Source organism: Rhamphochromis longiceps, linkage group LG3, assembly GCF_057381845.1.
Source record: "Rhamphochromis longiceps isolate RC_006_pf linkage group LG3, R_longiceps_female_GT1.1, whole genome shotgun sequence".
NCBI classification, from domain to species: Eukaryota; Metazoa; Chordata; class Actinopteri; order Cichliformes; family Cichlidae; genus Rhamphochromis; species Rhamphochromis longiceps.
This window is the reverse complement of record NC_140559.1, coordinates 18,807,168-18,929,063: the sequence shown is the minus strand read 5'-3', so window position 1 is coordinate 18,929,063 and position 121,896 is coordinate 18,807,168. Positions and strand designations below refer to the sequence as shown.

At 40.8% G+C, this 121,896-nt stretch overlaps 3 protein-coding genes, 1 long non-coding RNA gene and 1 pseudogene across 8 annotated transcripts; 3 read left to right on the top strand and 2 right to left on the bottom strand.

Moving 5' to 3' along the window:
* The first annotated feature begins 2,631 nt into the window (after positions 1–2,631).
* LOC146673281 (uncharacterized) lies at positions 2,632–43,842 on the top strand (annotated as a pseudogene). The gene is made up of 13 exons (XR_014910463.1): positions 2,632–3,590; positions 3,838–3,940; positions 4,394–5,733; positions 20,226–21,494; positions 21,722–33,838; positions 33,978–34,340; positions 36,374–36,556; positions 37,164–37,242; positions 40,118–40,209; positions 40,921–41,078; positions 41,497–41,554; positions 42,924–43,305; positions 43,785–43,842. The product of XR_014910463.1 is annotated as an uncharacterized LOC146673281 (transcript).
* Positions 43,843–53,624: 9,782 nt separating this feature from the next.
* Positions 53,625–61,983, bottom strand: LOC146673280 (uncharacterized). The gene is made up of 3 exons (XR_014910518.1): positions 61,872–61,983; positions 56,443–57,337; positions 53,625–56,349 (listed from the first exon to the last, which is right to left on the bottom strand). It is a non-coding gene; the product is annotated as an uncharacterized LOC146673280 (long non-coding RNA).
* On the top strand, positions 56,377–65,164 carry LOC146673279 (uncharacterized). Of its 3 annotated transcripts, XM_085401849.1 has the most exons (6): positions 56,377–56,518; positions 61,305–61,550; positions 61,637–62,035; positions 62,184–62,285; positions 63,266–63,350; positions 64,804–65,164. In XM_085401849.1, exons 1-6 carry the CDS (start codon positions 56,497–56,499, stop codon positions 64,808–64,810), a joined length of 861 nt encoding a protein of 286 aa, XP_085257975.1. In that variant the 5' UTR covers positions 56,377–56,496; the 3' UTR covers positions 64,811–65,164. The 3 variants fall into 3 exon arrangements, with proteins under 3 accessions (XP_085257975.1, XP_085257974.1, XP_085257973.1); XM_085401848.1 differs by having other exon boundaries at positions 63,266–65,164; XM_085401847.1 differs by lacking the exon at positions 64,804–65,164 and having other exon boundaries at positions 62,184–63,394.
* Positions 65,165–73,464: 8,300 nt separating this feature from the next.
* On the top strand, positions 73,465–77,956 carry LOC146673278 (junctional adhesion molecule-like). The gene is made up of 4 exons (XM_085402639.1): positions 73,465–73,534; positions 73,813–74,163; positions 76,523–76,867; positions 77,106–77,956. The coding sequence occupies exons 1-4, from the start codon at positions 73,465–73,467 to the stop codon at positions 77,348–77,350; spliced, it is 1,011 nt and encodes a 336-aa protein (XP_085258765.1). The 3' UTR covers positions 77,351–77,956.
* A 15,440-nt stretch (positions 77,957–93,396) lies between these two features.
* On the bottom strand, positions 93,397–108,683 carry LOC146673277 (uncharacterized). 2 transcript variants are annotated; one of them, XM_085401895.1, is made up of 3 exons: positions 108,419–108,683; positions 95,616–95,756; positions 93,397–94,511 (listed from the first exon to the last, which is right to left on the bottom strand). In XM_085401895.1, the coding sequence occupies exons 2-3, from the start codon at positions 95,631–95,633 to the stop codon at positions 93,687–93,689; spliced, it is 843 nt and encodes a 280-aa protein (XP_085258021.1). In that variant the 5' UTR covers positions 95,634–95,756; positions 108,419–108,683; the 3' UTR covers positions 93,397–93,686. The 2 variants fall into 2 exon arrangements, with proteins under 2 accessions (XP_085258021.1, XP_085258020.1); XM_085401894.1 differs by having other exon boundaries at positions 95,616–95,721.
* Positions 108,684–121,896: the final 13,213 nt, after the last annotated feature.

Genomic DNA, 121,896 nt, shown 5'->3' with positions numbered 1-121,896 from the left:
ACCCGGCCACAACCCCGGCAACACACCAACCAGGACCCGGCCAGGGCCCCATCCCAGAGACGGAGCGCCCCCAGATTCTCACACCCATCCCGGACCCACCCAGGGGCAGCCAGACTACCAGGTCAGTAACCCACGTCCATCAGCACAGACCCTCCCCTAGCCCCGCTGCACGCAGCCGCGAGGAAACCGTCACCTAAGAGCCAACAGAGCCCCTAATTGGACATGACCGCTAGCCCGGGTTAATTTTCATGATTTTGAATGGTTTCATAAAATTGATATTTTATTGGTTAATGTTTTAATTGATAATGTTTTGAAGGAAGGAAGGTTCAGGGCTTAAGCAATCAGCATCATGGGCTCATCCGGTTAGAATAAGAATAAGCCGCCATCTAATTCCGAATTATTCTCAGGGTTCTCCTTTTATTCTCAAATAAATAAGGCAAAGAAGGAAGGAAACAAAGACACACATGGACTGCCAATGCTGAAAGAAAACAGAGATTTAAGTTACTCATTACCTTAAACAATACATAAAATAAAAACCCAAACAGACCCTCACTTCAGCTGCCGCCCGTGTGGGAGTGAAGAAAGAGTGAGCCAAAAGTGAATGCAGTCCTTATATAATGTGTGACATATAATGTGTGACAGGTGAGTGCAATTGAGGACAAGCACCACACCCAATCAAAGGTGAGAGAACTAAACAAGGTGCATCTGGTGAAGTGAGTGGGTGTGCTGGGATGTGCCAAAGGGTGGGTCTCTACAACAGATAATGTTGTTTGTTTTTCAGCTGTGCTGTCCTTTTTTGTTGTTCTTTTGATTGATTTGTAATTTTGTTTTGGTTAGTCCGTCCAGCCATAAAGGCGGTTATTGATTGAGAGTGAGTTGTGTAAGGACCTCCCTTTCTTTTTTTTGTTTAATTGTCTGTGCCACTTCCCTTTATCTCCCAGATGGCAGGTCATGCATAGTGCTGATTCCCAGCTGCGCTGAGACCCGAATTGTTTGCAGTGCATGCCATGATTGCAGTGTTTGTAAGACTGGAGCGAGGGAGCAGCCAGGTCTCGATCGCCATCATGGAGGGAAGCGAGCAACAACAAATGGCCCAACGTATACAGGAGTTCGAGAATGAACTTAGAGACTTGAAAACAGCATCTGTGGGTACAGAGAGGCCCTCGACGTCAACAGGAGCTACAGGAAGTGAATCAGAGACTGTGAGACCCAATCCTCTAGTATATTTACAACAGGATAGAAAGTTGCCAACATTTTCAGGGAAGTTGGACAATATGGGCTCACTGACTCTAGATGAGTGGTTTGAGCAAATGAGAGACTTTGTGCGCACGAGAGCCAGAATAGAAAAAGAGCAAGATCAAATTATTTCTAACCATTCAGAGGGTACTGCACGCACTGAGATAAAGTTTTTACCAAAGGAACAGAAAGAAACAACATTGTTTTGGCAAAGTTGCATACCGATTCAATATTGATTTTAGTGACCTCCAATTGGCGTAACCGGGTGTCATTACTGCCGACGTGAATTACGATCTTACTGAATTTACGTTTACCCTTAGCCAGCAGTTTTAAATTTCCTTCAATGTCGCCTGCTCTTTTTTCTGTTATTCAATACTGAAGAAATTTAAACTTTATTTGCAGAACATTGTAGAATATTTTTAAGGTTATCTGCTATAAAAAGCCAGACCAGGAAAATCTCCTTCATGTTTTTCTGTGTTTTATTCTCAGTTACTTTCACACAAAGGCATCTGCTGTGATGTTCACAATTCTGAAGAAGTCAGTACTGATAAATGATCAGAATTATAATATTTCTGACTGTCTGAGGCTAAGTTGAATCGAATCGGGACTTTGAAAACCGGAATCGAATGGATTATAGAAATCTGTGATGATACCCAGCCCTAGTGAGCAGCCTAGGCACGACAGAAGTGGATGTAGCTGTAATGGGAAAAGAACTATTGCTAAATTTTCTGTTAAGTTAAGGCCTGATCCTTCTGAAATTCATAGCCAGTGCTCTGACACGGTGTCATCAATCTTTGAATGCTGAAAAAGCACAGTGCCCACTTGGAATTACCACTCATGACGCAGAGAGCTTCGACTGATGCAACTTTATTCTCTCCTCTTTACACCACCGACAATATGGCACCGTGAAAACTATAAAGATGCACAAACAAATACCATTAAACATTTACGTAAAAGTGCAGAAATGTTCACATTTTACCATAGAAAATGATTTTGATTAACTCAAATAGTGACATTGACATAAATCAATAGTTTTAAACTACTTATGTTACAGCATTGGTATCATGGTTGCTAGGCAACCTGGGCAGCGCGACGGAGGCTAGACCATCCCATTTCACAAGGCTACAAGCCTCGCACTTCCGGCCTTAGCGGTCTTTGAGTACGCGGCCCTTGTGGACCGTTAAGGCTGCATAACCTGAATTAGGATACAGCCTCTTCCAGTTCTCAGCACCGCTCCTCTCTTTCCCTGAGTACTTGGTAATTCTACTTCCCACGATGACGTTTTCATCGAGGCCAAGGAAAAGAGTTTAGGTAAAGGAGATAGGCGCGAATTTAGAAATTACATCCCACGTGGTTACGTTGCGCAGCTGAGTCACGTGACCGCACAGTAACAAATCGCCACAGAGCCAGGAAAAGGGGGCGGAGAACGTGTGTGTGCAGGAGAGGAGTCGAGCAGAGAGAGCTGCTTTTTCATGAAACGGGAGTAAAGTAGTAAACTTACAGGAACATATACCACTAACAACGGTGGGATAGCTGCATCGATCTGCACACCCTTGTCTCCTGGATCGTAGCTCAGATCAGCGTGAACCACGTAGGTCTCTGCTCCCTGATGTGTTTCTTAAGACTTCCAGCTTCATCACGGAGTTTCTGTCGGTTTGTGGGCTCATCTAAAGGTAAGCACCGAGCTAACTTTAATGTAGGTTCAGTTTATGTTGAGTTTATCTCTCTTGAGAAATAATAGATTGATTGGTATACACTGGAGTTAGACAGACTGTAGAGTTTGGGATTGTCTGCAACATTATAATCTGGCGGTTGCTAGGGGGTAAGAATACATACAGAAAAATAGTCTTTGAATATGAACAAAGGGTGCAGGGCAGGAGAACAACCAACCCCCACCCCAGGACATGAAGCCACGGGTACAAGCCTGGGGGAGCGCAATCAGCCTTTAGAATAGGACTTAATGGGACCGTCTCCAGATTCATCTGTATTTTATTTTCTTCCAGCGCAAATAAAGACGTCAGATTCTTCACCTGGAAGTAAAAGTCTCGAAAAGGTCCCTACCATCAAAAATCCGTGAAATCGGCGAAGTGTGTTCACAGTTTATTGTGAACACGTTGAAAGAGTGAGAGACTGTTTGCAGAAAAACACCAACTAATCATTAGCTCAACATGCTGGGAGAAGCTGAGCGTTTGCTTGCTTGTTCTATTATTTCCATCTTGCTTTGACTGCAGCTGTAACCTGACGTATTCCAGCAGGAGTTGTAAAAATAATTTTGATAAACACAAAGCTGGACAGCTTTTGTTCTGAGTCTAAGAAGCTTAGAAAGGAAGTGACCGGACTTTTCATGTGGCTAGGTACACACACACACATATATATATATATATATATATATATATATATATATATATATATATATATATATATATATATATATATATATATATATATATATATATATATATATATATATATGTGTGTGTGTGTGTATATATATATATATATATATATATATATATATATGTGTGTGTATATATATATATATATATATATATATATATATATATGTGTGTGTATATGTGTGTGTGTGTGTGTGTGTCCCAGCTGAATAACAGGGGAAGAGTCTGGTGGTGCAACAGATGAAGAATTTCAGCCATTTGGACTCAGCTCAGCCACTATAGAGGAAAAAATGACTTCAACACAAAAGGTGAGAAAAGTATCAGTGTTACACTGTTATTGAAACTGTGTGTACAGCTGGTTGGTTTTTAAAAACCTGTTAACAGCAGCTTTATCTTTTGCGTCCTGGGCTCAACCATATATACAGAATCTACATTCAAAATCAAAAACCACAGAAGTTACAAGAAAATACAAAGATTATATTTTGTAAGCACACATTGAAATAACAATATCATCAGTTGAACTTGCAATTTCTTATGCATAAAAGATTTTCTCCACTGATCAATATTTGTTCAATAATGTAATTTTCATTACAACTCCTATTGTAGCACATCATTGTAATGTGATACTATCACCAGAAGGTGATGGTAACACACCAACAATGTGTTTGTTGATATGTTTGATTCCACCAACGGAGGGAGTTTCAGTTTGGTCCACGACTGCATTTCACTCACTGTCGCTGTTTGTATCTCTGTCACTGCAGGACCAACATGGAGCAAGAAGTCAGCGCTCTCAGGAGGCCGACAAACCTCACAGAAGAAAGGGAGAGAAAACATACAGCTGTGACGAGTGTGGGAAGGCTTTTACCCTGGCTCAAAGCCTAAAAACACACCAACTCATCCACAGTGGAGTTAAACCTTACAGCTGTGACTTGTGTGGAAAGTCTTTTACCCAGGCTGGAAACTTAAAAACACACCAACTCATCCACAGTGGATTTAAACCTTACAGCTGTAAATTGTGTGGAAAGTCCTTTACCGAGAGTGGAGGCTTAAAAAAACACCAACTCATCCATAGTGGAGTTAAACCTTACAGCTGTAAATTGTGTGGAAAGTCTTTTACCGAGGCTGGACACTTAAAAAAACACCAACTCATCCACAGTGGAGTTAAACTTTACAGCTGTAAATTGTGTGGAAAGTCTTTTACCCAGGCTGGAAGCTTAAAAAAACACCAAGTCATCCACAGTGGAGTTAAACCTTACAGCTGTGACTTGTGTGGAAAGTCTTTTACCGAGGCTGGAAACTTAAAAACACACCAAGTCATCCACAGTGGATTTAAACCTTACAGCTGTGAGATGTGTGTGAAGTCTTTTACCCGGGCTGGAAACTTAAAAACACACCAACTCATCCACAGTGGAGTTAAACCTTACAGCTGTGAAGAGTGTGGAAAGTCTTTTACCGAGAGAGGAGGCTTAAAAAAACACCAACTCATCCACAGTGGAGTTAAACCTTACAGCTGTAAATTGTGTGGAAAGTCTTTTGCTGAGGCTGGAGGCTTAAAAACACACCAACTCATCCACAGTGGAGTTAAACCTTACAGCTGTGAAGTGTGTGGAAAGTCTTTTACCCAGGCTGGAAACTTAAAAACACACCAACTCATCCACAGTGGAGTTAAACCATACAGCTGTAAATTGTGTGGAAAGTCTTTCACCGAGGCTGGTGGCTTAAAAAAACACCAACTCATCCACAGTGGATTTAAACCTTACAGCTGTGAAGTGTGTGGAAAGTCTTTTACCCAGGCTGGAAACTTAAAAACACACCAACTTATCCACAGTGGAGTTAAACCATACAGCTGTAAATTGTGTGGAAAGTCTTTCACTGAGGCTGGACACTTAAAAAAACACCAACTCATCCACAGTGGAGTTAAACCTTACAGCTGTAAATTGTGTGGAAAGTCTTTTACCCAGGCTGGAAGCTTAAAAAAACACCAAGTCATCCACAGTGGAGTTAAACCTTACAGCTGTGACTTGTGTGGAAAGTCTTTTACCGAGGCTGGAAACTTAAAAACACACATTTAGGAAGCTGCATGTATAGATATGTATATCAAGTTTATTTTTTTTCCTTTGAGGGATTTTAATTCTCTAAAATGTTATCCCTGTTACATTTTAATCTTTGTTTCCTTAGGACACAGTAGTGTTTAGTAGTTGTATTCATTTTATGTGTTACCTAAGTTTAATTTGGGCGATCGTGGCTTAAGAGTTGGGAGTTGGGAGTTCGCCTTGTAATCGGAAGGTTGCCGGTTCTAGCCCCGGTTTGGACAGTCTCGGTCGTTGTGTCCTTGGGCAAGACACTTCACCCGTTGCCTACTGGTGGTGGTCAGAGGGCCCGGTGGCGCCAGTGTCCGGCAGCCTCGCCTCTGTCAGTGCGCCCCAGGGTGGCTGTGTCTACAATGTAGCTTGCCATCACCAGTGTGTGAATGTGTGTGTGAATGGGTGGATGACTGGATATGTAAAGCGCTTTGGGGTCCTTAGGGACTAGTAAAGCGCTATATAAATACAGGCCATTTACCATTTAATTTCAATTCTTCATTCATATTTAATCTTTTGCTGTGGTAAAATCTTCTCTTAAATCATTTTCTCCCAAAACTACAAATGTTTTCACAGCAGTTGCTCTTAAAACTTCCAAAATGAACCAAATCTGTCCACCAGCTTTGAAACAACACCTGCTGTGACTTTATGTCCAGAAAAAAGAAACTCAAGCTAAACTGGTTTTGGGCTGTACTTCCATGTAATACCAGTTTGTACCAGAAGATGAAGCAGTGAGTCAGTGTAACCTTTATTTAATTAGGCAAAGACCACATTCGTATTCACAGTGGCAGCAAAGAAATGTTGAAAGTTAAAAACAGCAGCACACATCTGGACCATTGTAAAGATCACAGGTGACTACTTTTACTTAATTCAAATTCTGTTAAACCTCTATTTTTGCTCCTCCTTTCACTTTAGTGTATTTAGTCCTTGAAGTCCACATGTTGTTTTTTAATGAATTTTGATCCACATGTTTGCTGCTATTTTCTTGTTGATTTGAAGTTTGTATTACGAAATCCTGATACTGTTAAAGTGTTAGTTATATTTGATGAAGTCTGTGTAGAGTTTATCTTATTAAACAGTTTGGTGTGAAAAATAAAGAAATGGTCTCAGAAAAAGTAGTTTGAGCCATGATTTCAGATTCAAAGTAATTTAACTGTTTTCAATGGTACATGTGGAGGTTTATCACAGGAGGCGACTTGGCTGTTCTCCACCCACACTGAAGAAGGATCCTGCAGCTCATTAAAAACTCTAAAATGATCTTCAAGGATAATATGTTTGATTTTTCTTAAAAAGGTGCTGTTGGTGTAACATAGTTAAATAGAGTTGAAGTTAAATCCCGTTAAATGGGACATTGGCGCCACCTACTGTTGAAAAAGTCACCCTGCAACATTCACAAAGGGCAAGGGATTCTGGGTAATTCTCAGAATAATGGAGGATTCCTGCGAGGTAAGGAATGCGCAAATGTCGTGGGGAGGAAAATTCATATCGCAGGCTGTTAAAGTAATACAGTCTGACCCGATTATTTTTGTTGTTTATATATCATTTGTTGCGGGTCATTTCTCCAGTCTTTATGTTGAACTGAGTGCACGTTTATGTGAGATTTATTTATTGGGAGGAGAGGAAACAAATCGGGAGCATAGTTAGCTAACTCTGTTGTTGCTTTCATTCCAACTCAGTCCTTATTTATATGAAAGTAGCTATATTGTGGTGGGGCTTGTTTATTTGTTTTCTTTGTTTGTTTTGTCTTTGCTTTACTTTTACTTTATATGTTGTTTGTTTAATTTAAGGCTAAAAGAAAATTAAATCAATGAGAGGTAAAATTTGAGGGGTAGGGACTAATAACGTCTGCCTACTCCCTTTCGAACAAAAGTATAGAATTATATTTTGTAATGATTGTGAATACACATGTTTGAAATAAAAATGAACTGAACTGAACTGTTAGTGATCCTCCATCTGGATGGATGATAACAGCCCCGGAACAATCTAGCAGGTGGAGATGGCCCATATCTCTGGGACTGATTTGTGCTAATAACGTCCATTGTATGGACTGATAACATCTGAAGCTGGTGAATAAAGTCAGCCAGGTGCTAGCTGTGCCATTACCCAGCATACACCACTCCTTCCATAAATGCAGTAAGCGATACAAATGTATTTAACTTATCTGCTGTTTTTCAGGTTGTTGTTTCCATTTATAATTCATTGTGTTCAGTCACTACAATGCGATTTTGGAAATGCATAAATATACAGATAACAGGCTCTTCCGCGGAAATCTCGTTTCGTCAATAAACAACGTTTAGAGAGCTCTATAGTATTCAATAAGAGGACCCTGCACGTCAACTCTCGAAGTGAGGGGGGTACCCTGCGCACCAATAAGCGAAACAGAGGGAGCCTGACCATGCGTCACACGTTTGATGTGTGTTGGGCTGAAGCGGCATCTATTAACCAACTCGCAAGATTAAAAAAAAAAAAAAACTGAAAATAAACCACCAAACACGAAAACACCAGACATTATAATACAGACTTATAATTTGCACCGATGTATTTTTGACATTCTACCAGCAAAAAGTGAGCGCGAGAGCCCTCGGTGCGCCTGCTTGCTGCTGAAGTCAAAGTAAACTTTATTGTCATCTCTGCTACATACAGTACAGAATATAGAGAGACGAGACGACGAGGCTCCAGTTACAGCAGTGCGAGTGAACAAACAATGTATATAAGAAGAGTAAGAAAATAAATATACACTTTAGGACTAAGCATTGAGCCAAATTTAGTAATGCCAACAAATTAAATGAACAATATTTGTCTCTTATATATAATACATGTATATGTAAAAGATACTTTTCTTTGAATGAGGATTTAAGGTGATGGGAAATATAAATAACTGCAACTTGAATCTTTACTGAAGCTCAGTATTTGACACAGAGTTCACTCACATGTACTCAGCAGTGTACCTGCACATGTGATGTGACAATAAAAGTGATTTGATTTGAGAGTTCAAACTCACTGCTGTAATAACTAATAATGATTAATATAATAACTATAATATTGGCCATATCATATTTACACTGACTTTAGTCTCATAAACAACATTAGCTAATTGTTATTTACTAGCTGATCTTAAATGACTGTTCAGTACAGAAATGAAGCCCAACAATCATGTTTTACAGTCCTGTGGTCTCAGCCTCAGATACTTATTAAATCACACAAAGCTCGTGTAGAAACACACAAACAAATGTACAAAATATGTTCTTCGCCATTTCTGTCAAATAAACCTGTATGAAACGTTTCCAGCGGTTAGTATCATGGTTGCTAGGCAACCTGGGCAGCGCGACGGAGGCTAGACCATCCCATTTCACAAGCCTATCCGGTTGTTCAGTCTGACGTCACTAGCCGTGTCTGGGTCTAAACTCCGCTGCAGGTCCATATATCAAACGATCACTGTGGCATTACTGAGAGTTGAAAAACTGTCTAAAGTCTTTCATCTTTAATAAAATGATCAGCGTTCTGCTCTACCAGGTGTAACAATTGAGTTTAACATCCAGGCATCCATGAAAACGGAATTTATGACATTTAACGGAGTTAGAAGTTAGCAGGGAGTTAGCTCGCTAGCTTCTATCTAAATACAATATAGCATGTCCTGACTGCGGGGTTTTGGAAACAAATTAAAACGTACAGCTCTGTTATCACTTCCAGCATAAATGAAGACAGAAAACTAAACAGCAGTAACGTTTGTAGGGTTACTGAAGTTGGGCTAGCTGGTATATAATGATGTGCTGCGTGACCGCTAGCGACACAGCTACGTTAGCATAATATAAACAAGCTAACTTTTTTTTCCACTCGATAAAAGTTACCGTGAGTGTTCTCGGTGGTCAGGAACAAATGTAATCGCATGGCAGGATGCTGTAAAAGGACCAAACTTCAGCCAGGAGAACAACTGAGATAATCCATCCACAATACGAGGTTAGTCATTCATGTACTGCTGCATGGGCTGGGCTGTAGTTACATCCTAAGGTTTTAAAAACTGAGCTTAAATAAATGATTAGCGGTAATAAAAGCTGAGGGAGGTCAACAGTGATCACTGACTGTTTTAGGAGCTTTTTGAGATCAAATAGAAGAAAATACATAACATTAAACATGTTAACAACACAAAAGCCATATTAAACGCAGACTACTTTAGACCCGGAAGTAGGATTCGTCGCGTCATCACTGAACAACCGGATAAGCCTCGCACTTCCGGCCTTAGCGGTCTTTGAGTACGCGGCCCTTGTGAACCGTTATTCAGAACCTGAATTAGGATACAGCCTGTTCCAGTTCTCAGCACCGCTCCTCTCTTTCCCTGAGTACTTGGTAATTCTACTTCCCACGATGACGTTTTGATGGAGGCCAAGGAAAAGAGTTTAGGAAAAGGAGATGGGCACTAATTTTGAAATAAAACCCCACGTGGTTACGTTGCGCAGCTGAGTCACGTGACCGCACAGTACCAAATCACCACGGAGCCAGGAAAAAGGGGCGGAGAAAGTGTGTGTGCAGGAGAGGAGTCGAGCAGAGAGAGCTGCGTTTTCATGAAACGGGAGTAAAGTAGTAAACTTACAGGAAAATATACCACTACCAACGTTTAGATCGATATCTGCATCGATCTGCACACCCTTGTCTCCTGGATCCGAACCACGTGGGTCTCTGCTCCCTGATCTGTTTCCTGTTTGGAAAGACTTCCAGCTTCATCACGAAGTTGCTCTCGGTTTGTGGGCTCATCTGAAGGTAAGCACCGAGCTAACTTTAATGTGGGTTCAGTTTCTGTTGAGAATAATAGATTGCTTGGTATACATTGGACTGTAGAGTTTGTGATTGCTTGCAACATTATAAAATGGCGGTTGCTAGGGGGTAAGAATACATACAGAAAAATGGTCTTGGAATATGAACAAAAGGATGGGCTGCAGGGCAAGAGAACAACCAACCCCCACCCCCAGGAAGGCACAGATACAAGCCTGGGGGAGGGAAATCAGCCTTTAGAATAGGACTTCATAGGATGATCTCCAGATGCATGTGTATTTCATGTACTTCCAGCGTAAATAAAGCCGATATACAAAAGCTGATTTTGCATATATATTGTATGTGTGTATATGTGTATGTATTAGGGGTGCAACGATACACAAAATTCACGGTTCGGTTCGACACTTTAGTGTCACGGTTTGATATTTTTTCGATACAAAAAAAAATGTTGATGCCTTTTTAATTTGTCATTTATTAAAATTCTAAATATATATTTGAACTCTAAAGTACAGTTTTTGATCTGATCGAGAAATCACTCATCTTTGAAAAATAGAGGGTTTTTTTTTACAGAGAAATGGCTCTTTCCAAAATAAAAGCTATACTATACGCTTCTTCTGGGGTATATTCGCAGCAGCATATTAACCCTTTAAGACCTACCATAGAACCAAGTCCACCAGAGCTTATATTATATTTTTACATGCTGTAGTGCCATTTTTGGGAGCATTTCAAGTTGCTATACATCAATAAAACCATTATAGGCCAACTTTTAATAATATGTCTGAATTAAGTGCATAGTAATTACATAAATTGCAAAAAAGTGCAATAAACTACAAAAAAATGTAAAATCGTTTTTTTAAACATATATTTCTAGTTAGTGAAATTTAAGAGGCTTATCCCTCAAAACTGTAAATACAAAAAAGTTGCACAAAATAGTTTCCCACCACAGGACATTTATTTTAAGTGTCTTCATAGTTTTATTTTTGAAATACACCAATTTTTATATACTGCAGGAAAACGAAAATAAATATTATAATGCAAATTTGCAAAAAAACAGCATATGCATCAAAATAAACTATTTCCAGCAGTGCAATATGAGTTCTAAGCATCCCAGAAACGACACAGAAAGTCATAAAGTCAAAGATAACTTTTAAAAACACAAGTATAAGCTCATAAGGCCCTGATTAGGGATGGGTTTCGTTTAGGTTTTATCCGATACTGGTGCCAAACCGGTACTTTTGAATCCGTGCCGGTACTTAAACAGTGCTCGAACTGGTGCTTAAAGAATGGAGAACACAAAATTGGTCCAAAAACCTCTCATGTTCAGCTGCTTTTTTGTAAAAAGATAACAATGTTAGCCTTTTCTGCAGCTATGGGGCATACAGTTGTGGTCAAAAGTTTACATACACTTGTAAAGAATATAATACAATGGCTCTACCGAGTGTCCCGTTATTTCTAAAACTCTCTGATTTTTCTCTGATAGAGTGATTGGAACAGATACTTCGTTGTCACAAAAAACATTCATGAAGTTTGGTTCTTTAATGACTTTATTATGGGTTAACAGAAAAAAGTGATCACATCTGCTGGGTCAGAAATATACATACAGCAGTGCTAATATTTGGTTACATGTCCCTTAGCCATTTTCACTTCAATTAGGTGCCTTTGGTAGCCATCCACAAGCTTCTGGCAAGCTTCTATTTGAATCTTTGACCACTCCTCTTGACAGAATTGGTGCAGTTCAGTTAAATTTGATGGCTTTCTGACATGGACTTGTTTCTTCAGCATTATCTTTAATGTTTTTAATGAGGTTTAAGTCAGGACTTTGGGAAGGCCATTCTAAAACCTTTATTCTAGCCTGACTTAGCCATTCCTTTACCACTTTTGATGTGTGTTTGGGGTCACTGTCCTGTTGGAACACCCAACTGTGCCCGAGACCCAACCTTCGTGCTGATGATTTTAGGTTATGTTGAAGAATGTGAAGGTAATCCTCCTTCTTCATTATCCCATTTACTCTCTGTAAAGCACCAGTTCCATTGGCAGCAAAACAGCCCCACAGCATAATACTCCCACCACCATGCTTGATTGTAGGCATGGTGTTCTTGGGGTTAAAGGCCTCACCTTTTCTCCTCCAAACATATTGCTGGACATTGTGGCCAAAAAGCTTGATTTTTGTTTCATCTGACCACAGAACTTTCCTCCAGAATGTCTTATCTTTGTCCACGTGATCAGCAGCAAACTTCAGTCGAGCCTTAAGGTGCCGCTTTTGGAGCGAGGGCTTCTTTCTTGCACGACAGCCTCTCAGTCCATGGAGATGCAAAACACGTTTGACTGTGGACAATGACACCTGTGTTCCAGCAGCTTCTAATTCTTGGCAGATCTGCTTTTTGGTGATTCTTGGTTGACTCTTCACCCTCCTGACCAATTTTCTCTCAGCAGCAGGTGATAGCTTGCGTTTTCTTCCTCATCTTGGCAGTGACGAAACAGTGCCATGAACTTTATACTTACAAACAATTGTTTGCACTGTTGCTCTTAGGACATGCAGCTGCTTTGAAATGGCCCCAAGTGACTTTCCTGACTTGTTCAAGTCAATAATTCACTTTTTCAGATCCATGCTGAGCTCCTTTGACTTTCCTATTGTAGTGTTTGTGGGCGTTTGTATCCAATGAGCCCTATTTAACTGGTCTAAGAGAAGTCACCAGCTGTCATCACTCATAATCACTCACAAGAAGTTAAGAGGCCATGCTATGAAGCTCAGTTCACTGACAACTTTCTAAGTCACCAAAATTGCTAATTCATGTTGCCGTATGTATATTTTTGACCCAGAAAATGTGATCACCTTTTTACTGTTAACCCATAATAAAGTCATTAAAGAACCAAACTTCATGAATGTTTTTTGTGACAACGAAGTATCTGTTCCAATCACTCTATCAGAGAAAAATCAGAGTTTTAGAAATAACGGGACACTCAGTAGAGCCATTATATTATATTCTTTACAAGTGTATGTAAACTTTTGACCACAACTGTATATGGTATCACTCTTGGCTGGAAGCAGTGCTTAAACAATGTAAAAAACACAAACTTTGTCCAAAACCTCTCATGTTTAACTGTTTTCCACTTTTTCTTTGGTCATTTTAGCCTTTTTGGCCAGGGTGAAGGGAGTATCTGCCATCAAAAAAGAAGACAGCCGCATGTAACTATGATGATGTTTGCTAGTTCACCTTACATGCATTAATGTAATAACGTGGTTAGCCTACTTAACGTAAATTGCACGCGAACAACATTAAGCTACTCACGCAGAGAAGAAAGGCTGCTGCTGCCGTCATCATTTCTGCTACACTGGCAGGGCTAGGGGCCAGGACTCTACTCTTTGGGTTTTTGGGGATGTTGCTAACTCCAGGTCCGATAACAGGCAACCTAACCGCAGTAGATGTGCACGGTGTGAGGTCTCGCAGCAAGCTATCAAATACGGCGCAATAATATTTGACAACTTTTAACTGATTTTTCTAACTTTAATACACTAAAGTTAAACCTAATTTCTTTTTTATTTTTAGATATACAATTTTTATTCGTTATCAAGAATATCATAAAACATAACAACTAAACAGAAAAAAGAAAAAAAAAACACATCCACACACACACCCGCAATTGCTCAAAGTTAATCAGTGTGTTGTTTTGATACAAATCGCCAATTACCCTTAACCCTTTACAGCCGATCGGAGCGGGTACGCTCTGTTTTGCGTAACTATTTTTAAATCCCGGTAGCTCTGCAACCAAGTAAGCTAGCGCAATAATTTTTTTTGCATATGAAACTGGAGGAGTTGTACTTACATCTTATGCCATCAGCTTGTCCTAGGTCACAGTTTCCTTCCACATATAGCTTTGCAAAAACTGCATAAAAATCACTTGCAGCAACAAAAACATGATATTCCAGAAACACGCTTCGCCGATCCATCAGCTGTTTGTAACACTTCCTACGTCCATCAGCGCGAACTATCACATGACCGCATGACCTGCCCGAAACCGGAAGTGACGTCATTTTGCGGAAATGTAGTTTTTTTACGATCGGGGCCTTATGAGCTTGTGTTTTACTTGTTATGTGTTTTAAAAAGTTATGTTTGACTTTATGACTTTCTGTGTCGTTTCTGGGATGCTTAAGACTCATATTGCACTGCTGGAAATAGTTTATTTTGATGCATATTCTGTTATTTTGCAAATTTGCACTATAATATTTATTTTCGTTTTTCCTGCAGTATATAAAAATTGGTGTATTTCAAAAATAAAACTATGAAGACACTCAAAATAAATTTCCTGTGGTGGGAAACTAGTTTGTGTAACTTTTTTGTATTTACAGTTTTGAGGGATAAGCCTCTTAAATTTCTCTAACTAGAAATATATGTTAAAAAAACAAAAACGATTTTCAATTTTTTTGTAGTTTATTGCACTTTTTTGCAATTTATGTAATTACTATGCACCTAATGCAGACATATTATTAAAGTTTGGGCTATAATGGTTGTATTGATGTATAGCAACTTGAAATGCTCCCAAAAATGGCTCCACAGCATGTAAAAATATAATATAAGCTCTGGCGAACTTGGTTCTATGGTAGGTCTTAAAGGGTTAATCCCTTTTTGTGCCACTTCTCGAACATGCTACAAGACATTCCTGGAACAAAATCTTTGCACTTCATTCTTGACTCCTTTACTGAGAAACAATCTTCTCTACCCAACCTTTTACGCATTTCCCCCCAGACCCTTATTGTATTATAAATGATTGGGTTATTCTTAATCCCCATTTTTAATATTGTTTTTTTTGTCACAGACAGCTAAGCTCCAAAGGGAATAACGTAAAGTGGACCAAGAGTCTAGGTGAGAGTGAGAATTTCGATAAGCATGTAGCCACTCCCATAAGACACGGCTATGACATGCCCAATTATAAAAAATTTAATTTGGTAAGCCTAAGCCTCCCCTATCTATAGGCAGTTGTAGAGTTCCAATCCTTAATCTAGGTTTCTTGCCACGCCAGATAAATTTTGAAAAGGCTTTTTCTATATCACAAGAAACTTTCTGAGTGATCAATAAAGGTAGCATTTGTAGGGGATATAATACAATGGGGCAAAAAAGTATTTAGTCATTCACCGATTGTGCAAGTTCCCCCACTTAAAATGATGACAGAGGTCAGTAATTTGCACCAGATGTACACTTCAACTGTGAGAGACAGAATGTGAAAAAAAAATCCATGAATTCACATGGTAGGATTTGTAAAGAATTTATTTGTAAATCAGGGTGGCAAATAAGTATTTGGTCAATAACAAAAATACAACTCAATACTTTGTAACATAACCTTTGTTGGCAATAACAGAGGTCAAACATTTACTATAGGTCTGTACCAGGTTTGCACACACAGTAGCTGGTATTTTGGCCCATTCCTCCATGCAGATCTTCTCGAGAGCAGTGATGTTTTGGGGCTGTCGCCGAGCAACACGGACTTTCAACTCCCGCCACAGATTTTCTATGGGGTTGAGGTCTGGAGACTGGCTAGGCCACTCCAGGACTTTCAAATGCTTCTTATGGAGCCACTCCTTTGTTGCCCGGGCGGTGTGTTTTGGATCATTGTCATGTTGGAAGACCCAGCCTCGTTTCATCTTCAAAGTTCTCACTGATGGAAGGAGGTTTTGGCTCAAAATCTCACGATACATGGCCCCATTCATTCTGTCCTTAACACGGATCAGTCGTCCTGTCCCCTTGGCAGAAAAACAGCCCCATAGCATGATGCTTCCACCTCCATGCTTCACAGTAGGTATGGTTTACTTGGGATGCAACTCAGTATTCTTCGTCCTCCAAACACGACGAGTTGAGTTTATACCAAAAAGTTCTACTTTGGTTTCATCTGACCACATGACATTCTCCCAATCCTCTGCTGTGTCATCCATGTGCTCTCTGGCAAACTTCAGACGGGCCTGGACATGCACTGGCTTCAGCAGCAGAACACGTCTGGCACTGCGGGATTTGATTCCCTGCCGTTGTAGTGTGTTACTGATGGTGACCTTTGTTACTTTGGTCCCAACTCTCTGCAGGTCATTCACCAGGTCCCCCCGTGTGGTTCTGGGATCTTTGCTCACCGTTCTCATGATCATTTTGACCCCACGGGATGAGATCTTGCGTGGAGCCCCAGATCGTGGGAGATTATCAGTGGTCTTGTATGTCTTCCATTTTCTGATGATTGCTCCCACAGTTGATTTTTTCACACCAAGCTGCTTGCCTATTGTAGATTCACTCTTCCCAGTCTGGTGCAGGTCTACAATACTTTTCCTGGTGTCCTTCGAGAGCTCTTTGGTCTTGGCCATGGCGGAGTTTGGAGTCTGACTGTTTGAGGCTGTGGACAGGTGTCTTTTATACAGATGATGGGTTCAAACAGGTGCCATTCATACAGGTAACGAGTGGGGGACAGAAAAGCGTCTTACAGGAGACGTTACAGGTCTGTGAGAGCCAGAGATTTTCCATGTTTGAGGTGACCAAATACTTATTTTCCACCCTGATTTACGAATAAATTCTTTACAAATCCTACCATGTGAATTCATGGAATTTTTTTTCACATTCTGTCTCTCACAGTTGAAGTGTACCTCTGGTGCAAATTACTGACCTCTGTGCAAGTTCCCCCACTTAAAATGATGACAATCGGTGGCTGACTAAATACTTTTTTGCCCCACTGTAAACGCGGGAGAATACTCATTTTGATTAGGTTCACACGCCCCTAATTTCTAAACCTAATTTCTAGTAAGTGGCCCAGCCCCTCCTATATTTTTATGTATGTGGCCCTTAGTGAAAAAAGTTTGGACACCCCTGAGGTACAGGATCATCAGGAGGTCCTTTGTCCCTCTTTGGAGGAAACTCCCACTGGGTTTAAATCTTGGACTCTCCACCATTTGACCCTTAGAACTGAAGAAGCTTCTCAGATGAGAGGTGAAACGTCTTCAAGCAACTCAAAGAAGTCCAGACGCTTTTCTTTCCAAGCTCCTTAGACTACGATGACCTGGATGACTAAGAACCTTCACAGACAGATATATATATATATATATATATATATATATATATATATATATATATATATATATATATATTAGGGGTACAACGATACACAAAATTCACGGTTCGGTTCGGTTCGATACTTTGGTGTCACGGTTCGATATTTTTTCGATACAAAAAAAATGTTCATGCCTTTTTAATTTGTCATTTATTAAAATTATAAATATATATTTTAACTCAAAAGTACAGTTTTTAAATTTAACCCTAACCCTTGTGCGCGTTTTTTATTTTGACAGCGAATGCGCACCTGCGGACCACTTATGTGCAGCCCTGGTTATTTAGCTCGTCATATTGCAGCCACAGAAATAATTTTGTCCATGCAACGATATTCGTATCGATATTGAACCGTTCGATACAGTGCTTTCGGTTCGGTACGCATATGTATCGAACAATACAAAATTTGTAATTTATTTTATCAACTTTCCTTCTGACGATGCTGTCTGTGTTGAGCGCTCAGTGAATCTGCGTTTGACTACTCCGCCTAGGCTGCACTGTCGAGCGCAGATCCACTGAGCGCTCAACACAGACAGCATAGTCAGAAGGAAGAGCGCAGGGCAAGCTAGCAAGATAGAAGTTAAGCTCTCAGCAACATGGACCTCCACCACTCTCATTCAGATCTGGCGTTTGGAATTATTTTGGTTTTCATGTGACGTATGACCCTGAAGGTAAGCGAGTCATGGACTAAAGTAAAACAGTATGTTGGATGTGCCATGCAATGCTCAATTACATGGGTGGGAACTAGTGTGTTAGCGCAGTTAGCTCGTTAACGTGTTGGCCGTCTAGCCCCATGCACGGGGCGATCGGCGGTAGCTCGTTAACGGAGATTTGCCGTGTTGTGGCGTTAAGGTCATTTCAACGAGATTAACCTGAAAGCACTAGTGGGAACACAACGAATATGACTGCACATTTACGCCGACATCATCCTAGTGCAAAGACAAGTGGAAGCAGACAAAAAAAAGCAAGCATGCTACTAACTTTAGCCGAGTCATTTAGACAGCTGTTTAATATGCTGCTGAGAATATAGCCCAGAAGAAGCGGATAGTATAGCTCTTATTTTGGAAAGAGACATTTCTCTGTAATAAACTCTCTTTTCCAAAGATGAGTGATTCCTCAATCAGATACAGGGCTCGCAATATCGCTAGCCCAACGTCCCGGGGGTAGCGATTTTTTCAGTCGGGGTACCAAAATCTATCTCTGCCCTGCCCATCGGGCTATTGTAGGAAGGAAAAATATATGTCAATGCTTTTGCATTCTTTCGGAAATGTAGCTGGGTAATTATGTCATTGGCATCGGTGAGCCACTGTCAAAATGTGACATATTGAAATCGCGTTTTAATTTGCGCTTGTTTTTTTGCTTTCACTTTGCAATCGCGCGAACTGTGTATAGAGAGCGACAGCACTGATATGTGAGTGATGATAATTTGCGCACCAATTCCTCTGACATCGTCTTATTAATCGTTAGCTTACTATGCAAACATGACAAGTGAAATCTCCCCCAGCTTAAACATGTGAGAGGTTGATCGCGCAGAGAATCGCTGAGCTTATGTGAGTGCCTGTGTAAAAGCAGCAGGATATATATTTTAGTTCTGCTGAGCCAAATAAGACAGGTCAGGGTGAAGAAGTGACAGCCAAAGAAAAGCTTACCACAAAACAGAAAAGTTATGACAAATCAGACTATAAGGCAAAAAGAAAGTGCAGCTTTATGGTTTCATGGACAAAAGAATTTCTGTGGCTGCAATATGATGAGCTAAATAACCAGGGCTGCACATAAGTGGTCCGCAGGTGCGCATTCGCTGTCAAAATAAAAAACGCGCACAAGGGTTAGGGTTAAATTTAAAAACTGTACTTTTGAGTTAAAATATATATTTATAATTTTAATAAATGACAAATTAAAAAGGCATGAACATTTTTTTTGTATCGAAAAAATATCGAACCGTGACACCAAAGTATCGAACCGAACCGAACCGTGAATTTTGTGTATCGTTGCACCCCTAATATATATATATATTGTATTTTTTGTGTGTGTCCCAGCTGAGTAACAGGAGTCTGGTGGAGCAGCAGAAGGACAGTTTCATCCATTTGGACTCAGCTCAGCCACTACAGAGGAAACAATGACTTCAACACAAAAGGTGAGAAAAATATCACAATTACACTTTTTGAAGCTGTGTGCACAGCTGTTTATTTATTTATTTCATTTTATTTTACCTTATTTTTATTGAAAAACCTGTTAACATCAGCTTTATCTTTTGCATCCTGGGTTCCTCCATATATACAGAATCTACATTCACAACCAAAAACCACAGAAGTTAGAAGGAAATACAAAGATCATATTTTATAAGCACACATTGAAACAACAATATCATCAGTTGAACTTGCAATTTCTTATGCGTAAAAGATTTTCTCCACTGATAAATATTTGTTCAATAATGTAATTTTCATTACAACTCTCATTGTGTCACATCATTGTAATGTGATACTGTCACCAGAAGGTGATGGTAACACACCAACAATGTGTTTGTTGACATGTTTGATTCCACCAACGGAGGGAGTTTCAGTTTGTTCCACGACTGCATTTCACTCACTGCCGCTGTTTGTATCTCTGTCACTGCAGGACCAACATGGAGCGAGAAGTCAGCGCTCTCAGGAGGCCGACAAACCTCACAGAAGAAAAGGAGAGAAAACCTACAGCTGTGACGAGTGTGGAAAGGCTTTTACCCAGTCTGGAAATTTAAAAAAACACCAAGTCATCCACAGTGGAGTTAAACCTTACAGCTGTGATTTGTGTGGAAAGTCTTTTACCCAGTCTGGAAGTTTAAAAACTCACCAACTCATCCACAGTGGAGTTAAAGCGTACAGCTGTGAGTTGTGTGGAAAGTCTTTTACCGAGGCTGGAACTTTAAAAACTCACCAACTCATCCACAGTGGAGTTAAACCTTACAGCTGTGATGAGTGTGGGAAGGATTTTACCAGGTCTGGAGGCTTAAAAAGACACCAACTCATCCACAGTGGAGTTAAGTCATACAGCTGTGACTTGTGTGGAAAGTCTTTTACCTTGGCTCAAAGCCTAAAAACACACCAGCTCATCCACAGTGGAGTTAAGTCATACAGCTGTGACTTGTGTGGAAAGTCTTTTACCCTGGCTCAAAGCCTAAAATCACACAAACTCATCCACAGTGGAGTTAAACCTTACAGCTGTGACTTGTGTGGAAAGTCTTTTACCGAGGCTGGATGCTTAAAAAAACACAAACTCATCCACAGTGGAGTTAAACCTTACAGCTGTGACTTGTGTGGAAAGTCTTTTACCCAGGCTGGAAGCTTAAAAATACACCAACTCATCCACAGTGGAGTTAAAGCACACACCTGTGACTTGTGTGGAAAGTCTTTTACCCGGGCTGGAGAATTAAAAATACACAGACTCATCCACAGTGAATTTAAAGCGTACAACTGTGACTTGTGTGGAAAGTCTTTTACCCACGCTCAAAACTTTAAAGCACACCAACTCATCCACAGTGGAGTTAAACCTTACAGCTGTGACTTGTGTGGAAAGTCTTTTACCCATCGTAAATGCTTAAAATTACACCATATCATCCACAGTGGAGTTAAAGCACACAGCTGTGAGATGTGTGGCAAGACGTTTGCTCAAAATAGCGACTTACAGAAGCATCTAGTTACCCACTCTGGAATTAAGGCGTACAGCTGCGACTTTTGTGGAAAAAGTTTCAGCGACAAACAGTACCGAAATATTCACCTACGGTTTCACACTGGAAATGATGTTTCCCGCTGTGATCAGTGTGGGAAACTGTTTGCAACAGATGCACAGTTACAACAACACATGTTTATCCACACTGAGGAGAGACCTTATAAATGTGACCTGTGTCAGAAGACCTTTAAATCTCCACATCACCTGAAAAAACACCAAAAGACCCACACCAGAAAGTAACTCTACAAGTGCAGTTATTGTGAGGATGTATTTATGTTTTATCTTGTAATTTTAACCTGATTGTTTGGAACAAGTCTGATCAGTAAACTTATGGAGTTATACTGAGTGTTATAATGTAAACAGTAAAATGTAATTGGACGTTGGCAGAGATGCTCTTTGTTTCAGGCGACATTCAGGATAAAAACGTTAAAGGAATTCCCTGACTTACACTGTCTTTGTTTAGAATCAGAGCGACACAGATGGATCCAGTTCTCAACCCTGTCGTCACTGTGGTGGTGGGAAAGCTTCTCTGTGACCTTTGTAGAAAAACTTCCAATCATCAACGGGACCTTAAACCACAAACAAAGCCACACTGGAGACAAAATGAACTACTGCAAAGAATGTGGGAGAGGCTTCCACACACCAAGTACATTAAAATACATGACCTCTCCACAGTGGGGTCAAAAAGCACATCTGTGACCAGTGTGGGTCATCCTTCACCACTGGACATAAGCTCAATGAAAAACCATAAGGGAATCCACACTGTGACAAAAATGTTTGCCCTAGACTGCAGTTTATTGTCACTTTGCAGTTTCCATGTCCACTTCATAAGGTAAAGAAAAAGCATCCTTACATCTTAGTACAGGGGTGACCACCTCCAGGCCTCAAGAGTAGGGATGGTTACCGGTATCCGGTACCACATAAACTGTAGTAACCAGACCAGAAAGCAGCACACATTTTGGTGCTTTTTTTCCCTGAGATGTCATACACTTTGGATTCTAGCCAATCATTTTACGTTTCCCAGGATAGTAGGCGGGCCCAGGTATGTACGTTCTTTTCCAGCAGAGCTACAGATTAAAAATACCCAAGGCGAAGTGGCTGTACTTCACAGCAAAAGATGCAAACTAAGCAGCCTGCAACAAGTGCTTTAAGGTGATACTGTGCAAAGAAGGTAACACCTCAAAATCTGGTGAAACACCTGGCGACACATAGCGTTTTTTTAAAAGCCAATAAATGCACCGTATTTGATAGCTTGCACATCTACTGTGGGTGTAGTGCATGTTATCGAACCTGGAGTTAGCAACATCCCCCCAAAACCCGAAGAGTAGAGTCCTGGCCCCTAGCCCTGCCAGTGTAGCAGAAATTATGATGGATGATGATGGCAGTGCAGCCTTTCTTCTCTGCGTGAGTAGCTTAATGTTGTTCGTGTGTAATTTACGTTGAGTAGACTAACCACGTTATTATATTAATGCATGTAAGGTGAACTAGCAAACATCATCGTATTTACATGCGGCTGTCTTCTTTTTTGATGGCAGATACTCCCTTCACCCTGGCCAAAAAGGCCAAAATGACCAAAGAAAAAGTGGAAAACAGTTAAAAAAGAGAGGTTTTTGGACAAAATTTGTGTTTTTTCCATTCTTTAAGCACTGCTTCCAGCCAAGAGTGATACCATATATGCCCTGTAGCTGCAGAAAAGGCTAACATTGTTATCTTTTTACGAACAACAGCTAAACATAAGAGGTTTTTTGGAAAAAGTTTGTGTCCTCTATTTTTTAAGCACCGGTTCGAGCACTGTTTAAGTACCGGCACGGATTCAAATGTACCGGTTTGGCACCAGTATCGGATAAAACCTAAATAATACCCATCTGTACACAAGAGCCAGTGTCTTTTAGGTTTTAGATAACACCCTTGGTCAATACACCTGGTACAGATGATTAGTTCATTGCCAGGCCTCTAGAGAACTTCTAGAAATGCCGATGGGGTAATTTTTCCCAATTAAGTCAGCTGTGCCGGATCAAGGTCACAAACCTGCAGGAAACCAGCTCTTGGGCCTGGAGCTGGCCATCCCTGTATTTGTGGATACAGTTTCAGCAACAATAGAAAGACATGGATTTGTGATTAACTTGACAATGTCCTGCATGATAACCATATCCTGGAAACACATGTCAAATTCTGCAACTTTTAAATTCACTGTAGATTTCCTCGCCTCTAGTGTGCCCTTTAATGGCAAAAGTATGAGAAACAAGTCTTCAAAAACCTTTTATAGCGCTTATATAATCAGCAGCTCAGAATAACCTGTCGAACCTGAAGCAGTATAATATGTTCAGACTGACAGACGGGGTCATAGGTGCAGTGATGCAAACGTTGCACTGATCTGTTGTCATGAAGAGAGAGTTGAACGTAAAAGTGAAGCCGTCGATTTACTGGTCAAGCAACGTAACTACCCTCATCTGTGGTTTTGGCTAGTGACCAAAGACTGAGGTCATGGATACATGTGGTGGTAATGAGCTTCCTCTGAAGGGTCAAAAATCCAATCAAACTTCCCCCTTTTGAGCTAGCAATTTGGCAACAGGTGGAAGAAAAAACGCCCTTTTAACAGGAAGAATCCTCCATTAGAACCAGGCTCAGGGAGGGGCGGCCATCTGCCGTGACGTGTTGGAGTTAGAGAAGGAAACAGCACAAAGACATGCTGTGGAAGAGAGCCAGAGAATGATTTAATGCAGAGAGGTCTATTAACATATAGTGGGGGGGAAAGGTGACTGAAGAAATGACATGGACACTGTTACGGTCGCTGACCTCTAGTGACTCTCCCTTTGTAGAAGAGGTTTTTTTTTTCTCCTTTTCTTGTGTTGCAGGTCTGCCTCATGAGCCGCAGCTGAGGTGTGTTCTAGCTCATCAGCCAGAGCATATAGTTTGCCATCCTAAACTGCCACACTCCTGCCACTTCCCCAATTTCTGCCAGAGCTGTGAGCTGTAGTGTTTTGGGCAGCGGGCCTTAGTGTGTATGTGTGTGAGAACTTAAAGCCTGTGGAACTTTGGTTTCCTTTCTTTTATTGTAAGCAAAGGTGTGCCCTTATTGTGTTAATTAGTTCATCATTGTGGAAGCAGGTAGGGGTTCTCTGCCATTTTTGTTTCAACTGTTTTCTCCTGTTCTTGGTTAGACAGGGAGCTCAGCCATTGTATTTTGTTTTGGTTAGTGAGTACTTGGTTTGATTTCTAGCTAAAGGGGGTGTTTTGTTTGTTGTTTTGGCCTTGGAGACCCTGAAGAAAAGAACTTCCCTGTGTTTGTTTTTATTGTAGTAGTTTTGGGCAATAAATCTTGTTTAATGACATCTATTAGCAGACATCAACAGCAGATCCAGGATATGTACTGTGTCCACCAAAAAACTGTTTAAACACCATGAAACAGTTTCAACCTATTAACAGCAAAGACCTGGAGGACATCTTAGGTCAACTGAACTCCTCCTCCTGCTGTTTAGATGTCCTGCCAACAAGTTTTTTCAAAAAGGTCTCAAAGACTTTAGAGTCAGACCTGTTACAGATCGTCAACTTTTCTTTATTATCAGGTGTGTTTCCAGAATCACTAAAAACTGCTGTAATCAAACCTATACTGAAAAAGGACAATCTTGACAAGACACAAATGAACAACTACAGGCCGATCTCAAATCTCCCGTTTTTAAGTAAGATCATTGAAAAAGCAGTTTCCCAACAGCTCAGTTACTTCTTAAAACAGAATAATTGCTACGATGCCTTCCAGTCAGGTTTTAGACAGAACCACAGCACTGAAACCGCTCTGACCAAAGTGTTTAATGACATATGTCTGAATACAGACAGTGGAAAAATGTCAGTCCTAGTTTTACTGGATCTCAGTGCAGCATTTGATACAGTTGACCACAACATATTACTCAAACGACTGGAGAACTGGACAGGTCTTTCAGGAACTGTACTAAACTGGTTCAAAACATACGTAGAAAACAGGAAATACTTTGTATCAATAGGTAACTTCACATCTGAGCAGACAAGTATCACATGTGGAGTTCCCCAAGGTTCCATCTTGGGACCCCTTCTGTTTAACATCTACATGCTCCCACTGGCACAGATTATAAAGAACAACAAAATAAACTATCACAGCTATGCAGATGACACACAAATATATATCACAATGTCACCAGGAGACCGAGGCCCTGTACAGGCTCTTGGTAAATGCATTGAGGAAATCAATGACTGGTTGTGCCACAATTTTCTCCAGCTAAACAAAAACAAAACTGAGGTAATAGTCTTTGGCGCCAAAGAAAAACGATTACAGGTCACCAGAGAACTTCAATCTATACATCTAAAAACCACAAACCAGGCGAGAAATTTGGGTGTAGTGATGGATGCAGACCTAAACTTAGAAAAACACATTAAGACAATAACAAAGTCAGCTTACTATCACCTCAAGAATATATCAAGGATAAAAGATCTGATGTCTCAACAGGACCTGGAAAAACTAGTCCATGCATTCATCTTTAGTAGGCTTGATTACTGTAACAGCATCTTTACAGGTCTACCTAAAAAATCAGTCAGACAACTACAGCTCATTCAGAACTCTGCTGCTCGAGTCCTCACTAAGACCAAAAAAGTGGACCACATCAGTCCAGCTCTGAGGTCCTTACACTGGCTGCCTGTCCGTCAGAGGATAGACTTTAAAGTTCTGATGCTGGCCTATAAAGCTCTGAATGGTTTAGGACCAAAATACATCAATGACCTCCTGACCCAGTATGAACCATCCAGATCCCTCAGGTCATCTGGATCCGGTCTTTTATCAGTTCCCAGAGTCAGAACCAGACACGGAGAAGCTGCATTCAGCTTTTATGCTCCTTATATCTGGAACAAACTCCCAGAAAGCCTCAGATCAGCTGAAACACTCAGTTTATTTAAATCCAGATTGAAGACTCACCTGTTCTCAGCTGCATTTGAATAAAGCACCAAATCCACACTTTAAGCTTAAATTTCAAAACTTACATTTAACTACTGATTTTATCTACTGTTCTGATTTTATCTGTTTTGATTTTATATACTGTTGTTTGTTTGTTTGTTAATTAGTTAGTTAGTTTATTTGCTTGTTTTATTCAATTTTAAATCATGCTTTTTATTTGTTCTTGTTTCTAATGTCTCTGTAAAGCACTTTGAATCACCTTGTTGTTGAATTGTGCTATACAAATAAACTTGCCTTGCCTTGCCTTGCCTATTCTCCAGTAGCTCAGGTGTTCTTTTTCACTTTGCGTTACCCCTCACTCCAGTCAACACTTCGTTTTTAAGTGGGGCGTAACAGACATGTTGAAATCAATTCTCCAACAGAAAGTAATTGATCTAGATTGTGAATATAAGGAGCATAATATAATAGATCCAGAAATAGATTCTGAAAGTAATTTTCTTTCTTCTTTTGTTAAAAATTGTAATTATTTCACACAGGAACAATATGAAAAAAAAAAAATCAACCTAGACGGGAAGCTCTCATTAATTCACTTTAACAGCAGAAGTATGTATTCTAATTTTGATTTCATTAAGGACTACTTGCAACAATTTTCTCACCCCTTCAGTGTTATAGCCGTCACTGAAACTTGGTTCAATGTCCATAAAGGAATAGATTTCTGTTTGAATGTATATGATTTAAAATACATGAATAGATTAAATAAGGCGGGCGGCAGGGTTGCTACATATGTTCTGTAGAATATTTAGCTGATTTAAAGTTTAGAAATGTGTTAAAATATAATGTAGAACTGTTGTAGAGACACTGACACTGCCCTCACTATAATAAAGGCTGATTGTAGGAGTAGATTGTAGACCTCGCCCTCTGAGTGGAAATTCCCCAGAGGATGTCTTAGGGTGGGGGTCTCAAGATTTGTAACTGTGGTCTGGAAGTGAGAGGGGTTTTATGACCTCTAGGGAGTCACCTACACCCACAGTGTTTTAACGGTCACACACACACACACATCCACACGCACACTCACTCATGTGCACACACATACACACAGGTATGCGCACACACTCACTCACGAGCACTCACATAGACACAGACACAGAGTTTCCAGCACACCGTAAGGGGTTTTATGATGGGGTCACCTCTATAAAGCTGGCTGTAACTAACAAAGGGGTGAAGATTTTTGCAGAGGGACACCGGCCTCTCTTCCCTTCTAGAAGTGCATGCTTAAATGAAGATAAATGAAGATGAAAATGACTACTGAGTCCGGTGCCATCTCTGGACGCTCGAGGAATGAAAAGAACCGGGGTAAAACTGATTTCTCAACAGTTTTGGTGCCGAAACCCTCGGGATTCGCTCTAGGCCCAGAGATGAATTGGCGGAGCTGAGATCGTGAAACGAGGCGAACAGAGAGCTAGCTCACATGATTAAAAGGTAAGCACGACCTGTTTATTTTCGAACCGTGCATATTGTTTAAAGCCTAAATTATCTGTTCGCTAAGTTGAACGTATCCCAGTGTAAATTCACTCAGTAGAAAAAAAGGCGGCTAGCGTCCGTCTCAGTGCGTTAAAGCAAGAGACTTTTGTAAGAACTCCAAGTTGATGTTTAGCGCCCTGTAAGAAAATCTCAGTGCGTTAAAGCAGCAGATTTTTGTTACGGATTAATAGAATCGGTGTTTCATCCGCGGCGGTGTTTGATCCGTCTTAGTTATTAGAAAAAAGTGGCGGTGATCTGTCCTCGTGCGTTAAAGCAGGAAATTTGTGTTACTATTAGTTAGAAAGCGGGGCCGAAAGGCTTTGTCGCCGGCTAAGGGCCGTGTGCGCTCCGAGTTTGGCAACTCCACCCTTGGTTGGACGCGTCCTTGGGATTTGCCAGGTTGGTAACCTGGGCACTGAGGGCGCCCTAAATAACTAAAGCTAGGTGTTGGATCCTAGTCGTGGTTGATAATGTGCATGAGAGTGGGGGCAAGTTGCTTTGTTAGTGAGAGAACGACTGCTTGGCTCAGCCCACTGACTGCAGTGTGTGTAGATTGCGTGTGTGTGTGAAAGCGCCGTTAGAGTCGGCGTCTCGTCTGAAGTACGGGAGTCAATTGAAGTAACAAAAAGAATTCGTGTCTAAAAGTGTGTGTTTATGGTGTGCAGAAATCGCGGTAGGAGGCCGTGTCGCGAATTGTTGGAAACTGAAGTCAATTGGGGGGTTTAATTTGGTTTTATATTTTTTAGGGGAAGAGAAACCGCGGTATCGAGTCCGTGGCGCAGTTTGAATAATTTGTGAGGTGCACGAGCGGACGGCATCCGCTTTGTGTGCCGCTTAGGGCGTTGTCCGGAATAAGCAGAGGAAGAAGTGTCTCGCAGAAAGTTTGAATGGGACTGCGAGAAGCATGAAGTGTGTGTGAGCCAGCCTCGAGGGGCGGGGTTCACAGGTGGAACGAACGAAGAGCAAAATGTGCGTGTGTGAGAGAGAAAGAAAAGGTGGGGGCGAGTGACCAGCCCGTGAGTGTGTGTGAATTCCTTGATGACAAAGAGGGAGACAAAGTACATTAGTTGATTTTTTTGTGAAATAATAAATAGTTAAGAAATCGTAGTGATCAAAGAGGAGAAAGTGAACTAAAGTAAATAAAGCAAATTAAAGAGTGGATTAGTTATAAAGTAATGATAAATTAATTGATAAAATTAACAGTGACATTTAAAGGTGATCAAGTACTCAAGGGTGAATGGAGAATTTGATTGCTGACTGTATGAGAGCTGTTGGGGTGAAAGGAAAATGAGGTTGGAGGAGTGAGTTAACAGGTTAATATGTGGGTGTAAAACAATGGGGTGAAAAAAAAAGAGAGAAAGAAAATCATGAAAACAAAGAAAATAAAAAGTGTGGAAGTGTGAGTGGGAAATTGTCTCCAACTGGGGGAAGCAGTGACGCTACAGGTCACCTTCTTCCCCTGCTGGACACAAAAGAAAACATAATTTGGAGTGTTGTGGATGAAAATAATTAACAACAAAATCAAGAAGATTTTTGTGTTTGCGGTTAAGACCAAATAAAAATTTCATTTTTGGGGTTTAAAGTCAGTAGAGTTCAAAACAAAATAAGTAGAGATGTGTTGCTTTAGGAGTAATGAAAACATATGCAGTCACAGTGAATAATGAAAGTCTCTCAGTCTGTCGATTACAGGTGGGGAACGGACCTGGATCAATTCTCCACGGGCAGCAGTCGGAAGAAAATTATAGGTTAAGATCATTAGAAGAAATAGAAACACCCAGCCAGAATTTTTTGGCTGAATTGTTTTGCAGTTTCCCGTCCTCATCCTGAACAAGCAAGCTCCAAGGAAGCTCTCCCTGAAGACACAGAGTGCAGTTTCAGAAGCACGAGCATGAACATCAACAGTGGACAGAAGTCCAAGAGACAATACCAGAGTTCTGAGCAGAGAGGTCCAGCAGCGCTGTGGGAAAACTGCATCAGAAAGAGAAGAACCACCATCTAGATTGGATGGATGGAGATGCGTTTCCAGCAAGCTGCAACCTCACTGTGTGTGAAGGACTTTTGAGAAGACTGTCTGAGTTTGACATTTGCCATGTTTGGAGTGAGATGGCAATGAAAGAGACAGTGGGACAAAGAGAGACACGGGACAAAGCTGAAAAAACTGACTGCCATTGGACTGAAAAGTGGGAGAGAAGAAAAGGAGCAGAAGAGGGCTGAGGCGGCTGTTTTAGTGTGGGGAATCAAATTAGGTTAAGGAATCCGGGGAGACAAGCGACTGCCTGGAAGTGGAGGATTGACACAGTGTCCAGACCACCACAAAAGGGGGAGGAAGACAAGCACTGAGGTATGCAAGTGTACTGTTAGAAAAATGGAAAGGTGACACCACACAGGTGACACCACACATAATATGCACCAGAAAAAAAAAGAGTGAAAAAGAGAGAATTTATATTGTAGATGAAAAAAATTATAGGAAAAAGGTTTTGTGTTGATCAGCCAGGAACAACTACAGTCTCATTTTCTGCTTTTAAGAAAGGACTGTTCACAAGAACAGAGAGAGAGAGAGAGAGAGAGAGAGATGTGTGTTGATTAAGCACTGATAATAATAATGAAAATGTCTTAGTTTGTCACTTTCAGGTGAAAAGCAGACCTGAATCAATTTTCCACATGCAGCGGTTGGAAGAAAGTCATAGTTTAACATCATTGGAAACATGCAGGCCAAGTTTCTGGCTAACTTATTTACAGCACCATGTGTTTCTCAACCTCACAAGCGAGCTCTCACTCCTTCCTGAAGACAAGGAATGCAGCTCTAAAGAGCAATAACATGGCAGATAAAGGGACAGCAGCAAAGTCCTGAGCAAAGAGTCCCAGCAAGCAGCAGCAATGTGAACAAACAGCATCAGAGAAGAAGAGCAAACCCATCATCCTGCCTGATTGGATGAATGGCACTGTGTTTCCAACAAGCTGCAACTTCACTGTGCATGTGACAAGAACATTTGAGGAGAACTGAGGAGACTGTTGGAGTTTAACATTTGCCACCTTTGGAGTAAAATGGCAAGAAGAGACAGTGGAACACAGGACAAAGCTGAAGGAGAACTGCCGGCTATTGGACTGTTGAAGTGGGAGAGGACAACAGAGTGAGAAGACTAGGTGAGAACACATGGGAATTATTTAATGTGGGAAATCAAAATTTGGGTTAGCAAACCTGGGGAAAAGAAATCTGACTGCTTAAGTTGGAAAATTGAGAAGGAGTCTGAAACACTGCGAAAATAGAAACATATACAAAATCACATACACAAGCAGAACATGCATTAACCCTACTAACACAAACACAAGAGAGCTCATGAAGATTAGACAACATCTTAAGCATGTGAGTCTGTTTAAAAATCATACACAAAGTGTTACACATTAAAAGAGGGCATTTGTGGAAGGGGTTGACAACACACAGTGTGGTTGCCTATGGTAACCTGCAAGCATTTGGGGTTTAGCTGTGCCTGACTATGACAGAGTTTTTCATTTAGATGTTTCTGAAACAAAATTTGGAGTGAACGGAGTTTTGTTTCAAAAAAAGGGGGAAGGTACATAAAAGGATACATAAAAACAGAACATGTATTAACCCGACACACACATGTAATGAAGATCAAACACAATTTTAAGTAGGTAATTTTGTTACCATCATCCTGTTTGTTTTAGTGAGTGGGTTGAGAACTGATACATAGACGACTGAATTAGTATTATTTTGGGGAACATGATAGCAGGGGTGAACAGAATCCTGCAGCCAGAGTTTAAATGAGTGAAACTAGCAGATTTTTTTGTTTTTGTTTTGTTTTTTGTTTTGTTTTGTTACTGAACTATGGGTGTTTTCTCACCTATAAGAGAAAGAATATTCCGTGACAAGTCTTAAGACCGGGCTTCTGTATTTTTTATTTTTTATTTTGTTTTTCAGTTTTATTTGTCAATTTTTATTTCTATTTTTTGAACAGTGCACTGATTTTTGTTTGTGAATTTCTTCTCTTTAAGCAGATCTGCACGTCGGGAATTAAAAGTGCTACACGTCGTAAAGAAAATTGTTATAAGTGAGCTTCTCCACATTAAAATGGGCTCTGGAGAAAGCCACTTATTTGGGACAATTAGTCCCTGCCTAAAAAAGATTCAGCGAGGAAATCCGATCTAAAGTTCTTCTTCTTTTTCTTTTGAAATGACGTCATTTTGCTGAAAGTGGAAACTAAATGCGACGATAGGTTCCACTATCAGCAAAGATAGAAAGAATGGATGAATGAATGAATGGAAATAAAAACAAACTGACTGACTGGTAAAAGCTGACAAGACTTAACCACGACTCAAGGTTAAGCTCCACCTAGACAGGACAAAAGGGTGGATGAATTTATGTGTTTCCTTTTACAGGAGCAGAAAGATGACAGCAACATTCGAGGTTGCGTGATGGTTTCACCTTTTAAATGCCATTTTCTGTGTTTGTGAATCTACCAGGGGTGTGTTATTCATGTTGCTCACAGAAGTTACTGTGAGAAAGTGTGTACACACCTGCGCAGCGCTAACATTTGCATTCTTTTCTACAGCATTACAGTTCTTCATGTGATTTGATGATGTGATTTCTAACAGAACAATTGGTGGATGTTTGTTTCTCTACTACAGGTTATGAGTTGGTGATGCTGTTACACTGTGTTGTTGGGAAAATGTGAAGGCTACTTTGACAATGTGAATAACATGTGAGAAATTTTCTGTGTTGAAAACTAGTGTCACTTCTTTCCACAGCTATGGATGGCTAACTTTATGGTCTTTTTATGGCACCTCTGGAATGTGGATGGCCGACGCCTGCCCACCACACAATCCATGTGTGCTGCTAATGTTTGTTTTCTTTAAGAGTGCATGTGGAGGATTCAGCAGAAGTGGACAAGTGACATGAGAAAAACAAATAAGGGATGCAGTGTTTATGGAATAGTTGAATATGGGCTCATTAGCCTGCCACTATTGAACTCAAAGTGATAAAATGGGTGGAGTGAAATTGTTTAAGGAAAGTCACAGATTAATTGTGGAATAAATTGGGATGATTCATGATTTGGGACAAATTATGGTAATAATAGTGATTTAATTATTGGAGAAAACCTGCACATGATACTTGTCTGTTATGCTGAGTACTTTATCACTCTCATGATCTATAGTTGGTTGCAAATGTGAAGTTTGATTTAACAGATTTGTCTTCCAGGTTACAGGCTCCAGGTGGAGCTGGGAGTTAAACAAGCTTAACATGTGACTGCTGATTAATGTTTTTACACAGGGTTACAGGTTGGAGTATGGCTGCTCCAAGTGGGAAACCCTGGAGATTGCTTTAGAGAGAATGTGCAACATTCTTGTGCATGTCTCATTGGGGAGTTGACACATGGCAAAAGCCGTGTGGCGAGAGGAGTGTCATTTTTGAATTTGTAGATGTCGTGAGGTGCCATGATGAGAAGGAGTGGCTGAGAGGATCGTCCACAAGATGGGAGCTGAGGCCAGGAGAGAGGCTTCAGGAGGATCAGAGATCATCTTCAGCACAGCGGACATCACACAGAGAGCTGTGCTACTGAGCTTCCAGGAGATCAAGAGGAGACTTCCCACAGCAAAATCTTAAATAAAATGAAAGATTCAATGTTGACGCTGAGGAAGACAACTAAGGTGTACGACGTGCTCTGCCTTAAACCTTCAGCAGCGTTGGAACATGAGAACTCGAGGGATGGAGAGAGCGTGCCAAGCTCTAAAAGTGACGGTGCAGAGGAAGTCCAGCGATGGAATTGTGTTTCTGTGTGAGGCACAAATACTAGGAGACTGGGAAATAGTTGACACCACTTTTCCCAAGGATGAAGATCACCTAAAGTGTGTCACTTTGCCATGCAGATTTGATGCTCTGCAGAGAAGCCTTCTGTGAGGGAGAGATGTAAACAGACGAGCCTTTTATTTACATTTAAATCATGTTAACTTCTCTAGGCTGGTTGAGGGGGAATTGGAGAAAAATGGTAGTGTTAGGTGTGACTGTTGTTATTGTAACTGTGATTTTTCTTATAAGTGAATTGCCCAGAGACAGACCTGAATCCATTCCAGCGACTGCATCATCACAGGCCACGGTGAAGCGAACCAAACGTAGTGAAACAGGTAAATCAGATGAGTGTTTTGATTATTATGGCGGTGTAGAGTTGGACTACGTTAAAGGGTCCACTACTTTGTACACATTCGATCTTTGTGCTGTCATTAAATGTCCATCCATCCATTCGCTTCCGCTTATCCTTTTCAGGGTTGCGGGGGGCGCTGGAGCCTATCCCAGCTGTCATAGGGCGAGAGGCAGGGTACACCCTGGACAGGTCGCCAGTCTGTCGCAGGGCTAACACACAGGGACAGACAACCATTCACACCTAGTGGAAATTTGGATTATCCAATTAACCTATCCCCACAAGCTGCATGTCTTTGGACGGTGGGAGGAAGCCGGAGTACCCGGAGAGAACCCACGCAAACACGGGGAGAACATGCAAACTCCACACAGAAAGACCCCGGCCTGATGGTGGAATTGAACTCAGGACCTTCTTGCTGTGCGGCAACAGTGCTAACCACCGTGCCATGTAAAGGTTTAAATAGTTCATGGCGGGAATATGATGTTTGGGTAGGTTACAATCCAATGGTAGATATAGAGTGTAATAATCAGAAGCTTGGTTACCCCTATCACACTTATTGGAAGGGCCCATGTGATTACTGGTCTACCATAGTGGAGTATTCTGGCATGTGGCGCCCCTACAAGGACGCCACGTAGGGGCAATAAATGAAGAAGCAATTCATGCCTTCAATTTCGATTTAGCACAACAAGACTGGAGTTTGGTGTATGAAGAGTCAGATGCGGACAAGGCTTATGACAATTTCCTAGATATTTTCACTATGTTGTACAATAAACATTGTCCTGTAAACAAACACAAGACAAAGAAAAAATATAAAGTCCTTGGCTCACAAAAGGAATTATTAATGCTTGCAAAAAGAAAAACAATCTGTATAAACAGTTCATCAAAGTAAAAACAAAAGAAGTGGAACAAAGATATAAAGCATATAGAAATAAATTGACTGATATTATAAGAATGAGTAAACAACTTTATTATAGAAGAAGATTATATGAAAAAAACAATATAAAAGGAACTTGGGATGTGTTAAACAACTTAATTAAACAAGGATCTTCTGAAACATCATATCCTGAATGTTTCATTGATGCAAATGGTGAAAATCACAACATGAGTAGCATTGTAGATGGGTTCAATAATTTTTTTTTATAAATGTTGGCCCTGAACTAGCAGCGGACATCCCGTGTCAAAAAAATGAAAATATCAGTAATATAAAATCAAATCTCTTTTCACTGTTCCTCTCAGCTACAAATGAGCAAGAAGTAATAAATATCACATTAAAATGTAAAAGTAAGTGTTCAATGGATTATCATGACATAAATATGTCTGTAGTTAAACAGGTTATTCTGAATATTGCTAGTCCCTTAACATACTGTATGTCTGCAATTTATCATTTCAGTCCGGTTGTTTTCCAAAAAAAATGAAAATTGCGAAAGTAATACCACTATACAAAAGTAATGACAAACACAGTTTTACCAGTTTTAGGCTGATAATAAATACATGATATCATTTCATTCATTTCAAAGGTTTATTTGCATGACGCACAAACAGAGACAATTGAAAGGTACAAATGTGCATGACACGAATTCAAACGTGTTGCAGATGTATGTCACAAGTTGATCTGGCTGTAGGCTGTGGCACTTGGCCAGAGGTGGCGCTGGTTGACTCGACTCCATGTTAGTGCACAAAGTAAACTGCTCGCTTTAGTTGTGAAGCAAAAACGCTGAATTCGGAGAAATAAACCGTGCAAGGGGAACGATAACGACGACAAGAGTCTCCCGATCGTTTACTCTTGCTGTCCTGTGAACAACATCGGCGTGGTGTTACTTGTTTGCTGTTTTCGCGATCGCGTCGCGCGTGAGGATATCACCAGGTAAACTCACCACATTTTTAAACATTTTGTTGTTCAACAGCATCAAGACTGACGGAGTGTGTTTGAGACAACCTCACAAGTGTCACAGATGACACATTTGGCGTTTTTTTGCTGGTTTGTCGGTAGCAGCTCCTGAAACGCAAGACTGCCACACATCTGTTCGACCAACGCCAGTCGATCTAAACGCCAGTAGATCTGGAACACCGGCGCCCCCCGTGTGCGGCAGCCTGTTACAGCAGCTCTACTCATTCTGAGTTTCTTTCTTTCTTATTTTTTTCTTCTCGTAATTTTTTTTATAACTAACGTATTAGTAATTAGACTCTGCAACCATGTTCTACCATTTTGTGCTAGTTCTGGTCGTTTTTCTTAGTTTATTTCTACTTTTTTCACCCGTGTCTGGGGACCCAGAGCAGGAATCCTTTGTTTACAGTAAGGATCAGGTGTTAGCGCTGCGTCCCGCAACGGTACTGTCGGCGGACAGACCCGACATTCCCAGCGAGCTGAGGAGGAAAAGACGGGGGTGTCGTGCTGGGAAGGAGCGCCGTCGCCCGTGAAGGAGACGTTATCGACCATCTCTTCCTTCTGTAATTATTGGAAACGTAAGATCTTTCCCACGTGTGGGACTAATAAAGGTTATCTTATCTTATCTTATCTTAGCCCTATAAGATGAATGAGCTCACGTCGCTAACCTGGTCACAGAGGGAGTACCGGTTTTGGCACAACACCGGCAATGTAGCATCATGATGCTAACGGAATCATGGCTAACACCGCTAACTCCGGACACGAGCGTGACACTACTGGGATTCCAGATGCTGCGAGCGGACAGGACGAGAGAGAGCGGTAAGAGGAAAGGAGGGGGACTGACAGTGTTTGTGAATGACAGATGGTGTAACCCCCTTTCACATCACTGTGAAAGAACAACTCTGCAGCAGAGTGGGAGGTGATCTGTGACGACCACGGAGAGGACATTGACAGCCTTACTACATGTATTACTGACTATCCAACACGTTCTCACTCCCAACTCGTCAAACGTGTGACGCATGGTCAGGCTCCCTCTGCTGCACTTATGGACGCGCAGGGTACCCCTCTCGCGTCGGGAATTGACGTGAAGGGTCCTCCGATTGAAGAGATTGCCGCGGAAGTGCCTTTTGTTGGTATATTTAGACATTTTCCAAATCACATTGTAGTGACGTATACAGAACACAATAAATTATATAATGTAAACAACTACCTGAAAAACAGGTAGAACAATACTTTTGTATGGTTTATTGCATTTACGGAGGGAGTGATGTATGCTGGGTAATGGCACAGCTAGCTACTGGGTGGCTTTATTCACCCGCTTCAGCTGTTATCAGTCCATACAATGGGCGTTATTAGCACAAATCAGTCCCATAGATATGGGTCATCTCCTGCTAGATTGTTCAGAAGGTTGTTCTCATCCATCCAGATGGAGGATCACTAACAGGAGCGTGGAAGACTCCAGAATCCACTCTGGCTGCAATCCGGTGGATATGCAGTGTGTACAGGTAAGACCATTTAAACGGACAGCATTTATAGAATGACTATTAAAAGTCAGCGAGTGTCAGTAATGTTAATGTGGTTATGTTAGTAATACACCGAGTGCTAATATAACAGCTTTAAGATGCATTTGTAGATATTATTACGTGTTTTACCGTCTTTATGGTGCTAGCTTAAAGTTACGGTGTAAACGTTAGCTTATATTGGAGGAAAGCTGTTACTGGCTAAACGATGTTAGCACAGAAATATTAGCTTCTGTCATGACCAGTGTTGGGTAAGTTACTTTAAAATAGTAACTTAGTTACATTACTAGTTACTTCTCTCAAAAGTAACTCCATTACTTCAAGTTACTCGTTACTTTCAAAGTAACTAGTTACTAGGGAAAGTAACTTTGGTTTTACTCAGAATTCTCTTATTAATGTGTTGCTTCCATAACTTTGCCAGTCTTCTAGCTTGCTTACTTGCCACAAGTGCACTGTGCCACCTACCAATAGAAAGGAAAAGATAATGTGCATATTTCCACGAGAGAAATCCTACACCTGGACCGTCATTGACTGCTGCCATGATTCTAGCCTACGTCACAGCGTCATGTGCGCCTTTTACATCCAACACAAAAACTGCAGTCGTGGTGCTTTCAATTGTACTCAGAACTCGGAAATGCTGCCTTCTGAATAGGAAGATGTAGGCAACACCAGACTGCAGATGAGCTGCATACAGAGCTGGACTGGGACAAAAAAATTGTCCCGGGCATTTTGACTAGAGACCGGCCCACCATTATAGGAAAAATCATAAAGCCTTTGAATGAAAATAAACACAGTGATGTACACTGTTTTGATGGTATATATGCATCAATCTATCAATCGTTTGTTGTAAGATTCAGATAATTATATTTTAAAAGCGAGACATTTGAAATGAGAATAAGAAAGAAAAGTATTTCTTTGTGCCCCCCTCTGCCTGTTAATGCCCTACCTGCCCCCCTGGCAAAACTTTGCTAGATCCGCACCTGCACAGTTACCAGCTGTCAGCTACCTAAAAAAGGATCCTGGGGTTATTTGTCTCTCAGAAACTGTTCATAACTTCCCTTCAACTCATTCATGTCACCTAAAAGGTAAACCTGTTTCTCCATCACCTGTTCAGCTCTGATGATCCAGTAAGGACATCTCCTGATTTCATCCTCATGTTTCCCTCTCACCAGATAACCAAACCATATCATGACCAGCAGGTTTACAGCTGTGGCTCCAGCAAACATCAGCTGATACTAGAAATTAATATTAAATAAATTCTAACAACAGCTGATCAAGCTTAAACTGCTGCTGTTGTTTAGCGCGACATCCGCTGGCTTCCTCTTTCGGCGCAAAGTGAGCGATAAACAAACAAGAGAGCCGATCAGCTGATCATTGATCAGTTTTCATGATTGAAGTAGAAACAGGAGAGGGAGGGGGAGAGAATGAGAGAAGAAGAGGCAGCTGTGCAGCAAAGACAGAATAACTCCAGCTTTGTGCCTTTTTCATTGTAGCTGAATTACGGGACAAACTCTGTTCCTTTTCACCTCAATAAGAAACGCGTAATATTTTCTCTGAATACCAGGCGGGACGGTTGGCAACTCTAATAACTTATAAACAAAATAAAGTTCAACATCATTAACATCATAGCACCCACCCAGCTGTATAGAAACTCCGTCATGCTAGCTAGCACGCAGTACGGAAAAAGTCAGCATAACGAAAATAAACTCCACCTAAACTTGGTTCATATCTGACCCAGAGAGACTGCAGGTCATAACTTCTTACCTGAAGTTCAGTTCACACTTGGACCGGCGGCCGCCTCGGGTCTCTTTTCCTCCCTTTCCCTCATCCACCTGCTGGCCTCCACCACTTGCTAATGTTACTGAATCTGTGGAACCTCCGCGATAGCCACCACACGAAGTAACGAGTAACGACCCTATCTAAATCCCAGTAACGACTAACGCGTTCCTGATTTTGGCATAATAACTAGTTACCGTGCTCGTTACCACAATAATAACGTAGTTACTGTAACGCGTTACTTAATAATGCGTTAGTCCCAACACTGGTCATGACTGATGAAGTTACTAGTTAATAAAGTTTCCAGTAAAGTGTTTAATCGCAGCCACAGACTGACAGCAAATATCTCGATTAGCTTCAGTGCATCTGTAATAAATATGTGCAAGTTTCAGTGCTTCGTTTAAACTGTATGATACTTATACTGACCCAGGGTCAGTGTAAAATACAATCCTAGCTGTGTGAACAAAGCCTGGCTCCTTTAATCCTGCATGACAAACCTCAGGATGCAGGTTATTATTACTCTTTCCTGCTGGCACACCTGAGAGTCAGCTAGAAACTTACAGTGACGTGGACATCATGCAAAGACTGCCAGACTCTGTAATACTGCAAATGATCAGTGACTCAGGTTAACACTAAACTTTAAACGGCACCTCTGTGTCTCTGTGTGCTGAACATTTAGGATTAAGTCAGGCTGCATTGACTGTGGGACTTTAATGTGTTAAAAGCAGGTTGAAGACGGCTCAGAAACATTTGAAGATTAAAATTTAGCATTATGGCTGCTGGTGGTTTGTAAAGCCTCTACTCAGCTGTATTTTTGTTACTAATTTATGTTTGTTGTTGTTTAACACAGATTTCAGAAGAGCAAAGATGCTTAATAGTTTAACTAGATTTCATTTGTCAGTGTGGGACTGCTGAGTCACCTGAAGAACTCATTTCATTCATTCTCCACATGATGTTCATTTACAGAAATGTTTCACAGGAACTGATTTCTCCCAAAGGGTGAACTAGTGTGTTTCCATAGATTACCTCTGTATGAATGTACTTCTTAAATGAAGGCAAGTGTTTGTCCTTTTTTGTTCCTCAGGTACAGTACGTGATATCAAGGGCAGGCGGTCAACACTGGGGGTAGACAAGAAGCAGACGTACTTCCAAGAGGGAGCTGCAGTGAGGTCAGAGGTCAGAATCTGAAACAGCTCAGGTTTATATTTTAGAGGTTATAAAAAATCAAAATGTATTATTTAAAGAAGCCTTTAAATAATAGTCATAATTATGATTATTATAAGAAATATCAAACATTTAAGTGGATTTTCTGTTACACATATCGTGTTAGCCCTGCAATAAACTGGCAGCCTGTCTTTGTCCTGTATCAGCTGGGATAGGCTTCATCCTCCCGCGACCTTGAATTGGATACATTGTATTCCAATTATGTAATCTGATCATTTACAAACTCAAGGTATCTAATCAAAATGTAAGTAATAATTATAAAATGCAGAAATAAGTGTGACATAAATGTAAATGTGTGAGCTGACATAGAGGACAGCTACATGCAGTCTGAAAAACCTTTGTTGTCAAGTTTGCAGCACGAGACATTCTTGCATAGAAGAGACGTTAAAGTCTCTAACTCAGTGAAGCATTATTGGTCCAGTCTGTTTGGATAAATATAGTAAGTTGATGTTTGTCCATTTATTGACACATTTTCTTAAGTGCTTATCCAGCTCAGGATCACAGTGGAGCTGCAGCTGGATATGTTCACTAAATAAACCTTACAAAAGTTAACAATAAACCTGCATCCATGTACGTTGTTGTCCACAGGATGAGAAAATCAAACTGGAAGACTGTGGAACATGTTAATAAATGTTTGTGTGTTTATCCCTGTGTCTTTCACAGGAGGCGCTGGAAGGTTTCCCTAATAGTTCCTGGTGAATCAAAGCAGAACCATAAAGGTTGCTGGACTGCATGATGGCCTTACCCCTGAGCAGTCATCCTGTTAAAGGAGGAACCAGTTAGAAGCTGTTTTCAAAGTAGCTGAGCAGATTTCATCTCAAGTAAGCGATTAACTGTTTGTTCATCTGTTCTGCCACTTAAAGAGCATTTAAGGACGTCTTTCGAGTGTCCAGTTGAATTAATTCTACTGGCTCTCATGGTCATTTGTTATTATAGACATACTTTTCATGTTCATCCAGCTATTTAGTAAATTCTATCTATTTAGTAATATCCGTCAGCTATAAAATGTAATATAAATATAAAAATATCTAAATATCTCCTGCCCTTTATGTTTTAATGATGTAAGTCTGTTTACATTAGCATTCCTCACATATCAATGAGATGCTGCACAGTACAATCCTACTGACACAGCAGAGGGATAACGACGGCTATTCAACATCGTTGCACGACACATTCGAGCTGCATGATGCAGACAAAGTGACTAAATCATCTTTTTGTGGTTTATTGTCTTCAAACCAGCAGACAAAGCCGATGGCAGAAGATGTCGGAGAAGAACTTCAGGCCGTGGACTGAAAAGGTATTTTTTTCTTGTTATCAAAGACATTTGGAGTGACGGCTTCTGCAACTGGTTGTGCTGAAGTAAAGCTTACAGTCTAAGAAATCACAGTGTTGATGTTCAGCACAAAGAGAAAAGCTCACTTGTTTGAATTTATTTACAATCATAGTTTTATAAATTCTGACTGTAAACAGCTTTTACAGCTTTGATATTGTTTGACACTCGATATCAGGTTTAATTTAAAGGTTTCTGTGTCACAATGAGCCATTTACACTGATCAGTGCCACTTTAACTGTAACACATTCATTATTTAGATTCAACAAAGAAATAACTGAATGTAAAAAATGGCAGCCCTCAGGCAGGTTTATAGAGATATATGCATGCATTATGAAATTTATGTATCCCAGATAATTGTTATTCATCTAGTCATGGCAGACCCACCTCTTCCTCCCAAGTTAACTGCAACCCAAAAGAACTAGTGGGGCTATTTACACACTCACAACCAGTGTGGGGTAAAAAGAGCCACCAAAAAGCTGTCAGCCACAGATGTGCTATAAGAGTTAGAAACTCTACTTATGGAGAAACTTTCTAAGCCTAACAGGGGACAGGTACTCCTGCCCAAATAACATGATATAACCCCACATACAGCCCAGCCATAAAGTGAACCAAGTCATTTAGTTAAAGACAGCATGGGACCAAATGCATGTAACCAGCCTGCACCAACCTGACATTTCTTCCTCCTGAATTAAATGAATGAATGGATGAAAGTTAAATGACTACAAACCTAAAGCCACTAGTTCCCACACTGGAGCTCCCTTTTTTTTTTTTCTTTTTTTTTTTTTGCCTGTCCCGTTTGGCTCTTTTGCCATCAGAATTGTTGTCTAAAGGCAAAGAAAGATGCCCAACGGATTTACTTTACCAAACTGACCATCCCAGCCTTGCCGTAATGGTCCATTTGATTCACCTTTTATTGTTTATTTTATTTTCACTTACTGAATACGGGACAGACTTGACTGGGGGAAAGAAGGGGAGAAAGAAAGAGGGAAAGAGAAACAGCTGAGAAGAGGGACGGGGGAGAAGGGCAAAAGACAAAAACCAACAGAACGGGCAGAGAAAAAAAATGCATATATCAATCACCTGGATCACCTGCTGAGAAAGAAAAAAGAAAGCAAGCAGAAGAGAACAAGAGTAATAGAATAAACAACATCACAATGATATATGGGAATATGACAGTAAATACTAAATGTTAAACATTATTGTGCAGCACATAAGATCAACAGAACACAGTGTGCTTTGAGGTAGGAGCCAAAAAGGGTGTAGTTTGTGGGTGTGATCACCCGTGTGTACACCTGTGAGCATGGACGCGCTTGTTTTTTGTTTTTTTTAAAAGGTTCCTTCATGTAATAATCTGCTAGAGGGTGTGGGGGGGCCACAGCCCCGTCCTCCAGGGCGTGAAGCAGGTGTGGAGGAGATCAAAACTCCAGACATCCAGAGGCCCACAGAACACAAGAGACCAAGGAAGACCAACAGAGGGGCAGCCGCGCCACTGTCCCGGAAAGAGCTGAGGAGAGTCCCAGATGAGGGCTCACTCAGCAGCCGCGGAGCAGAAGCCAGGGGGAGTTGCAGTGACGCGCCCGTGAGCTCCGCCGGCAGCCAGCTGCGCCTGAGTGACCGAGCCCCAGGCCGAGAGGCCGGGGGCACCCCACCTCCGAAGTGGCCCGAGCGAGCCCCAGGCTCCAGGCCCCGATAAGCGGCCGCCAAGGAGTGAGCCGGTGTGTACCTGGACGCCCATCCCCGGACACAAAGAACCACCAACGCACCGATGTCTGAGGGGGTCCGCCACTGGCAGGGGAAGTGGTGGTAGGGGGAGATAGGCCTCCAAACCTTGGAGGGCCTGAGATGTCCCCAGAGAGGTGGCGCCTGACACCCAACCTGACATATAGACACAGACATACAGGCACACACAGATACAAACATCCATTCCCACCCTCATGCTCTCATATGCACTTACTCCACACTCAACCAACGTGGAGACAGACATAAAGAGACGTTGTACACACGATCACACTCCCCAAGCGTACTCTACAAACACTACACACTGGAGCTCCCTGACACTGTGTGTTAACCGTATTTAGCTTGTATCAACAGTTGTAACAGGCTAAGCCACCTGAGACACTGCATTGAATTTGTTCCTGTCTTAATGATTTCAGCTGACTGGTTTCAACTCAGATGTTCTGCTTTTTCCTTTCAGTAGATCAAAGCAGCTCGTGCTCCTTCTGCTTCCAATTTAGAAGAAGAAGAAGAAGAAGGCGAAGGCTTCAGCGAAGTGGCGTTCATGGTCTCAGTGAACAGTCACGGTCACACACTGCATGTGGTTTTAAAAGCAACATGTCTGTTCACCACAACAATGGAGATGTGTAATATTAGTGCAGCTACGGTTTGTTCTTGAACATCAGGGGCCCGTTCTTCGTACGTCGCTTACTACATCCAAGATCAAATGACACATCCAAGACCAAATCATCACGCTAACCGTGAGCTCTCTAATCCGGTTCTCCGAACACACCTGCTGTTGACGATTAGTACAGCTGGATGAAGTAATGTGAGATCACTGGGTGTCATAAAAGGGGCTACGCATCGATAGTAGAAACATTGATCGGCAACCCTTTGATTGGTCGGCGAAAATGTCGAAGGAGCACGCTCGGCTCGGTATTTTTCGGCAGCAGAGCAAGAACTCTTGAGTGAGGGATTTCAGGAGTTTCAGAGTTTAATCAGAGCGCAAGGGAACACTGCAAAGGCTGCAAAAGCAAGGAGAGAGGGCTGGGAGAAAGTTGCTGACAAATTAAACTCGTAAGTAATTTAATAATAACAATAATAATGGAGTGGATTTATATAGCGCTTTTCAAGGCACCCAAAGCGCTTTACAATGCCACTATTCAGTCACTCTCACATTCACACACTGGTGGAGGCAGCTACGGTTGTAGCCACAGCTGCCCTGGGGCAGACTGACAGAAGCGAGGCTGCCATATTGCGCCATCGGCCCCTCTGGCCAACACCAGTAGGCGGTAGGGTAAATTTATTATATTACACTATATTATCCAATATTATATTACATTATATTATAATATGTTATATTATATCCCCTTTCACATTAGAGCCACAACAGGACCCACTAGAACATGGGAACAAGTAAAAGTGAAATATAAGAATATTCTACAGAATGGTAATATTTATCTCTTAGATTGCTTTTCGTCTCTAGGAAAGAGACCCTGAAATAATCTGTTTGTTTGTTCATAACCGCAACCAAGAAAAGGGCAGAGCAAAAAAAGACAGGTGGTGGTCCTGCACCCCCTCGTCAACAAGTTGGTTAAGTAAATAATACCACGGGAATATCGATATCTCTCAATGAGCACACTGTCGCGCTGAGCTAAAGGATCCTGTCTATCCCGCAATATACGCTGAATTCTGAGGACTCTCCTTATCAATCTTGCACCTTCCGCAATGGGCTGCTCGCGTAAACGGACAGGACATGGCTGCGACAGACTTCCCAAATCCACCTTCGCTTTTATAGCCGTGGTCTCTCATCTTGATTACACGAAGTAATTTACAATTACTACTCTGAAATATGAATTACATCTGTAATAATCACATACATGTAATAGAATGTTAATAGTACATTTCCCTTTTTTAGGAAATGACCTGTATGTATCTGTGTGACATCAATAAAAGGATCAGGTGCTGCATTATCTTTAGTTACATTGATGTTATTTATTTATGGTGAAACAGTGGTGGAATATCGCTGTTGCTTTCGTATAAATGAAGCGGACATACCTGCGTGGCCGCGATCTAATCCTGTTTACATAAAGTAAACCTGCTCCCGAGCAGGTTTACGCTTACGGCTCTGTTGCTATGACAGCAAGTCCCGGATGAGCTTCGGGGAACCGAACGATCCAAGATCACGCGAAATCGACAACAATCAAATCCAGCTAACTTACTTAGCGAGGTACGAAGAATGGGCCCCAGTTCTGTTTTCTACTTTGATCACTTAGACCAAAAAAGTGTTGTTTTCAGATTCTTTCTTTTACATCTATAAACCACCTGTTCATTTTTTTTATTACAATTAGTTTCACATAAATGTTAGTGTTTCCTTTATGATCTTTTAATGCTTACACTACACTGTACACATTAGAGACATTTCTGTTACCTGTTTCTGTTGACTCAGAGTTGTGAAATGTTCTTTTATTTGATGCACAATATGAAGTTCATAATTTTCTTACAAATAAAATTCTAATGACAAACATGAACAGCTGTGGTTATTTCTGAGACATGAGTTTTTGAATGTGTTCATATTTAGACTGTGCATCTGTCTGCTGAAACTGTGATGGTGAACCTGAGGTGATGGTCAACAGAAGGCAAATATAAAACAATATTGAAGTAATGTCTTTACCCTCTGCAGCGTGTGGACGCAATCACCTTATTCACTGTAGTAAACGTGCACCGCTAGCTCACGTGACTGACTGTCTCCATGGTTACATCGTATATTATTAGCTATGTAAACAGCTTCCAAAGATGCCGCCATAGCTCTCTGCAGCTGTAACACTTTCACACTTTGCAAATCATTTCACGTGTTTGATAGTTATGAAGACAGAATATGTTTCTAAGGTCATGCTAGGCGGTTGCTATGGTGGTTGCTGTGGACTTGGGTGGACCGCGTCCGATTCCTGTTATTAGCTGTCCGCCGTAGGAAGGCTGCGTTCCACTTACAAGTAGTGACAGTCTGCCGCAACTCGAACTCAAACCCGCTTTGTTCTTTAATTATAGGCCTTTTATAGCCGTTCATGACACGCACACACACATAAAGCACTTTGCCTCACCATGAGAATGCAACTTTACCTAACCTAACCTTAAAGTATCTGATATAGGATAGAAAAATGAAGCAACCAGAGATTTAATGATGAAGACTCTGGGTTCTGTAGTTCACGTTTTACAGTCCTGAATGACTCTTTGCATATGATTTATTGAAGAGGAGTTTAGAATGCACTTTACATTTAGACTGTTGCTGTTTCATTTTTTACATTGTTGCAGTGTTATGTCATGAATAAGGTTCACCTGCTGGGGGTTTGATGGATCAGCTGGACAATACAGTCAAAGACAGACTTCATTCATCATATGCAAGAATCCTAGTTGGATTTTTGTTGTCACTCGTGTTTTTGAACCAAATATTGAAAACAATTCTGACAGACTGGATACCTGGTCAGGTCTACATTACCTTGTACTTAAGCATCCCAGGACAGAGCCCTGCCCCACCATGAGCCTGGGTGGATACGTGGTTATAATATAAAAGGACCAATATTGAATATGAATATTTCGTGAAAATTGAATTATAATACAAATTAGTAATAAGGGTTTCTCTGCGCCCTTATCTACCCCATACTCAAAGAGCTGCGGGCAGAGAGGGTGACAGGAGAGGATGGCACTGAAGAGAAGATGCTCGGTTTCTGGGGTCTCCTGGTCCTGTCAGTATTAGTAGGATGCATCTGCTGTGTCTTCTTGTGGATGCTCACCTACCTTGACTCGTTCCAGCCTGGTATGGATTTCCCAACACTGCGGACAGTGGCCCACAATTGATCTAGGTAGCTCTTTTTTGGAAGTTCAGTTAACGCTAGAAATGTGTTCTGGAGTTTTTACATGCTTTGGAGTTTGTATGTGCATTGTCTCTAGGGGCCACTGTATATATTTATATATAAACATATATAAATAAAACCAATTTTTTTAACATTAGTAATTCCTTTTGTGCATAATTTTATATTGTTGTTAATAATAAATTAATTAAAGCAACAAAACAACCTGAAGAGCCGGTTGGGAGCCGAAAGAGCCGGCTCTTTTTAGTGAGCCGAGCCAAAAGAGCCGGAAATTCCATCACTAGCCGGGAGTTAGCTGTTCTCACCGGCTCGAGTGACCCTTGAACCCCCGGTTAGCTATCGAGTTGGTGGGTAACAGACAGCCGATGGCCCCGCCCCTCCCTGAGCCTGGTTCTGCTGGATGTTTCTTTCTGTTAAAAGGGAGTTTTTCCTTCCCACTGTCGCCAAAGTGCTTGCTCATAGGGGGTCATATGATTGTTGGGTTTTTGTCTGTATCTATTAAAGTACGATCTACTGTACAACATAAAAGTGCCTTGAGGCAACTGTTGTTGTGATTTGGTGCTGTATAAATAAAATTGAATTGAACTGAATTGAACTGAATAGAAACCAGACTGTTCTGTTCTATTAAGGCAGAGGGCTGTACCACTTGGCTTCCTACAGATCATCATGAGGAGATTGTGAACAACAGTGAAATGTGGAAAAGCTGGAAAGTGATCCTGCAGTAACATTGAGGAAGGCTACAGGGGTGTACGAGGTGCTCAACAGATTTGGCTCAATACAGGAGCAAGCTTGCAAAATAATGTACATAATCTGGCAGATAAAGGTTAAGAGAGACAAACCGCCAAGGGGAGACCTGTGTGCTCTTGTGGATTTATCAGATAATGTCTTTTGTACAGTTGACATTGTTTTGTCTGTCTGAAGAATGCATTTCACCATGTATAAGATAAATGATGAGTACAATGATTGCTAATACATTCACTAACTATATTCTGTTGCAGCAAAGTGATGTGGGTGACATGGCCAAAAACTGTCACGTGGTTAACTGAGTTGTGTGTAACCTCTTTTATCAATTAAAGAGTGAGGCGGACATGCAGGAATTGGAGTTACTTGGACAGGCGAGTGGCAACACTGCCCTCCTTGATGCTCCCCTTGCAAGTGAAACATACACTGGTGTCTGTGTGGTTGCTTTCAGTAACAGTTTCTGTTCATCAGTAGGGTTGACTTAAACCCAACAAGCAGTCTCACGTATTTGTTTAATATGTGCATTGAAGGACATATCCTGGTCAAAAATGACTCCAAGGTTCCTCCAGTGTTACTTTCTCGTCCCTGTCAGTACTCTTGCTGCACCCTTTGGTCAGATAGAAGAAGTGGTATCCAGAAGTTCTACCAGTAGCTGGACTGAAAGGGAGGCACTAATCATGGCAGGGCAGGAAAAAGCTCTGAGCACAAGATCCACAGAAGCTGGGGTCTATTTCCCTTTTCTCACCTCTGCGGAGGGTCTTTCCTTCAAGCTTGGGTCCTCTACCAGAGGCCTGAGACCTTGAGGGTCATGTGAAGTATCTTAGCTCTTATAGAAATTTCCGATATTGTTCCTGGGAACCCCCTAGCTTGGGAGTCACCACACCTATTGCTCCAATTATCTTGAGTGATTTCCAGTGAACATGCACGAGAAAGGAGGAAACACAAATTACAGAAATGACAAAAATGTTCCAATGAGTTACTTGTATCCATGATGTATTACTGTACGGTCTTTACCGGGTCTTTACCTTACAATATAAAGCGCCTTGAGGTGATTCTTGTTGTGATTTGTATAAATAAAATAATTAAATTGTATTGTCAGTAGTACATAAGTAAAATAAACATAAACAAAAGATAGTGTGATAGCCAGTCTTCATCCACTGAGATTACAGCCGATACAGGTGTAGATCAAACGACAATGCCACGAGTTTTCAACTCATACTGGCGAATTAGCTCTAGCTGCTAATTGTTAGCTTCAAGGTTATTGCTACCAATGAATATATACTAATGACACATAAAGGGGGTTAACGGACAACTTTCCTACATTCTCTGTAACCCCGTTGACTTATCTTTAAACACAGCTCAAGTTATTTACTCTCTTGTATCTGCTTACCTGCAAATGTATAGACATAGTACATTGTTACACCTTTGTACATAGTCTCACACAGCTCTTGTTAGGCACTGCATTATGGTTAGTGGCCGGGCTTGTTTACTACTGTGAGAGCTGCTCATTTCAGGAGATACTCCCTTTTATGTGGTAACGGAGGAATAACTACCCTTCCAGTACTGTCTTATTGGAGACTGGGGCACACATTATTTTACAACAATAAAAAAATAACATATTTGAACAATCAGAACATTTTAAATAAATATTATATTGTAAATAAAATGGGGGATGTGATGTTTTTGTCCATAATGCCTCTCTTGTCCTACAGTATTTATAGTGAAACATCTCCCTCTAGTGGCCATATATAAACATGTGTGAGGATGGTGTTCATGTAAAATGTGAATCACAGTGTTCCAGTCAGTCATCAGTGTGTCTCTGCACAGCTGTAATTAAAATGTGTTCAGAGGGCCTCAGTGTCTGAATGGTTCCAGTTCAGCTCCATAACAGCAGCGTCCCTGGTTTGATTCCTGTGTTTCAGCTCATATCTGCCTCTCTCACTGAGGGGGACGTACACACACACACACACACACACACACACACACACACACACACACACACACACACACACACACACACACACACACACACACACACACTAACCACTAACTCTATTTGAACCAATAGAAAGCTGGTGCTCAGAGGAAGAGGGCGGGCTTTACTTGGTGTCAGTGACAGAAATGAAAAAAAGGTCAAATGAGTGAGAAGGACGATGAAGGAAACATCTGTGCTGTGTCTGCTCTGTAAGTAGAATCTCTGTGTTTGTTTGAATTCTTGTACTTTGACTGTCTGCTCTCCTGATAACTGATGATGGAGGAGAAGACATGAAAAACAAATCAGGCTGAATTCAAGTTCAAACACCACGAGGACCAACTGCAGGTCTGAACTGACTCTTTATCTTTGCTCAGGAGTCGAGGAAACACAGCAGGCAGTGAAAAGATCAAATCATTCACTCATATCAACACAGCTGCACAGTGGACACATGAGTGTACTGTGGTTTCTTTTAGGAGTAGAGGACATGTTGTATTATATGAACAGTGTAGTCAGTGCACATATTTATGATCACAACAATTACATTCAGTGCTGTTTCTGAGATTTAAAAAAATAATAATTAAATTTGAATAGAGGAGCTAGAACAGTATAAACTGTAGGAATATACATATGGGATGTTCTGTTTTACTATTACACACTTCCCCATCTTTTGTTGTCCAAATGTTTTTGAAACATATTCCTGTCATCAAATAGAAAACGAGTAGATATACCAGAGAGAGTTTGTGTGTTTGTCAGCTGTTTGTGTGGAGTTGATTTGAAATGACACTCAAATCAACCTGAGTGTCATTTCTCTTTAGTTCTGATCTCACTGCTGAGCTGCTCAACAAACCAAGGTCAGTAACCTTCTTCTGTCACAGTTTAAACCTCAGAAATGTGGTAACACTTTATTACACGACCTGCGAATAAGGCACAAGTACCCAATACTTGCATGCAATTTGTGGGCAACAAGGCGCAACTACCCTGCAACAAGAAAAGTGATTATGATAGTTTTAATTTTATAGATAATATATAAGACAGACTTAATAGTGAAACTTCCATTATGCAGAAAATTACTTAAGCAGAACCAGTAATTACTCGGGTTGCTGCAATACTAAAAATTATTTACAGAACAATCTGTATCTCTTTCCCTTTAAAATACATGGAAGTTTGAAAATAGATGAAATTACGTGACTCCATAACACGGCCCACAACCCAGTAAGTACTTACAGTACTTGTTTCATTGTTTCTTGCAAAAACCTGATTTGTTGCCCGCAAAATGCACATAAGTACAGGGCACTTGCGCAGTATTCGTGGGCAACGGAATACATGTATCGCTACATATTTAAAATACAAAATATGAGTAACTGTATTCCGTTACGGTTCTTGTTTAAAAAGGTAGTAATCAGAATACAGTTACTTATTTTATGCAATAAGAGACTCTAATGCAGGGGTCTCGATCTGGTGACTGTACACTGTGTTCATGTCATTCAACGCCTCTCTCTGTCTCTCGCTAGCAAAGTTGACCCAGACAACAAAGTAAAGCTACTTTTCGGCTACGAGCCAGAGCATTCAGAATACGTTATACTCATTGAGTAATATAACAGAACACATTATAAATACATTTTGGGGCACATATTCTGTAATCTGTTGTGGAATACATTTTAAAAGTAACCTTCCCAACACTGGGTCATTTTATAAAATGTAGCTAGAAATGCCTGCCAGTCCTGATATTGTTAATCAAAAAATGTATGCATTACACATTACAGATAGTAGTTTGTTATAATACTCAATACATTACCATGTTACCCTGTAAAACAGGGGTGTCAAACTCAAATACACAGTGGGCCAAAATTCAAAACTGGAACAAAGTCACGGGCTAACGTTAATATTTATTGAAAAAAAAAATCTTCCTCCAGATATAAGAATGAATCTTTTCTTATGGACTCAAATAAGTTTTGCTGGAAAACTGAATATGGAACAAGCAAAGCTTTATACCAAACAATATATACAGTGGGGCAAAAAAGTATTTAGTCAGCCACCGATTGTGCAAGTTCCCCCACTTAAAATGATGACAGAGGTCAGTAATTTGCACCAGAGGTACACTTCAACTGTGAGAGACAGAATGTGAAAAAAAAAATCCATGAATCCACATGGTAGGATTTGTAAAGAATTTATTCGTAAATTAGGGTGGAAAATAAGTATTTGGTCACCTCAAACATGGAAAATCTCTGGCTCTCACAGACCTGTAATGTCTTCTGTAAGAAGCTTTTCTGTCCCCCACTCGTTACCTGTATGAATGGCACCTGTTTGAACTCATCATCTGTATAAAAGACACCTGTCCACAGCCTCAAACAGTCAGACTCCAAACGCCGCCATGGCCAAGACCAAAGAGCTTTCGAAGGACACCAGGAAAAGTATTGTAGACCTGCACCAGACTGGGAAGAGTGAATCTACAATAGGCAAGCAGCTTGGTGTGAAAAAATCAACTGTGGGAGCAATCATCAGAAAATGGAAGACATACAAGACCACTGATAATCTCCCTCGATCTGGGGCTCCACGCAAGATCTCATCCCGTGGGGTCAAAATGATCATGAGAACGGTGAGCAAAGATCCCAGAACCACACGGGGGGACCTGGTGAATGACCTGCAGAGAGCTGGCACCAAAGTAACAAAGGTCACCATCAGTAACACACTACAACGGCAGGGAATCAAATCCCGCAGTGCCAGACGTGTTCCGCTGCTGAAGCCAGTGCATGTCCAGGCCCGTCTGAAGTTTGCCAGAGAGCACATGGATGATACAGCAGAGGATTGGGAGAATGTCATGTGGTCAGATGAAACCAAATCAGAACTTTTTGGTATAAACTCAAGAAGAATACTGAGTTGCATCCCAAGAACACCATACCTACTGTGAAGCATGGGGGTGGAAACATCATGCTATGGGGCTGTTTTTCACTGCTCTCGAGAAGATCTGCATGGAGGAATGGGCCAAAATACCAGCTACTGTGTGTGCAAACCTGGTAAAGACCTATAGTAAACGTTTGACCTCTGTTATTGCCAACAAAGGTTATGTTACAAAGTATTGAGTTGTATTTTTGTTATTGACCAAATACTTATTTTCGAATAAATTCTTTACAAATCCTACCATGTGGATTCATGGATTTTTTTTTCACATTCTGTCTCTCACAGTTGAAGTGTACCTCTGGTGCAAATTACTGACCTCTGTCATCATTTTAGGTGGGGGAACTTGCACAATCGGTGGCTGACTAAATACTTTTTTGCCCCACTGTATATTAGCTGTATAATACCAGTAGGCCAGCTCTAATAGTAATTTGGTATGGCTTCGCGGGCCAAATGTAATTAGGCGGCCAGAGTTTGACACCTATGCTGTAAAATGACCTGAAATACACAGCCTCATAATTACCATTTAACAAAGATAAAAGCTAAGGCTACAGCCACACACACCAATACACTTAATGAGGACACATTAAGTGATTTGTATTGGTGATATTTCACTTAGCATTTGTGTACAAATACAACACAAAATAAAGATGGAAACCGGTGCAAAGACACTTTAAAGTGATTACCACAGTGATTCTGTAGAAACATGAACAGGTAGAAATGGAGGCTGCAGCCTGACTACTGATCAGTTTGTTACCTGTTGAAGTTCAGCATCTGGCTGCTGAGCTGGGGTCAGCATTCACTCAGCTTTAACATTACTCTGGATTCCTGGCTATATATCTCCACAGTTTACAAAAACTACAACTACTCTCTTCATCCTGCCTATGGACTGAAATTAGTTGACTGTAGCACAAATGTGCCGAAAAAATGTAATTCTTTAAAAATATGGAAAATTAAAAGAACAAAAAACATTCTTTGATTGTTTTTTTCTTTTTCAATTCAATTTTATATTAATCCCATAGAGTCAAAACACAAAGCACATTATACTGTAAGATAAAGACTCTACAATAATACAAAGAAAATCCTTACAATCAACCCCGTTTGAGCAAACATTTGGGAGAGAAATACTCAGGAAGAAACCGCCAGGAGGACACAAGTTAAGGAGGGCTGCCTGTCTGCTGCTTTATGCGTGAAGGCCAGAAGACACCAAACATGCAAGTTATTAAAAAACAACAACCCCACCCTTCTAACAGTATTAAACGGGTGAAATCTACGGAGAACAATTTTTGCATCAGACTATAAACACATAAAGTTTGACATTTTAACGTAGGAGTGAATTCAATTCAGCACAATACAACACTCACTGTTAAGTCAGATTGTTGAATGTTGCCATTGTGCTTCTTAAATTTGTAAAGTTTTAGTTCAAACTACAGGATCAAGACATTCCTTTGTCCCCCTCCCTCTTAAGGTTCTGGGAGGAGGCTGTAGTGTTTTATCACAAGCACATCCCTTGTGAAGATTCTGTTTGATTTTGCTTCCTGATTTTATTATCCTTTTGGTGAGCAGGAGGTCACACACAAACACAAGTTCTTGCACATGCATACACGTGCACACACATAAACACGCATAGGGCCTTGTCTTCACAACCAAGGGGGGTTTTACGGAGGGAGGTGCTGTGATGTGTATTGTAACAGTTTGTCATTAAAAAGGTTGTGAGGACAGCTGCTCTTTAAAGTATTTGGGCTAGAGACAGGTGAGGAGCATAGCTCCACTGCCTGGTTCTGACCAAAGCCTTTCCTCGTTAGCGAGTTAAAGACCAGTTAAAGATGTTCTGTCTTGATTTCGCTCATCATGAGGAATAAGTCTCTTAACTAGCGGGGCCTGTGGAAACATACACTCACCATCAAGGTGCTCAATATGCTTCATAATGAGAGAGAGAACTCTACAAAGATGAAAAGAAAACCACAACAATCAGACAACCCCCTTTGAGCAACCACTTTGGCGACAGTGGAAGTGAAAACCTCCCTTAAAGTGGGAAGAAACCTTCAGCAAAACTAAACTCAGAGAGAGGCAGCCATCTGCCACAACTGGTTAGGGTGAGCTGGGGGAGATAAAACAAAAGAAATGCTGTGGAAGACGGACAGAGATTAATAAATCTAAATATTTAATATCTAAATATTAAATGCATTGGCTAAGGAACGAAGACAGAGGACATGACAGACTTAGACAGGAAATGGGGAATGACAAAGCAACAAGAAAATATAGATCAAGAATAACTAAACTTTGAAGCAAAACCAGCTCAATACATTACAACTAAAAGAAGAAGAAAGTGTACTTTATTGGTCCCCGTGGGGAAAATCCCTCTCTGCATTTAACCCATTCACTCAGTGAAGCAGTGGGCAGCCACTGGGCGCCCGGGGGGCAGTGTGTAGGGACGGTACCTTGCTCAGGGGTACCTCAGGGTAGCTGTTCAGGGGAATCAAACCCCCGACCTTCCGATCATGGGGCCAACACTCTACCTACTGAGCTATCCCTGCCCCGAAGAAATCACCATAACACACAACAAAACATTGCTGGGTCTAATGACCCAGAACCATGACACTTTGTGCCCTACCTGATTTCCCTTTTTTTGTATGTTTGTCACACTTAATCGTTTTTTCCACACAGGGCCATCTGAGCATGGATTCTTTCCATGGTGGCGTTGGTGTAATTTAATTTATAAACTACATTTGTGTTTTCTTTGTCTAATATTTAAATGTGTTTGATCATCTGAAACATTTACAGTGAGTGTGACAAACATACAAAAACAGGAAATTAGAAAGAGCACGAATGCTTTTTCACACCACTGTAAATTCAGTTGTGGATTTAACAGGGAGCCAGTGAAGAGAAGCTAACATAGGAGAAATATGCTCTCTCTTTGTAATTCCTGTCAGTGCTCTTGCTGCAGCATACAGCTACATTTTAGTTTAATATATTCACTGAAGGACATATCCTGTAAAAAAAACAACACCTTCCTCACAGTGTTACTGGACGTCAGAATAATGCCATCCACAGTAAGTATCTGCTTAGATACCACATTTCTAAGATTTTTAGGGCCAATTATTCTAGCTTTCATTAATTTCATTAAGAAGTGATCAAACAAAGAAGTTTTCAGGCAACACTGTTAATGTTCAGTTTCTACGCCATATTTCTTTTTTCCTGGTGTGCAGAAAACTGAAGAACGTTTGTAATGCAAGCAACACCATAACTGTAACTGTAATGTTACTGTTAATGTTGTAATGTAACTGTAATGTTACGGAATTTAGTACAGTTCCAATATAATTTATTGTGTTAATGGAAAATGTAATGTAATATGATCTGTTTGGTTTGATGTTTTGAGAATGAAAATTATAAAATAATAAAAGCAATAAACCATTTGGACCTTTTTATCAAGTATAACACATAATCAATTTTTCATTTTAACCCTCACAGCTCGTCTGACTGTGAGTCCCAGCAGCTCCCAGTTCTTTCAATATGACTTTGTGTCTCTGAGCTGTGAGGAGGACGGCAGCTCTGCTGGATGGACTCTGAGGAGAAACACAAGCAAACAACAGAGGACTCAGTGTGGAGATGGGTGGGGAACACCAGCTGGTTCTTCCTGTAACATCAGATATACTTACCCATCTGACAGTGGAGTTTACTGGTGTGAGTCCAGAGAAGGCACCGTCAGTAACATGGTTCACCTCACAGTCACTGGTAAGTAGATCAAAAATCGCAAAGTGCTTTACAATAAAAAAAAAACTGAGAACAAAAATATAAAACAGCATACATATAACATCATACAGCCTAAAACTAGTTAAAAGCTAATTTGAATAAATGAGAATTTAGTTGATTCTTAAAAGAATCCACAGCTCTAAAGTATTTGTCAACCCTGGTCTTAAAATGAGTTACAGGGACCGTTAATAGCCTTCGACTACAAGAATAGGTGCTGCATTCTAGAAGGTCAGAAATATAAGCTGGGGCTTGACCACACAGGGCTTTAAAAGTAAGGACAAAGATTTTTATATGAATTTTGTGCAGTGTCTTTTTTGTGTTGTTAAAGCCTAGCAGAAGCAACATTTTGTGCTGACTGAAGATGGTCAAGATCTTATTCAAACACATAAACAGCTCTTACAATAATCAAGCTGTGATAAAATAAAAGCATAAAAATTAACCTCTAATTCAGCTTGCGAGACAACCGTTTGACACTTAGACATATTTATTAGTTGAATAAAACAAACAAACACTGTTTCTGATTCATTCACAAGAATGGCTCCCGAGTTCAATTCAATCTATATACCACTAAATCACAACAACAGTTGCTTCAAGGTGCTTTGTATTGTAAGTAGACCGTACAATAATACATACAGATAAAAACCCAACAATCAAACGACCCCCTATGATCAAGCACTTTGGTGACAGTGGGAAGGAAAGACTTTAACAGGAAGGAACCTCCAGGAGAACCAGGCTCAGGTAGGGCCGGCCATCTGCTGCAACCGGTTGGGGTGAGAGAAGGAAGACATGATGAATGACGTACTGTGGAAGAGAGACAGAGGTTAATAACAAGTGTCATTCAATGCAGAAAGGTCTTTTAACACATGTTGAATGAGAAAGGTGCCTGAAAAAATGCATCATGGGAATCTCCCAGCAGCTTATGTCTGTTGCAGCATAACTAAGGGAGGTTCCACAGAAGAGGGGCCTGAAAACTGAAGGCTCTCCCTCCCATTCTACTTTTAAATACTCTAAGAACAACAAGTAGGCCTGCAGTGCAAGAGCAAAGTGCTCTAATAGGGTGATATGGTACTACAAGGTCATTAAGATAAGATGGGGCCTGATTATTTAAGACCTTGTATGTGAGAAGGAGAATTTTGAATTCAATTCTGGATTTAACAGGAAGCCAATGAAGGGAAGCCAAAACAGGAGAAATATGCTCTCTCTTTCTAGTCCCTGTCAGTACTCTTGCTAAAGCATTTTGGATCAGCTGAAGGCTTTTCAGGGAGTTTATGGACATCCTGACATTAATGAATTAGAGTAATCCAGCCTGGAAGTAATAAATGCGTGAACTACTTTTTCAGCGCCAGTCTGAGACAGGATATTTCTAACTTTAGAGATGTTGCGCAAATGGAAGAAAGCAGTCTTACATATGTGTTTAATATGTGCGTTGAAGGAGATCAAAAATGACTCCAATGTTCCTCACAGTATTAGCTGTTTGACAACTATTACTGACATACAGTGTTGGGACTAACGCGTTATTAAGTAACGCGTTAAAGTAACGCGTTAAAGTAACTACGTTATTATTGTAGTAACGAGCACGGTAACTAGTTATTATGCCAAAATCAGGAACGCGTTAGTCGTTACTGGGATTTAGATAGGGTCGTTACTCGTTACTTCGTGTGGTGGCTATCACAGAGCTTCCACAGATTCAGTAACATTAGCAAGTGGTGGAGGCCAGCAGGTGGATGAAGGAAAAGGGACGCAGAAGGAAAATAGACCCGAGGCGGCCGCTGGTCCGAGAGTGTCAGGTGAACTTCAGGTAAGAAGTTATGACCTGCAGTCTCTCTGGGTCAGATATAAACCAAGTTTAGGTGGAGTTTATTTTCGTTATTCTGACTTTTTCCGTACTGCGTGCTAGCTAGCTAGGGTGGGTGCTATGAAGTTAATGATGTTGAACTTTATTTTGTTCATAAGTTATTAGAGTTGCCAACCGTCCCGTCTGGTATTCAGAGAAAATATTACGCGTTTCTTATTGAGGTGAAAAGGAACAGAGTTTGTCCCGTAATTCAGCTACAATGAAAAAGTCACAAAGCTGGAGTTATTCTGTGTCTTGCTGCACAGCTGCCTCTTCTTCTTTCATTCTCTCCCCCTCCCTCTCCTGTTTCTACTTCAATCATGAAACTGATCAATGATCAGCTGATCGGCTTTTCTCTGTTTATCGCTCACTTTGCGCCAGAAAGAGGAAACCAGCGGATGTCGCGCTAAACAACAGCAGCACGTTTAAGCTTGATCAGCTGTTGTTAGAATTTATTTAATATTAATTTCTAGTATCAGCTGATGTTTGCTGGAGCCACAGCTGCAAAACTGCTGGTCATGATGTCGGTTTGGTTATCTGGTGAGAGGGAAACATGAAGATGAAACCAGGAGATGTCCTTACTGGATCATCAGAGCTGAACAGGTGATGGAGAAACAGGTTTACCTTTTAGGTGACATGAATGAGTTGAAGGGAAGTTATGAACAGTTTCTGAGAGACAAATAACCCCAGGATCCTTTTCTAAGTAGCTGACAGCTGGTAACTGTGCAGGGGCGGATCTAGCAAAGTTTTGCCAGGGGGGCATGTACGGCATTAACAGGGAAAGGGGGGCACAAAGAAATACTTTTCTTTCTTATTCTCATATAAAATGTCTAGCTTTTAAAAAATAATTATCTGAATCTTACAACAAACGATTGATAGATTGATGCATATATACCATCAAAACAGTGAACATCACTGTCACAACAGCGTTTGTTTTCATTCAAAGGCTTTATGATTTTTCCTATAATGGTGGGCCGGTCTCTAGTCAAAATGCCCGGGACGATTTTCTGTCCCAGTCCAGCCCTGTATGCAGCTCATCTGCAGTCTGGTGTTGCCTACATCTTCCTATTCAGAAGGCAGAATTTCCGAGTTCTGAGTACAATCGAAAGCACCACGACTGCAGTTTTTGTGTTGGATGTAAAAAGCAGGCTAGGATAGAATCAGGCGTGGGATTTTTTTTCAGTTTTTGTGTTGGATGTAAAAGGCGCACATGACGCTGTGACGTAGGCTAGAATCATGGCAGCAGTCAATGACGGTCCAGGCGTGGGATTTCTCTCGTGGAAATATGCACATTATCTTTTCCTTTCTATTGGTAGGTGGCACAGTGCACTTGTGGCAAGTAAGCAAGCTAGAAGACTGGCAAAGTTATGGAAGAAACACATTAACAAGAGAATTCTGAGTAAAACCAAAGTTACTTTCCCTAGTAACTAGTTACTCTGAAAGTAATGAGTAACTTGAAGTAACTAAGTTACTTTTGAGAGAAGTAACTAGTAATGTAACTAAGTTACTATTTTAAAGTAACTTACCCAACACTGCTGACATATGACAACAATTATTGTATCTAAGCTGAGCACCAAATCAGATAAAGTCTGAAAAACAAGACTTACAGAGTATTTCTGTAAGTATCTCTCCAGGTGTTGTCATGAATCCAGCTGTGTGCATGTAAGATATGACCCCAAAGCAGAATCCAATAAACCAAAACTAAACTGAAAAACCCAGGCACTTACCAAATAACACTTAAAATAACAAAGTAGCCTTAACATAATACAAAAATGACAAAAACACATAAAACTCAAACCGCTTAGATAAAATGATCCAGGACCATGACAGGTGGACGATAGATTACAAATAACACTGGTTTTTCAGTTTTCCAGCTAGGATGGACAAGGCTGAGCTTCAGGCTTTCAAATGGATTTGAAGTCTGTCTTTGTCTTTGTTTGAATAATAGACTGGTGACATCTGAGGTTTGGTTTGCCAGACGAACCTGTACACAAAGGTATTGCTTGATTTCAATTATTCAGTTTTCAGGGGCATTAATTAGGGTTTCTATTTTATCAGAGTTCACCTGCAAGCAGTTGTCAGAGACACACTGTTTGCTAATACTAAAACAGTTTATCAAGCAGGGCAACTTTAAATATTAATTTGGCTTAAAAGAACAGTAAAGCTGAATATCGTCAGCAAAGAAATGATAAGACGCACGAGAAAATTGCCAAATTATTTGCCTAGGGTGAAAATATACCAAAAAAAAAAGGGTTAGAGAATTGTTCCCAAGACTGATCCCTGTGGTACCCCACAGAACAGACTCTTAGAGTCTGGCATCACCTGGTTTGCAAAAACACCGAACTTTCTGCCAGAAAGATAGGATTTAAACCACTTTAGAGCAAAACCTAAGAGCCTGTTAATCAAAATACTGTCATCAACAGTGCCAAAGGCAGAAATAAGCTCCAGGATAACCATTACAGTGGATGCAGCAGAGTCAACCGACTTCAAAATATCACTAGAAACCTTGAGTAAAGGACTTTTTGTAGAGTGAAGCACACATAAACCCAGAATGAAATTTGTCAAAGATGTCATGCTTTTCCATAAAAGAAATGATTTGTTTGGCCACGTTTTTAAGAAGCTTTCACAAGAAAGGGATCTTAGAGATATGCCTGTAATTTCTGAGCTGTGTATTTCTACAACACAAGGCCATTAGCAAGAAAACAGATTTTAAATAATGCTGTATGGATAAAGTCATTTGGGCAGGTAGATAATTCCATTTTATCAAGTAAAGATGAAATGTCATATAGTGTCATCGGATGAAACACATTCAGAGACTAAGAGAGTGGAGAGCCAGGAACAAAGGTATGACACTGGTAAGCTGAGTGTGTGGAGTTAGTGTTGATGAAGCTGTGTGTAAATGGATGAAATGCTGTAGTTTGTCTCTGTGTTGAGGTGGATCAGTGATCCTGCAGAGTCCTGTCCTCCCTGTGATGGAGGGAGATGACGTCACTCTGCTCTGTAAAACAAAGACCACTCCCTCCAACCTCCCAGCTGCTTTCTATAAAGATGGCTCCCTCATCAGGAAGCAGCCTACAGGTCACATGACCATCCAGCATGTTTCCAGGTCTGATGAAGGCCTCTACAAGTGTGACATCAGCGGTCATGGAGAGTCTCCATCCAGCTGGATCACTGTCACAGGTGACACACTCACCTGTCTGTGTTTCTGCAGCTTTCAACATTCACAATGTGACGACAACTTAATGACTGTGTTTGCTTTATTTTAGGCAAACACACCACCACACCTCCACCTACATCCACACCTCCACCTACATCCACCACTACATCTACACCCACCACCAAAACCACCACAACTGTCAGATCTTCACCCACCTCAATACATACATCCAGCACCACAACTCCACCCACCATCACACCCTCACCCACCAGCTCACATTCACTCACTGCCACCAAATCTCCATCAATAACTGCTCAAGGCATTACATCCACACCTCCACCTACATTCACCTCTCCTCCTGGTTCCACCTCCATCGCTCTTCCTCCATCACGCTCTCATCCTCTTCTCTCTATGATGTTGGTCTCCTCTGTTGGATCATCCTGTGTTGTGGTTCTACTGGTGTTACTGGTTCTGCTGGTGAGACGATGTGCTCACAGGAAACCTGAAGGTGAGACTCAGACTTCCTGATTGTTCGTGTTTAAGATTCTTCAGTAGAATAAAGGTCACATACATTATTATTATAGTTACAACTTTCCTAAATGCAACCTGTTTTTAGATATTTAATTTATATTATTTTTAATTTTGCATCATTTCAGCAGATCAAGAAGAAGCTGGAGAAGATGACATCATCACTTATGTCATGTACAGTTACATCCAATTATCAGATCCTCAACAACAGCCAATCAGAAAAAGCAAAGGTAGTACTGTGTTTCCATCAAAAGGGTTGAGGTTGACATTTAAAATTTTAAATATAATTGCAAAACTATGTGACGTGTTTCAAATGGCTGCTGAGTTGTTAGATTTGTTTCTAAAACAACTTTTTTGCAACTTTACAATTAAGGAACACTGCAAAGTAGGGGTGAGGATATTTCAGAAATAGGGCGTTAGTAAGGAACTTTCTCTTTGATTTCTTTGTTGTAACACTAATTTATTGCTTCTTGGCAATAAATCTTATACTGTTGGAAAGTCTGTTTCTTCTCTTAAATGGCACAAGATTTGTAAGGAAAATTTGTGAGTTGAGCAGCAGAGTCAAGTATGTAGATTGTATGTGTTTGTGTTGTTCATGATGGCATGACTAGCACTCACAAGCTGATTCCACAAGTGTTCAGTGAGGTTGAGGTCAGGACTGCAGGAAGATCATTCCATCTTCTCAGAAAGTTGTGCCTGTGAAAGTTCTTGAGAAGATAATTTTTTTTGGCTTAGTGTGAAGCCAATTAAGTCACAGATTGAACAGTCCATAGACCTTTAGCTGTGTTTTCAGCCTCTCAGACATTTGAACCATTTTTAAACATACATGTAAAACCACAGCAGCTACTTCCTGTTGATGACCCCAGTTAGTGTGAACCAGGTTAAGGTTTAGACGTCTCACCACAAGATCTAATGCTAGCGTTCAATTCATGAGAACCCTTTTGCTTTGTGCTTTGTGGTATAGTGTGTGCATTTGTATTATTAGAATATAGCAGCCTTGTGGTCATCCACAGTTGTTTTTCACAGAATGAGCCGTCAGTTATTTCTGGTCATTATGAGTTTCACAGCAGAGGTGTTAACATAGGAAAGCTGAAAAATGCTGCCGATTATAAAAATCGCTTAATCACCTAATCTTGTCAATTACTTTGCAGCTGTTGAGTAATAATATAACAGTGGTAGCTTCAGTAATTTTATATGCTTAATATTACAGAGACTGATACAACTGTGGTCTACCCAGCAGTGGGCTCTGACGATGTCAGTAATGGACAAACAACCATCAGGACAAGAAAGCTCAGGTACAGCTGGGCTGTTCACCCTGTTTACCGTCATTATGCTAGGCTAAGCTAAGAAAAGTTTAAATAAAGTAATCCATGAGAAACAAAAGTGCAGGCTGCAGATTGCTCTAAACATATAATGATTTTTCTACTCTTGGGTTTGTATGATATCATCGATACCTAATATGGTCTCAGTGACATATGCTCCAGCCACCTGTTATTTCAACCTTTTATTAGTGATTGGCAGCAAGGTAGAAAGCATGGTAGAAAGTTGCCTTAAAGGGAGAGGAGCTAATACAGATTGTTTTAGACAGGATGAACTAAGGGGCTCCAACAAAGCTCAGTGTAAGCTAATGAAATATTACCCTGAACTGTGAAACATGCAGAGGTACTCTAGTCAAGTCCAAGAATAAAAATAAAGAGCTGGAAATGAACACAGAACACAAATCTTCACAATCAGATTCAACAAAAATAAACTTGTGCAGTGAAAACACAAGTTATAGTGCATGAATTTCAACAGCGTAGTGTTGCTTCAAATACAGGAAATGGTGCAACATATAATTGTGACTCTCCTTATAACCCTGCAGGTACATCAGGCAGGCAGCTGAAGTTGACGTGCAATAGAATAACACCGACAATAGTGCAGGGTCTATTTTTGATTGAACCTGCAAGAAACAGTAGATTTTTTTTTTTATTTGTTTCTCTAAAACTGCACACAACAGTTCACCTACAAAGTAAAACCTCTGAGCTTGAGAGAAAAAAAACAGAGCACTGTTTCTGTACCCAGAGAGCAAAATGTTACTAGTCTTCAGTAGGATACAGTCCATAAATGTTTCACTAGGACTTTGAGATAAATTGAAACATATTAGCAAGATGTCTGACAGTCCAGTTGACTACTGAATAACTACAGAACATCTGTCATTACTGCTGGTTATCAGTAGACCATCCAGGTATATATTGTGCTAGATGTATCTATACTTACTCTTGCTATAGTGAGAACACACGTATGCACTCAGTATTACATCATGAACAACCCACATCTCCCTCTGCATGAGTCTGTGAGGGTGCTGAGCAGCTCTTTCAGTCAAAGACTGAACCTCACTGACAAAGTAAAACAGGAATGAAGATCGACACAAACAACCATCAGAAACAGCAGCATAAATGAAGTAAGACATGAAACACTGAGAGGTGAGGCAGAGAAACTACAGACGGAACACAGAGGGGACTAATGACAAACAAAAAGTAAGAACTGAAGCTGAGAGAAAGAAACACTAAACCACACTAGAATAATTTGAAGAAGCAGTTTAAAGTGTGAGCAGTGTGGACGTTCTGATTTGTATCTAAAACTGGTTCCCAGTAAAGTCTGAACTGGGACTGTGTGTGATGCAGAGAGGTGGAGATTGGAGGTCTTGACTGAACTACCAAGCTTGTAATCATGTTTCCTGTTGTTTGAATTGTGTGTGTTTGTGTTCAGACTTTAAACCAGAGCCAGACGTCGTCTACTCTTCACTGAAGTAGTCCACCAGTCCAACCACTGACATCCAGCTGCTGGTCTGTAACTGGTCCCCCCAGCACCTCAGACCAGAGGACATCCACATGTTACAGATTTTATGTATTTTTATCACTGAATTAGACTCTGATGCTGCAGAACTACTTAATGGAAATCAGTTACTTAATTTATTGGCATGCAGATGTTTTATGTCTTCAGTAACTTACAACAAGTATCCTGTTGTTGTTCCTTCCCCTTGGAAACATTTATATAGTCTCACTCAGTAATATAAGATTAAAACACAGACTTGAGTGTTGTAGTGTCTGATAAACTACAAATTCATGAACTCAGACTGGACTTCCTTCTGAATCACATTTCCTGAATGAGCAGAGAGCTCAGTGCTGTTAAACTTTCAATGGATCTTAAAGCCTCTCTGAGGTCAAAGTCATCATAGGTCAAAGGTCAAAGTCATCATCCAGTTCTCTAATTTGGAGAAGCAAAACTGTTTTGGGTAAAAAAGTCCCACAGCTCATGGTCACAGGTTGGGTTGGGCAACCAGTTTTGCTTTGCCTCTTTTGTTCTAATGCAACATAAAATGATACAGACAGAATAACTGAGGTTTACTGAAAAACTAATCAGTTCCAGAAGGCAGATTTGGAAAATAACTTTAAATCTGATCTCTGAGTTCAATAATATCAAACTTTTCATTCTAGTTAGTTCAACCCACTCTGTTGTGTATTTTCCTCTTGAGTTAACTACATATATGAATGCCTGCTGATAACTTAATGGATGTTCAACCATGTATGATCATAGTTCACTAAGTCATGAAGCAGGAATTATAGATTTTATTCTAAGCTGTGAACTTTTTTTATTCTAACTGTGAACAAACAACAAAACAATGGCAGCCACTTCACAAACGCATGGCACAACATAGAAGAGCCACCTCCACAGGACAAAACTCGCCTGTCCATCTGCATCTAAAGGACAAAGGACACTCTTTCGAGGATGCCAATGTTCACATTTTGGACAGAGAGGACAGATGGTTTGAAAGAGGAGTGAATGAAGCCATTTATGTCTACTGTGAGCGACCATCTTTGATCAGAGGCGGTGGTTTACGACACCAACTGTCTGCCATCTATAATCCAGTTTTGAAATTCCTCCCCAGACGCCTTAACACCCACTCACATCCTGGGCCATCTGACATCAGGACATCACATGGTAGGGTGGGGCCAGGTTTCACAATGAGCTCACCCGAAACCCTGGCTGATTGTGAGCTACACCCATTTTCTCACCTTGGCTCATGTGATTAGGTAGAGGTTCAATAGGGGGTTCATTGTCCCTCTTTGGGGGGAAACTCCCACTGGGTTTAAATCTGGGACTCTCCACCATTTGACCTTAGAACTGAAGAAGCTTCTCGGATGAGAGGTGAAACGTCTTCAAGCAACTTAAAGAAGTCCTGATGCTTTTTTTTTCTAAGCTCCTTAGACTACGATGACCTGGATGACTGAGAACCTTCACAGACATAGACAAAATAGACTTAAGTAAACCAAAGGAACTTTGGAGTCTACATATCTGTCTCACCACATCTTAGTGGTTAATGCAGTTGTTCCAGTAAACAGAAACAAACACTTCCTCTCTGCTGAACTGCAGACACTGTATTTATTGAAGAGGCACAGCATCACTTTAGTGAGTCCTGCTCACCTTATGACCAAAGAATGAATCCAGATGATCACAAAAATGGAATCAAATATCTATGATGATGTATTATTGGAGGCTGAGATGAGTTATCAGACATTGTTGATCTTTTGGAAAAAATTAACAAAAATATTCAAATATATTCTCCTCCTCCAAAAGCAGTTTTTATTTTATTTTCTTCTCTCTCTAAAAAAGTGTGTGTGTAAGAAAGGTTTCCTGTGTGAGGTACTATATGTAAACTATGTAAAAATCCAACAGGTGGCAGCAGAGGAGCTTCAGTTTGACCAAGGTAGGATGTCATTCTAGAAGATGCTGGGGAAAAAAGTGGTGGGGTTACTGTACCAGTATGAGGGGCGGAGGAAGGTTGCTTTCAACTCAGAGGTGTGAAACTGAGATTTTTTTCTAATCCCGTTTAAAAAAGAAAACAAAAAAAAGCCATTACAATCATCTAAGATGGATGACACAAACACACGTGTCAGTTGTGATAATTTAAATGATTTACCTAAAGCAGTGATGCCCTGTAATTACTCTTTTCTATTAATATTCATTGCCATAATTTGTGAGACACAGGAAAAAAAAACAGGCTTGAAGAAAAGCTTTGTCTAATCTCCATGCGCCAGCTTCAATTATCTTCTCAGCTTTATATATAGTATATATACCGATGACTTAAAAATAATATAAAATAATTTCCAAATCCAAATTGGTGAACAATAAATGAATGACAATAAAGCTTTCATCCAGTGTATTATAATCAGTCATATCCAACCAAATGACTGTTATTAAATATGTTTCTGCCATGAATCCAGATTGTTCCTCATTAATTCAATATAATTTAATATATAATTTAATATACGTCAGTCCTAATGTTAACCTAATGCAGAACCATTTCTGCGTTTCCATTGGAGGACTCCGGTCCAGCCCACCATCTCTATCTCTCTCTCTAACTCATAAGTGTGGCGTTACAGACCTTCTCTCTCACTCAGGGACTTTCAGCTTTATCTGAACCTCAGAGTTCATCTCATATAGTCTCTTCTGAATCTCAGATTCTGATTTTAAAACAGAAACAGAAATGTCTGCTGGAACTTCGTCACTCTGCTACAATTTCCTGTTTTTCAGCGTCTTTGTGTTTGTCTCTGCAGGTGAGATTTACTGTGAGAAAGTGAAGGTTATATATTAATAATAATGTGTGTGAAAGTGATACAAGGTTAGACAGAGTCTGTGTGGATTTAACATCTGTAATCCAGCTGTGACAAAGAAGTGTAATGTGTGGATGGGCTCAAACTGTGCTCATGAATATTTTGTACTTGTAAAGTTGTGAACTGAGTTTTGTAACCTTGTAAACCAAAATATCTGAAAATTTTATGCTTGTGCATCTGTAGACTAGAATTTGCGTGTTTGTAAAAAAAACAAACAATTATTTACACAAGTTACAAATATTTTTTGTTAAGGTCTGGTTAGACATACAAAGCAAAAATCTACACTGTGTTCCAAATTATTATGCAAATTATATTTTTCTGTGATTTTCCTAAAAAGTCGATTCAGTCAGCATAATTTTTGAGTCATCAACCATTCGAGTATAATTTAAATGTTACTGAACAAACCGCACAATAAAAACAGTGTTTTTCAAAAATAAAAAAAACTTAGTATGCACTGCTCCAAATTAATAAGCACAGGGTTTCAAAACATTTTATAGGTTGTAGAGAATTGAAAATGGTCATTTGTTTAATTTGCAGTATTAATAGATCAATTTTTGCTGAAATCAAAAGCTATTTCCATCAAAAAACACCTTAACAGGTCAAGTTACATATTAACATAGCACCCCTTATTTGATAGCAGTTTCACATTTCTTGAATGTTCCATGGATGCAACATTCAAGTTTCAACTTGAATGTTTAATTATGTGGGGTACAGAAAAAAAATAAATTATAGACTATATTTTGTCAGGTTCCCGTTTCTGTTGACCCAGCGTTTTAAGTTTTAGTTTATTTGGATGTTGTTTATGTTTAAGTTCGTTAGATTAGCAAAGTTCATTTGGTTATTAGACTCCTTGTGTTTTCTGCCCCTGTATTCCCTCACCCTTTGTGGTTCATGCTGCATGTCTTATGTTATCAAGTTTGTATTGTCATGTCTGTGTCTCGTGTTTCCTGTTTTATTTTGAAGGAGTTGTGGGTTTTTTGTTCATTGTATTTAGGCTACGTCCACACGTACCCGGGTATTTTTGAAAACGCAGATTTTTCTATGCGTTTGCACCTTTCGTCCACATGTAAACGGCGTTTTTAGTCACTGAAAACGAAGCTTTCTAAAAACTGGATGGATGGATATCTTCTAAAACTCCGTTTTTGCATTTACGTGTGGACGAGAAAAACGGAGAAAATGCGTCAAAGATGTGCGCATTTTTTGACGTCACACTGTGCGCCACGTTATTGTTTTGGTGAAATGAATTTCTACAATACTGTTACTGTTAATTCTACTCTCTGCAGTGTTTAAATGCTTACATACACACACAGTTACTGTCCCTCCCCACATACGACTCGGTTCTGCTTCTATGCCCCAGCTTTGTTTACTCTTTCCCACCGAGGCATCTAGACTTCTGATTGGCCAACATTTCTGCACAGTTAGGAATATATCGCCACCTGTTGCTTTGACATGTTCATAGCAGCGTTTTCCTTCATTTCTGCCTTTATGTGTGGACGGGATTATTTTTTAAAACGAAAACGGAAAAGCTCCGTTTTCCTGTCCTGTCATTAGCCTCATGTCAGTCAGCTGTTCCCCCATGTGTTCCCACTTCCCCTAATCACCTCCTGTGTATTTAAGTCCTTTGTTTTCAGTGTGTCATTGTCAGATCGTCTGCGTTGTTTCTAGGCCAAGAGGTCAAGTTTTCTTATGTCTGGTCCATGTTCCTGTTGTAGGTTTTTATTTAATTTAGCTCAACCAGTTTAGTGTATTGTTAGTTTTGCCTTTTGTTTGCAGTTAATTTGCTAGCCACAATAAACGGCTCGTGCTGTGTGTCTGGGCGCGCCCGTGTCTCCGGACCGTGCTCTCTCGAGGCTCCGTGCTTATGTGTTTAAAAATCTGTTAAACCATATTAAAATTGTTTAGTTAAACTTGTGCTTTTGTAACATTCAGTATGGCCGGAAATACAGGCTGCATGCCTTGGGGCAAAACTTTATTTCGATTTATATGCATTTGTAGATTTAGAATAAAACTCAGTCAGAAAAAAACTCTCGCCAATCCCCTAACCCTAATCCTCCTTACGCAGGGAAAACTCCTTAAAAATCCCTCCGCGTTTTCTCCAAAACCCTAGAATAACTTGTTGGTACCCCCTCTATTCCCAAAACCTTATATTCAAAATCAGGGGAAAAATCCTTAGTCTTTTTTCTTCAAAACCATCCCTCTTACTAGCTACCTCTAAAATTCTACGCAGAGTCTAAGTTCTACCTCGCTCTTAATCGCACCGACCCGCAACCGCTTCCAGAGCACAATTTGTCCTGCTTGTTCGCTCCCGCTCAGCTCCCGAATGCTGCTTACCTCGTTTGAAAATTTCCGCCGGAGACCAACTCCGCCTAATGTCGCCCCCCTGCCAATCACATAACAATGGCACGGCTCCCTTCGCACCCCGGTTAGCCAATCGGCTGTAGGTCCGATTTTTATGATCTCCCGCTCAGGTTAAGACTGCCGCCGTGCTCCCAGAAGACCCCTGCCTTCAGCCATATCAACAACTGGCGCCGCTCAGACTGCTTGCGAGTTCGCATAGGAAGCGGCCGATTTCAACAGCAACTTGCGTCTCTTTCCTTATCCGCATATCATTCGGTAAGTGTTAATCTTCCTCTCTAACTACATGTTTGCATTTTCCTTTTTACCATTCTCTCAATCCTTTCATTTAAAAAAAATATCACAATGGTTTGTAACACGTACAATACACCATCCGTCCATCCATTCGCTTCCGCTTATCCTTTTTTCAGGCTCGCGCGGTGCGCTGGAGCCTATCCCACGTACAATACACTTTAAAATATATATAAGCTCGACTTTTAACTCCCGTAAAAGTTTATACATTACATGTCTACATCACCTATCATGGCCTCATCAGGTATCTCATATCATCTTGTTATTGTTATGTTATGCTCCTTTGATATTTTGCTAGTTTGCGTGTTTTAAAAGTCTTTTTGTTTTTCTTTATATTTTTAGACCCAGATGTGTTAACCTGATCCCTGCGAAACACCAGCTCTGCGTGGATTTTGACCGCGAGTGACCGGATGTTGTTTCCGGCCTGAGGTTGCCTGAAATGCCGTGAGGCTCGTTTGAAAGATTGCGCCCGAGACCAACTCCGCCTCCAAGGCATGCCTACCTTTAGCTGCCACCAGTGAGATATCAGAGCCGGGCTCCCTTATCCAATCAGGAGCACGAGGAAGACAGCTTTTGCAGACTCTCCAGAAATATACAAGTCCTTACCAGCTGCTCTGCAACCCAGTGTTTCTGGTCCCCTCACCAACATTGCTTTTTGAGATCTTTTTTATGAACCACCAAAAAAGCAATTTTACCCCACAGTACAGAAGACTGGATCTGAGGGCAGCAGCGGAGACAAATGATTGTAATGAAGCGATGGACATTTCATGGCTGGTCTTAGATAATCGTGAGTTATTATGTCTTATGGTGAAAAGTACATCGTTTTGCAAGAGGCATACAAGCACTGTGGAAAAAGTAATCATAAAACTGTTTTTGTGAACACCCTACGTTATGCTTTAAAAATGTGATACATGTAATGTGATCATCAAAGAACATGATTTTTTTTTTAAACTTTTATTCTTATGCTTTTAAAGTATGTCAGATTATCTTAAAACACTTATTTGTATGTTATAATGTTTTTCTTACACCATGTGTAATTTTCATAGACACCTTGTTCATTGTATCAATGTGTAATTATCTATCTTTGGTAAATAAATAAAATATTTAATCTTGTATTTGTGTACTTTCTGGTGATTCAATAAAAATGAGTCACATATCGCTCTGATAAACACAGATAGCTGAAAGAAATGTTTGATGGAACAAACGAAACAAGTGTCTTGCTGCTAAACTTTTAAGTCACCATGGTTTAAATGAGAAAATGCCACTAGGAAACTAGCAGCCCTTTGTTGGGATTTTTAGAGATACAGAGATCCTGTTCTGCTTTACTTTAAAAAAAAAAAAGGATTTTCAGAGCTGTTGATATATGAATCAGTGTTAATAGAAACATGGATCAACCCTGTTTTGACAGTGAGAGTGTTACATTGTGACAGTTTCCATAAAAGTCTGCAAATTCTCTGAACCGGTAGCCATGAAGCAGCCATTTTTTTTAAATATTAATTAAACTTAATATTATTTGTATGGCCATATCACAACAACAGCATAGCCTTAAACCAGGTTTGGAGTAAAGAGAACTGGACATGTAGTTTCTTTTTTGGGTTACTTTGAAGTGAAGAAAGTTAACTTGTTTAGAACTGTGATCAAGGATAACACGTAAAACGTTGAACGTTTCAATATAAAAAGTATACAAACTCCAGAAAAGTGGCAACTGAGGTGGCAAAATTGCAGGCAATTTTTACTTACGTAGAAGTACAGCTGCTAGTGTCAAAAACACTCGAGTAAAAGCTTGATAAAGTATCGGGTCAGAAATGTGCTCAAATTGAGGAAGTCAAAGTAGTAACCTAACTGAACCTTGTGCTATAATAAAAAATAAAATAATATTAGTAGATAGGACTACAAACTTAGTCTGGTGGTAAAAGGCACAAAGGCCTCAGGGGGACATTTGGCAGCCAGGGTTAGAGCTCAGACTGTCATGGTCCTGGGCCATGTTGGCCCAGTGTTCTTAGTTTTCTTGTATGTTTGTATTTTGTTCCCTGTTTAGGCTCTGTTTCCTGAGTTGCCCTGTTGTGTTGTTCCCTGAGTGCTTTCCCTTTGTGACTCTCACCCCCTGTGTGCCCCTCTGTGTATTCATGAGCCCTCGTCCCCTTTCGTGTTTATTCCGTGTCTCCCCTGCCCGTTATGTTGGTGTTCTCCCCGTGCTCTCTCTCCTCCTGTCTGAACCTCTGTACTTCCTGTTTCACCTCTACCGTCAGTGTTGTGTTCACTCCTGCCATGTCCCGTGATTATTATCAGTGTCACCTGTGTTCCCCGTGTGCTCCCACTTCCCTCGTTAACCCTCTGTGTATTTATGTCTGCGTCTCCCTCAGTTCTGTGTCACGTTCTCCCTCATGTTGTGTGGATCTTCCTGTGTCTACCTGCGAGTGTTAGTTTACTTTTCCCCAGTTTAGTTTTGTATTTCCTGTGTTCTGCCGTGCCAGCATTAAAGCTGTGTTAAATTAATTAAAGGCACATATCAGGTGTGATCATTTGATTTACCTAATGCAGGGATGTCATGAAATTATGCTTTTTTAAATATTCTTTACTATGTTTGTGACACAAAAGGGGAAAAAAACAGCTTGAAGAAAATGGTAAATGGACTGGTTCTTAAATAGCCCTTTTCTGCTCTGAGCACTCAAAATGTTTTGTCTAAAAAGCTTTGTCTAATCTACTTGCACCAACTTAAGTTATCATCTCAGCTTTCTATAAAGAGCTGATGATTCTTAAAATAATAGAAAATAATTTCTGAATCCAAAGTGCTGAACAACCTTGAATGACACTAAAGCTTTTAACCAGTGTATATTTGTTATAATCAGTCATGTCCAAAACCAAATGACTGTTATTAAATATGTTTCAGCCACAAAACCAGATAATTCCTCATTAATTTAAGAAAATAAGAGTCCTGATTTTGACCTCTTAGGTACAAATATTTTGGCATCATTATTTAAAGACTGGCTGCTCTCCAGTTTTCTTCATTTATACGTTTGCATTGGAGGACACTGGTCCAGCCCACCACTGTCTGTTCCAGCCCACCACTGTCTGTTCCAGCCCACCACTGTAATACAGAAACACAGACATGTCTGCTGGAACTGCGTCACTCTGCTCCATTTTGCTGTTTTTCAGCGTCCTCGTGTTCGTCTCTGCAGGTGAGATTAACTGTTAGAACGTGTTTATCTCGGAGGTAAATAACTGAAGAGTATCAGCCTGTTTACATGGTAATACACTTTGCATGTTTAGCATGAGGCTAAAATTCCCCCTCAGTGGGTCACTGGTGACCTGCTGGATGTTCAGAGGTTCATTAAATCCAACATGACTAAAAACTTAAATGTCAAAGGAAATAAACAAAATATTTAAAGTCAATCATTCTGATCATAATTGTACTTTGACCTTCGACGTATCTGATCTGTGTTGTTTCCTCTTTCAGACGAGAAAAACATCACAGCTGAGTCTGGACAGAACGTCACTCTGACATGTCGAGCTCCAAACAAGAAGATCATAGTTATAGTTTGGAGCAGAGAAGACCTGAAAGATGAATATGTGCTTTTTTACGAAAAAGGACAGTTTGTTCCAGAGTACCAGCATCCATCTTTTAAGAACCGGGTGGATCTGCAGGACAGGCAGATGAAGGATGGAGACGCGTCTTTGATTCTGAAGGATGTGAACACTGCTGATAGTGGAACATACGAGTGTCGTGTTGTTAGTGGAACAAAACGCAGGAGGAGAGGCATCAGTACGGAACCAATCAGCATCATCCACCTTCATGTTGTTCCTCCAGGTGAGTGAGTAGAGTTTTGTGTGTGTGTGATCAGAGGTGAAGCTGCTTCCTGGTTGTTGATGTTTGTTTGTTGTATGGATGAGCTGGTGGATGTCAGAGGTAGGCAGATGTTTCTCCAGCTGTTGTCTTTGTGGCTGGTAGTCTAGAGTTGTAGAGCAGCATTGTTTGGTTAGAGCAGAAACAAAGACATTTATGAATCCGTCTCTTCTTCTCTTGCTCTCTAACTCGCCTGTAAACATGTGTGGGGAAACTCAATGTTAAAGTCTACAGCTGGAGGGGCAGGAGAGGGGTGAAGCTGGTGGTTGTGAGTCTGTGAAAGTGAATCCTGCCGGTGCCATAGCTGGTGAAAACGTACTTAGTGCAGACACAAAACGTCCATCAGCTTCAAAGTGTGTCAGAAAAATGTCCACATGATGACTGATGGATGAGAGAGGTCCCATTGTTGTTGTTGTGCACAAATCATTGAACAACACAATTGTGACTGTTAAATTTTGTTATCTTTGACATTTTTCATAGATTCAACCAAAAAAAGAAGAACTGTGTTTTAGTGACAGGCTGCTAGCATTAAAGTGTCTAAAGATGCTTGATCCTTTGAGTTTGGAGTATTTTTATATTTGAAACAAATTCCTCTGTCAGCTACAAGGACTGAAACTGAGTGAAGAAGCAGCCAGTATCCAAAGAGAAGCTTCAGAAAGCTTCTGCTGTTTCTTAAGATTTTAATTTGAAAAGAAAAAACTGTTGTGATTTGATTCCAAGGAGACAAAGAAGTTAGGGGTGGCTCAAGACTTTTGCACAGTACTGTGTAATTTTTCATAAAAACAGGCATCACATGCGGTCAAAATGTCTGCAAAGCAAAAAAACCCCTCAGTACTTCCAAACCATCCTAGCAGTTTATCAGTTACCACGACAACAGGAAGAAGAAAATTACTTAATTAAGGTTCCACCCATCCGGAAAGACAAACATCATATAAACAAAAAATTCCTACATCCTCAGATCTGATGCATTAAATGTTCCAGGAAACTCCAGTTTTTGTAGCGTGGATCGTGTTTCTTTTTTTGTTTGTTAATTCTTTCTTGACATTTTGCTTTCAGTTATTTCTTAGTGTTTATGTGTCTTTATTTTCTTATTCCTGATGTGAGTTCCTGTCATGGTATTTTATGCTCTTAGTTGTCCGCTTCCATTCAAGAGTTCTTTAGGTTTATGTGTGTTTTTTGGGTTCATGACTTAAATTTCATTTTGAGATGTTTGGTTTTCTGTTTGAGCTGCATTGCCTTCTGCTTATCTGGTTTCCTGGAAGAGTTTCCTGTTGTTTAAGATTCTTTGATCTGCAGTAGTTTTGTACTTTGAGATTTCAGCTTTAAAGCTGCTCTTGGGTTTATGTTTTTTCTACTGAATCTTGCATTTAGGCTCCATCTCCTACCTACCAAACAATCTTTGATGAAAACTTGACTGAATTAGTGAGACTTGAAATAAAACTGGAAATCGCTGACCAGAAGAAGATTTCCTTTCTTGTCCCTCTGAGGTCAGAGCCTGGAAGATGTTTAAAACCCTCTGGTTTTCTGCATCCCCCATCCCCTTACTTTAGTGTTCCCGGTCGAAATTGACTGGTCCTTGTTAACTGCTCTTAAGTTATCACAAAGAACATTTCTCACCATTTTTATTCAACTTTCTTTAGCTGTGTCTCAAAGCAGTGTTTAACATGAATAAATAGACATTAAATAACTGCAGTGAAAATACAAACAGGCACTGAAAATGAATTACAAAATGAACATTTAATGTAAAAAATAAACTGAAAACCAAAGACCAAACTCAACATGAAGCCTAGTGTGTATGTGTGAGTGTGCTTGTGTGTGTTTGTCTGTGTGTGTTTCTGTGTGTGGGCATGTGTATGTTTGTGTGTGCATGTGTATTCATGCACATGACTGGTATGTGATACTCAGGAGAGGTGGGCCTTGCAAACATATTTGCAGCATCTTAGGCTTGTTTTGTTGTCTCTAGGGGCACAGAACTCACAGCGCTTCCTTTTCAGCCAATTTAATTTGTGCTTGATGCATAAAGTTAAAAGATTAAAACTAATGAAACAAATTTTAAAAAGAGACTTTTGAAAAAATGTAATTACATTTTATATAATGGATTATGCATAAAAATATAATTGGACTAAAGGTCTATTGCTTTATTATCTATTCAGATTGTGTATCATGTTTTTTAAAAGTAACTAAGTTACTAATTACTTTTGAAAATAAGTCGTCAGTAAAGTTATGTGATTACTTTTTGGAGAAGTAATCAGTAATTAATTACTAATTACTAATTACACACAAACCCTTTAACCTCTCTGCTCTCTGTTGTTTCCTCTTTTAGACCCAAAGATCATCACAGCTGAGTCTGGACAGGACATCACTCTGACATGTCGAGCTCCAAACAGCAACATTGTGAAGTGGAGCAGAGCTGACCTGGTGCCACAATATGTGATTTTGTACCAGGATGGTCAGTTTATTTCAGCCAATCAGCATCCATCTTTTAAGAACCGGGTGGATCTGCAGGACAGACAGATGAAGGATGGAGACGTGTCTTTGATTCTGAAGGATGTGACGATTAATGATGCTGGAACATATGAGTGTCGTGTTGTTAGTGGAACAAAGCGCAGGAGGAGAGACATCAGCACGGAACCAATCAGCATCATCCACCTTCATGTTGTTCCTCCAGGTGAGTGAGTAGAGTTGAGTGTGTCTGTGATCAGAGGTGAAGCTGCTTCCTGGTTGTTGATGTTTGTTTCTAAAGATGTTGTTGATGAGATTTTGTAGAAAGCAGCTGGTCTGAGTGATGTGATCAGAGTGCAGTAGATAATGTCTGACAGCAGTTTGAAGAGGAAATGGATTCTGTTCTGTTCTTCACTCATCACCTACCTGACAGCTGACACCTCACACCTGTTTCTCACCTGCAGGTCAGCCAGGAGGAGACAAACAGGATGGAGGGAAGAAGGATGGAGGGAAGAAGGATGGAGGGAAGAAGGAAGAAGGGAAGAAGGAAGAAGTGAAAAAGGAAGAAGGGAAGAATGATGAAAGGAAGAAACCTGAAGTTAAAACAGAAAATGGCAGGAAGGGTGAAGGGGAGAAGGATGAATCTATTGCACTGCAAGCTTTACCTCTGCTTCTTGTTGCTGCTGGTAGTATTTTTTTTCTCATCTAAAAAAACAAAAACAAAAGAATCCCCCAAAAAACAACAGAAGCAGAGTCAAAAAAGGTCAAAGGTTCTGTTCATCTGGTCTCATCCAAGTGACTTCTTCAGTCTCAGCTGACTGTAGGTTTCCCCAACATGGAAAAAAGAGCTTTGTTATCCAACCCTGGACCATCACCAAGTTATTAGTTCAGGTATGTGGATGACACCTGGGTGAAAGTCAAATCTCAGGATGTACCACTGATCACATGAACTTTGTGGACCAACACATCAAATTCACCAGGGAGGATATGAAATATCTCAGAGGGTTCAAGAGCTGAACTCTGAGTCTCCTGCTGCTGATCCAAACTCTGTGTTGACACCAAAAGTGAAGAACATGCTGATCATCATCTTTAAACCTCACAGCAGAACTGTGGGTCAAATGATCTGAAGACACACAGAAATGAACTTTCCTGTGCTGCCTGCCAGTGACTCTGAACTACAGTCTTCAGAATGTTCATGAACACAAAGTAAAACTGTGTTACAAACATGTATGAATTAGTGCTGTCAGCGTTAATCTCTTTAAAATGACATTAATGCCATAACAGCATTAACACAGCAAATCTCTGTTAGTGAGTTACCACCTGTCACCTGCACAGTGACAACGTTTTATGTAGCTAACAACGTTAACGAGCTAACTGCACTAACGTGTTGATGCTGTGCAGCCCCACGCACGGGGTGATCCACCATAACTTGCTAATGGAGATTTGCCTGATGGCTCATGGTTCAGCTACAACTAAATGATTGACATTGAGGTTTTTATTGAGAATTTAATTATTTTTTTGTGAAATTCAAATTTGATTCCAAAGAGACAAAGAAGTTTGGGTGATTCAAGTCTTTTGCACAGTACTGTGTGATTTTTCATAATATAACAACAAACATCACATGTGGTCAAACTTGCCTCAACTCTTCCAAACCATCCCAGCAGTTTATCAGTTACCGCGACAACAGGAAAAAGTAAAGCACCTAAATTTGCCCAGAGACCTTAAATAAGGTTCCAAGCATCCGCAAAGATAAAGATCATATAAACAAAACATTCCAGCAGCTATAATCGACGTCCTCAGATCTGATACATTAATTGTCCAGGAAACTCCTGTTTTTATAGCTTGGATCATTTTTGTTTTTTTGTTTTTTAAAAAATAACTATTCAGTTATTTCTTAGTGTTTATGGGTCTTTATTTTCTTATTCCTGATGTGAGTTGCTGTCATGGTACTTTATGCCTTTAGTTCTGTGCTCCCATTCAAGAGTCCTTTAGGTTTATGTGTGTATTTTGGGTTTGTGACTTAATTGACTTAAGTTGTTTGATTTTCTGTTAGTGCTGCATTGAGTTCTGCTTATCTGGTTTCCTGGAAGAGTTTCCTGTTGTTTAAGAGTCTTTCCTGACCTCCAGTGGTTTTGTAGCTCTAAAGCTGCTCTTGAGTTGAGGCTCCATCTCCTACCTAACAAACAATCTTTGATGAAATCTGTGGGATGTGAGTGGATTAGTGAGACTATGTCATCAGTGTCTAGTACTGCTCCGTGTTTTAGCCATTGTTTTTGTTCTTTTGGCGATGCTGCTTTTTAATCGTCCTGCAGTACAGACAGTGGAATAGTGTGAATTTCACGAGTTGTTAGTAAGACTGTGGTTGCTATAGCTGCTGCTTTTGCAGCTTTGTCAGCAAAATTGTTTCCCTTTGTAATTTCAGAGTCATCCTTCTGATGTGCTGCACATTTGCAAATTGCTAAATGTCGCATCACATGAGGAGTTTCCTTCCATGTAAACAGATGTGTGCCATGATAAAACCTTCCTCTCCACCTCCCCGCACACAGAGCCCTGATAGAACGACGCGACCAGTAATGGATCCAGCGGACTCACACTTCGCCTCTGAGGGAGAGAATCTCGCGCTCCTTTGGGATTACTGTTGGAGGGTAGTCCACGCCGCGAGCCCCTACAAGAGGCAGCTGGAGGTAGTATTTTTTGATAATTTTTTGTCATCCACTGCCTCCACTGTCAGTTTTCTAAATATAAATGGACTCAAACAAATAATAACAGCTCTAAGAGTGAGGCTAAGTTTTGAACTGTTTGGCATGGGCGGCCCAGGGAAAGAGGATTCAGTAGTTCTCCTGGAGGCCCTCGCCACTTGGTACTCTCAACGACAGCAGCATTTTTTGCCAAGGTTTATCGCTAAATTGTTTGATCCATCCTTGAAGAACAAATGCAACCCTCACCGTCATCACCCAACCACACTTCCATTCTCTCCTGTAGTACGGACTGGTGCAGTTTTCATTTCCACACCTTCAGCTCAGTTAGCTGATCAGCAGCCACCCTCAGCTCAGCTAGCTGATCAGCAGCCACCCTCAGCTCAGTTAGCTGATCAGCAGCCACCCTCAGCTCAGTTAGCTGATCAGCAGCCACCCTCAGCTCAGTCTCCAGTGTTTTCTGATCAGCAGCCACCCTCAGCTCAGTCTCCAGTGTTTTCTGATCAGCAGCCACCCTCAGCTCAGTCTCCAGTGTTTTCTGATCAGCAGCCACCCTCAGCTCAGTCTCCAGTGTTTTCTGATCAGCAGCCACCCTCAGCTCAGTCTCCAGTGTTTCCTGCTCAGCAGCCGCCTGTAGCCCAATGTCCAGTGTTTCCTGCTCAGCAGCTGCCTGTAGCCCAGTGTCCAGTGTTTCCTGCTCAGCAGCTGCCTGTAGCCCAGTGTCCAGTGTTTCCTGCTCAGCAGCAACCTGTAGCTCAGTGTCCAGTGTTTCCTGCTCAGCAGCCGCCTGTAGCCCCGTTAGCCGCCCAATAACCAACTCCACCACCACCACCACTTTCACCTCAAGTTCAGTCACCCATAGCTCAGTCTTCACCCCCGCTATCCATAACTCAGTCGCTACCACAATCGGATATTCTGCAAGCTTTGTTACAGTCCATAACCCAGTCAGTAGCTCAGTTAGTGGAGGATTCATTAGCGTTGTCATCTGCTCAGTCAGCCACTCATCTTCACCCTCAGCCAGGGGTCCCGATTGCCTCTGGTCCTGCATCTGCTCCAGCTGGAGGGCCCAAGGAGCCCATCCAGCCTCAAGTGTTGTCAGCTGGGGATTCAGGTGAACCCAGCCAGCGTCCGGCCTCATCGGCTGGAGGGCCTGAGGGGCCCGTCCAGCGTCAGGTCTCGTCTGCTGGGGGTTCGGGAGAACCCAGCCAGCCTCAAGTCTTGTTAGCTGGAGGGCCCGAGTCGCCCGTCCAGCCTCAAGTCTTGTTAGCTGGAGGGCCCGAGTCACCCGTCCAGCTTCATGCCACGTCTGCTGGAGGGCCCGAGTCGCCCGTCCAGCTTCAAGCCACGTCTGCTGGAGGGCCCGAGTCGCCCGTCCAGCTTCAAGCCACGTCAGCCGGGGCCGCTTTGAGCGTTCACACTAGAGCGCGTTTGCTGTCACATTTTATTTGTAGCGTGAACAAGCAGACAAAAAAATTGGATTTGATCAAAAAATTGGAATTGAGCATTAAGACCTGCAGTGTGAACGTAGCATAAGGGAGGATTAAGGGTCACCTGGTCCAGCCCTAACTGTATGCTTTAGCAAAAAGGAAAGTTTTAAGCCTAATCTCGTCACGCTGACAGATCTCTTCCTGTTTAAATAAATGTTGTAAATAAACTGATGGCGTCTCTTAGGCTTCACTTCTGTGTCTAAAACAGTTTTAGTTATAAACCAGGAGACCGTCTGAGGCTGATTTTGACTTCACTCTGATGGTCACAGAGAACAAAGAGCTAAATGCAGGAAACCAGGATAAGATTTACATTAAAACATTTAAAAACACATTTTGTTAGAAATCAGCACATTTAACGGTCGTGTGTAGTGTTTATAAAACAGAAGAAGACAAAATCGTCACACACTGAACTTTAGATGATTAATCTTCCTGCTGCTAATATATGAGTGAAGTGTTTAAACTGAAGCAGCAGATTTACTCTCTTTTAGAAACTGTCAGACTTTAAAGGTTAAAGAAAGATAAGAGTCCACAGGAGGCAGTGTGTGTACAAACTGTAATCAGACAGGGCAGAGGTTCATCCACCCAACACGTGCTCCATGCTGCTGACTGTGATTCGGTGGAAGTAGATGATGTAAGTGTAAAACAATGAAGAAGAAGGTCCTTTATGATCAGGTGGAGAACAGCAAAAAGAAAGGAATGGTAGCCAAGAGGTTTAAAACCTCCTACATACAGTATGTTTATAGATGATATCACTATTTTGTATTTTACGTGCACATGCACGTAAAAATGCTGTACCCAATAAAGAAGCAATTGTGTGTCAAACAAAGCCCATGAAAAGGGTTTAAACTGGATGTTTAAATTTAAGTGCATCACAGTTTAAAAATGTATTTAACACTGAAAAATAAGAAAAAACGTTTTATGTTATGGTCATAACTGTAATATAAACAAATGAATAACAATTTTATTGTCTGTTTGTTTCTTAAAGTAATCAAACCCATATCACAAAGCAGCCACTAGAGGGAGCTCTAGGGCAGTTTATATATATATATATATATATATATCTTGCAAGCTCCACCAGGAAGTCCACCCGTCTTTCCTTCGTCCCGGTGCATGCTTGATACAGCACATGTGCATTCAGTGCTACCATGTCAATCATGTTCGCTGCAATTTCAATTGCAAGTGTACCTCTTACTTCAAGTGTACCTCTGGTGCAAATTACTGACCTCTGTCATCGTTTTAGGTGGGGGAACTTGCACAATCGGTGGCTGACTAAATACTTTTTTGCCCCACTGTATATATATTTATATTTCTTCATACATTCGTATATATTTCTATACTGTGTATTGTGTATTTTGTTGTACAGTTATTTTATTTTCAACTTTAATTTATATATTTTATCTTATTCTTTCCCAGTTAAATTTACCCTTCATTCTAATTTGTGTTGTACAGTTATTTCATTTTTAACTTAAATTTTTATATTTTATTTTATTTGATTCCTTTCTAGTTAAATTGACCCTTTTTAATTTTCATATTTATTTTCTATCTTATTCATAGCCTTTTCTTTTTTCTTTAGGTCACGAGCAGTTGTGTAAGCATTTCACTGCATATCGTACTGTGTATGACTGTGTATGTGACCAATAAAATTTGAATTTGAATTTGGATCCAAGTGCAGGACTCTGAGACGGAAATGTAACTGAAAACCTCAGCTTTATTGCTGGCACCAAACAAAAACAGAAACCAAACATGAAAACACAAACTGGACCAAACAGGCAGGATCTGAAGGTACGACTTGACACCGTTAATTCATCATTTTCACTCTGTACCACTGCTCCTTATCAGGCTGTGTGAAGCACAGTAAACAATTCAGTCGAGGCCTTGAGCCATAAACAGACATCACGCACAGACATTGTTTTCACTACCCAAATGCTTTAGACCTTGTCCCCTAAATCTACACAAATGCCCTCTGGGTGACATGAACTGCATTTAACCAATAAACAATCAATGGCTTCTTGTTGTTGTAACCGACTCCGTATTTGGATGTATGTGTGCAGCATTTGTTAGTAAAGTATTTTTCATTGCATCAGCGTGTGTGTGTGAATCACTTCTCAGTGAATTGAATCAGCATTTCGATTTTTTGCACATGTGTGTGTCATTTCTCACTCAATCAACGAGTGCATATGTTCATATGTGTGTTTCTCTTCATTCTGAGTCAGTGCAGGTAGATGTCTGTGTTTGTGTGTGTTTGTGTTCATCACTTTCCTGTTCTGGTGTTCTGGGTAAACCACGGCCAGAAGCGTGCCCTGGGGTCCTGCCCTCCTCCATTTCAGTCTGTTTGCATCCATTGGTGCTGCTGCTCAAAGTTCTGTCCATACTGGTTCTGGCCCCAATTGAGGCAGTCCTTTTCTCCAGTATCCTGCATCTTCTCCTTGTTCCGCTCCTCCTTAACTTGACCCTTTTGCTTCTGTAGCTCCTTCAGGGCTTGCTCCTGCTGTTGGAGCTTTTTCGTCAGGTTTGGCGACCTCCTGCTCCAGCAAGCTCCGGCCTGATTCGAAGTCCTGTGTCTGGGACTCCAAGCCTGATGGGTTCGATTATCAGCCAGCTCCTCCTGAGCCATGTTCAGTTCCTGCTCTGATGCCTTGAGCTCTTACTGAGGGCAGAAACCTCAGAGTCTTCTCCGTACAAGTCAGAATGAAGTCCATTGATGTTTCCCTTGCTTTGCTCCACGGCCTTCTACAGCTTTGCTGTTCGGCTCTTCTCAGAGGTCAGCTCCTGGCCGAGCCCCGACACCTGTGCCTTCAGCTTATTTTCTCCTGGTGCTTTTGTTCATTCCAAGGTGCCTCCTGACCTCCTCCTGTCTCTGGCACGCCCTTTTTGCTGCCCGAACGTCCGTGTTGGTCCGTCACTGTCCTGCACAGTTTTAATGCAGAGTTGTTAAGGTCAGCATTGTGTTGCTCGGCCTCACTTTTCCTCCAGGCTTAATGGGCGTCTCGTCACAGCTCTGTCAGCTGAAGCTGTCTGGAAATCTCCCCCGTGTAGTGAAACGGGCCTTGGATTTAACGCTCTCCGTCTCCGCTGCATGAGATCGTTTTCCTGCAGCAGTGTTGACGTTTTCAGGTTGTTGTTGTGGGTCCAGCTGCTGTAGCATTTGGTCAGGGTCACATCAAAGATGGTAGAGGAGAGAGCAAAGATGGTAGAGGGGAGAGCAGGAGTCCAGGTCAGCCTCGGCTTTCCAGGTTGACAAAGGAGCCTGTAATCAAGCATAAAGAGAAAAAACAAAACAAAAACAGACGAAGAGGAAAATTATGTTGTGTTGGCTGTGTTATTCAGAGAGGGGAGAAACAACGGGACCAGGCCCTGTGTCAGCCTTCTCTCCCCCTTTTTTTGTTTTTTCTCGCCATATAATCAACTCATGACCGCCAAGTTGACAGGACAACACAGGTGTTAAAATTCTTAAGATCATGTTTAAAAGCCCAAAAAAGGAATTTTCTTTCATTCAGTAATCACTTGTATTAATCAATCAGCAGAAAACATGTCACAATTTGAATCTTTTTACCACTAAATTTGTTGTGTCATCACTGGTTGGTCAGACCAGTGTCTTTTTTTTGAAGTTAAGTTGTTGTCCTGCAACCCAGAGAGTTTATTTGTTAGTAGTGGATAAACTTTATCATTTAACAACAGGTGTATGTTAAATTTTGCTGTTTTAATCTTGCTGGAAAATCTTCACGTGTTCATGAATGTAAGCTGTTTCTTCATTGCGTGTATGTGCGTTTGTAGGTGGGTTAATTTAACTTTTTTCTCAAACAAGGCATTTCTCTAACACGTGCCTTTCTTATTCATTTCTCTGGTTGTGTGTGTGTTTTTATTTTGTTTCCCACATTGTGATTTCCCACCTTAAATAACAGCATTCCATGTCTTCAGCCAGGAGTCAGAGCTTTCTTGTGAGATTTAAGGGACACATGGTGCCAATAACAATTCAGTCAAAAACTTGCCTGAAACCATCCTCCAGCCTCGCTGCACTCAGCCACGAGGAGAACAACCTCTAAGAGCGACCAGAGCCACTAACCAGGTTATGAACACAACCCCCGGGTTAAGCCCTCCAGGGATAACATCTCTAGGGGTCCTCCAGGTGCCCTAAGCCCGTCCCAACTCCACATCAACCACAATAGCTAAGGCGGGACCAAACCACGAACCCCTACCCCCGCTAGGTGATGGAGCCGATCAAAGGAGCCCAGATGGATTGATCTAATGTGGTGGCAGAGGCTGTATCGAGACTAATGTGATCTATTAGATGGTTTCTATATTGGCTAGAATTAAGATTATATTTATTTTTCCAGTTCATGAGGATTGTTTTCTTGGCGATGCATAGGGCAGTAAAAACCATGTAGACTGTATTAGTTTCTGTAGTGACCTCATCCAATTTGCCCAACAAGCATACTAAAGGGGAGGTTGGAATTTTACATTTCAGACACTTTGATAAGTCTTCACATATCTCGCGCCAAAACTTCTGAACTGGTGGACAGAACCAAAGAGCGTGAATGTAATTGTCTGGTGTATTGTCTTGACAGTGTGAGCAGTTGTTGGTAGACGTAAAGCCCATCTTGAACATCCGATGACCTGTATAGTGCACTCTATGTAGTATTTTGTATTGTATTATTTGCAGACTGGGATTTTTAATCAATTTAAAGGTTTTTAAGCAAATCTGAGACCAGAAGTTTTGGTCTAAGCTGACTGATAAATCTGCTTCCCACTTTGCAATAGGAAGGGATATTGATTCATCTAATTTAGAAAGTGTTCTGTATATTTTAGATAATAATTTGGGGGATTTAAGAGTAAGGAAATGTGCCGCACTTGGTGGTGTTTGTAATTCAACTTGACTGAGGTTAAATTTCTTTTTTATTATGGATTTAATTTGTTGATAATCTAAAAATCTTTTCTTGTTGATCCCATAATGTGCAACTAGTCTGTCAAATGGAATAAATTCTGTTCCCTCTAATATATGTTCTAAGTATTTAATTCCTTTACAACTCCATTCTGGGAAATTAATCATATTATTGTTTTGTAATATGTCAGGGTTGTTCCAGATAGGTGTACGTTTGCATGGGATTAATGAAGACTCCGTTATTTTTAGAAACTCCCACCATGCTGTCAGAGAAAAGCTGATGTTGATGCTTTTAAAGCATTCATGTCTTTTGATGTTTGAGCTAATAAATGGTAGGTCTGAAAGACACTTTTTTGCCTGTGTCCTCTTTGCTTTGGCTGCTTGGTCCCTCACAGTCTGTAAGGACAGCAAACCCCCCTGTCTACAGCCCTGCATGTGTGACTCCTGTGATTAAAGCATCTATCTTTCAGCCTAATGAGTGAACCGTCAGCTCGTTCAAACACACGTTAAAGTCCGTTTGGTTCGACACCACCGAACAGAGGCAGCAATTTAACATAGCTAACATTAACAGTGCAGTGAATCCTGCTTGTGCCGTGATATTCAGGACTGCAAACCGAGCAGCATTCACTGACTTTCAGCTTGTTGTGTTTGTGAATATATGATTGACTTTAATTATCCATAATATCATCATATTCTCTGTAAGATTAAGATCAACTTTTGAACAGTGTCTATTTTAAAGTCAAGGCTTTAAAACCAAGTTAACGCAGAAAGTACAAACATCACTAATGTCACATAACTTTGCCGACATGTGGCCAACAATAGTGATGGCCCACTTGAACCTGAGGCTCCGGTGTGTGTGTCAGAAAAAACAACACATTGCTTCAGAAGGACTGTGTCAAGGCTTGATTCATATGGCCAGAGGAAGGTGATCAGTGACGTTCGAATCTTCATTTAGAAAGGAACTGATTCAGTGGTTTATGAGGAAGTCAATCGTGGGATTTATGGAGTGTTTTGATGGTGAGAGACAGCAAACCACTGATTACTCTATAAAGAGTTAGGAGCCAGCGAGGAAGATACTGTCACTGCGTTGATTGATACTGTCACTGGGATCAAACTAAAGGAGTGTTCACAAGAAATCATCAGTAGGGATGGGTATCAAAAACCGGTTCTTGTTGAGAACCGGTTCCCACTGTTTCAATTCCTTGGAATTGTTTGCCATTTTTCCAAACGATTCCCTTATCGATTCCAATCGCCCCAAATGACGTCACCACGTTGCGGAGCGTCATTTACCTGGCAGGCAACTGTCATGGTCCTGGGTCTTTTGACCCAGCGTTTTGAGTTTGAGTTTATTTTGTTCATTAGGTTATCTAAGTTCATTTGGTTATTAGACTCCTTGTGTTTTCTTCCCCTGTATTTAAGCTTCCCCTCACCCTTCGTGTTTCATGCTGCGTGTCTTATGTTATCAAGTTTGTATTATTATGCCTAAGTGTTTCTAGTTCTTATTATTTCCCCCTCGTGTTTCCAACTATGTTAAGTCTCCCCTGCTCTTCATGTGTTTCATGTCTGTGTCTTACATTGTGAAGTTCGGGTTGTCATGTCTACGTCTCATTATGTTTCCTGTTTTATTGTGAAGAGGTCTGGTGTTTCTGTGTTCATCGTGTTCAGTTTTACTCTTCCCCTGTGGCGTTGTTATGTTCATGTTGATCTACTGTGCCTTTCTGTTCCATGTTTCAGATCCCTATGTTCTGTCTCCCCCAGTCTGTCAAGTTCACATGTCTAGAGTTCCGTCAGTGTGTTTCCTGTTTTACTTTCACAGTCTGTTCTATGTTAATGTTTCTAGTTTTGTTTCCCTTGCCTCGTCCTGCTTAATTACTCTCAGCTGTGCTCTCCTCCTGTGGCTCATTCCCCCTCGTTATCCCTCAGTGTATTTAAGCCCCATGTTTCTCTTTGTCAGTGTTGCGTCCTTCTGTCACAATACGGCTGTGTGCAGGCAAGAGTAGGACCCAAACGCAAACTCACAGAGTCAAAAGGTAAACTCAAAAAACACAGCTTTATTGCTGGCGTGGAGTGGGACACGAAAAACAATACAAAATAAACTAAACTAAACTGGGAAAACTAAAGCACAAGGAGCCTGTTCTGCCTTTTATAACTTAAATCGGATATTATAGTTGTACGCTGCCCTAGAGCTCCCTCTAGTGGCTGCTTTGTAATATGGGTTCGGTTACTTTGGGAAAGGAAAAAATGAGAACGTGAAGAAGAAATAAAAGATGGCGGAAAGTGATACCGTAATGTTATTGTTCTAAGCTGATATGGACCTTAAAATGTTGTTGCCTTGGACAAGATATGTCTGTAAGTATGAATGTCGATAAAATAACTATTATCTTTTGTTTTGTGTAAAAATGGCACAATAATTTGTACATTTGAAAGTTTTATCTTGTTAGCTTGCAGTAAGAGTGTAACAAGCTAGTTCACAATGTTAGTTAGCTAATACAGTATTTTGTATTTTCAGTTTTACGATGGTCAAAGAGAAGGCAATGGTCAGAGGCCATTCTTCAATAAATCAGCGCAACAAGGAAAATAAGTCTGGTTATTGGAGCATCGTTATCTCGCTGTCTAGCTGAACACGATGAACACAGAAACACCAGACCTCTTCACAATAAAACAGGAAACATAATGAGACGTAGACATGACAACCCGAACTTCACAATGTAAGACACAGACATGAAACACATGAAGAGCAGGGGAGACTTAACATAGTTGGAAACACGAGGGGGAAATAATAAGAACTAGAAACACTTAGGCATAATAATACAAACTTGATAACATAAGACACGCAGCATGAAACACGAAGGGTGAGGGGAAGCTTAAATACAGGGGAAGAAAACACAAGGAGTCTAATAACCAAATGAACTTAGATAACCTAATGAACAAAATAAACTCAAACTCAAAACGCTGGGTCAAAAGACCCAGGACCATGACAGAAACACGACGCCTAAGCGGCTCAAATGCTCAAAAGTTTGGTTATACTTTACGAGAACGGATGACAACAGGGCAACTTGCAATACTTGCAAAGTAGACATTTCATTTAAGGGAGGAAACACTACGAATATGCAAAAGAATTTGCTCACAAAACGCGTGATAACCTTAAATGAATGTCATGTTTTAATTCTGCTCCTGACTCATGAATCTCAACCCAGCAGCAGCGGTAACGTTTGCATGTCCTCTCCCGTTAATGTGGCAGGTAAATAATCAACTAACAGTGCATATTATGTTAGCGTGATCTGCCTTATTACAAAACCTGCCATTACTGTGCATTTAGGTGACCATGATGAGAGAGACAGACAGAGTCTGTCTCAAGTGCTGGCAGTTCTCGCTGAAGTCTACCGGTAGCGTCTCCTTTCAAGCCAGGATAGACGAATGTCACCGAGCAGTGACTAAGTTTGTGGTCAAAGGCTTGCACCCATTTGCCACAGCAGATGCCCCCGATTTTCGGTAAGTGAATGTCTTTAATTGTAGGCAGGGACATTACTGGATATTCTTGTGTAATTGTAATTGTTGCTACAGATGAATATTTATTTTATTATTTTACATTTACAATTTCTTTTCCTGGGGACCCTGTGACACCCCATTGAAGAGCCGTAGGCTGTGGATCTCTTAAGATCTCACTGTTTTCGGAAACAAACTACTTGTTGTGAGACCAATTCTTTATTTTTCACACCAAACTATTTAATAAGACAAACTTTACACAGAGTTAATCAAATATAACTAATGCTTTAACATTAACAGGATTTCATAACAAAAACTACAGATTCCATCTGAACTCTGTGGAGCCTGATCTCAAGTCCAACTCTGAAACCAGAAGAGGATCTTCCTCTCTCTTCAGAGTCATTGTGATCCAGTGGTTTCAGTCCTGCATGATCAGGCTGATGTCTGTCTCCACGTTGGTTGAGTGTGGAGTAAGTGCATATGAGAGCATGAGGGTGGGAATGGATGTTTGTATCTGTGTGTGCCTGTATGTCTGTGTCTATATGTCAGGTTGGGTATCAGACGCCACCTCTCTGGGGACATCTCAGGCCCTCCAAGGTTTGGAGGCCTCTCTCCCCCCACCACCACTTCCCCTGCCAATGGCGGACTCCCTCAGACATCGGTGCGTTGGTGGTTCTTTGTGTCTGGGGATGGGCGTCCAGGTACACACCGGCTCACTCCTTGGCGGCCGCTTATCGGGGCCTGGAGCCTGGGGCTCGCTCGGGCCACTTCGGAGGTGGGGTGCCCCCGGCCTCTCGGCCTGGGGCTCGGTCACTCAGGCACGGCTGGCTGCCGGCGGAGCTCACCGGCGCGTCACTGCAACTCCCCCTGGCTTCTGCTCCGCGGCTGCTGAGTGAGCCCTCATCTGGGACTCTCCTCAGCTCTTTCCGGGACAGTGGCGCAGCTGCCCCTCTGTTGGTCTTCCTTGGTCTCTTGTGTTCTGGGGGCCTCTGGATGTCTGGAGTTTTGATCTCCTCCATACCTGCTTCATACCCTGGAGGACGGGGCTGTGGCCCCCCCACACCCTCTAGCAGATCATTACATGAAGGAACCTTTTAAAAAAACAAGCGCGTCCATGCTCACAGGTGTACACACGGGTGATCACACCCACAAACTACACCCCTTTTGGCTCCTACCTCAAAGAACACTGTGTTCTGTTGATCTTATGTGCTGCACAATAATGTTTAATATTTAGTATTTACTGTTATATTCCCATATATCATTGTGATGTTGTTTATTCTATTACTCTTGTTCTCTTCTGCTTGTTTTCTTTTTTCTTTCTCAGCAGGTGATCCAGGTGATTGATATATGCATTTTTTTTATTTTTTTTTCTTTCTGCCCGTTCTGTTGGTTTTTGTCTTTTGCCCTTCTCCCCCGTCCCTCTTCTCAGCTGTTTCTCTTTCCCTCTTTCTTTCTCTCCTTCTTTCCTCCAGTCAAGTCTGTCCCGTATTCAGCAAGTGAAAATAAAATAAACAATAAAAGGTGAATCAAATGGACCATTATGGCAAGGCTGGGATGGTCAATTTGGTAAAGTAAATCCGTTGGGCATCTTTCTTTGCCTTTAGACAATAATTCTGATGGCAAAAGAGCCAAACGGGACAGGCAAAAAAAAAAAAAAAAAAAGATCTCACTGTTGGGTTTGTAAGGCCATGTTACTCCTAAATTTCTATCTTGTTCAAAGAGAAGATATAAACAAAGTTCTAAGCTAATCGACCTTCGTGTTCTCCTTTTTTAAAAAGAATCGATAAAGAATCGAATCGTTAAACAGAATCGAAAATGGAATCGGAATAGTGAAAATCGTATTAATGCCCATCCCTAATCATCAGTATCAAACTGTGACAATAAAAAAAATCTTCATTAAAGCAACCAAGAATGGGATAAGTTTGATGTGAATCTTTGGTAATGCATGGCGGAAGCTCTGTGCCAATTTTATCAACAAAATAAGGATTTTATCGTCTGCTGGATGCAGTACCTTGGCCTCCATTAACACTATGAGGAATCTTTGACATTTCGACCAAGATTCGTTCGTCAATGGAAATATTAAGCAAGTATTTAAGACTCTGGTCTCTTAGCCTATGACTGCTGGGATTGGCTCCAGTGCCCCAGCGACCCTTAAAAAGATAAGCAGAAGCAAATCGATGAATCTTTACTTTCTTCCATTTCTGCAATATTATTAAGAGTAGAAATATCCTGTCTGAGTGATGCTGAAAAACTTGTTCATGCATTTATTACTTCAAGTCTGGACTATTGCAATTGGTTATTATCAGGATGTTCTTTTTTGCGTTAGGACAAAGGTAGGATGCGATTGCTGCTGTTTTATCCATGTGTGGATGCACATGCCCAGCTCCCAAATTGTACCCAAATACTGTACCTCCCTCCATCCAACCATACACTTCTTTGGGTTTGCCATCAGTCCTGCCTGCCAAAGGGTCTCTGGGACCGTGACCAACCACTGCACATGCTCCACCACTATGAATCACTATGAATGATAACATCATCCAGGTAGCAAACAGCATAAGCAGTGTGAGGATGCAGCTGTAGCTCCAGCACGTGCTGGAAAATGGCCGCGGCTTCAAACAAGCCAAACGGAAGTGTGACAAATTGGTACAAACCATAAAGAGTGGAGAAAGACGTTTTTGATGATAATAATAATAATAATAATAATAATGATAATAATAATGGATTGCATTCATACAGCACTTTTTCCTCAGACCCTCAAAGTGGTTTACAATTCCACTATTCATTCACGCTCACATTCACACACTGGTGGAGGAAAGCTGCAGTTGTAGCCACAGCTGCCCTGGGGCAGACTGACTGCGAGGCTGCCATTACGCGCCATCGGCCCCTCTGGCCATCACCAGTGTTTGTCTTTGGACTGTACAGACAAGGGAATCTGCCAGTAGGCGTTGGTTAAATCCAGCATCATAAACAACCAAGGAGTGCTTATAAAGTCCAGGTCAACCTTTGGCATGGGATAAGCATCAAACCATGAGACCTTGTTCACTTTGTGATAATCATCAAAGAACCATATAAAACCCTGCACTCACTCCTTAATTCCCTTGAAGTACCTTAAAAACAACCGGGCCCTCTCAACAGCTGGGACAAATCATCTGGCAAACAGATAAGCATAGGAGACCAAACACTGAGGAACAAATCCTCACTTCATCCTATGATAACAGCATTTTCAACATTTCCTCCAAATCCTTTTGCACAATTTGTCTCTTCTGCTCAGGCAACCTGTTAGGTCATGAACACACTTTCATGCCAGGCTGCGTTTCAAAAAGGTGCACAACACATCTGCAAACTGCTGTTGCAATGCAGGAACATCAGCTTTATTGGAATGTGTGAGATGTTAATCACAATGTATCTTAAACACACTCTCTGTTCAGTGTGAGTCTCCTCCTCTGATAAACCTCCACTGAAAACAGTTAAATTAGTTTGAATCTGAAACAAACTACTTGTTGTGAGACCAATTCTTTATTTTTCACACCAAACTATTTAATAAGACAAACTTTACACAGAGTTAATCAAATATAACTAATGCTTTAACATTATCAGGATTTCATAATAAAAACTACAGATTCCATCTGAACTCTGTGGAGCCTGATCTCAAGTCCAACTCTGAAACCAGAAGAGGATCTTTCTCTCTCTTCAGAGTCATTGTGATCCAGTGATTTCAGTCCTGCATGATCAGGCTGATGTTTGCACAGAGCAGATAATGAAGTGAAGGTTTTTGCACATTGGTAACAGTGAAACAGTTTATTTACAGTGTGGGATCGTTTGTGTTCGGAGTATGAACTGAGATTCCTGAAGCTCTTGTCACACTGGTCACAGCTGAAGTTCACTTCCATGTGTGTACGTTCATGTTTGTTACGATGACCTGATTGTGAGAAGCTTTTGTCACAGTGTCTGCACTTGTATGGTGTCTCTTTTGTGTGGATTCACTTATGCTTGTTCTTTAAGCTCACGTGCAGTGGTGAAGGATGACCCACACTAGTCACAGGTGTGCTTTTTGACCCCAATGTGGAAGAGGTCATGTATTTTTAATGTACTTGGTGTGTGGAAGCCTCTCCCACATTCTTTGCAGTAGTTCATTTTGTCTCCAGTGTGGCTACGTTGAAGTGGTTTTAGGTCCTGTTGAAGATTGGAAGTTTTTCCACAAAGGTCACAGAGAAATTTTCCCACCACCACAGTGACGACAGGGCTGAGAACAGGATCCATCTGTGTTGCTCTGCTTCTAAACAAAGACACTGTAAGTCAACTCTGCCAACGTCCAATTACATTTAACTGTTTACATTACAAATCTCAGCTTACTGAGTGAAAATGATTCTTCATTTTTCCAAACAGTTCATTCAGAATAACTCCATAAGTTTACTGATCAGACTTGTTCCAAACACTCAGGTTAAAATTACAAGATAAAAAACTAAATACATCCTCACAGTAACTGCACTTGTAGAGTTACTTTCTGGTGTGGATCTGTTGGTGTTTATTCAGCTGATTTGGAGTTTTAAAAGTCTTCTCACACAGGTCACATTTGTAAGGTCTCTCCTCAATGTGGCTAAACATGTGTTGTTGTAGCTGTGCATCTGTTGTAAACGGTTTCCCACACTGATCACAGCAGTAAACATCATTTCCAGTGTGAATCAGTAGGTGAATATTTCGGTACTGTATGTTGTTGAAAGTTTTTCCACAAAAGTCGCAGCTGTACACCTTAATTCCAGAGTGGGTAACTAGATGCTTCTGTAAGTGTTCATTTCGAGCAAAAGCTTTAGCACACAAGCCACAGATGTACTCTTTAACTCCACTGTGGATGAGTTGGTGTGTTTTTAAGTGTCCAGCCCGTAAAAAAGACTTTCCACACAAGTCACAGCTGTATGCTTTAACTCCACTGTGGATGAGTTGGTGGTTTTTTAAACCTCGAGTCTCGGCAAAAGACTTTCCACACTCATCACAGCTGTAAGGTTTAACTGCACTGTGGATGAGTTGGTGAGTTTTTAAGTGTCCAGCCTGGGTAAAAGACTTCCCACACTCATCACAGCTGTAAGGTTTAACTCCACTGTGGATGAGTTGGTGTCTTTTTAAGCTTCCAGCCCGGTTAAAAGACTTTCCACACAAGTCACAGCTGTAAGGTTTAACTCCACTGTGGATGACTTGGTGACTTTTTAAGTGTCCAGCCTGGGTAAAATCCTTCCCACACTCATCACAGCTGTAGGGCTTCTCTCCCTTTCTTCTGTGAGGTTTGTCAGCCTCCTGAGAGTACTGACTTCTCGCTTCATGTTGGTCCTGCAGTGACAGAGATACAAACAGAGGCAGTGAGTGAAATGCAGTCATGGAACAAACTGTAACTCCCTCCATTGGTGGAATTTAATGTGACAAAAAACACATTGTTGGTGTGTTACCACCACCTTGTGGTGATAGTGTCACATTACAATGATGTGCAATGAGAGTTGTAATGAAAATGACATTCTTGAAGAAATACTGATAAGTAGAGGTGGGAATCACCATACATCCCACGATACGATATTATCACAATACTTAACGCACGATACGATATTATTGCGATTTTTTTTAAAAAATATTTTGCAATATTCAGATTCTGTACATAAAGGTACACTTCATCAATATTCATTTTATCTAATATCAAAGTCTCACACTCAGTCTTTCTCTCATTTCAGTCAGTTTTATTGTTGACAAACTGAACGGTTTGTATTACAGTCTAGTCCAACTTAACTGAATGCAACCATCTGGTACAATTACAGCTATTCTGAACTATGCAATTTAGGAAAACTATGCAGCCCATTCAGCAACTGAAGAATTTGAAAGTAAATTAAAACAAAATAGAATTTTACATTAAATAAAAAAGTTTTAAACTTAATTAAAATAAAACATGTCTTAAATTCAAATAAGTAAACTGTCATGTTTATTGCTGCCAAAAAAAAGTTAAACACATTTGGACAGTGAAGGAATGTCAGGATTCTTGCTCAGAAAAAGGATCAACATGCTCTGAAGTCAGAGCACAAAAACCTTTTTTGTAACAAAATATCGATTTCTGCTGTCCCTGTATCGATACATTATTAGCAAACAAAATATCACGATACTACACAGTATCGATTTTTTTCCCCCACCCCTACGTGATAAGTGGAGACAATCTTTAACTTCATAAAATTTTTTGAGTTCAACAGATGATATTGTTGTTTCAATATGTGCTGATAAAATATCATCTTTGTATTTTCTTCTAACTTCTGTGGTTTTTGGTTGTGAATGTAGATTCTGTATATATGGAGGAGCCCAGGATGGAAAAGATAAAGCTGCTGTTAATGTGTTATTAAAAACCAACCAGCTGTGCACACAGTTTCAATAACAGTGTAACTGTGATATTTTTCTCACCTTCTGTGTTGAAGACATTGTTTCCTCTGTAGTGGCTGAGCTGAGTCCAAATGGCTGAAATTGTTCCTCTGCTGCACCACCAGACCCTTCTCTTCCTGTTACTCAGCTGGGACACAAAAAGTATATATTTGTATTTTATCCCTGACAAAAAGAAGCAGAGCAAATAAACATTACTACACTCCTCAGTGACAACAATACCCATGAAGCTTCAAGGTAAAACCCCAGAAGCAACTACAAAAAGAAAGTCATCAGTTGCCTACAAGAACCTGAAAGGTAAAAAGCCGCCTTTACCCAGGGGATGCAACACCCTGTATATATGGACTTCCATAGTTTCACAAAGGAGTCCAGCTTGGAAATGTTGTAGCAGTATAAACTCAGCCAACTACAACATTTCCAAGCACCTCATTACCATCCTAGGGGAGCTAGGATGGTAATGAGGTTTTTAAAAAACATTTTAAAAAATCACTTTGTTAATGTGGAATTCAAAAAGTATTTCACAAATGGAGAATGTATTCTACAATTCATTATTTAAGCACAGAATTCTTTATTTCGATGTGCGTGGCTCTTGTGGTCCTCCATATAGGGCTAGCAAAAATCATACCGTATTTTCACGACCATAAGGCGCACTTAAAAGCCTTAGATTTTCTTCAAAAAGTGCGGCGCGCCCTATAGCGCGGTGCGCCCTATGTGTTGTAAGGAGAACGTAGTAGAGAACACCATGAGAACGTTAAAGGGTGAAGTGTGGGCGTTGATCGTATATACCGGGACAATCGCACATACCTGTATAAAAGAACAGGTATGTGCATTATGCAAGACATCGTTGTTTTAACAACCCTGAAAATGGCAAAGAGACACGCTTATGAAGCACAGTTTAAACTGAAGGCCATCAGCTACGCGGAGGAACATGGAAATCGAGCAGCGGCGAGAGAATTTAAGATTAACGAATCGATAGTTCGCAAATGGAGGAAGCTAGAAAACAAGCTCCGGCAGGTCAAGAAAACGCAGCTGAGTTTCCGCGGACATAAGGCGAGGTGGCTCGAGTTGGAGGAAAGACTCGAGCGGTGGATCATCGAGCAAAGAGCGAGCGGGAGAAGCGTTTCGACGGTCACCATTCGGCTAAAAGCAGTTTCACTTTCACTTTTTATGACACGGTGCCATTTTTCCATCCGGACCAGGACTACGGTAGCGCAGCAACTTCCAGCGGATTATAAGGAAAAGCTGGCCATCTTCCGCTCCTACTGCAGCAAACACATCGGCGACAAAAACATCCAGCCCAGCTACATCACTAACATGGACGAGGTCCCGCTCACTTTTGACATCCCGGTGAGTCACACTGTGGAGAAGAAGGGGACCAGCACGGTAGCGATACGCACAACGGGGTATGAAAAGTCTTCTTTTACTGTTGTGCTTGGCTGCCATGCTAATGGACAGAAACTGCCGCCTATGGTGATTTTTAAGCGAAAGACTTTGCCTAAAGAGAAGTTTCCAGCAGGAATCATCATTAAGGCAAATGAAAAGGGCTGGATGGATGAGGAAATGATGAAAGAGTGGCTGAGGGAGGTGTATGTAAGGAGACCAGGTGGTTTTTTCCACGCATCACCATCGCTGTTGATCTGTGACTCTATGCATCTCACAGCCGATGTGAAAAAACTAGTGCAACAAATGCACTGTGAGCTTGCTGTCATTCCGGGAGGCCTGACAAAGGAACTCCAACCGCTGGACATCGGTGTGAACCGCCCGTTCAAAGTAAGGCTGCGAGCGGCCTGGGAGCGATGGATGACCGGTGGAGACCACAGTTTCACTAAGAGTGGAAGGCAGCGCCGGGCGAGTTACGCCACAATTTGCCAATGGATTGTAGATGCTTGGGCTAACATGTCTGCTGGCACTGTTGTTCGAGCTTTCGCAAAAGCCGGCATCGTTTCCGAGGAGCCGCACGGCACGGAAAGTGACTCTGACGGTGAAGACAGTGAACCTGGAATGTTTGATGGAGATTTAGCGCAGCTGTTCAATTCAGACACAGAGGATGAGGACTTCCATGGGTTTGATTGATGATAAAAATGTGAGTACCAAACTCAGTTTTGCTCCTGCTTTATTTTTAAATATGCATACTTGTATGCTTGTGTGTTGTTGATGATGACGATTACCGGCAATAGAAATGTGAGTAAGGTACCGAATTCAGGTTTGCTCCCGCTTTATTTTTAAATACGCATACGGTACTTGTATGCGCCCTATGATCCAGTGCGCCTTATGTGTGTGTTAAATACAGTAATGGCACACATAACTGAGACTGCGCCTTTTAGCACAGTGCGCCTTATGGTCGTGAAAATACGGTAGAAGTGGCACACATCACATCACCTGTTGAAGGTGTTAACAACACCTTTACATCCACTTGGTGAACTCGCAAACGCTTAGGATTTAGCTGAACCTGACTTTAGATGTTTCTGAAACAAGAAGGACATATTGATTTGCTCTCCTGATATTGAGAGTGTAGTATTGATATTTTAACCTTTAAGGAGCACAAAATGTATTAATCCTACTAACACATACACGCATGTAATGAAGCTCAAGAAGACCAGATAGTATTTTAAGCCTGTGTTTCTGATTTCATGGTTCACTTAGTGGGATGAGAAGCAATATATGAACTAGTGGACTAATATTATATTAGGAAAGATGATTGAATTATAGCAGGGGTGAACAGAATGCAGCAGAGGGATTAAATGAGTGAGACTAGTAGATTCTTAGTTTCTTGTTCCTGATGTGTAGGGGAGGTTTTACCATGACATACACCTTGTTACATGGGATGAAACTTTTATTATATATGTTTGAGGAGTGCACTGAAAGTTAGGTTTGAGAATCTGCTCTCCTTCAAGCAGGCCTGCATGATTGGAACTAAACGTGCTATACAAAACTGTTGCTTTAAAAACGATGGTAAGGTGAGCTTCTCCACCTTACAATGGGCTCTGGAGAAAGTCACCTATGTGGGACACGATTAGATAGTAAGTCCCAAGTCCCTTGTCTAAAAGGAATCAGCAAGGTAATCAATTCTGAATTCATCTTTTTTCTTTTTTGAAATGATGTCATGTTGCTGGCAGTTAGTGATGGGATTTCCGGCTCTTTTTAGAGAACCGGCTCTTTCGTCTCGGCTCACTAAAAAGAGCTGGCTCTTTCGCCTCCCAGCCAGCTCTTGAGGTTTTTTTGTTGCTTTAATTAATTTATTATTAACAACAATATAAAATTATGCACAAAAAAAATTACTAACGTAATTACTAGGGGTGCAACGATACACAAAATTCACGGTTCGGTTCGGTTCGATACTTTGGTGTCACGGTTCGATATTTTTTCGATACAAAAAAATGTTCATGCCTTTTTAATTTGTCATTTATTAAAATTATAAATATATATTTTAACTCAAAAGTACAGTTTTTAAATTTAACCCTAACCCTTGTGCGTGTTTTTTTATTTTGACAGCGAATGCGCACCTGCGGACTACTTATGTGCACCCCTGGTTATATAGCTCATCATATTGCAGCCACAGAAATTCTTTTGTCCATGAAACCATAAAGCTGCACTTTCTTTTTGCCTTATAGTCTGATTTGTCATAACTTTTCTGTTTTGTGGTAAGCTTTTCTTTGGCTGTCACTTCTTCACCCTGACCTGTCTTATTTGGCTCAGCAGAACTAAAATATATATCCTGCTGCTTTTACACACGCACTCACATAATGCTCAGCGATTCTCTGCGCGATCAACCTCTCACATGTTTAAGCTTGCTGCGGGAGATTTCACTTGTCATGCTTGCCCTGCGCTCTTCCTTCTGAGGATGCTGTCTGTGTGGAGCGCTCAGTGGATCTGCGCTCGACAGTGCAGCCTAGGCGGAGTAGTCGAATGCAGATTCACTGAGCGCTCCACACAGACAGCATCGTCAGAAGGAAAGTTGGAAAAGAAATTACAAATTTTGTATTGTTCGATACATATGCGTACCGAACCGAAAGCACTGTATCGAACGGTTCAATATCGATACGAATATCGTTGCACCCCTAGTAATTACACTGCGCCTAGCATCCTGGAGCACTTCTGTTGTGTTTTGTACGTGTTTTGGAGTTTGTGCGTGCCTCAGGGTTTATACATGCTTTGTCTCTAGGGACCACCGTAAATATACTTTTATTGATTCAGTCCACATAAAATGTAATAAATTAATCATATGATACAAAAACCAACTTTTAACTATTTAAATTTTCATCTTTTTCCTTTTAAACTAATTTAAAGTGAAACAAAACAAAACACTGCAAACCACAACACAATAAAATATTAATTAAAATATGAAAACAAAAAGAAGATGCATATTCTCTGTCATATGGGCCTGCATGAATAAACTTTCTGAATCCTTTATCATCTGCAACTGAAAATAGTTGTGGTTGATTCCTATACCTTTCTAATGGGATGTTGTTGTCCCTGGCTCTCTTTCTGTCTCGCTCTGTTCATGTGCTACTGCGAGCGTAACTACTGCCCCTCCCCCCTCTTCCCAGCGCAAAGCACAAGGCTCGCGTGTGGAGTGAAGCGGAAAAAAGTGTGACAGAGAAGGTGAGAGAAAGAAAATAAACCCTACAGCTCGTGACGCTCACTTCAAAGATCCGGCTCTGAGATTCATTTCGTTCGCGACCGACACATCACTACTGGCAGTAGAAACTTAAGTCGACAGAAGAAGTTGTGCTTTCACCAATAAACATACGGGGACTGACTGGACTGATAATGGGGACAAATGGTTAACTGACTTGACACTGATATGCAAGATTGTACCTACTCCAAGCAGACAAGGAAAGGGTTGATGTATGTATGTTTTTTTCAGGAACAGGAAGATGACAGCGACATCCTAGGGTCGCATGAACTTGTGGGCTATGAAGACTTAATCTTGTAATTGTTCATTTCTATGTGTATTTACCACCAGTATGTTATTTTCATGATGTGGTGGCAGATTTCTTTTCCTATGTTTTAATCATATCACATTAGTAATAGTAATTTTATTTTCTCACTTCAGTGTTCATCAGTTGTATGCATTCACATAGAATGTTATCACAAGTGGGCCCCATGTTATTGCACCTTCACAGTGGACCCATCGTAGACTGGAAGATCTCCAGACAGCCTACTTTAAGGGAGGTGACAGGTGGTTGTAATTTTTCTCTGAGGTCAAGGATGAGCTGGACTGAAGGTATAGGGATACGTGATGTCCTGTGGAATGTTCTTTGTTTGAGAGTGTCTGTGAGGGTGGCGGCAAAACTTCAGAGATGATCCTTGTGTTGACTGGGATGTTCCCACCCAAATTGTAATGTGTTTATTAAACACACTTCAAACCCAGCTCACAGGGTATGTTGCAGCGAGTTTTCTAAAATTTCCATAACAGTTCGGCCTTGATGAGCAGGATTTCTCAGGTGAGTTTTGATGAATCACAGGCACGTGGTGACTGGCCATCCTGAGGGAAAATTGCCTCAGTCCCATTGTTCTTTTGTTTGCACAAAAGGGGGAACCGCGACATGTGCTTCAGCAACTCACACATGTAGGACGTTTTAACGAACTAGGAGAGAGACTGCAAAGAATTTGCAATGGAAATGGAAACACCACTATGATTCTTAGTGTTTTGTTAACCCCTGTTTAAAGGACAAAAATTGAGTTTTGTTCTCCAAGCATTTTGTGTCGCCTTAAATCTCACAAGAATGACAGTGGAGGTCTGCCTGTCTTTAAATGAGGAGTAAGAGCTGCCTCAGCCAGATCCCGCCCCCCACTCTATGGCTGTATTCCAATTCAGAAGAGGTGTCAAAATCCATAGGATGCATCCTACAAACGTACTTCAAATGCAGCCTCAAGAGGATGCAGCCCATGAATTTGGACATCCCCAGAGTCTGCAGCTTTGAAAGCGGGATTTGAAGGCCGATTACGTCACGTGATGAAGAGTTTCCAAATTCATGGGTGGGTGGGTTTTGATGGGGTTTTTTTTTAATATCTAAAGTAACATGGCTGCTATGAGGCCAGCTAGGATCCCTGTGGACCTTTCCCTACAAATGATCCAAGATGGATGGGATGAAGAGCCCATCGGAGGCATTGACTCGGACATCTCAGATATAGAGGACCCAGACTATTGTCCCCCCCCCTGAACAAGGCCAGTCAGACACAGAGGAGTCCTCAGATGAGTCCTCTGAAGAGGAAATGGATATTGAGTCCAACAGAATGAGCCCCTCTTACTGCTCTAGCCACAATATTCTGAATTAGTCGGCTAGGGCTTGCACCTGGGTTTAGTACGGTCTCCCCTATAGATGTATGGAAGATGTTCATGTCTGATAATATAATAGAAGAGGTGCTGACATGCACAAACATGGAGGCACAAAGAGTCGCCACAGACAGGGGAAAAGAGTGGAAAAATGTAATCAAACATAAGCTCCTGGCCTTTATTTGATTGACCATTCTTGCAGGAAGTGAGAAGAACTGGGATATACCAGTCGGTGTGCTTTTTAGGAGTCCTCTGCATAACCAATTGTACAAGGCCACTATGTCAATTCAAAGATTTGAAGATATTCGCCCGTCTTGCACTTTGATGACAAGAGGACCAGAGCCTACCGACTGAAAACAAACCACGTGGCAGCTTTCCTTTCTACATATGGGGCCTGTTCCTGGTCAACTGCAGGCAGAAATTCATGCTCAGTGATTGTGTTACAGCGGATGAACCAATTGTGCCTTTCAGAGGGAAGACCCAGCTTCTGCAGTATATACTGAGCAAGCATACAAAAGTGATACAAGTGATACAAAAACTCCAATTTCTTAAAATTAATGAAAAAATAAATAAAAATGAAACGGGCCTTATGTCACAAACATGTTTTATGAGGAATACCTCAAATATGAAAATATTACAACTCTTCATTTTAAAGATTTTGAAGAATAACAACCGAGTTTATAGCAAAATGCATTGATTTTATTTGGGGTCATTTTTGACCCCACTCGTGGAAGAGTTTAGGTATTGGTAGGTTGTGCATCCAAGGGTTAAACGTGCTGCTGTTGTTTAATGCGACCTCGCTGGTTTTCTCTTTCTGGCGCAGAGAAAAGCCGATCAGCTGGTCACTGATCAGTTTCATAACTGAATTAGCAGCTTTCTAGCTGAAGTAGTACGGGACAAACCGCCTTGCTTTTCACCTCAACTTTAGTTCGACTTCCTCGGCTGTAATTGGTCCAGCTCAATTCAGTTGATCATAACCAACTGGCCAATCCCCCACCATTCATTTATACCGTAAAAAAGAGAAAAGAAATAAAACCCCATCGGCCCATAAAAACGAAAAATCAAGGGCGGCCCACTGGGCAAATGCTGGGTATGCTCGATGGCCAGTCCAGCCCTGCTCGTACTGCCACACATTTGTTCGTCCAAAGCCAGTTAATCTGCGACGCCAGTTAAACTGGAACACCGGTCTCAGTCAAAATGCCCGGGTCGATTTTTTTATCCCAGTCCAGCCCTGGATGCATCTGGAGATCGTCCTATGAAGGCCTATTTCAATGACTAATTGCCCTCCCCCACGCTTGTACCCGTGGCTTCCTGTCACCGCGGTAAAGTGAGCCGTCATTTGTGAGCCGCGGTCAAGCCAGCCGCCTCTTATCCGCCGCATAAATTTCCTTGCGCTTTTACACCAGTCTTCACGGTAGCGCCTGTTCGCTTTATGTGCCGATTGAAAGCCTATACCCGCGCACACGTGCACGTGCACGAACGCGAGCACGTGCGCACACAAATTACAATGAAACAGCCCGATACAGTCAATACAATTATGGAAATGTCAGAAATTCATTAAAAATCATCCTGAGTAGTTGATGTCCAACTTTCAACAGATTCCTTCTCTGGGACACCTACTGTACCTGTGTGCCAAGTTTCAGCCAGATTTACTGTAGAATTTCTCAGAAATTAAAGGAAACTTATATTCAACGCAATCAGCCAATACAATAGAATTATTGTCAATTTTCAAAAATTCATTAAAAATCATCCTGAGTAGTTGAGGTCCAACTTTCAACACATCCCTCCTCTGGGACACCTACTGTACCTGTGTGCCAAGTTTCATCCAGATTTACTGTAGAATTCCTCAAAAATTAAAGGGTACTTGTATCCAATGCAGTCAGCCAATACAATAGAATTATGTCAATTTTAAAAAATTCATTACAAATCATCCTGAGTAGTTGAGGTCCAACTTTCAACACATCCCTCCTCTGGGACACCTACTATACCTGTGTGCCAAGTTTCAGCCAGATTTACTGTAGAATTTCTCAGAAATTAAAGGGTACTTGTATCCAATGCAGTCAGCCAATACAATATAATTATGTCAATTTTAAAAAATTCATGAAAAATCATCCTGAGTAGTTGAGGTCCAACTTCCAACAGATTCCTTCTCTGGGACACCTACTGTACCTGTGTGCCAGGTTTAATCTCAATCTGCTGCATCAATAATTGTTTAATATTGATGGATCAAAAGTGCTGCTGAGAGAGTCATGACAGTGACTATAAAGAGACAGCATATTTGCTTTTCTTCACTGACTCGCTCTGAAATCCAGATTTTAATTTTGGAATATTAGGTGTACTTGTGGTTCCTATAGAATTTTAAGGTTGAACGGTAATCAGAGTCTTCATCTCTTAGACCTCTCTTCTGTGGATGCAGCTCACATCATTCTGTACAATACGATCATTTTTAATTCTACAACTGTTTATAACCTGCATAGTTCACATTTCTGTATAGCTGTATATCTCATATTCTGTATAGTTTTTTATATTTATATCCTGTTCATAGCGTGTAAATAGTTTGTACTCACTACAGCCTGTAACTATACTTATAGTTATAGCATATTCATAACATACCTTCATACCGTGTACATTGTAACATACCATAATAGAACCATTTCTGTAATATACTTACATACCTATATTATTGCTAATATATATTCTAATATATCTATATCATGGCTAAAGCACTTCTGGATGGATGCAAACTGCATTTTCTTGCCTTGTACCTGTGACATGTGCAATGACAATAAAGTTGAATTATATTCTATTCTAAATTAATTCAGAAGACAAACACCCGTCTCTGCTTTTGAGATTAGCATTAACACCTTCAGTTTTGACAAATAATACAGTTATAGTGGATCAGGTGCCCCTGAATCTTCCCTTATTTGTGCTGCAATAAGCCTAGGCTCTTGCGGGCTTCCAATCATGTATGAATTTTTTCCTTCTTTGCTCGTTCTGTGTTTATACACCTCTCTGCATTTAATCATTAGTTAGTATGCATCTCTTGCACAGTGTATATGTTTTCCTGTCTCCTTTTCATCAACCTCAGCCAGTCACAGCAGATGGCTGTCTCTCCTTGAGCCTGTTTCTGCCAGATGTTTCTACCTCTTCAAATGGAGTTTTTCCTTCCCACTCACACTAAATGTTAGCTCATATGGGGTACTTAAATTGTTGGGGTTTTCTTTGTATTATTGTTGTGTTTTTACCCAGCAACATAAAGTGTCTTTAGGTGACTGTTGTTGTGATTTGGCGCTGTACAGGGAGTGCAGAATTATTAGGCAAATGAGTATTTTGTCCACATCATCCTCTTCATGCACGTTGTCTTACTCCAAGCTGTATAGGCTCGAAAGCCTACTACCAATTAAGCATATTAGGTGATGTGCATCTCTGTAATAAGAAGGGGTGTGGTCTAATGACATCAACACCGTATATCAGGTGTGCATAATTATTAGGCAACGTCCTTTCCTTTGGCAAAACGGGTCAAAAGAAGGACTTGACGGGCTCAGAAAAGTCAAAAATAGTGAGATATCTTGCAGAGGGATGCAGCAGTCTCAAAATTGCAAAGCTTCTGATGCGTGATCATCGAACAATCAAACGTTTCATTCAAAATAGTCAACAGGGTCGCAAGAAGCGTGTGGAAAAACCAAGGCGCAAAATAACTGCCCATAAACTGAGAAAAGTCAAGCGTGCAGCTGCCAAGATGCCACTTGCCACCAGTTTGGCCATATTTCAGAGCTGCAACATCACTGGAGTGCCCAAAAGCACAAGGTGTGCAATACTCAGAGACATGGCCAAGGTAAGAAAGGCTGAAAGACGACCACCACTGAACAAGACACACAAGCTGAAACGTCAAGACGGGGCCAAGAAATATCTCAAGACTGGTTTTTCTAAGGTTTTATGGACTGATGAAATGAGAGTGAGTCTTGATGGGCCAGATGGATGGGCCCGTGGCTGGATTGGTAAAGGGCAGAGAGCTCCAGTCCGACTCAGACGCCAGCAAGGTGGAGGTGGAGTACTGGTTTGGGCTGGTATCATCAAAGATGAGCTTGTGGGGCTTTTTCGGGTTGAGGATGGAGTCAAGCTCAACTCCCAGTCCTACTGCCAGTTCCTGGAAGACACCTTCTTCAAGCAGTGGTACAGGAAGAAGTCTGCATCCTTCAAGAAAAACATGATTTTCATGCAGGACAATGCTCCATCACACGCGTCCAAGTACTCCACAGCGTGGCTGGCAAGAAAGGGTATAAAAGAAGAAAAACTAATGACATGGCCTCCTTGTTCACCTGATCTGAACCCCATTGAGAACCTGTGGTCCATCATCAAATGTGAGATTTACAAGGAGGGAAAACAGTACACCTCTCTGAACAGTGTCTGGGAGGCTGTGGTTTCTGCTGCACGCAATGTTGATGGTGAACAGATCAAAACACTGACAGAATCCATGGATGGCAGGCTTTTGAGTGTCCTTGCAAAGAAAGGTGGCTATATTGGTCGCTGATTTGTTTTTGTTTTGTTTTTGAATGTCAGAAATGTATATTTGTGAATGTGGAGATGTTATATTGGTTTCACTGGTAAAAATAAATAATTGAAATGGGCATATATTTGGTTTTTGTTTAGTTGCCTAATAATTATGCACAGTAATAGTCACCTGCACACACAGATATCCCCCTAAAATAGCTAAAACTAAAAACAAACTAAAAACTACTTCCAAAAACATTCAGCTTTGATATTAATGAGTTTTTTGGGTTCATTGAGAACATGGTTGTTGTTCAAAAATAAAATTATTCCTCAAAAATACAACTTGCCTAATAATTCTGCACTCCCTATATAAATAGAATAGAATAGAATCGAGTACTTCAGACCGGGAGATTGGCAAAATGTATAAATAGGATGGCGATTAGGGGAATTGGAGACAGCTGTGTAACACAGCAGGGATACATTGGGAATAAGAAGACAGTGGACGTAAGACTCAACACAAGAACGAGACAAGAGGCCACCAAACTAAAACACAGACCTAAGATACATGAGCTTGACACAGACAAAAGCATAAACAGACATGAAGACAAGACTGGCTTTAACACTAGAGTGTTTTCACAAGTCTTCCATCCACTTGTGGAATGCTGAAAAAGAACTACACTTAAAAGCTTACTTATGGAACTGAAAACAAAAGAATACATAATGTAAACATATCATCAAATAATCCAGGACTCACAAACAATGATATGATGAACAGAACTATAAAAAACAAAACTGAGAAATGCTTGGTAAACTGACCAAGGACTATGTCATCATGTCATTTTTTAAATATCATGGTTAATGTGTCCTGATTTGTAGATAGTGCCATCTTACAAATACCAGGAAATCCAACTGGGTGACAAGCCAGAGTTGTCTGCCCACACACCCACTGACTAGAAAAAGGGTTGAAACCTCAACTACTCAGGATGATTTTTAATGAATTTTTGAAAATTGACATAATTCTATTGTATTGGCTGATTGCGTTGAATATAAGTTTCCTTTAATTTCTGAGGAATTCTACAGTAAACCTGGCTGAAACTTGGCACACAGGTACAGTAGGTGTCCCAGAGAAGGAATCTGTTGAAAGTTGGACCTCAACTACTCGGGATGATTTTTAATGAATTTTTGAAAATTGACAATAATTCTATTGTATTGACTGTATTGAATTGAATATATGTTTCCTTTAATTTCTGAGGAATTCTACAGTAAATCTGGCTGAAACTTGGCACACAGGTACAGTAGGTGTCCCAGAGGAGGGATGTGTTGAAAGTTGGACATCAACTACTCAGGATAATTTTTAATGAATTTTTGAAAATTGACATAATTCTATTGTATTGGCTGATTGCGTTGAATAGAAGTTTCCTTTAATTTCTGAGGAATTTTACAGTAAATCTGGATGAAACCTGGCACACAGGTACAGTAGGTGTCCCAGAGAAGGAATCTGTTGAAAGTTGGACATCAACTACTCAGGATGATTTTTAATGAATTTTTGAAAATTGACATAATTCTATTGTATTGGCTGTATTGCATTGGATACAAGTACCCTTTAATTTCTGAGGAATTCTACAGTAAATCTGTCTGAAACTTGGCACACAGGTACAGTAGGTGTCCCAGAGGAGGGATGTGTTGAAAGTTGGACATCAACTACTCAGGGTGATTTTTAATGAATTTTTATACAAAGCGAAAAGGCGCTACCGTAAAGACTGGTGTAAAAGCGCAAGGAAATTTATGCGGCGGATAGGAGGCGGCTGGCTTGCCCGCGGCTCACAAATGACGGCTCACTTTACCGCGGTTTCCTGTCCTGGGGGTTGGTTGTTCTCCTGCCCTGCACCCCATCCTTTTGTTCTTACCCCCTAGCAACCGCCATATTCTAACGTTGCAAGCAATCACAAACTCTACAGTCTGTCTAACTCCAATGTATAGCAAGCAATCTATTATTTCTCAACAGAGCTAAACTCAACATAAACTGAACCCACATTAAAGTTAGCTCGGTGCTTACCTTTAGATGAGCCCACAAACCGAGAGAAACTCCGTGATGAAGCTGGAAGTCTTAAGAAACAGATCAGGGAGCAGAGACCCACGTGGTTCACGCTGATCTGAGCTACGATCCAGGAGACAAGGGTGTGGAGATCGATGCAGATATTAATCCCAACGTTGGTAGTTGTATATGTTCCTGTAAGTTTACTACTCCACTCCCGTTTCATGGAAAAAGCAGCTCTCTCTGCTCGACTCCTCTCCTGCACACACACTTTGCTCCGCCTCCTTTTCCGGCTCTGCTGTGATTTGTTGCTGTGCGGCCACGTGACTCAGCTGGGCAACGTAACCACGTGGGTGTTATTTAAAATTTCAAAATTAGGGCCTATCTCATTTTCCCAAACTCTTTTCCTTGGCTTCGAAGAAAACGTCATCGTGGGAAGGAGAATTGCTAAGGACTCAGGAAAAGAGAGGAGCGGTGCTGAGAATTGGAACAGCCTTACACTTGTCTCTCTGTAACAATGTGACACCGGATGTCCGCCTGTTGAAACTACATTGTGCTGAAGATGGACTACAAAACAAACATCTTACTTCGTCACAATGTGTTCTAACCCTGTTGTTTTATGGAAGTCATATAAACGAGAACAGCCTGTTAAAATATCCCTTCATTACAACGTTTGAATGTTAAAGAAAAAGGAACATTTAGGGTCAGATTTACTAACATCTGCAGCAGCTCAAACACGTCTTTTGATCGTTGCTGCTGTATTTACTAAAGAGACTCTTAGCTTTTTAAAATTCAGTGACAGAAAGACTGAAGTCATAGCTGGACTTGCCATCGGGCATTTGCCCGGTGGGCCGATGGTTATTTTTCGTTTTTCTTTAATGGTATAAACAATGAAATGTGGTGGATTGGCCAGATGCTGGCCGATGTGTAAAAAAGTTTGGTGCTGATAGTGGCGGAGCTTCCACAGAGGCCAGGAGTTGGATGAGGGAAAGGGGAGGCAGGAGAGATCAATGACAATAGAGCATGTGTCCAAATTCATGGGCTGCATCCTCCTGAGGACCCGGCCTTCGCGGTCTACGTGGGCCGGGTCCTCAGAAGGTCGGGTAGGCCGGAAGTAAACGGCTGGGGAAATTGGACGGTCTAGCCTTCTGATTAGCTTCACCGCTGTCTCGGTGGAGTTTAATAAACTCGGCCGTCTGCTCCTTGCTATCTAAAATATAACAGGACACTGGCGTAAATTCTCGACCGTCTCACACTTCTGTTTAATCAGTTTTCTGCTTGACGTTTATTCAGCTGTGTGAAAATCCTGGGGGATTAATAAAGTTTTATTTTATCTAATCTAATCTAATAACTTTAATCTCAGCCAAACCGATTTACTCACGAGCAAATAAAACACTGAAAAAAGCCCAACAATAACATTTTTAGGTTATTGTTGGGCTGGTGGGTAGCAGATGCTCCGAAAACGTCGAAGCACTTTTGCAAATATGCGATATCTTGATAAACCGAGCAGATATTTGATGTTTACAAAGCTACTTTCTTGCCTGAAAATATGTTAAAAGTTTATTTTGTGACCCAGAAAGATTAGTAAGAGTAATTTTAAAACTTAGTAGCGGCCGCCATTGCTGGAAACGTTTTTTTTTTTTTTTCAAACTTTATTGAGCTTACAAAATGAACAGCCAGTCATTCCAGTTCAGCCTGAATAGTGGACATACAAGACAAACAAAAGCAACAATATACAGTACAATGAAACAAGCAGGACAAATAAATAAAGGAGAGAAAAAAGAAAAAAAAAAGGGGGGGGGGATGTGACAGACTTCATAATTTAGTACTTGTGACAGCTCATTTGTTAAACATTTCTGAATGAATTTCAATCAGTGATAAACCTTTCTTATTGGAAGTTAATTTAAGAGAGTTTAAATAATATTCAATTTCAATCAAAAACAAATTAAATGATGGGGTTGAGTTTTGAAATTTACATTTATGTATATGGAATTTCCCTAATAAGATATAAAGATTGACAATGGCACATTTTTCTTTTTCTTTAGTTTCAAAATAAGTGATAATGTTCTTCCCTTCAATTTTGATTTCGTATGTTGTCTTGCACAGTATATAATTTTCAAGCTCTCTCCAAAATGTAGCACTATATAAACAGTCATAAAACAAATGAGTAACACTTTCAAGTTCAGTTGCCATTGCTGGAAACTGGAGTTTGGCTGGGCCGCGCCATGACGTAATCGGTCTACAAATGCGGCCTCAGGAGGATGCAGCCCATGAATTTGGACACGACCAATAAGTCGTACAGCTGGGTGGGTGCTGTGTTACTGATGGTGAACTTTATTGTATTCATAAGGTTAGTTATTGGGTTGCCAACCGTCCCGTGCAAACGAAATCATCCCGCATTCAGAGAAAATATTACGCGTTTCGTATTGAGCTGAAAAGGAACACAGTTTGTCCCGTTCTTCAGGTAGAATGGAAGAAGACACAAAGCTGGATTTATTCTGTCGTTACTCGGGCTCCCCTGTCATTCTCTCGCCTGTTGCAACTTCAATCGTGAAACTGATCAATGATCGGCTTTTCTCTCTTGTTTGTTTATCGCGCTAAACAACAGCAGCACGTTTAAGCTTGATCAGCTGTTGTTAGAATTCATTTGATTTTAATTTCTAGTATCAGCTGATGTTTGATGGAGCCACAGCTGAAAAAAAAGGGCTGGTCCTAACCATGAGATGTCCTTACTGAGTCATCAGAGCTGAACTGGTGATGGAGAAACAGGTTTACCTTTTAGGTGACATGAATGAGTTGAAGGGAAGTTATGAACTGTTTCTGAGAGACAACTAACACCAAGCTCCTTTTTTTTTGTGTAGCTGACAGCTGGTAACTGTGCAGGGGCGGATCTAGCACAGCTTTTGCCAGGGGGCCAGGTAGGGCATTAACAGGGAGAGGGGGACACAAAGATATACTTTTCTCTCTTACTCTCGTATAAAATATTTAGCTTTTATTAAATAGTTATCTGAATCTTACAACCAAAGTTTGTATAATAATACACAAGATTGGCTGTAGACCATTGTTAACCCTTTAGAGCCGATCGGAGCGGGAACGCTCTGTTATGCGTAACTATTTTTAAATCCCAGTAGCACTGCAACCACGTAAGCTAGCGCAAAAATTTTTTTTGCATATGAAACCGGAGGAGTTGTACTTACATCTGATGCCATCAGCGTGTCCTAGGTCACGGTTTCCTTCCACATAAAGCTTTGCAAAAACTGCATAAAAAGCGCTTGCAGGAACAAAAACATAATATTCCAGAAACACGCTTTGCCGATCTCATCAGCTGTTCATAACACTTCCTACGTTGGAATAGACGTCAGCGCGAACTTTTGCATTTCCGCCATTACCTGCCCGAAACCGGAAGTGACGTCATTTTCGCGGAAATGTAGTCTTTTTTGCGATCAGGGCCTCAGGGCCTATACTGCTCTTTTTAAAAGTTATCTTTGACTTTATGACTTTCTGTGTCGTTTCTGGGATTCTTAGGACTCATATTGCACTGCTGGAAATAGTTTATTTTGATGCATATGCTGCTTTTTTGCAAATTTGCAGTATAATATTTATTTTCGTTTTTCCTGCAGTGTATAAAAATTGGTGTATTTCAAAAATAAAACTATGAAGACACTCAAAATAAATTTCCTGTGGTGGGAAACTATTTTGTGCAACTTTTTTGTATTTACAGTTTTGAGGGATAAGACTCTTAAATTTCTCTAACTACAAATATATGTTAAAAAAATCAAAAACGATTTTCAATTTTTTTGTAGTTTATTGCACTTTTTTGCAATTTATGTAATTACTATGCACTTAATGAATACATATTATTAAAATCTGGGCTATAATGGTTGTATTGATGTATAGCAACTTGAAATGCTCCCAAAAATGGCTCCACAGCATGTAAAAATATAATATAAGCTCTGGCGGACTTGGTTCTATGGTAGGTCTTAAAGGGTTAATCATTCAGAACACTTTGTAAAAGTAACAAAAAACAAAAAGTGAATGCAAAAGTGCATAAATATTTATTTTACATGTTTGATGTGTGTGGCAGGGCGTGGTCTGCTGTGCCGCTGCAGGGGAGGTGGACCCACCTCAGCGGCATCTGCAATCACGCCTCTCAGGCGTAAAGTCTGTGCTCTCTCGGCTGTTTCTTTTTTCTTTTCTTTTTTTTTTTTTGTATGTGTCGGGCTGTGAGATGAAAAGCTACAGCCGGCTGTGTGGGTACAGCAACTATGTGTGAAAAGTGGTCCATAACGTAATGCTTCAAAGTGTGTTCATGCGAACATTGTCGGGTCTGCTTATGAACTTCTGCGCACAGCGTCTGCAAATTGGGGCTATACGAAGTCACCTCATCTTTACACAAAACTGTAAGCTGTCATCTGTGAGGCGCGAGCGGTGTTTGGTTTTACCATAGTTCATGGTGGAGAATGGCTGCTCTGCTGAGTTTTGCTCTCTGTAGCCGTTTGAATGGCAAACTACACTGATTAGCGGCGGCATAGGCACACTTAAAATTTCTTCAGAAATTTTCGCTTTCTAGTTTCATTTACTCTTTCTAAATATACATTGTCAACACATATTTCTACTTCAATGTTTTTCTTTTGGTTTCCAAACAACATAAATTTGGTTTTATCTAGATTCAATGATAATTTATTTATATCAAACCACTTCTTTAATATTGTTAATTCCTGTGTGATCATTTCCAAAACCTGTGGCAACTCCACACCTGAACACAGTATATTTGTGTCATCTGCAAATATTACAAACTTTAAAATCTCCGATACTCTGCAGATATAATTTAAGTACATAATAAACATTTTTGGACCCAGTACTGAACCTTGAGGTACTCCACAAGCTATATCCATCAAATTAGATTTATATTCATTTATTTGTACATATTGTTGCCTATTCCCTACATAGCTTTTTAACCATTCCAAAACCACTCCCCTAAACCCGTACTTTTCCAGTTTTTTTAATAGAATTTCATGATTAACAGTATCAAACGCCTTCTTTAGATCTAAGAAAACTCCGAGCGCATACCTCTTATTATCCATACATTCCGTTATCTTTTCCATTAAATCTATCAGTGCCAAAGCTGTTGATCTGTTGTTTCTGAACCCATACTGACTATCTGTCATTAATTCATATTTTTCCACAAAACTGTCAAGTCTTTTTATGAAGAGTTTTTCCAGTATCTTAGAGAACTGGGAGAGTATTGACACTGGTCTATAGTTTGTAAAATGATGTCTTTCACCGGTTTTGTAAATGGGAATAACTTTAGCAACTTTCATTTTTTGTGGAAAAACTCCTTTTTGAAACGACAAGTTGAATATATATTTTAATGGTTTTACGATACCATCAATAACTGTCTTTACCGTTACCATATCAATATCATTCCAGTCTGTACTGGTTTTGTTCTTAAGTCCTCTAACTATGTCATAAATCTCTTTCTCTTCCACTGCTCTTAAAAACATTGAGCTACTATTCCTTTCAATATTTTCACCAGTGTCCCTTTCTATTCCATCAACCTTTATTTCTTCTGCCAGTTTTGGCCCTATGTTTACGAAGAATTCATTAAAGCCATTTACTATCTCTTCCATGTTATTAATACTTCTTGTCCCTTCTATAAAGTACCCAGGGTAATCATTATTCCTTGATTCATTTTTGATTATTCTGTTTAATACATTCCATATATCTCTTGTGTTATCTTTATTGTGTTCTAACCTTTTAATGTAATACTCTCTTTTACAGGATCTCATTATATTAGTTAATTTATTTTTGTAAGTTTTATACTTCATTTCAGTTTCTATTGTTCTCTTTTTTATGAATTCTCGATATAGGGTATTCTTTTTTTTGCTGGCATTTTGTAGTCCTTTTGTCATCAATGGTCTTCCTGCATAATTGTGTTTCCTATTGATTTCAATTACTGGGCAGTTTTTATCAAGTAATGTGTTAAATGTTCTTAAAAATCCTTCGTAAGCTTTATTAACTTCTGTTTGTTCATACACAATATTCCAATCTTGCTTTAAAAGTTCATTTCTAAGACAATTTAAGGTCTTCTCTGTTCTTATTCTTTTGTAAATAATCTTATGTCCATCGTTGTTCACTTTATAATGGCATTTATAAGATGCAAAGACTGGTAAATGGTCACTTATATCATTGATTAACAGCCCACTTTTTATCTTTCCTTCTATTATATTTGTAAATATATTATCTAATAGAGTTGCACAATGAGATGTTATTCTGGTCGGTCTTGTTATCAGTGGAAATAAACCGATGCTGTACATGGAATCAATAAATTCTTCTGTACTCTTATTATGATTTGGATTCAATAAGTCAATATTAAAGTCCCCACAAATGAACATTCTTTTCTGATTTATATTTGTAAATAAGTCCTCCATATTATCCTTAAATATCTCAATCTTAGATCCTGGTGTTCTATATATACAACTGACAATTAGGTTTTTCCTTTTTTCTATACTTATTTCCACTGATAAACATTCCATCACTCCATCAATAACAGTTGTCATTCTTCCCATTCTTTTGTACTTTAGGTTTTTATCAATGTAAAGTGCCACCCCACCTCCTTTCTTGTTGATCCTGTTTACATGAAGGAATTCATATCCATTTATTTTAAAGTCTTCTTCTTTTCCAGGAGTTATCCAGGTCTCCGATATGGCTATCACATTGAATGGCTGTTCAAACTGTGTTATGTAGTCTTTGATGGATTGAAAGTTTGCATATAAGCGTCGACTATTAAAGTGAACCATTGTTATACCCTGTTCTACCTTGAATTCCTTTTTAAGTTGCTCATTTGTATAATAATTGCATTCATTTGTCTTATTGTTAAAGAAATTACAATCAGGATCTATGTTGCTGTCATACATCAATGTCTTATTTTCAATATCTATATGAGCTGTTAGTTGAAAATTGTCAGACATCTGCGTTGGTTGTGCACTTGGACGGTCCCATCATATTTAGCACTGCTTTGCATTTATCAGTTTTATTTTTCTAGTTCAGTCATCTCTTTGATGACTAGAACCTTAGCCTGCTCTGGTGTTCCATTTAACTTAATGAATATTTTACAGTCTGACGTCCAAGTTGACTGTATTTTCTTCTGTTTTTTTAATATTCTTGCTTGTCTTGCAATGTCTGCATTTTTCTTGATTAGGTGTTCATTTAAATAAACATTTGTACCTTTTAGCTTTCTTCCTTGCTTGAGCAGTTCTTTTTTCTGTTTTCTATTAACAAAACGAATGATAATGGCAGGTATTTGATTTTTTCTCGGAAGCGGATGGCATCCCTCAATATTTTTACTGTCCATTTCTATACCTTTGCTTTTAAAGAAGGCCATTACCTGCTCTTCCAAAGAGCGTAGCTCTTGCTCGGGTGGCTCCCCTCTCTCTGATGCTGCTACCCATGCGTATGTCTGATGCTTGGTTTCCAGTCCTGTCACTATCACATCATTTACTCTTGAATATTGTTCCAGATCTGACACCCGTCCTTCCAGCATAGCAATCTTCTTGTCCTTTTCCTCGCCCTGCCTTCTTAGTTCTTTAATATCATCCATTAAATTGAGTATCAGTTTTTGTTGTTTGGAAATTGTTGTTATTTCTTCAGACATAAAGTTTAGGGATTTCTTTATGTCCTCCAGTTCCTCCTCATTAACGTTGCTCCTCCTAGGCGGCATCTTAACGGCGTTAAGGCCCACTGGTTGCGAAGCACCCTTGAGGGTTGCTGAAACCCGGCCTGTCCTGGCAATTAACCTCACTGGTTAATTGCCTTCAACTCCTGGGTTTGCTTTTTTAGGTGGCATTTTGAAAATGATGAGATTGGTATTTCCTTGTGATGGCCCGTTGAAGTCACTGTTGATTTACTTGTTGGTGCCTTGCTAGAGGATCCTGGGCCTAGTGGCTGCTGGAGGATCCTGGGCCTGGTGGCTGCTGGAAGAGCCTGGGCCTGGTGGCTGCTGGAAGAGCCTGGGCCTGGTGGCTGCTGCAGGATCCTGGGCCTGGTGGCTGCTGGAGGATCCTGGGCCTGGTGGCTGCTGGAGGATCCTGGGCCTGATTAAAAGTGTCTCTCTTAAGAGTTAAGTAAACAATATTTTTTTTAACTGTATAAATGCAGGATACATAAAAGTGTGGTGGCTGTGGCTGTGGCTCAGGTGGTAGAGCAGATCAGCTACTGATGGGAAGGTTGGTGGTTCGATCTTTGGCTTCCCCAGTCTACATGCCAAATATCCTTGGGCAAGATACTAATCTCAAGTTGCCCTCCGATGCGTTCATCGGAGTGTGAATGTAGTTTAGTTTGCACTTGACTTTAGAAGTGCTTGTATGAATGGGTGAATGAGGCATTATTGTAGAGTGCTTTGAGTACTCCGGGAGAGTAGAAAAGCACTATATATGAATCAGTCCATTTACCATTTAAAAGTCACTGCCAAAAACTGATTGCGGTGTCTACCTTGTTACACGAATGTTGTTTGTTGCTCAAGATGACTTGGTAAAATTCATAAGGGATAAATTTGACATATTTTTCACATATTATAGACCAACAAGTTATTTATAGCAGTTTAAATACAAGCAATCAGTTTTTGGCAGACACTCACTTTTTGGCACAACACCTGGTCTTCAGGTGGACGCAGCCTCTGAAATTGGACAATAATAATGGTGACATTTAAATGTCTCCCTAATTCTAAGGTCTCAAGGTTGGCAAGTATGTTCTAGGCTTTAGCCCACATCAGTCTAAAATTATATGTAACCATGAATAACATGTTGCCATGTCCACCAGGGGTCCGTTCTTCATACCTCACTAAGTAAGTTAGCTGGATTTGATTGTTGACGATTTCGCGTGATCTTGGATCGTTCGGTTCTCCGAAGCTCATCCGGGACTTGCTGTCATAGCAACAGATCCGTAAGCGTAAACCTGCTCGGGAGCAGGCTTACTTTATGTAAACAAGATTAGATCGCGGCCACTCAGGTATGTCCGCTTCATGTATACGAAAGCAACAGCGATATTTTACCACTGTTTTTCCATAAATAAATATTATCAATGTAACTAAAGATAATGCAGTACTTGATCCTTTTATTGATATAGCAAAAATACTGAGCGCGCTCCTTCGACATTTTCGCCGACCAATCAAAGGGTTGCCGATCAATGTTTCTACTATCGATGCGTAGCCCCTGTTAAGCCACCCAGTGATCTCACATTACTTCATCCAGCTATACTAATCGTCAACAACAGGTGTGTTCGGAGAACCGGAATAGCGAGCTCAAAGTTAGCGCGATGATTTGATCTTGGATGTGTCATTTGATCTTGGATGTAGTAAGCGAGGTACGAAGAACGGACCCCAGGAGAGACTGGACAGTATAGATGTGAAACAAATATGCCAGCAGTTTATCTCAGTTAATGAGAGGAGAATGCATGTGTTTTGCTCCTTCACATAGTGGACATTGAGTTGTTGTGTGGGGCACCAGTAGTATTAATGTCTGTTGCTGTAACAGTAGTTCATGTTTAGAAGAAAAAAAATTCCAGCTCACTGATTTGATAGGGCAATAGTGTGGCTAAAATGCTGCATTGTCATGGTCTGGTTGGGCACCTGCAGGTCTCAGACAGCGGCTCCTCCTCCTATAGGCGGAGTCCGGTTGCCCCTCCCTGGCTGACCACCTGTGAGCAATCGTGCCAGCAGTATATCAGACCTGCGCTCTCAACCATTCATCGCCCGAGTATCTGCTATCCCCATAGATAGCACCCGGAGTGGAGATCTCGTTCCCCTCGCTCCCGTCCTCCTGGACCTGGGCCGCCTGCTGCTTACACAACGTGGCCTGCCGGCCCACCGCTCACCTGCCTGCCTCCCCACGCCTCGACCGCTTCCGGGCTTTCCGCTCCACCTGTCCCCTCCATCTGAAACCAATGCCCCCAGTCCCTATCTAGTCCTGTTTCTACCTCCCCGCTGCCCCCGCTGTTCAGCCGTCTCCTAGAGGTGTCTAGGTCACCCTCATTATTCACCGACGAATCCTACGCGCCACTAGTGTGGTGGCGTCGCTTTGTTTTTTACCTTTGTTTACCTGTGGGCGGAAATAAATCATTTGTTCTCTGTCACCTCGCTTCCGGGTTGGTTTCTGCACCTGTGTCCATCCCTGTTCCCTCGTGCCGCTGGGCCGTGACATGCATAACTTTGCTTTCAGCGCCGGGTTAAGTAGCTCTTCAGGTAATCACTCCGATGGAGAGCAGGTGTGCCGGTGATGGCCAAGCCTGGTGCTGTGGTCCTGTGTGTGTGTGGAATGTGTGATTCCACCACATTCCACACACACACAGGACCACGGACCATGACAGTCTTGATGTGAGCTTCTACTCAGGGTTTTTTCTTCCAGTTCAGAGCAGAAATATTTTTGTTAAGATACTGGAGGTTGTTTTCCCCCCACAATTTTAATTATAAGCTAGATATATTTCTACTAATGAAATTCGTTTGCTAACAGCAACAGGGATGAGTCAGTGAGTCAGCTGGGCTTGTGAATCATGATTCACGAGTCAGTAAAGTGATTCTCGAGTATTGAACGATTCGTTCATGATTCGCACAGCACTACTGAGGTGTTCTTCAGTGAACTGGATTACACGACAGAAGGAACCGAGGCCCCGCTGCACTTTTTCGGGAAGGTAAATGTGTTTTTAAGCTACTCTGTAACTACCAGTGTTGGTCAAGTTACATGAAAAAAGTAATCAGTAACTAATTACTGATTACTTCCCCCAAAAAGTAATCCCGTTACTTTACTGATTGCTTATTTTCAAAAGTAATTAATTACTTAGTTACTTAGTTACTTAGTTACTTTTTAAAAACACGATTTACAACCTGAATAGGTGATAAAGCGATAGATCTCTCAGCCCAACTCTACTTTTTCTACATAATCCATCATACAAAATGTAATCAAATGGAAAAGTCTCTTTTTAAAACTTGTTTTATTAGTTTTAATCTTTTAACTTTATGCATCAAGCAAAAATGTAATTATATGCAACATTCACTCACTGGAAGAAATTTGTTTAATATTTAAACCTATTTTCTGCACATTCCAGCACATAAATTTATTTTTTTTTGTGTGTTTACACTCAGTCTTTCAAATAGATGCAAGTAAAACACAGCAGAAAATAAATAAAGTCAAAGACTCAGCGGTCCTGTTGCTCTATTTTCACCTGTAAAGCAGGAGCAGGGTAGGCGGAGGTTTACCCTAGTGCAGGTGTGCTGCAGCGGTCAGTGGAAGGATATGGCAGCTCTGTGAATTTCCCATTACATCGTTGCTCACTCGGTGCTTGCTTGGAAGTTTAGGGGGGTTTTTTCGCTGTGAAAAGAAGTTTTCTTCCCACGCACAACGGACACTAATGTTTTTGTCACTTTTTATGGAATCAAACTCAAAGTAAGGTCAGTACTTCCACGCTTTAAACGCTGCACGCTCATACTCTTTCCAGTACTCGATATATTATCCATTGTTGATCTGCACACAGCTGTTGTCACAAACGTCGCACGTGCTTACGCCACTGTCATGAGACATTCTCGCAAAAAAAATCACGGTTTTAGTAACGCAGTAACGCAGCGTTCCTACGGGAAAGTAACGGTAATCTAATTACCGTTTTTGCAATAGTAATCCCTTACTTTACTCGTTACTCGAAAAAAGTAATCAGATTACAGTAACGCGTAACGCGTTACTGTAATCTGATTACTCTGTATATAAGTAACAACATTGAAAACTAAGAAATTGATTTGGACAAATTCGGAAAAAAGTGCAGCAGTATTAAACGGGCCGTATGGCCAAAATGCTTTACAAAATGCAAAATAAAGCACAATAACTGTAGGAACTGTGTAAACAGTATTTAACTCTACGTTGCTGTGGGTGTAGTCAGTGCGACTGTGAACACCGTGGCTATGTGAAAAAGATCATTTTTGCCAGTGGCCACCCCGCTGGACACGCCACTGCGAGTGGGTAAGTGCAGGCTAAGAAGATCTGAAATGTAACCTGGAGCCAAACCATGTAGAGCTTTAAAAACAAATAGTAAAACCTTAAAATCAATTCTATATTTAATTGGCAGCCAATGTAGAGATGCCAGTATCGGAGTAATACTCTCTCTCTTTCTGGTACCTGTCAGGAGGCTTGCGGCTGCATTTTGAACAAGTTGCAGGCAGGTCAGACTTGAGTGAGAGATGCCTAAATAGAAAGAGTTACAATAGTCAAGACGTTATGATATGAAAGCATGAAAGCATGGATAACAGTTTCCAGGTCTTTAGATGACAGGATATTTTTGAGTTTAGAAATGCTCCTTAGTTGGGAAAAACTGAATTTATTTGCTTGTCCAGCTTGAGAGTGGAATCAAAAATGAAACCAAGATTTTTTGCATGGGATGTACATTAGCTGATAGTGGGTCCAAACTGTTTCTAATGAGACTAATAGAGTCCTGCTTACCGAAGATTATAATGTCATTTTTTCATGATTTGGAGTGTCTTGGCGACATACATTGCTGGATGTCTCTGATCTTTCTCAAACTGAGAATTTCTGCAGTGTACTATCAGCACCTGGTTTTAGAGAAAGGTAGAACTGTGTATCAAGTGCATAAGAGTGGTAGGAGATCTGGTGTTTGTGAAAAATGGAGCCTAATGGGAGCATGTATAAGGAGAATAAGACAGGGCCCAGAACAGAGCCCTGAGGTGTTCCACAAGTGAGTGTAGCTGGGGAAGAGTATTTGTTACCCAGCATCCCAGAGTATGTTCTGCTCTCCAGGTGAGAGGCAAACCATTTTAGAGCAGATCCTTGAATGCCGACACGTCTTTAGACGATTTAATAGGATTGTGTGGTCGACAATCTCAAATGCTGCGCTCAAGTCTAAAAGAATTAAAACTGTACTTTTTCCAGAGTCAGCAGCTAAAAGCACATCATTGGACACCTTCAGTAGAGCAGACTCTGTGCTGTGGAAGGCTCTGAAACCAGACTGATATTTATCCAGAGTATTATGCATGTCTAAGAATGAGGATAATTGGTGGAGGACAATTTTCTCAAGAACCTTAGACAAGAATGGCAGCTTAGAAATGGGTCTAAAATTGCCAAGAACTGATGGATCCAAACCAGGTTTTTTAGAAGTGGCTGAACAACAGCTTATTAAAACAAGTCAGGAACAGTTCCATTTGAGATAATGCCATTTACAAAAGGAGCAATTGAGTCCATTATGTTGGTACAAGCACAATTGAAACATGCAAGAAGCTCATCAGGATTATTGCAATGAGGAGAACTTTCATCAAAGGTGGCTAAAGGAAATGCAGTGAAGGCAGCTGAGAATTGGGGAGCAGTTTCAGGTGTTATAGGGCATATAAGAGAGGTGGCCTGGGTTTGTTTGGAGGGTGAGTGAGGGGTGGAAATATTAAATAGAAAGAAATTATGATCAGATGGACACACATCAATCACTGCAACGCAGATCACTGAGAACCCAGATGA

Coding starts and splice junctions, on each gene's coding strand:
- LOC146673279 (XM_085401847.1), top strand. CDS start 56,497: ATGGTTCACCTCACAGTCACTG. Junction 61,551..61,636: donor CAGCTGGATCACTGTCACAG/GTGACACACTCA, acceptor GCTTTATTTTAG/GCAAACACACCACCACACCT. Junction 62,036..62,183: donor TGCTCACAGGAAACCTGAAG/GTGAGACTCAGA, acceptor GCATCATTTCAG/CAGATCAAGAAGAAGCTGGA.
- LOC146673278 (XM_085402639.1), top strand. CDS start 73,465: ATGTCTGCTGGAACTGCGTCACTCTGCTCCATTTTGCTGTTTTTCAGC. Junction 73,535..73,812: donor CCTCGTGTTCGTCTCTGCAG/GTGAGATTAACT, acceptor TTCCTCTTTCAG/ACGAGAAAAACATCACAGCT. Junction 74,164..76,522: donor CCTTCATGTTGTTCCTCCAG/GTGAGTGAGTAG, acceptor TTCCTCTTTTAG/ACCCAAAGATCATCACAGCT.